Source organism: Vitis riparia, chromosome 18 (assembly GCF_004353265.1).
Source record: "Vitis riparia cultivar Riparia Gloire de Montpellier isolate 1030 chromosome 18, EGFV_Vit.rip_1.0, whole genome shotgun sequence".
Taxonomy (NCBI): Eukaryota; Viridiplantae; Streptophyta; class Magnoliopsida; order Vitales; family Vitaceae; genus Vitis; species Vitis riparia.
In genome coordinates, this window is record NC_048448.1 from 9093683 (window position 1) to 9215146 (window position 121464).

General features: G+C 35.3%; 2 protein-coding genes, 1 non-coding gene and 1 pseudogene across 4 annotated transcripts; 2 read left to right on the forward strand and 2 right to left on the reverse strand.

The window, feature by feature from the left end:
- Nucleotides 1-17417: 17417 nt before the first annotated feature.
- Nucleotides 17418-20844, reverse strand: LOC117906509 (annotated as a pseudogene).
- Nucleotides 20845-27525: 6681 nt separating this feature from the next.
- Nucleotides 27526-31296, forward strand: LOC117906431 (disease resistance protein RPS4-like). Its single transcript, XM_034819452.1, has 4 exons — nt 27526-27600; nt 28431-28508; nt 28643-28952; nt 29055-31296. The coding sequence occupies exon 4, from the start codon at nt 30018-30020 to the stop codon at nt 31038-31040; it is 1023 nt and encodes a 340-aa protein (XP_034675343.1). The 5' UTR covers nt 27526-27600; nt 28431-28508; nt 28643-28952; nt 29055-30017; the 3' UTR covers nt 31041-31296.
- Nucleotides 31297-31960: 664 nt separating this feature from the next.
- Nucleotides 31961-32067, forward strand: LOC117908001. Its single transcript, XR_004650121.1, has one exon. It is a non-coding gene; the product is annotated as a small nucleolar RNA R71 (small nucleolar RNA).
- Nucleotides 32068-35694: 3627 nt separating this feature from the next.
- Nucleotides 35695-82488, reverse strand: LOC117905993 (ran-binding protein M homolog). Of its 2 annotated transcripts, XM_034818906.1 has the most exons (10): nt 81953-82487; nt 75330-75476; nt 75097-75183; nt 65322-65367; nt 62786-62862; nt 41154-41316; nt 39682-39750; nt 37017-37076; nt 36519-36605; nt 35695-36336 (listed from the first exon to the last, which is right to left on the reverse strand). In XM_034818906.1, the coding sequence occupies exons 1-10, from the start codon at nt 82306-82308 to the stop codon at nt 36064-36066; spliced, it is 1365 nt and encodes a 454-aa protein (XP_034674797.1). In that variant the 5' UTR covers nt 82309-82487; the 3' UTR covers nt 35695-36063. The 2 variants fall into 2 exon arrangements, with proteins under 2 accessions (XP_034674797.1, XP_034674798.1); XM_034818907.1 differs by lacking the exon at nt 37017-37076 and having other exon boundaries at nt 81953-82488.
- Between the last annotated feature and the right edge of the window lie 38976 nt (nt 82489-121464).

Here is a 121464-nt window from a genome sequence, read left to right on the forward strand (position 1 = left end):
ATTTGGAATGGATTGACTTTGACTCATCTTGATCCTCATACAAATCAATGTGAACTAGAAGTTCAAAGGACCATTCATTTGCAAAATCTTGTAAATCAACTACAAGATGCATTCATACAAAGAAAGTGACAAAGTCATATATCCCGGCTGCAAATACTCCAGCACAGATTGATGTCCCCATAGGACATTTAACAAATGAATCTAAGATACACCTGAAGTGTGGTAGACCTGTCAGCTCAAAGGATGTAACTCCCCAAAAGAGGAGAACCCAAGAAAAACTTAGCACTTTAAAAGAGGCCATCAAAATGACTGATCAGTTTAAAGTTGATAAATCTATAGCCCTAGAAGAGTCACAAATAATGTAGAAGGCCTTGAAGAGGCACATATTGAACAAGAAGCCCCTGAAGAGGCACATATTAAACAAAAAGCCCCTAAAGAACCATAGATACCTGAAAATTGTGAGATCTTAATAAGTTATGTATACACGGGAGAAAAATGGGATCAAAATAATATTATTTTCACTTCCCAAGTGGCCTCCATAAGGAATGATGAAGATCCTGAACCACGAAATGTGGAAGAATGCCGACATATAAATGATTGGCCAAAATGGAAAGAAGTTATACAGGCAAAGTTAAACTCATTAACAAAATGAGAATGTGGACCCGCATTTTTCACGTGCGCCCCCACTCGATCGACGAGACTCACTTTTTATTTGTGAAAAATTAATTTTTGGAAAAAGTTGGAGTCGCCACTTATTTTACTTTATTTTATTTTAAAGGGAAAATAAAACAAGAAAGGAAAACCCTAAAGAAGTGACTCCATAGTTTTGGAAAAAGCATGTCTTTGGGAAACCTGAGTCTAGGTCCGGGGATCAGGTTACTTATTGGGAAGGTACCTCTAGGAAGTAGCACCCCTCTAAGCCTTAAAAAGGTCTCTACTAACTAAGTTAAGGGGAATGTGGCAATTAATCGGTTAATTATGGATACCTAAGTAGGCTAGGTGGTTCCAAAAAATAGCATGCCAAACAAGATCAAATCATAATAAAAGAAGGTTAGGATGCGTACCTGGACCGCTTCTCATGCGCTATCATAAAACATCGATGGTTAATTTAAACAATATATCATCCAGCATGTGTTTTATTAGAAATAATCAAACAATGAGACATGTATATCAGAACACTCAAGCATTATTAGACATAAGCATTATTTCACAATGACAAGCATATTCACAGAATTTAGAAAGTAGGTGATAGAGGACATACCTGGATAACATAGATAACTTACAATGCGCTTCCATAAGACATGAGGGGTTAGATAATAAATAATAAAATATAGAAATCCTAGCATGCTCGTTATCTAATTAGAGTAGCAGGAATTATCAAAGTATATGAAAACACTAATTATCACACTCATCTTGTATACAATTCCTAAAAAAAGATAGACATAATTTCAACAAGTGACAAAAGTGGCAACAAAAATAATTTTTGAAAAGATTTTCTTATGTAGGGGTTTCACCAATTCCCCAATCGATATACACGAATTTAGCTTAGAATTATCCCATTTATTTGGGACCATGAGCTTTGATTCGTGTCTGATTTCAAACCAAAATTTTCGTTAAAAACCGAGAAAGATGCAAACCGATAAAAAAAATGGTTGCATATTATTTTAAGAAAATGGGGTTTTTTATTCTAAGGACTCTAAATGAATTTTTGAAATAGGGGTTTTTAAGGAACATTTTGAGAAAATTATTTTATTTTAAAAGGAAAGACATTATTCACAAACAAACAATTCGCAAAGATCAAATATAGACGACCCAAAATAAAACAAAATTACAAAGTAAAATTTTCTCAGTAATCAACAAGACTAATAAAGGTGAGGGTAGAGGCCAATCTTCATGATTTTCCAATGACCTCTGAAAATTAAAAATTGAAGATAAAATCATTATAGCAACCAACCAGAGATTTTTAGATCAAGCAAACCAACATTTTAACAAATCTAACTTTCAATTTATCACCAAGAATTACAAGCTAACATTAAAAAAAGTCTAACTTTCAATCTATTGCTAAGAACTATGGAAAACAAGTATCTAAAAGCAAGTTTCTATATTTTAAACTTATCATTAAGAATCATAAACTAACATTAGAAAAAATTTTAACTTTTAATCTATCATCAAGAATTACGAACTAGTATTTCAAAAAATCTAACTCTCAATTTGTCACCAAGAACTAAGAGAAATAAGCATCTAAAAACAAAAATTCTATCTTTTAAATGATCATCAAGAATAAAAAATTAAAGACTTCAAGAAAATTTTAAACTAGTACAGATAATAAAAAATTACAAACTAATGATTTCTTGAAAATTATATAACATCATAGATCATTAAGAATCAAAACTAAAGACTTCAAGAAAACTTTAAACTAGCATAGATAATCAAGAACTAATGATAGAAGATTTCAAGAAAATTGTATCATATCATGGATCATTAAGAATAAAAAAAACTAAAGACTTAAATAAAACTTTAAACCAGCATAGATCACAAAAAATTATAATCAATAAGAAGAAAATCAAGATGATTAATAGAAAACCCAAAACCCCGAAGCTTACCTTCCATCTTCTGGCGGGTGGTCAAGAATCTGGTGATGTGTCGGTGTTGTCTGTTTCAAGGTGCAGTCGTGGTTCCTCTAAAATCTGGTGATGCGTGCTACCTTTTTCCTAAAAAAATAAAATTGTGCGTGTTGTGCTTTCTTTATGCGACTATCGTGATGCTTCTCCATCTGGTGCATGTTCCTGTTATCAATGGGAGTGTGTGTTGCTGCTCCAATCTCACTGAACCGTCTATATTGGAGAGAAATTCCTCTTAGAGCGTGATCTTCCTAACCACATACTGCCATATGTTCTTCAGTGCCTCAATTCGGACAAACTTAATCGAATAATCGCATGCACCATGAGTGAGAGTCTTTCATCAAATTTCTAACACATTTCATTGTGAATTTTCAGCCATGAAAAAGCTTCCATTCACAGCCACAATTCTCACGTGTCCACCACAAAATTCAGTTTTCAAGAATTCTCCTTTTGCATGAAACTACCTTCAAAGGAATTCTCCATATGCAACCATATATTCCGTGATTCATCCATGGAAATTTATAAATTCAAGGCCATTATCTCCATTAAGCTATTTTAAAATTCATCCATGGAGATTTATAAATTCAAGGCCATTATCTCCATTAAGCTATTATAAAATTCATCCATGGAGATTTATAAATTCAAGGCCATTATCTCCATTAAGTCGTTATAAAAGTCATCCATGGAGATTTTATATGCAAGGCCATTGAAACCTGATTGGAATCAAGTAATTAATATTCACAAAGTGGCTGCCCATTCTCCATCATAATCAAAGTGTTAACACGGCTAAAAGTGAATGAAAGCCTTTCCATTTAACCAAGGCATCAACACGACTGAATGTGTATAGAATCTTCTTCATTAAATCAAGGCGTCAACACGCGTAAAGGGGATGAAATTCTTACCCGCTTCGATGGAGATCTCCCCTCCTTCCCAGAATAGTGCAGCTGAGTTCCAACCCCCTACCTCAAAAATCTGATTCCTAATGTCTCTGACCTGTTGTGTGTGTAGCTCTCCCGATCTGACCTGTGCGCATGTCCTTAGAAAATTAGAATTGTGCGTCCCACTCCTTCATGCGACTGTGGAGATATTTATGAGTCTTTTGTAAGTGGACGGTACAGAGAACAGGAATGGAAGACTTCAATTTTGGCTTCCCACAGGTTATCGGTCCAGTCCGCGCTGTTTTGATGACATAATCACAGGGCTTGTCAATCTCTCTTTCCGATCACACAGAATATGCAGATCACAGAACCTTGTTAGCACCCCTCGCCTAATCCTCCTTGAACCTCCGTATAATCAAAAGCCTCTCTTTCCTTTCCAAGACGTCCCAAAATTTATCGCCTGAAAGAACCAATCTTTGAGAAGAATTGCTCGGCTTCCAATGAGATCAGCACTCGTGCTGCCAGTCTTTCCCTCTCCTTTTGTGCTTCTCCTCCAGACAATCCAAAAAGCTTCCCCCTCTTTCCTTCCTCTCTCCTGTATATATATCCCTCTTTCCCTAAAACCTAAATCTCCCTAAAAAATGCGAAATCTCCTCTTTTTCCTCTTCTTTTCTCCTAATCCTTTTTTTAAATCTTCTAATTCAAAAGCAATCTTCCCAATTTCAAATTCCTCTCCAAAACCTTCCAAGGAGAGTCCCACCTTCCTTAAACTCCAATAGTAAGTTTCCTTGCAAAAACATGGAATTCTTGAAGTTAAATAATTGAATGAATAGATAAGCAAGTAAATAAATTAGGAAACGGTAAAAAAATAAATAAACAGAAATAAATAATAAATAAATAAATAAGTTAAGGAAAATAATATAAAGAGGAAGATAACCAATAAAAAGTGAATGATAATCATAAAACTAAAACTAAAAATAAAATAAAATAAAATAAAAATAAACCAATAAACAAAAGTCGAGCCCAAAAGCCATGTAACCATGCAAGTCATACAAGTCACACTAAAAATGTCAAAATGGGCCAAGTGTGCCTAAACGGGCCTATGATGAGACTAAGTGAGCCTAGGGTGGTGCCTAATGGGCCAAGTGTATCTAAAAGCTATCCTAAAAAAAACAAGAAAAGCCTAAGTCTAAGCTAGGGCTGCCAAGGGTCACAATAAGGAATCAAATAATCCCTCAACCAAAGTCTCCAAGGTGACTCAGAAAAAGGTAAGTGGTGTGTAGTACTGGCCACCAAGGAACTACTATGGAGCACTGAAAACGAACTTAAAGACATGTGTTAAAGGGACAAAATTGAGGGTCTACAGAGAAGTTTTTGGACCTGTAGTCTAAACACCTAAAGATGTAAAGCTTGTTGAGTACAAATGGGTATTTGTACGAAAACGCAATGAGAATAATGAGATCATAAGATATAAAGTGCGATTAGTAGCACAAGGTTTCTCATAGAAACCTGGTATTGACTATGAGGAAACATTCTCTCCTGTCATGTGCGCAATCACATATAATTTCTTAATTAGTTTGGTATCATGAATGTTATTACAACATATTTATATGGATCCGTGGATAATAATATATACATGAAAATCCCTGAAAGATTTAAATTGCCTGAAGCAAATAGTACAAAGTCTCGTAGCATGTACTCAATCAGGTTACAACGATCCTTGTATGGATTAAAGCAATCTGGACGCATGTGGTACAATCGCCTTAGCGATTACTTGCTAAAAGAAAGGTATATGAATAATCATATATGCCCATGCATCTTCGTTAAGAAATCATAAACCAGATTTGCAATTATTGTAGTGTATGTTGATGACTTAAATCTTGTTAGAACTCCTAAAGAGCTCACAAGAACAACAAATTACTTGAAAAAGGAATTTGAGATGAAAGATTTTGAAAAAACAAAATTGTCTCGGCCTGCAAATCGAGCATTTTCCAAATGAAGTTTTAGTACATCAATCAACATATATTAAGAAAGTTTTGAAGCGTTTTTATATGGATAAAGCGCATCCTTTAAGTTCTTCAATGGTTGTTCAATCACTTAATGTGAAAAATGACCCATTTTTTCATTGTGAAAAATGATGAAGAATTACTTGGTCATGAAGTACCATATCTTAGTGCTATTGGTGCACTTATATGTCTTGCAAATTGTATACGTCCAAACATTGTTTTTCTGTCAAATTATTAGCAAGATATAGTTCTGCTCTAACTTGAAGACATTGGAATGATATCAAACATATATTGCATTATCTTTGCGAAACTACTAATATGAGTCTAGTTTACTCAAGAGAATCAAAGCAACAATTGCTTGGATATGCAGATGCAGAATATCTTTCAAATCCATATAAAGGTAAGTCACAAACATGGTATGTGTTTAATTATAATGGTACTGCTATCTCATGGAGATCTGCCAAACAAACAATGGTGGCCACATCATCAAATCATTCAGAAATACTAGCAACTCATGAAGCAAGTCATGAATGTATATGTGGTTAAGGTCAATGATCCAACATATTCAAGAAATATGTGGACTACCTTCCATCAGAGGCAATGCAACCAACTTACATGAAGATAATGTTGTTTGTATTGCACAAATTAATGGAGGTTCATAAAAGATGATAGAACTAAGCATATCTCCCTAAATTCTTCTATTCTCATGAGCTCCGAAAGAAATGTGAGATCGATGTTCAGTAGATTTTATCATGCAATAATCTAACAGATCTATTCACAAAGGCGTTACCTTCGACCACATTGAAAAAGTTAAGGTATGACTTTAGAATATGAAGATTGAGAGATTTACCATTTGAAATGTTGAAGAAATCATAATCATGTTTACATGAGAGGGAGATTGATAATATGGATATACTGCACTCTTTTTTCCTTCATCCAGGTTTTGTCCCATTGGGTTTTACTAGCAAGGTTTTTAACGAGGCAGTTGTAGTAATCCAAAAGAATATTGTACTCTTTTTCCTTCACTAGGGTTTTTTCCCATGGGGTTTTTCCTAATAAGGTTTTAATGAGACATATTCTTATGATCATCCAAGGGGGAGTGTTATAAAATATGAGATTTTGTACCACTATGGTAACTTGTGGATGATCATCCATAAATATATTGTGTAACTTCCTATAAAAGGGAGAGACCCCTAATGAATTTTAATAGAGTTTTCTCGTGCATTCTATTCTATTCCTACATTCTAATTTCTCTTTCTTATTTTCTTCTCCTTCCACTTTATAATTTTACAACAAATTTGAAATTATATAAATTTTTAATTAATCTTAATTATATTTTATTTTCTTTAATAGACAATCAAATATGAAAAAATCATTTTAATTTTTTATATTTTTTTTCTTGTCTTAATACTTTTCGATAAACAAACATAACCTAAAAATTTTGATTCCGTGTTTGTTGGGATTTTTCGTTGTTATTAATTTCAATTTTATAAAGAAATATAAAAAATAAATTTAAAATTATTAAATTATTTTTATTTATTATTTAAACTCGTTTCACTCATTTTTCATTTTCTATACAAAGGTTAAATAATTTTAAAAAATCAATTATTTTTTTATAAATTATATTTATAAAATAATAAGGTTTAAGGCTATATTTTCTCATTTAAAGACCTTTGAAAATACCTCAACATTAATGTAAAAAAAAAAAATTAATTATGAGGACAAAAAACAACTCCTCAAAAGAATGATGGGCTTTATTATTTCTTATGTTGATAAAAACTGAAAATTGAAAATTTATTTCTAGAATTCATGTCCTTACTGATTTTGGCTTGGCAAATCTTTCCCATAGAAAGAAAAAGTTGTGAATTTTTAAGAAAATCAAATGTTGATTTACTGATGTAGGGTACTAAAGTTGAGTGTAGGAACTAGTGCTCCTAAAGCTAAGGAAATGCACCTTCAACCATTTTTCAAGCTTTCTTAAATTCTTTTACGACCTAAAATTTCCATTAAAGGGTTTAGAACCTTGAAATTCATTTTCCATTGAAGAACTTGAAACTATAACTTCAAAGTTAGATTATATACATCAAAACAAGAGCCTTCAACTTAGTAGAAGCTTCGTTATACAACAGTTCTAATACGTAGTCTATAAGAAACTGGATATTGCAGGAAGGTTTCTTATCATTCCATATATTTTCTACACTATTACAACCTATTTATACACATCTTGAAGATGAGATAACTAACTAACAAATTATAAGTACATTAGTTAAGTCATAACAGAATAACAAACGGGACTGTTATCTGGTGCAGATGAGGAGTTTTTTTATGGAGTTTGGTAGTTAGTTTTGAGACTGTTTTGAGGTTCAACATCCCCCCGCAAGCTCACAGGGCGAGGAACCACAAAGAGTTTTGTACGGAGAGTAATGAACTATGAGCTTGGTAAATGCTTGGTGAAGATGTCAACTACTTAATCTGGAGATGGGATATATTGAATTTGAATTTCTTGACGTAGCACCTTATCACAAATGAAATGAAGATCTAATTCCACATGTTTGGAACGTGCATGAGAAACAGGGTTGGCCACTAAGGCTGCAGCACTTTGATTATCACACCAGAGCAAAGGGATAGTTGTTTGAGAGATACAAAGTTCTTTTAATAATGCTTGCACCCATGTAATTTCAGCTGTGAGGGAAACAAGAGCTCGATATTCCAATTCAGTGCTACTACGGGAGACTACCTTTTGTTTAGTGGAAGACCAAGAAATGAGATTTGGTCCCAAAAATATGCAGTATCCTCCGTACTATGACGATCATCTGGGGATGATGCCCAGTCGGCATCAATGTAGCCTTGGAGTTCAAAGGATAAGGAGGCGTGTAATGAAAGACCATAAGAGGAGGTGTTTTTGAGATAGCGTAGAATTCGTTTAACTGCATTCCAATGGGTTGTGGTTGGGTGTGCCATGAATTGGCATGCTTTATTTACAGCAAATGTAAGGTCTAGACGGGTGATGGTAACGTATTGAAATGCTCCAACAGTGCTTCTATATAAGGAGGCATCTGGAAGAGGATCTCCATCAACAAGAGAAAGTTGCTGCTTGAGAACTCCAAGTGTGCGTACTAGTTTGGCATCAACCATATCAGTTCTATGTAACAAGTCTTGTATATATTTTTGTTGACTAAGATGAAGAAAATCTGACTGAGAAGTGACTTCAACTCCTAAAAAATAGTTAAGATTCCCGAGATCACGAAGAGCAAATGTGTTATTGAGGTGTTTGATGAAAGAGAAGACCTGAGTTGTGCTGCTCTCGGTGATGAGAATGTCATCAACATAAATGAGTATAATGAGTAAATCTGTACTTGTGCTATGAAAAAAGAGCGAGGTATCAGCCCGGGAATTTTGAAAACCAAATGTGAGTAGATAGGAGCCGAGCTTAGTGAACCACGCTCGAGGAGCTTGTTTGAGTCCATAAAGCGCCTTATGAAGACAACATACATGAGATGGGCTTTGGGTGTTCACAAAGCTAGGAGGTTGATGCATGTATACTTGCTCTTGGAGATCTCCATTGAGGAAGGCGTTTTGAATGTCTAGTTGGCGTATTAGCCACTGAAAAGATAGTGCAAAAGAGAGAACAATACGAATGGTCGAAGGCTTAACCACCGGGCTAAAGGTTTCAAAATAATCAACTCTCGGAGTCTGATTGAAGCCTTTGGCAACAAGTCGAGCCTTATAGCGGTCAATGCTTCCATCTGGTTTGTATTTAAGTTTAAAAACCCATTTGCAGCCACTAACATTTCCATGTGGAGGAGGTGGAACCAAAGTCCAGGTATTTGTTTTTAGTAGAGCTGTGTACTCAACCTCCATTGCTTGGTGATAATGAGGGTCTTGTAAGGCTTGCTTGACTGTACGTGGTTCGGCTGGAGCAGAGACGGTAAATGCCTTTTTCTTGAGTGTTCCAGTTTTGGATCGAGTTAGCATGGGATGACAATTGGTCTTGTGGAAAATGGAAATAGAATTGGAAGTGGATGAATTAGAGAATGGGACTTGAATTATAAGAGGAATGGGGATATGAGATGTAGAATTATGGGACGTTGGTGGAGAGGAAACTGAGGATGGTGAGGGAATTAGTTGTGAAGAATGAAGAGGAACTGGAACTGCTGGGGTAATAACTAGTTGGAAAGATGTTGAAGACGATGGAAGAGAAGTAGATGAATGAAAAAGGAAATTGGACTCATCAAATATTACATGTCTAATGATGTAAATTCTATTGGTGGAATAATAGAGACACAAATAACCTTTGTGGGACAAATTGTAACCAAGGAAGATACATGGAGCTAAGCGGTGAAGGGGTTTATTGGATTAATATGGTCGTAAATATGGGTAACAAAGACAGCCAAAAGTTTTGAAAAATCTGTAGTTTGAAAGTTTATGGAAGAGAATTTGAAATGGAGACATATGCTGAAGGGTTGGAGTGGGCATACAATTGATGAGATGGACTGCTGTTTGAAATGCATAAGTCCAGAATTTTAAAGGTAAGGAAGAGCTAGGCCAGTCTCAACAATGTGTCTTATTTTTCTTTCAGCCCGTCCATTTTGTTCCGGAGTGTATGGGCATGAGAATTGATGATGAATCCCATGTTTAGCAAGATGAGGAGCAAGAGCTTTGAATTCTCCTCCATTGTCAGATTGGAGGTTTTTAATGGATGGGTTGAATTGAGTTTCAACTAAAGCTTTAAATTTAAGAAATGTAGAAGACACTTGATCTTTAGAATGTAAAACATATATCCAAGTAAATCTTGAAAAATCATTTACAAATAGAAGAAAATAACAAGCACCTGTTGTGGAAAGGATGGGAGCAGGACCCCATATATCTGAGTGAACTAGTGAAAGAGGATGAGAAGCCCTAGAGGTAGATGAAGAGAAAGATAGCTTGTGGCTTTTGGCCAACTGACATGCACAACAATTTTTTTTTGTATTTTTATTACAAGGAATATTACAAGAAGCAAGAATTTGTTTCAAGATTGGTGGAGCTGGATGTCCAAGTCTATTATGCCCCTTGGAGAATTCATTTTTTGGTTGAGCAATAAACGCTGAGTGACTGTATGAAGATGATACTGAACCGTGACAAGGAGTGCTAGGAAACTTGTATAGACCTCATTTAGTTATGCCTTGGTGGAGAATCTGCTTTGTAGTTTTGTCCTTAATGAGATAGATATTGGGATGAAATTCAAAAAAGGAGTTGTTGTTAGTACAAAACTTAGACACACTGATAAGGTTTGTGGTGAGTTGAGGGACATGAAAGACATCTTGAAGTTGAAAAGATTTATGAGCGGAATGAAAGTATTTGGAACCAATACTAGAGATGGGCAATTGCTTACCATTTCCAACCGTGACTTGGTCCTTGCCTTGATAGGGTTGTATGTTGGAGAGTTGACCCTCATTGTGGGATAGATGATGAGTGGCACCGGTGTCAAGAAACCAGGAATCATTGAAGGCTGAAGAAGTTGAAGCTACCATTGCTTGCATTTTGTTGGTGTTAACTGGTACATTTGATGAAGCTTTGGTAGGGTTTGTAGGTAAGATATCTGGTCCTTGGAAATTAATGTCAAATCTATGATAACAAGAAATTACTATATGCCCATATTTGCCACAAAGTTGGCATTGGGGTCTGCCACCAGATTGTTGTGTACGCTGATTTTGTCCATGAGCATTCGGACGTCTTCTGTTTTGCTGGTGATGAAATGAATTCTGACTATTAAAAAAAGATCCAGGTTTCCCAGTGTGGTATTTTCTAGATGGTTGAGGATGATCTTGAGTAGTTATATGTGCTGAAATGACTTCATCTTCTGCTGTAGAATTTTGGAAATGAAGTCTTTGTTCATGTGAGAGCAGAATGCTATGTACTGAATGTAGTGTAAGATCATCTTCACAAGCTGTTAAAGAAGCTACAATAGGATTATAATTAGCTCTAAGACCAGCAAGAAGTTGCAAGATTTGATCACATTCAGCCACAAGTTCTCCAATGGCAACAAGACTATCTGTGATTGTCTTCATTTTTAGGATATATTCCATCATGGGTAGAGATCCTTTCCGGGTTGTTTGAAATGCAAGTCTGAGTTGCATTATTCTGGCTTTGGATGCAGCTGAGGAGATTTTCTCAAGAGCTACCCAAGTTGTATTGGATGTTTGGTATCTAATTATCTATCCCATAATCTCGGGAGTAAGAGAAGAAAAGATCCAACTCAGGATCATGCGATCAAAACGCCGCCAGGTGAGAAAATTTGGGTTAACTTCACCTGTTGCAATCATCTAGGGAGGACAAGGTTTGAGTCCTTCAATGTGTTCTTCAAATCCATTTGCATATATGACGTTCTCCATTTGAGTTTTCCAAAGAACGTAGTTGTTTCTATCCAGCTTAATAGGAAGAGGATGATTCAGCATGTGCAGTGACTAAATCGTGTTACGCTGCTAGGATGAGATGACTTCTGGACCATGGAATTGTTGCAGATTGGAACTTTGGATGGAATTGGCCATGGATTTAGCTAAAAGAAAATCTGGGTGATGAGTATGGACGAAGCTCTGATACCATATAAGAAACTGGATATTGCAGGAAGGTTTCTTATCATTCCATATATTTTCTACACTATTACAACCTATTTATACACATCTTGAAGATGAGATAACTAACTAACAAATTATAAGTACATTAGTTAAGCCATAACAGAATAACAAACGGGACTGTTATCTGGTGCAGATGAGGAGTTTTCTGGTGGAGTTTGGTAGTTAGTTTTGAGACTGTTTTGAGGTTCAACATAGTCAATGTTTTTAACCTTTAACACATAGCAAAGGTTTTTAGCCTTCATGTTCTCTTATTTTACAGTGATAACGAAAAAATACACAAAAATCTCCAAGTTTGCAGTTTACTCATTTCTTAATTGCTAGCTTGGAAGTGTCCTATGGTTAACCATTCTACCTATCTTGATTCCATTCTTCAGTTACAACTGCTCCAACACCCTTTTAAAACTAACTTGGTCCTATGGTAAATTTTTAGCCACATAGGCAACCAATTGACTAAGTTGCTTGTTTGCCTAGCTGCTGATCCTAATAACTTTTTGGAGAGAAACTCCACTACACTTGGCCCACCTTTAATTAAGCCACTTTCCCCTAATTACATGGTTATTATCCTCAATTTATCCAAGAATTTTACTTACCATCTTCTTCAAATTTCTAAGAACATTAATTCTTCTTTAAGAAATTCAACAACTTAATCTCCACAGCTATCACCATATACCACAATTAGTGATAAGTCATTAATTATCATCTTTCTATTAACTGGCTAATCATTTCACTATTAGATTATTGATCAAATCATTAATCCTCAAGCGATGGTTAAAATAACAAAGGTTTGGACTTATGCACTGTGTGAATATAACTTCTTTGTCATCTTGTTTTCACATTATTTAATGAAGTGGTTATTAACTTGTTTGCGAAAAACTTGATCTGCTGGTAAGTTTGTGAAGAATGCTGATGTGCTTGGAAATGCCAAGGGCATGGCAGTTGGGACGACACCTTATGCTCACTTATGTAACTAAGATGGGGAATTGGCTCGTGCATGGGATTGAGACTTGGCATGCATACTGGAGGTCTCAAACAGTTGGTCAATGTTTTGTAAGAATGAGAAGTGTTTGGTGGGCATGATGAAGTGGGTTAGGTTGATGGTGGTGAGTATGGTATGGGAGATAAGCTGAAGGTATGGTGATGAGCTTAGTGGGTATAAAGGTTGGGGAAATGGGTGATGGAGCAAATGGGAAAGTGTAGGAGATGGAGTAGTAGAGTAGTTTCAGGGTGGAAGGTGTATATCAGATATATATATATATATATATAGATATATCTGTTAAAAGAGATGGTCCCCGACTTAGCAAACCACGTGGATGAATGCACCAAAGTTCGTAGTGAGATCAGAGGAGGAAAAAAGAAAAGGAAAAGAAAGGAAAAGAAAAGCCAACTCTCTCCTGATAGCTAAATTTTATCTTCCTAAATTCTGGAGAGAAAGGGACAGAGGGAGAGAGAGAGAGCAGGAAACGGAGGAAACCCCTTTCAACTCGGCGTATAAAGGGAGTGATTGAGAGGGGAGAGATCACCGATCAGTGTGTGTATGGATGTGCATTGGATCCTTCGCCGAGGGTGGGTTTGAAAGGTTCCACCTTCACCGCCTGCTCTCACTCTGTCCGTCTGTCTCTTTCTCTCTCTAGAAAAGGTGCAGAGAAAAACCAACCAAAGAAGACGAGAGAAGATCGCTCAAGCAACAGAAAAGATCACGGTGTTTTTATTTTCATGATTGTATATATGAGAGGAGAATTCATCTGGGGTCTTGTAACGTACCTTCTTTCTCTCTTCCAAGGTTCCTCATTGCTCTCTCTCTCTTTTTCTCTCCTTCCAGCATATGCTGATCAGAAGCTAAAAGAAAAGATCGAGGTGGCTGAATTGTTGATGAGAAAAATGACACCGTTTCAAGATCAGCCCAGTACTGATCATCGTCTTCAAGAACAAGAAGCACAAGGCAATATCCATGATCCAGAGCTGATACAAGAAAAAGGAGGAGACAATCACGTCGACGACACAGTTACTTCTCAGGACCCGGGGATCATTAGGAGAATTGAGTGCAGTGGAGGAAAACGAAGGCTTCAGAACCCCGACATCCATAAAACATAAAATCCCAGCCATCACAGAATGCCCACCTGCACCGAGAAAGCCAACAGCAACACGAGCAATCCCAATGAAGCGGAGGATATCGAAGGTCTCCAGAAGACTCCAATTTGAAGAGTTTGAGGTGCTGATTCCTCCTAAAATTCTTGCTAGTTTGCTTTCAAGGCTCATGAAACCTTCCAGGGATGAAAGAAAGTGAATCTTCTTGATCATCTATACTATATCCAGAATGGTGAGGCTTCAAACCATGAAGCCGGTAATGGTGATGCTAGCTGGAGCCTGGAGTACTGCAGATTTGTTATAAGTTAATTTAGGTTTGGCTGCTGTTACATTCTTTGTTTCTTTTGTGGTTGAGATGTTTGTTTGTAGGGAAAATGGTCCAAGAGGCCTTGATGATGCTGTAAAGTTAAAGTTGCAAGCGATGAAAGAAGGATAATCAATCAAGTACAGACCCAGGAAAAAGAGGCGGTTGTACAATTCCAACTTTGAGGCACCTAGGTTCTTCTATAATCAAGGTGTTATGCCATCTTCAAGAATGGAATTGATTCGATCTCAGAGATTCAATAAACATCAATCTTCAAGTTTTATTCTCTCTTTTTTGTCTTTTACATTTTACATTTGGATTCCTTGATAAGTATATATGTTCTTCTCTTCTTAATTTCTAGCAGAAGATCTATGGTATTGTTATTATTCTTTGGAAGGTGGCTCTTGGCCGGGTGTGAAAGACAAAACCATCCATGCTAGAAAAGCAAATGGTTTTGTGGAATGAAGAGGCAGTATTAACTTTTCATCAGTGCCTTTAATTATTAGGGCAGAAGGCCTTCTTCATCTGTGAAGATGGGGGGGCATTCCCAAATGTACTGTCCCCCATTTTTTCGTCCAAAGAATTTCTCTTAGATTTGGATTAAATCTGAATCTTAGTTTTCCAAGAGAGGCAAACATACCCCATGATGCATGAGCCCCTTTAAACGGCGAAATATGTTAATAATAAATGAATATTTATGGCAACTGTTGGTTCTTTGTTGCCCATGAAAGGTCATACATATGTATGCCTCCCTCCTATGCCAAAGTCTCTAGGTTTTGCCTTAATGTATTGTTTTCCTTGCTAGTTCATTGGTGGTTGTTGTGGTTGTTAAAAATTTTAAACTCATTTTCCATGCATGGTGATGTTTCAGTCTACTCTCCCTTCGTACTCTCTGGGGTGCAGGTGTTACTAACCATGTTTTTGTTGAGACATGATTGCAGAGGTTGTATCAACGTGTGTTAGGCTGATTTTGGTTCTAAATGTCAACCTTATATGAGAGTAGGTGAGATCACTATGGGATGTGATTGTTCTTTTGAGTTTATAGATTTTGAATGTTCAAACCAATTTAATTTTTTTAATTAATTTATATTTTGAAAATATAACTTCTATAGAAATTAGAAATCATAGTTTTAAGATATGTAATGAAATTACAGTTTCGAAATATGGTTTTTAACCTTTGTTTCAAAATATAACCAGTGAGAGCATGTCCTATTGGATACCTTGGATATTATATCTCGTTAAGGTTCTATATTAAAATATGTTATATTTACATTTGTTGTGTAAAATGAATAAAATAAATGAAATGAAAAACATATTAATATATATTATTTGATATTTGCTTAAAATAAAAATTATATTATATTTTAATATTTGTTATTAAATAAATATGAAATCTCTCTCATGTCAATATTATTTAGAAATTGTTCAATAATTTAAATTTTAAAATTATTTATTTAGTAATAATATTCATAATTAAAATATTTCAAATTTAAAAATATATATATATTAGTTCAACACATAAAAATAATTTGTATATATATTAAATAATACATATAATCCAAAAACTTTATTATTTTAGTTATTTTTCTTATTACATATTAACAAAAACTTTGTTATTATAAAATTGATTATTGGCACCGAGATGGGTATTTTGTTATATTGTTTATGTGGGACGATGGATCATTAGGTGAAAGTCCCTAAAGCCCTCGAAAAAGACACTTCGATGTAGGTGTATGAAGTTGATCCTCAACCCTTAGGTGATTGTCCCAAAATAGTCATTATTATGACCCAATATCTCGTAGAACATTGATATCTTATGTGTACATTGGTGGGGTTAGTTTATCAAGTGTGAAAGGATGAGTGAGGAATAACAAAACTTTTTTCCAATGTAACCTGTATTTGTTGATGCAGTTTTGTAAACATGAAAAAAGAGAGTTGATGCATTTTGGTCTTACCTAATTTTTTGTTAGTACATGATTGATGTCGTTATGAACCCATAACCTGCTACGTTCATTGGGTGGTTCAGATTTTTGCCTAACAATTTTCGAACCCATTTCTTAACCACCAAGTCCTAGAGCAACTTCTAAACACAAGGGCACTATGTACAGTCATTGTTACTATTTGACGTGTGAACTACCAATTTAATTTCCTTTCATTTTTTAAAATCTGGTTTTAATATTAATTAGATTCCAATATACATATTTCATTGGCTTACTATAAATTTTTAAGCTATTCAATGGCTAGCTCATTTTTTCAAATTGGTTGTTTGCATTTTCTTTTACTATTTCATCAATAAAGAACAAGCTAGTAAATTTTTTCAAATACTTTCATGTAATATGTTTCTTAGATCTATGATATATAATGTTGTTGCTCCGAAAGTAAGAGCTTAAGAAATAAGTTTATCTCAGCTGAAAATTAATTAATATCCATTGAGGATAGGTAAATTCTTCAATGACATTCAATTGTTGAAATTTGGACTCCAATAATCTTTCTATCAACATGATATTTTCGCAACTCAAATCATGATCTTGATTGTGATACTAATTTTAATTTGGATCCGGTCAATTAATATTCCATGAGAATAGACTAAATTTTTTATGAAATTGGAGCGCTATAAGTGACCCATTACGGAACGTAAAAGTGGCATTATTGCATCATAACAAATATAACCGATATTACTTCATGGCAAACTTAATGCGACTCCAAACATATAAAGTGAATTCACTTTATCTTATCGACCATTGCTTAATTATTGCAGAAAGGATGATTAATACCTGGATTTACTAATTAGGTTTGCAAGAATTTGTCCTGGGATTTATTAAATACATGTGGCTAGATATGGAAGCAGGCACTTTCACACCATTTTGGTTTACACTCTTCATTGGCTTTTGGTAGACAATAGGCCAGGCAAGAATAAGTAGAGGGTGGGCAGGTATCATGGTCGACCTGCATGGACCCAATTCATTAAAAGTACAAAAAGTTACATAAACATATAAATAACATTATTGTTACTATAATAGAAACTCCACATTTAAACGTGGAGAGAGCCGCAAACCGCATTGCTACTGACACTGGCTTCCTTATGTTTTTACAGAAGTGTTCGAAAATGGGGAATCAAGATTTCTACTCTTGGCTCTACGATGACCAGAGAACTGCTGCTGCTGCTGCTGTTGCTGTTGCTGTTGCTGGTACAGAACTTGAAGCCTTCTGATTTCTCGCTCTAACATATCCTGTTCCACTGCATCCAACAACCTCCATCAAGTTTTTACTTCAAATTTTTATCTAAGTTATGGTAAAGGTTGCAATAGTATTGCTTCTCTGGATCAAATCAACAAATTTGACCTTTTCAAGAGACTTTGGTTGTATAAGTGCCATATGTGAGTTTACAAAACACTTGAATCCGTGACAAGGCTTAATGAGAATATTGAAAGGCTATCTAAAGACACTTACATTGTTTAATGAGGTACTCCTGAGATGAACTTTCTAACCGTTGCTGCAGGGCTCGGTTCTTCATGCCTAATATAAGATTGTGCTGGTCAAGATATTCAACGGCAGCTGAAATTTCACATCCTTCTGCCTGCAAAATTGACAAAACAACCATAAACTTCCATCTTAGCAAAGGGGGAATAGTTGTAAAGTTAAGCAAAGTGTTTTAGCTTTTGCTGCCTTGCCTGTAAGACCTGGACGCTCATTTCCAGTTCTGCTATATATTGAAGTTTCCTGAGCCGTGAACGTTGAGCAAATTGCCTGCATTTTCATGGCGTATCGGGAATAAAGATTGTATACATATCAGAAATAATTGACTGCTTGAATAAACCACACAGGTAACACTTACAACATATAGAAGGCAACATGGTCTTTCTACGAGTCAACTTGATTATAGGTCATGAATGAGCACAAACTAAAAGCCCTAAATCAGCCAGTTAGTTTTTGCATATGTGCTCAACTAAGAGTGTGTTTCACATTTGTTCTCATTGAAGTGTTTTTCAGTGAAAGTATTTTTTGTAGAAGTGTTTTTGGAACAATCACTTATCAAGTGTTTCTTCATGTAGCACAATAAATGATTTTTGAACTTTTTAAGTTTTTTTTTTTTTAATTCTGTCAAATGCTTGATTTTTCTTTAAAAAAAAAAACACTTTTCAAAAGTGTTTTCTAAATTTTGTCAAATATCTTAATTTTTTTTTTTTTTTGTAAAGCAAACTAGAACAATACAAGCACAAGTCAATGCAAAAGCACAAAGCCTAATTGCATAACCAAGGAATAGGTGAAATACATATTAGATGATGAAGGGTTCGTTTGAAAGTAATTTGGTTAAAGCACTTCTAATCCATAACACTTTCATAAAAAGCACATTTTTGAAGAAAACTCATTTTATGTTTAACAGAAGAAAGACAATAATTTTAGTAACATCTTAATCTTTAGATTTCCAAAAGTGATTTATGAAATTTATCAAATACTATGATAAGTGTTTTCAAGCATGTGAAATCTCCTCACATTTTTAAAATTACTTTCAAACGGACTCAATGAGAGGAGAGGTAAGTGAAAATGACAAATGAAAAGGGCACGAAAGGTATTTGATAAAATTTCAAATCGATAAAATGAAATGTATTTAGTGAAATTTGAAACAAGGTGAGTGAAATTAGCACTAAAAATATTACGAAAGGAACAAAAACATTGATACTCGAGATAAATGGATAGAATGCATACTGTTTAGCACGTTTTGCATCATTCTTGGACAAAGAAGGCTGAGCAGAAGAGGAATCACTTCGTTCAGAAGAGTCTTCTTGGTTATGTGAAATAGATTCTGCACAATCTTGCTTTTTAGTAGCTATGGGTGGCACCCCATCTGGTTGATCTGGAGGAGCATATGATCCCGAGACTTGAACATTTATTATGTTTGACTTATCCCTTGTCAATGGAAGGTCACTTGTGTAGTTCAAACAATTCAAAGATGATTCCCATGCCCTATTCTGATTTTCATCAAAAGAGCTTGGCCTTGTGTAGGTGGAAGCATTGCATAAAGAGCCGAAAGAAGGCCATGCGAAGCTATTTATGAACTTATGATCCTCGTTTGTGTTAGATACCTTAGCTACTGCACCCAAGTATGCAAGAGAGTCGCTTGCTGAACGCCGGTGGCCTCTTTGCATAGGTGTGTCCGGTTCATTAAGAAGTTCCTCAAACCAAGATGGTGGTTCCTCTATGAGAACGCTTTCAGAAGAAATGCTTTGGGTGGGCTGTCCCCCTGTAGGTTTTGGGTTTCCTATTGATCCTACCTCATGATTCAAGTTATAATGGTTCAAGGATGGGGGCATCTGTGGCAACTGTGTTCTATGGGGCAGCGCTGTCCATCTCCCTATGTGTTGAAAGTTCGATGATCCACTTGAATTATCCATTGCTCGCACAAAAAAGCCTGTCAAAGAACAAGGACATGAACATTAGGAGTGATTAAACGTGTACCATAGGAAACAATTCCAGCTTAATTACATGCTCTTTATCTTGCCCATTTCATCTATCTGATACTCTTCCTTTGGCTTCCACAACCACAGAATGACAGCAATCTATGGGCGCCATTAGAAAACCGAAATGGCCAATTTACTAAATCACTCTCCCTAATGATCTGAAGAATTATGAAGAAAGCTGCTGCTTTGCGAAAACACTAATCCATATGCAAATAAAGAGAGGGGCTTTGATTGGGATTGCATTCTTAACTATTAGTAGAGAATTAATTAAGGGGTTCTTTCATTCTCCGGTTCTGTTGTAATCTGAACATTGACAATGTCATAGATCAATGTAGGCATTGATATATATGCTTTGTAGATGCCATAAAAAATGGATCATCTTCCTCTCGGCTATGCATCCCCAACAAGTGAGATTATCTTTTGAATCATTTTGCCTTTAAGCAGGGACTAAAGGAACAAGCTGGAGAATGGATAATCATCTACTTTCTTCAAGGATCTCATAGTCCACATCCTGGCAGAAAAACTTGAAGCCTTTGATTTCTTAATACTCTGGAAGACAAGTCATGCAACTGCAAGCTTCCTACCACCAGGAAAACTCTAGATGATCGATCACTTTATATCATTATAATTCTGAAAGAGAGAGAGAGAGATGAATCTTGTTACCTATGATGAGATTTATGAACACTGCATTCATTCATTCAGGCATTCAGACATTCAAACCTTATATACATAAGGGTGAGAACAATATGTACCAGTTGAAGGGTTGAAGGGTTGAAGGGCAGGGCTACCGGTAGATTGGTCTCCGGTGGCCCTGAGATCATCTGCGAATTGAGAACCAGATGCCAACAGCAACAGCAGCTGACTTGTATGTATTTGAAGCTGTAGAAGAAGAAAACAATAAACAAAGGAAACTAATATATGCATATATATCAACTCAGAAATAGGCAAAAGCGTTAGCGCAGTTAGCGCAGTTCTCGTAACAGAAAGGAATGAGAGCTGACTCGGAAAATCAGAATGGTTCGGACAATTGGGATCATATTCGGCCTAACATACGCCTACTTTGTCTGCTCGTTGCTCTATAAACAAGCGGCACACGTCACCTATAAACACCTCCAAGTTTTCTAAAGGAAAATGCACGCTTTGCACGCCAACAAGACTTTTCCAAATATTATTTTCATTTAAATATACACCCCCTCGTAATGTCCAAAAGTAGGACTCCATGCATACTTGATGCGAACTCCATGAATAAAAACACCATTTATCATTCATGCATGTTTTTCTTGATTTTTCATTGTATATTTTCGTTATCAAACCATTCAAAATATTGTTTACATACATACATAAATCTCAAAATACAAATTTTTTACACTATATATATATATATATATATATAAAAGACATTTATATTAAATATACAAGACATTAGTATAAAAGTACTTATACTAAATATACAAGACATTTATGCTAGTTATAAAATACTTGTACAAATCTATCTATTATAAATATATTTATGCACAATTGAAACCATGAGAAACCATTAATACCATTTAATCCTTGTAATAATTACATCTGATTTTCATCGCTTATATGTATTTTTTACTAATAGATAATACAAGGAATGTATTTAAAAAAATAAAATAAAATAAAATATGCGAGTAATTCCCATAACCCAATATGATTCAATTGAAACTTGAATTGAAAAGGTTGAGATTAAGGATAGGCTTTTAGCTTCATCTACATGACACGAATTCAACCATAATCTCAACAAGTGAGTCCTGATTGAAAAGTTTAATAAATGGTAATAAAAAAAATTAAGCGTTAAATTTGGTTTTCAAATTTTAAGAAATTCAATAAATATAAAAAAATAATTTAAAAAAAAATGAAAGAGAAAAATTATCCTCTAAATTAAAATTTAACTTTTTATCTTTAAGTTAATTTGTAAATATTTTTAAAATAACTAAGAAAATCAAAATATTTTAATTGAATTTTAAAATAAAATTTGATAAAACATAAAATAATTCATATAAAATACAAAAACTTTTAGAGTCTTACATTAAAAGGGTAAACCGTTACTACTATTGCCAAGTAACAAGAATAATCATATCTCGTTATAAAGGAATGAATATAGCGTTAATCAAACATTTGATGTTTAGTCTTAGGTTATATTAATATAAACATGATCTAAAAATTGGATGTCTAATCCATTGGACACCTTGATTCTAGAAAATCTTTTAGTATGTAAATTCTATATGGAAGGTAAAATAACCAAGATGTTACTACTAATTAAAAGACATAGAGCTAGTCAATGAATATTTGGAGTAGTGCATACTCACGCGCGCGCGTGTGTGTGTGTGTTCGAGACAAAATATCGGCGATATAAAAATTAATGAAAATTTTAAAAATATTAAGAAAAATGCTATAAAATTATATAAGTAAAAATAAATATTTTAAAGTTATTTAAAAAAAATAACAATTAATGATCTATATATATATCATTTGTCATATTTGATAATAATATCCTCTATATCCATAAAAAATATAAGACAAAATATTGGCGATGTAAAAATTAATGAAAATTTTGAAAATATTAAGAAAAATGCTATAAAATTATATAAAAAGTAAAACTAGATATTTTAAAGTTATTTTTAAAAAATAATAATTAATGATCTATATATATATATATATATATATATATCATTTGTCATATTTGATAATAATATCCTCTATATCCATAAAAAAATATAAATTTTATAAGTGTACATTTATTATTAAGTTGCATTATAGATTATTTTACAATATTATTATGATAATATGTTTAATTTTAAAATATACTTAATATTGAAATTATGATCCATTTTAATTTAAATGTATTCAATGATATCAAATAAATAATAATATATATATAATTATGTTTTTATATTTTTGGTAATAAATTAAATCAAATGTAGAGATCAAATAATTATAATTTATTTATTTAATAATAAAAATTTTGAAAAAAATCAGTAAAATATTGGTAAAATTTTGAAAATTTCGGTAAAATATTGGTTAAAATACGAAAAAAAAAATCGGTAAAATATCAATAAAATATCTGAAAGTATTAGATGATGAATATATCTTTCCAAATTTTGTATCAGTATCAACGGATATTAGATATATCGCAGATACATCGACGATATATTTGGATATATTTAAATCTTGCTTTTAGTGATGATTACTCTAAGTTTGAGTATTTGTACTTAATACATAGGAAATGTGTTGTCTTGGATAAATTCATTGAATTTAAAACCTATTAGATGAACATATCAAGATACTTTGATTTAATTGAGGTGGTAAGTCTATGTTTAATAAGTTTAATTCTTTCTTTGGGGAGTACGAGATTAGATCACAATTGAGTACACCTAAGACCCCACCACAAAATAGAGAAGTTGAAAGAGGAAATCAAATTTTGATGAACATAGTGAGATTAATGATGAGTTTCTCATCACTTTCCATATCCTTTTGGGATATTCCTTGGAGACCATGTCTCACCTATTTTACAAGTACCTTTCAAGTCAATATGGTAGGTGTGAACAGGTCATAAACTTAATTTACAACATATTTGCACATAGGGGTGTCCAACATGCATGTTAAAACCAAAGGTAGACAAGTTGGAAGTAAGGTAAAAGGCATATTACTTTCTAGGATATCCAAGAAGATCTTGAAGGTTATTACATCTATACTCAAAATGATCAAAAAATATTTATTGTTATAAATGTTAGATTTCTAGATGAATACTATAAGATAAGTAATAAGGCAAACAGTAATATAAACTAAAAAACACTAAATGATCATCGATCTCACTTTTACATAAGATACTATGGATTCAAGTTATATGGAGATATCATTTTTATACTTCTAATATATGAGTACATCATCGTAGTGAGAGGATTGTATCTCACAAATTATGATGAAACAATGCGCAACGTTGATGTTCATTTATGATAAAGAGTTATAATAGTAGAGTTAAAATCCTTATGTTTTAACATAGTTTGGGATCTTTTAGAAACACCTCAAGGAATAAAACCCATAAGGTGTAAGTGGGTTTATAAGAGGAAAATAAGAGTAGATGAAAAGATTGAGACTTATGTGATTAAAGTTGTAGCTAAAGATTATAATTCAAAACTTGCTTCTAACTATGAGAAACCTTTTCATCAATAGTCGTGAACTCAAATCCATTAAAGTACTTCTATTTATTATAGTACATATCGTTTATATGACATAGCAATCATATATCAAAATAGTGTTCTTAAATGATTGTCTTAATAAAAACATCTATATGATGTAACAAAACCTTTTCATAAGAAATGGTCAAAAGCATCTAGTATGTAAGGTTGTATAAATCCATTTATGGATTACTATAAGCATTTCGCTCATAGAACAAGTGTATTTATTAACAAATCAAAACCCTAAATTTTGATCAAAATAAGCATGAACCTTCTATGTACAAGAAGGTGCAAGTAAACATGATGGTGTTTTAGATCTTGTATAAGGATGAAAATATGCTCATTAAGAATGTTAATTTCCTATGCTTTTTTTTTTATTCTCTATTACAAATCAATATCAGCATAATATAATATATCTCATTGAATCCAATGTCTTAGGATATCATCTTCCTAGGATAAAATAATCAAGAATATTATAATCTAACTAGAAGTCATACCCTATAATATAAATATCATATTAATCCACTGTTATATTTGTCCTTTGTCAATATATTTATGACTTATTATTTTTATAATTTTTAATAAATATTTGTTTTTAGGAACAATTATTAATAATTTAGAAGTGACATAATATTTGAACAAGTGAAAAAAAAAAAGTTATGACGGTTCCAGATGTGAAAAGTTGGCCATCGAAGGGAAGGTCCACGTGCATGTTATAGACACCAAGTGTGTGTTTTTTTAAATTCATATTTTATTTTAAATTTAGTAAAAGTTTTCCATTTTATTTTAATTTACTAAATGTTTTAAATTTGAATAAGTCTTGTTTGATTTTTTTTTTTAATTTTCAATTTTGCTATCGTTAATTTTTTAAAAATTAAACCAAAAAACCATAGATACGAAGATTGTGTCTTGATTTTTCAGGTATTTTGGTAGTTTCACTGAGGGTAAATTGTTATCCTAAAAAAAATCATAATCCACGTGGATATTTAGAAAGTTGAGACAGATGTAAATATAATTATTAGTAAAAAAAGAAAAAGAAAAAAAATACAAAAATTAAAAGGAGAGAAAGAGGTAACATAGGAAAGGAAGTAATTAACGAGTGGACACATAGACTGCTTGGACAGCGTAAAGATAGACTTTATTTTTAAGTCTTGGACTTTTGGGATCCCTTCTAGGAATCTGAGTGCTACTGCTGTCACTGCTATTCACAGATCAGATGACTCTTCAAATGCTGGGGTAGAAGACTGGAGTGTTTGTTAGCTCAAGGGCTCGAAACTTCGTCCTCCATTCCAGATGATAATGACTTCAAATTGAATCCACTGAATTGGACACAGCACTCCGCCTTCCAAGGACGTTCATGGCTTACTATTCCACCTACCAGAGTTTTCTTTTCCTTTCTTTTTCCTTTTATGCAATGAATTAAGTAAGCTAAGCACATTCGTTGGCACCTTTGGCACACAAGCTGTCAATGGTTTCTGCAGATCGTCGTAGAGCGTCGTCGTCTTCTTCTACTTCTGCTCGCCCATGGGCTTACGAAGTTTTCTTGAGCTTTAGGGGCGAAGATACCCGGCACAATTTCACAGATCATCTCTATGCATCTTTGTGACGGAAAGGGATTCGTACCTTTCGAGACGATGAAGAACTCTCATGGGGCGAGAGATTGGATCAAGTCTTTTTGACGCTATTGAGGAGTCAAGGTTCGTTCTCGTAATTCTCTCGAAAAACTACGCCAGTTCCAAGTGGTGTTGGAAGGAATTGGAGAAGATAATGGAGTGTAGGGAAGAAATGGGGAAAATAGTTTTTCCAGTTTTCTATCATGTGGATCCTTCCCCATGTGCCAAATCAGAGGGGGATTTATGAAGGAGCATTTGCCTATATGAGGTGGAGGGCTGCTTTGAGGGTAGTGGGTAATCTTTCTGGATGGCATGTGCAGAATGGGTAATATGACTTCTTCTATATAAGCTTTTGCAAGTATCCTTTATTTATTTATACAAGCCAAGTGTTGCTTAATTGAACAATATCTGCTCTATCATTCTTTTATCTATTCAAACCTTCATTCTGGTAATTAACAGAGACCCAGGTTCAGGACCCATAAATAGCATTAAAATCTGCCTTATAATTTTATTTTATTTTTACATTGTGTTGGGGTACCCATATTTTATAGCAGTTATGAATTTTAAATTATTCTTCCCAATTAAGAGACCCTATAATTTACAAATTTAGAATCGTTAGGCCCTGTTAGTAAAGCAATTAGTCATTTTAAATAGAAATATCATAGATTTTCTGAGTACCATTTCTCCAAATTGGTTCTTGGGGAGAACATGTAACAATTTGAAATGTTAGGGGCAAGTGTGATGTTTCTCTCATTAGAAAATTGATTAATTTGGAGGAGTTTTTTTGGGTGATATAGGATTACTCTTTCAAACTATAAGTTGCATATACAAGGGCTTAGAACTTGAAGTCATGGAGATGGGACTCAAGATTGAAGGCAAAAGTTTCTTAATGAGACTTTAAAATTTGATACTTTTGAAATGTCATCTATTCTTTTGTTTTGTTTGAAACAAAGCCTTTCAAACTTTATGCTTGAAACGCCAAAAAAGGGACCCTTTTTTTTAATATGTTCACAAAGCATAGTGTCTCTCTGACATACAATTTTTTTTGGGATGGGTTTTCCCTTCCTCTTTTTTGTTTTGTCATGGGGAAATGGAACTTGATTTTGTTAATTTGTATATGAAAATGATGATGTTTTATTTTGAATTGCATGTGTGATTAACATACACTGCTTTTTTCTTCTTTTCCTTTTATGACAGTTTAAGTGATTTCCCATTTTTTGCCTTTTTTATAGGGTTAATCTGTTGGTATGCACAAACAACTATTCTTGCTATTTCTAGTGTTAATACATACAAGTACTATCTTAGATAAACCTAATGAAAAAGAAGCTTATGGAAGCAAGTGAAGTTTCGAGTAAAGGCCAAGTATAATATCTCTGGTTGTCTAAGGATTGCCAAACATTTCGTTCATGCTAGTTAAAGATATTTCATGCTTTTACCTTGCTGATCTTCATTTTAAGTTATACTTGACATAGTGAAAACACTTTATTGTGTGATCTAATTAATTCATCCATATCCCCTGTACACATTTTTTGCCCATAATACAGGTTTTTAACTTATACCAAGAATAATCAAGTTTACTTCATGTTTTCTGTTGTTTGTTACTTTGTTGGCTAATCCATGTATGTGCTTTACTAGTGGCAGGTATTATTGAGGAGATTACTAGTGTTATTTTGATGAGATTGAACCGGAAACTCTTACCTATTGACAAGAACCTCGTTGGGATGGATTGTTGTTTGGAGGAAATTATTCCAAAAATGATAGACCCATTATCAAATGATGTTTGCATGATTGGGATTTATGGACTTGGAGGAATTGGTAAGACAACCATTGCCAAGGTTTTGTACAACCAAATTGCCTTTCATTACATGATTACTAGCTTTATTGCTAATGTTAGAGAGGATTTCAAAAGTCAAGGCCTACCTTATTTACAAAAACAACTCCTTCATGATATCTTGCCAGGAAGGAATAAATTTATAAGCAATGTTGATGAAGGGATCTATATGATAAAAGACAGGCTATGCTTTAAAAAGGTTCTTCTTGTTCTTGATGATGTTGACAATGAGCCAACTAGAAGCCTTAGCTAGTGATCATAATTAGTATGGTCCAAGAAGTAGAATTATTATAACAACTAGGGACAAACATTTCCTAGATGTGCATGAAATGGATGCATTATATGAGGCTAAGAATTAAATCACAAGGAAGCTGTTGAGCTCTTTAGTTGGCATGTGTTTAAACATAACCATCCCAAAGAAGATCATGAAACACTTTCAAACTCTGTAGTACAATATGTTAATGGTCTTCCATAAGGTCTCAAAGTTTTGGGATGTTTCCTATTTGGCAAGACAATACATCAATGGGAAAGTGAATTGCATAAACTAGAATGGGAACCTAACTAAGAAATTCAAATTGTGCTCAAGAGAAGTTATGATGAATTAGATTACACACAAAAGGAGATATTCCTAGATATTGCTTGCTTCTTTAACGGAGAGGACAAAGATTTTGTTACAAGAATCCTAGATGCTTGCAACTTCTATGCGGAAAGTGGAATACAGGTCCTTAGTGATAAGTGCCTCATAACTATTTTAGACAATAAGATATAGATGCATGATTTGTTACAACAAATGGGACGTGACATTGTATGGCAGGGATCTCCTGAAGACCCTGGAAAATGCAGCAGATTGTGCTATCCAGAGATTGTATATCGTGTATTGACAAAAAAAATGGTAAGAGAAAAATGCTAATGACCCTACTTCCATACTAGAATGTTATCTGGAATACGTAAACTTCAACAATTTCATTTTTGTTTAAGTCACATTATTATTTAGTTTTTGTGTATTTTGCTCTTTGCTTATTTTAGGGAACAGAGGCAATTGAAGGCATACTTCTAAACTTGTTCAGATTGACGCGGATACACATCATTACTGAAGCCTTTTCAATGATGAAGAATCTTAGATTGCTCGAAATCTTTTGGGACTTTGGATCTGCTTCTGAGGGAGGACGATAAAGTAAAGCTATCTAAAGACTTTGAATTCCCTTCTTATGAGCTAAGATATCTCTATTGGCATGGATATCCTTTGGAATCTTTGCCATCAAGTTTTTATGCTGAGGACCTTGTTGAACTTGACATGTGTTACAGCAACTTGAAACAACTTTGGGAAAGTGACATGGTATGATGATTGATTATTTATTTGTGTTTCTTTCTTTACATAAGCATTAAGTTCATAAAAGCTTACATATTGAAGGTCTTTTTTTTTTCTCTTTGGTTACAGCTTCTTGAAAAGTTAAATACTATCAGAATCAGTTGCTCTCAACACCTCATCGAAATTCCAGACTTCTTAATTAGTGCGCTAAATCTGGAGAAACTAATTCTTGATGGTTGTTCAAGTTTGATGGAAGTTCACCCATCTATTGGAAGGCTGGACAAGCTTATTTTATTGAATTTGAAAAATTGCAAAAAGCTTAGAAGTTTTCCGAGCATCATTGACATGAAAATGCTTGAAATTCTTAATTTCTCCGGCTGGTCAGAGCTCAAGAAGTTTCCAGATGTTCATGGTAATATGGAACACTTACCAGAGCTTTATTTAGCTTCAACTGCTATTGAAGGACTTCCCTCTTCAATTGGGCATCTCACTGGACTTGTTTTATTGGATCTGAAAAGGTTCAAAAATCTTAAAAGTCTTCCCACATGTTCTTGTAAGTTGAAATCCCTTGAACATCTCTTTCTCTCTGACTGTTCAAAACTAGAGAGCTTTCCGGAAATGATAGAGCATATGGAATGTTTAAAAGAGCTTCTTTTAGATGGAACATCTATAGAAGTGCTACCCTCTTCAATTGAACATCTAAAAGGCCTTGTTTTACTGAATCTGAGGAAATGCAAGAAGCTTGTGAGTCTTCCAAGTGGCATGTGTAGTTTGAAGTCTCTTGAAACACTTATTGTCTCAGGTTGTTCACAGCTAGACAAATTGCCAAAGAATCTTGGGAGCCTGCAAGGTCTAGTGCAGCTCCATGCAGATGGAACTGCTGTAACACAGCCACCTGACTCAATTGTGCTTTTGAGAAACCTCTGAGCATTGATCTATCCTGGATGTAAAATAATAGCACCCACCTCACTTAGTCCGCTCTTTTCATTCTGGTTATTGCATAGAAATAGTTCAGATGGGATTGGTTTGCGCTTGCCCTCTTTTCCATATTTAAGCTCCTTCACAAATTTAAACCTAAGTGACTACAAACTAATGGAAGGAGCAATCCCTGATGGTATTTGCTCCTTGATCTCATTGAAGAAATTAGATCTAAGCAGAAACAATTTTCTAAGCATACCTGCTGGCATCAGTGAACTTACTAACCTAAAAGACCTTCGGTTGGGGCAGAGCCAGAATCTCATAGAAATTCCAGAGCTTCCATCATGTGTCCAAGACATAGATCCGTACAATTGCACATCCCTTTCAGCAAGCTCATCTGGTGTATGCACGTTGCAGTGGCTACAATTTCTATTCTATAATTGCTCCAAACCAGTTGAGGACGAATCCAGTGTTTCCTCTCTAACTACTTTGGCTGTTGTGATGCAAAAATTTCTTGAAAACATTGCATTTAGCGTTGTTTTTCCTGGTATTGAAATTCCTGAGTGGATATGGCATCAGAATGTGAGATCTTCTATAAAAATAGAGCTACCTACAGATTGGTATAATGATGACTTCTTGGGATTTGTTGTCTGCTCAGTTCTTGAACATTTCCCTGGGAAAATTACATGCCATTTGAATTCTGATGTTCTTGGTTATGGAAAAATAATGAAAGACTTCAGTCATGATTTACATTCGAAAGGCAACAATGTTGGGTCCAAACACGTCTGGCTGGGTTATCAACCACTTGTTCAGTTGAGATTGTTACCATTCATTGACCCCAATGACTTGAGTCAGATTGAGCTTTCTTTTGAAGCAACCAACAGATTCAGCTCAAGAGCCTCCAATGTGGTGAAGAAGTGTGGGGTACGTCTTATATATGCAGAAGATCTAGAAGGAATCCATCCAGATAATATACAATACAGCTCAAGAGTAGGGTATGATGTAGTCAAGAGAAGCAGTGACAGGGAAGGATCCAATGGATGTGGAAGGGGCTACAGTTCTAGTGGCTGCAGTTACAAACCCACCAACAATCCCATGCTCAAGCTCAAGCACAAACCTCTCCAAGATGACTACCATCATCCAATCTCTTCTTTCAATAAAATTTTCTCTTCTGTTGATATGGCCATGCATGCTTGAATCGGTGATAATTTTGTTTGTCCATGATTATCCATGATCCTATGGCTCTGTGGACTTTTCAGGTGAGTCTTCTTTCACTTATAAAGTTATATTTATTAAAGCAACTGAAATTCCTTTAATTGAACTTCCTCTACTCTTCATTCCATCTCTTTTATTCAGCAACTGACTTTGTAAACTCTTTATTGCATTTCCCTTGCTCCTTAATGAAAGCTTGCATCATGGCCTCAAGAGAAGATGATGTAGGAGGCTAAGAAAACTAAGCATTCTGAAATTGATTTGGACCCTGAAATTATGGTTGATTAAATTAATGATATTGACCTCCCTTACTTCCTTGATTCACCCTGACTTTCAAAACTCCCTTGAAAATTAATAGGATTGCTTTAACATTTACTTGGGTGATTCTTCTAACCAGGGTTATATGCATGACAGAATGATGAATCTTACTGCTACTTGAACATATCTCCATTCATACCAACTGACATCCTTATGGCATTGGCCTGCTCACTAAAGATCTCTTTGGCAATAGAAATGATAGGAGATTCATTAGTAACATGCTCCCTCGATTCATTTATGGCACAAGATTGAATAACAGCTCTAACATCATTAATTGAGTTCTTCTCCTTGGATTCCAATTCCTCCAATCTTCTATCTAAAGAAGTGATCCTTGCTTGGACTTCTAGATCTTAGCTAAATTGTACATCCCCCATGTCTAACTCCTTGTAATTAACTTTGGTTCGTCCTTGGTTCATTCCTTGGCATTAGGTCATCCCAACTCTTTGACACATCAGCAACATATTCAAGGAATTGAATCACCCCTTCTGGACTCCTACTCAAAATCTCCCCTGCTCATAGTTTCAACCAACTGTTTCATCTGAGGTAGCATCCTCTCATAGAAATATGAAACAAACACCCAATTGTCAAAGCCATGATACAAGCATGCATTAATAGTCTCCTTGAAATGATCCCAGCTAAAAATGAATTTTTTTCCATATTTTGCTGTGAAATCCGAAATTTCTCTTTTAAGAGTGCTTATTCTCTGGGCTGAGACGAACTTGTAAAAGAATGCAGCTTGTAGCTCTGTCTAATTCCCAATACTCTGTGGCTTAAAACAGGTTTTTGCTAGGTCTTTGAAGTAAGAGGAAATAACTTCATTCTCATTAGATCTATATGAATGTTTGCATCCCGAAAAGTGGAACAAATTTCCTCCACTTCTTTCAGATGAGCATATGGAACATGAAAACCTAGTTCATTTTTAGATCTATTAAAAATTTACACACATGAAATGTAAATGAACAGCAATGAATTTAGCACAGAAGAAATCATTCAAAGAATATATATATATATAAAGCATTGCATCATGTGTTAAATTCAAGAGAGATCCCAAGAGAACTTTCACTATAGATTAGAGAATCATGAATCTTCCAATAAGAGCTGGATTATACCTGTGCACTTCTAGTGTTGACCCTCTACTAAAAACAATCCTCTTCCAAATGAGAAAAGGTTGGCTACTAAATATGGTGAGAATTGTCTTCATCGCCTTTTTTGGAGTCAAGAAAATGATAGAAAGTGGAGAGAGAGAGAGAGAGGAAGAAGAGGGAAAAAATTCAAATTCAAATAATATTCTCTAAAATTTTTTAAAAAGCTCCTAACAAACTAACAACTAACCTATACATAGTGCATAAAGCCAAGTAGTAATATCTCCTAAAGCCACATCATCTAAAAGCATCTAGAATCCATTAGGAACAAAACCAAAATAGTCAATTACAACCTAACATTAGAATTACAATAAAAAAAAATGGTAAAAATAGCAAAAGTTCCAATTTGGTATCAAAAATTTCGATACTGCATAATAAAAATTCGATACATGGCGATAATAGTTTCAAGGTATTGGTTTGGTTTCAGTATCTAAATTGATTTTGACAAACAGCTGTAGTATTGATCCTGGTATCAATTAATATCAATATGGATGCCTGCTATTGATTTGAAGAGTTTCAGGAACCTCCCACACACTGCCAAGAATCGATACCACATACTATGTATCAATTTAATTTCGAAATAGGCTATCTTGTATTGATTTGTCCTTCTCTCCTGTGGAATATGCTATTGAGCTATGTCAATATTTGCATCAGAATGAGCTTTGCATTTCGATACCAGGCTCAAAATTTTCCCTTTCTGTTGTTCATTCTTTGCATTCCTTGCCATCTTTCACTTGCTTACTAACCTTGATCAAAATGATGAGTTTCGTTCCATGTTTTGTTGTATACAACCTTAAAAATTTTCCATTAACCTCCAAGTGGGTACTAGCACAAACAAAGGCTTAAGTAGAATGATTTGCTTGCTCTTCTTTCACAAAATAATTCTTTTAAGCTCTTAGAAAACAATGGCTCGCATACAAATCATGCCCCTTGAGGGATTTGTGGAGTTGTTACACTTGAACTTTTGATATAGGCCTTCTGTAGATTACAGGCATGCCATGGATAGGAAATCTTTGGTCCGTCTAAATGTTTAATATGTTATACTCCTCTCGTTTACGCACAACACCAACTGTACAGGATCCTTCCTAGTTAGGTAATAGCTAGCTTTCCCTCTGTCACCTTACCGAATAGCCCAATCTCTCTTTTGGAATTGTCTTCATATAAGTAGTTATTTGTATTCAATAGTACTCAACAACACTTACGAAAGATACTTCTCTTTTCTCTACTCCTGGGCACCCCCAGGGCAATGGTCATGAAGCAAAACAACTAAGAGAGAATCCACAGGATAAACCCTTTTTGCCTTAGCATATGGAGCAGAAGATCACATAAGCTTTTGAATTCCTTACAGTCGAGCTGGTTGTCATTGTTAGTTATCAATGTACGTTCAGGATATGACAAATCAGTGGCCTTTCCTTTTATTTACATATACACCTTGGCTTCAACCCCCTTAGTATAATAATCAGTGGCCAAAAGTATGTACCATTTTTGGCCAGGGCAGAGTGTCATTGGCCTGATTATGAGGCTTTATTTGAGAACAACCATAGCATGGTGTCGTGCAAGGTGGTAATACTAAGCAACATTTTTCTTTCATTCACATGTTTACTAAATAATCTTTTGCTTTTTCGATACTTTGTCCATAAAAATAAAATTAAACAAAGTAAAAATCTGCTGTGATTTATGTATAAAAGAAAAATAAAAATGCTCATAGATGTTTGAAAATGCATTTCATCTTTCCTTCCCCTCACCCTTTCTCTTTCCCAAAGATAATCTCAATATGCAATGTTTGTCAAGCTTTCCTGTCAAAAATAATATTTCAAGAAGTTTCAATAAAAGAATTGAAATTTTTAAGTGAGACGGAATTAAGCCTTTTTAAATTAATGGAACCATGATAAATGAAATTGATCAATGGACGAAACAATCAAGAAATAACAAATTTTATGTGAAAAAACCCCCTGCAAGCTCTCCCAAGGTCTCCTGTTAATCCCCTCCCCATTCTTTCTCTCTCAAAACCTCCTCCGCTCTGTTCCCACACACCAAAATGGAGAATGTGCTCTGCTGAAAGCCGTTCCTCCTGCCTTTTTTACCTTGCTTTCTTCCTCTCTCTAAAACAAACCAAAATAGAGGGAGCCTCCGCCCTGCAACCTGTCTCTCCTGCAGCCAATATCCCCTCCACTAGCCTGCAGAAAACTCTCCTATAGGTGGCAAAAAGGTGTTGAAAAAGGAGCCTGCCAAAATGTCCAAAAGAACCCCCCCCCCCCCCCCCCCCCCCGGCGTCCAGAAGAGTTCTTATACACATAATTATATATTTTGAATTTAGATAAATAAATTATAAATTAAATAATATATAATTAATAATTAAATTATTTAATAATTTTTTATTTTTTAAGAATAATTATGAATTAAAAAACTTATCTAATTAATTACAAATTAAATCAAAACATTTTAGAATATTATATTTATAATTAAATTTAAAAACTTGATATATTTACATATTAAAAAAACTAGACTTTATTCATTATTCATTTTAAATAAAATATTATTATTTTTCATTTTTAGCCAAAAAAATTCTGAAGATTTTAATACCCATATGTTTATAACATTTACTAAAATAATACTTTTTTTTTTTTTTAAAAAAAATATAACTTATGATTTTATTATAATAGTATTATTCATGTTTTACTAAAAGCTATATATTTATCTTTTAATTTATTTATAATTATAAAACCATTTTCATTTTTAATAAGATTTGACTTAAATTTAAATTATATCATATAAATTAAATTTACAACATTTTTAAATCAAAACAAAAAAAAATATTTTTGCAAAGAACTTATCCAAACAAATTTTTTTGTTTTCTATTTTTAAAAACAGTTTTCAAAAACTTGGCAAACAACTCTAGGTTTATAAAACACAAAACTGTTTTTTGTTTTCTAACTTAAAACAGTTCTTAAAAATAAGATTAAAAAAATATGACCAAACGGACAATAGGATTTGCAAAAACCACCATAAATTTTACTAGAAAGAAATATGTGATGTCTGAAGATCATGGCTTTGCTTGGTCCCTTTTGCCGTCCCAAGATGCTGAAATCCTGAATGAAGCCCTTTTCTTGCGCATTTGTACTTATAATAACAATACCTCACACATACCAAATGGAGCATCAAAGTTGAAGGTTTTGACAAATTCTGAAAGTTATCTTCAAACTGAATATATGAAAAAACCGAGACATACTTGATATATACACATGTCAGTCACGGTATGTAGATATTCAATATTCGGAAGTACTAAGTAGAGAAATGGCTGTTGAGTTCAAGTAGGGATTTTCATTCACGATTGAATTTGTGAGGTTTCAAGTGACAGGCAGGCAGATAGAGAACACCCCCAGTTATGTAAGGGAATGAAGCATTATTGTGAAGACATGAAGGGGGGCTCTATTCAGTGTTACCAGAGCTAATAACAAATCTGATCGTTTGTAATGCAGTTTAGGGAGAAAGGAAAAACGGCCCTATTAACAAGGTGGAAGATCGGTGATGAAAATATCAACCCTCACTTACTCGTCACCGCTGTTCAGTACCCTGTGCAGATGGAAAGCTTCACCTTGATCCCCTTCCAGTTGCCTCTTCATCAAGCAGGAAGCAGTTAGCTGCCGGAGTAACTTCTCAAGATCTGAACGCAAGCAAACTTGTGTATCTGTCACCTTGGGATTTCTTAGCAGGATCATGGCATTAACTGTGTCAGCCACAACCTCTCTCTGTGAATCTTCAAGAAGATATCCAACCACGGACTTATGAGGTTGTTCATATGCCAGTAATGCAACACAGTCCTATAGAGAAAGAGAGAGGGTGAGGGAGAGTAAATGAGAATCCAGCTGCAAATCTCACAAGAATAGGTATCCCTTCCCATGAGTTTGCTGGTGCTAACCAACCAACATCACAGAATTTTGCTTATTGTGCAGAAGGCAGCAAGGAACTATATCATGCTAAACAATAGAATTTTGCGTAGTACCTGAACTAGCTCCTCAAAACCTGGTAACTCAAAGAATTTTGCCAATTTAGTCCTTCCATATGACACAGCCTCCTCCAACTCTCCAACCTGCACACCAGATATAGATTTCTTAAACTACGGTCAAAATGTTCGATAAATACCTCATTTGTGATAAAACCATTTAGACTAATAACAAAACTAGCATGACTAGTAAAGTCTAAACAATTCATGGTTTCCCGACCAAAACTAAAAGGCAGAAAGGGCTTATGACAGAATTGACTAAAACAAACTCCTATGCTAGGGTATCTAGGTCAGCAATATAGCATTCTGTAAGAAAGAAACACCTCATGCCATCATCTTTATGAGCAATCAAAAAAAAGATGCTCAAGGCATGTACCTAGACATTTGCATCTATTCCTTCCAGAGAAAGGTATAGTCTTCTAAACACATTACTAATTGGCTGAGTTTCTATAAAATAAAGAAATTGGCAAATGAAATAAGAAGGAAGAAACCATATACCCGAACTAGTTCTATAAATTTTTGGCAGTAAAGCAGAAAGCAAGTAGCTGATTTATCATCCTGCATTAAGCAAATTTGGCTGTCAAGACTTGCATGAAATAGAACAATCATCATACAGAGAATAACAATAAAATATGTCATAACATTATGGGTGAAGAAAATTAATACTACATACACAAAAAAATAAAATAAAAAATAAAAATCACTGCTTGATACTCGCATGGAGTTTTGAATTCAGAACATGCAAAGAAACAAGTCCAGCATCAATGGCCAAGAGTAAGCTCCCATCTATTAGAACACAGCACCCAGAAAAAAGATTGAGGAATTCTAGATCGCTCATAACATAGAATCATGGTCATAAACTATATATATAGGGCAATTTATAGGAATACAAACATACCTATTAAAAACTTATCCAAATATGAAAATATGAGGAAAGAAATAGAAGGATCATCAAAGTGCATGCACCAATACGAAACCAGTTCCCCAGACCTAGCAGTTGTTGTAAATGGAATTTTGTTTGTTTATGTTTCTTTTATGTTTATCAAACACAAAGGAGAAAAGTAAACACCAAACTAAAAATCCTATCAATACCAACCATTCCCATCTGCAGGACTTAGAGCCTTCTCAAGAGGACAGGACACGTTTCAAAAAAACATCAGTAGATTGACAAACTTTTATATAACACAACTCTCAGACTCACCATTCCATCACTTTTCTGAGCATATGTATACAATCTTAAGCCCACTCTCATGCAGTAAAGGTAGCTCTAAGTTGAATCTTTTAGTTCAAACTACCTTTGAAAATTTGATAGGCATAGCAAAGGTATCACTTTGAGTTTGCCAATTCCTTATATGCCATCATATCACATTGAACACCCAAGCCATGAAAAATATACACACTACTTCTCTGTTTTATGACTATTACCATTTTTATATGGTGGGAAAGTCACTGATGTCACTACACATGAAAAATGCATACAGTAAGATTCAACACCACTATAATATCATTCTCCTCTCTAGGCTCTTCTACCAAGAAATCAAGGAACTCAAACAAAGTTTCAGCACTCTGAATGAAAAGTCCTCATGAATTTAAGAAAAAATACTCCTTATTCAACTATTTACAAGTTAGTAATGGATCATGCTCTCCCATCACTCCATCCTCTAGACAAATTTTTACCACACAATTAAAAATTTGTTTAAGATTCAATTCACATTTTCAATTTTTTGGTAAATAATTTAACTCTAAACTCAGGGTAACAAGGTAATCTTAATCTCTTTCTATGCTTAATCGAGGAATTCATCATCTTATAATGGACCAAAAAAAAATTAAAGGGGAAACAGTTTCCACATATAGAACTAAAGATATCCAAACATTAAGGATGATGATCCTTCACCATTGATCTCAGAATAATTTGCTTCCCCCTTTTCCTTCCCTCTTCTTTAGAAAAACAAATTGGAAGAACTCTTCATCATTATCATCATTCTGTTCACCAACTCAATCAAAATTTTTGCACTCATTCTATGGTTCTCTAAATTTTTCAATGACACCAAAACATTCTGGTGAGGATAAGATAAATAGTATTTCATCTAATAATACCTCTCCATTCATTCATTAGAGCATGATTAGAATTCCAATATCAACCTTCCAAGTGTGCCTCAATAACATGTATTAATTGCTTCCATCATCAACACTCTTTCCTTTCATTTTGTCACTCAGTCAACTTTAAAAAAACCAAGAAGATAGCTACCCACAATAAAAGAAAATAATAGGAGTCAAGAAGAAACCCACAATAAAAAATTAAAATAAATAAAAATAAAATAAAATGAAACAGAGAAGTACAAACAAAAAGTGTGTCTAACAGGCAATTACCAACAAGTCTTCAAATCCTTCCTCAAGTTGCATCAAACAGATGTCTTGCAAGTATACGACCATATATAAAACAGAAGGACATTTAAGTTTGGAGTTTTATGGATAAAGGATTTTGAAATTTTGCGAGATGGAGAAGAGAGCCCTAAAACCTTCAATTTTAAAAGTCTTCTATAATCATTCCAGATAAAAATATAATACACAAAGAAAAGGCTTTAAAACCTATTCCATGTTTAGTAAAAATTATAGAAAATGATGTAATGTGTAGCAATGTTACAAAAAAGTCCTAATGTATCACACAATGTGTTGCATCATGCTATATTCATAACTATTTGCAGTACTAACAACCAAGATGTCTGATGCCATTTTATCGGAAATTAAAAGAGAAGGTTCATGATGGGATCAGGACTGAAAAGGAGGGAGCACAAAATTGGTACATGGGGTAATACATGTGCAGCACCAATGGTCTTTGTTTTTTTTTTTTTTTAATAATTAGGAACTGAAGGTTGGGGTAAGGAGAAAAGAACACATTAAAAAATATGAGAGATCCTCCAAAGCAAAAAGAAGGGCAAAAAGGCACCAAAATATGCAAATGGCAACACCAAATAACAAAGCCCCTGACACTCCCAAAGGGGAAATTGGTCACCCATAATGTGTAAAAACATGAATAAAACCATGTACATAAGAAAACAGGCATTCATGGTATCACATTTGGCTAGGTATTTAATTTCTCACACATTCATAAAAAGCAAAGGGAACACTTTTAAATGATAGCTCTAAAATTGAGATAGTTCACCTGAACAATATCAGGATACCATTCACCAAGTTTACCAAGTGCGGCATCAATTTTCCCTTTCCTGATTAGCTTCAATAGAGGAAAAATTAGATCAGTCAAAGCCAATAAATAAATAATCCTCTTAAAGCTAAAAAAATTATAGTACAAATAATAAACCTCAGAGATGAGGAAACATTACAAAAACAAGCACAGAATTACATTTCTCTGAGTAGGTAAAAGAAATTGATGAATAAAAGGTTGCAGATATGCAAAATGCGGGTAATTTGGTGAAAATGGTCATTCTGCAACAATTGTATACACCAGTTGGAACCATTTAGAATAAGAAAATGTAATTGAGATTGTTTGCTGTTTATGTGAACTCTCTAGTCCCAAAAGAAAATATTAATTTGGAAAAACTAAGTTCATAAAGTGGGATTTAAAAATCATATCCACCAGATCTAAAGATCTAGAAAAGACAAGATGTCAATCTTAACCATAAGGCTCATAAGCAAAATATCACTTGTAGTCCCACAAAACTCTTTGCACAAGTGCCTTTCATGCATACAAATTTTCTGCATACTTTGTTCAAAGAATAATTCATCCAAGTAATCTTGGATAAAGTTCCATTTTTTGTACAGAATACAATTGCATTCTCATACATTTTAGATAAGGAAAAAAAAAATCTCAGAAGAGAAGCATCGGCCATGTTGTTTAGTAGCCATCAATTTTGTCATTCTGACAGCAGTTGTACAGATCCTTTTCTAACAAATTGGTACAGCTCCAGAAATGCTGCTTCTTATCCACTATACGGAGATAAATCAGTTCTAACCACTCGCTCACTGATTTCTCTAGGGCAAGCCACAACCTGCACAGTTCTCTTCCCATGTTGCTAGCCCAATGGCCTTCATCATGATGACAAACACCTCAGTGATTTTTTATCTTTATTGTAGTAACTATCAAAATTCCCATATTCTCTCAACAATGTTTATTTCTAGTTTTACATTCCATTTTGCCAGCTCATCCATCTTAACAAGTAATCATTATAGCACAACAAACAAAATAGGCTAATTTCACATTTCTCCAAAGGGATTCCAAAATCAGATTTCATAGAGAGAAATTGCAAAAGCAGATAACACATCCCTAAGTAAATGGTGACAGAATATATGTTCACAAAGAAAGAAAAAGGAGAAAAATGATTCAAAACTCAAAATGATATAGGGTAATGGTTTTTATACATATTTAGACACAATAGAAGCTTTCATAGTAAACAAACTTTCAATTGTTGAAAAAGGAAAAAGTAATAGTAGTGGTCGAAGTAGTAGTGATGATGACTAAAAAACAATCAAATCAAAGGAAAATTAACATACAAAAGCAGAGAACTGCCCATGCATACTAGTTTCTTCATTTTCTTTTTTCTTTTTTTTCCTGATAGGCAAGACTAGTATGACAACTATTGCATTTTAACTAGAACCATGGTTAAACATTTTTCATACCTGGCGAAGAACCTTCCTTTGACTCAATGCATACATGCGACCTTCTTCATTGGAGCCACTTCCTTGATCTAAAGAGATTGGAGGAACATTACTTTTGCCAGCCAAGTCAAATGAATTTAGTGTATCTTCATAGCCATAGTGCAGTAAGTAGGAACGAACAACTCTGACAAACAAAGAAAACAAAAATAGCGTGAAAAAAAATATATATAAAGACCTTAACAGACAAGTCAATTACTTGTTATAATATCAGTCTCAATTCCAAATTGAGTTATATCACAAGCAAGTGAATTACTAGTTATAATATCAGCCTCAATTCCAAATTGAGTAATATCACAAGCAATTAGAGCTATGAATGTTCCTTGAGCCATAAAAAGGAGAATCAACACAGTACAACTGAAAACAACTCAAGAAGAGAATAAAAAGGCAGATCCAATAATATAGAAGGCAAGCTCCACAAGAACAAGGATCTTGATAGTACATCTTTAGAATTCATGGGATCAGCTCTTTCTAAAAAATAAATCTATCTTACTGCTAAAAACACAATGAAAATTTTAAGCTGCCTTTTTTATATAATCATGTTTATCATATCCCCACCATCAGTGCACCATCCACATAAGGTTTCTAGTGTAGGCAAAACTCAAGGAATTCCAAATAAAGATATGAGAAAAGCAAAATGTAGAGCCACCAAGCAAAATATCTACTTCATTTCTCTTTCACATGTAACATTAGCTTGGAATCAACCACTTTCTATTTATCAACCCACTATCAGACATTTTTCTCTAGCACTTATAAAACAAATTCATTTTCACTAGAACATAAGTCCACATCCTTTTAGAGCAAGAAACACCATTCACAATGCATCTCAACTAATGATAAAATAATTTTTGGAAAACATACCATTTGAGCCTCTTCTCCAGATAACCACACATTCTGATTTGAATATGGGGAGGCTGTTCCATCTCAAAAATAAAAAAACAAAAATAAAACAAGCATGAAAAAAAAAAAAGAGAAAAAGAAAGAGACCAAATCAGAACCACTTCTAATTCCCAATCATGAACCATTTACCTAACACGGACTCCAATCCTATGAGTTTGGTTCTTAGGCCAAAGAATAGTTGGCATGGCAATTGTAAGTACATTTTTTTTTATAAGTAAAAAGTAAGTATATTAATCAAAGAGAGGAAACACCAAAAACCAGTGTCCTCAAAGTATAGAGGGAGTATACACACCGCCTTCCCTTACTAGAAGCCTATCCAGCCTAAAAAACTTACAAGAGAAGAAGGGCTCGCTACTAAGGAAACCCTGACCCAAGACCAAAGATTACATACAAAAGAATATTTCAATCTTTGAAGCGAGAGCTCCTCATTCCCAAAAGCTAGTCTATTCCTCTCCTTCCAAACTGACCAAAATAAACATAAAGGAGTCATTTGCCAAGTCCATTCCATCCAAGAAGGGTTTCCTTCACTGTACACGAAAGAGTCCAAGACACATCAAAAAGGGAGAAAAGAATGTTCCACAAGACCCGCATCTTCACACAAAAGAGGTGATCCACCGTTTCTGCTCCAGATAGACAAAGAAAGCACCAGTTTGCCAAAGAGAACCCCCTCCTTTGAAGTTGCTCCAAAGTTAAGACTTTACCCCAGGAAGCCTCCCAAGCAAAGAAAGCTACCTTTGGAGGCACTCTTACCCTCCAAATACTTTCACTAGGGAACATAGAAGAACCCCCACACTCCAAAATAGAATAAAGAGACTTAATTGAGAAAACGCCATCATTTGAAGCTGTCCAAATCACTCTATCTTCCTCCTTCCTTTGTACCCGAAAGGCATGGATCTTCTTCAACAAAAGCTCCACCAATTCGATATCCCAATCATTAAACGCCCTTGCAAAAAGAGGAGTCCAACCATCCCCATCACCAACGGGGTTCCAAACCTCCGAAACCCAAGCATTCTTAGACAAGGAGATGGAGAAAAGACAGGAAAATGACTCACAAAGTGGCTCATCTCCACACCACTTGTCCGTCCAGACTCTCACTCTTTGCCCACTCCCCACATGGTAAGCTAACCTACCATCTAAAAGAAACCGCTTCTTCCTGATTGCTTTCCAAAGCTTAACACCGTTTCTCCCATTTACTTCCCGAGTACGCCATCCCCCCTCCTCTTCGCCATACTTGAGACTAATTACACGCCTCCAAAACGTCTCTCTTTCATTAGCATACCGCCAATTCCACTTACACAAAAGAGCACTATTCATCATAGCTAAATTTCTCACACGTAACCCGCTTTTCTTTTTATCCAAGCAAACCAAGTTCCACCTGACAAGGTGTGGCTTTTGGACGAGAGCTCCCCCACCCCACAAAAAATCCCTTTGAATCTTTTCCAATCTCAACCTCACTTTTCTTGGCAAGTAGAATAGAGACATAAAGTAAATAGGCATACTAGAAAGAGTACTTCTGATTAGGGTGAGTCTCCCTCCTTTAGATATATACTGCCTCTTCCACATAGCAAGCCTTCTAGGAAAACGCTCTTCAACCCCATCCCACACAGCCAATGAATTGAAAGGTGCCCCTAAAGGCAATCCCAGATAATAGGAAGGAAGCCCACCCACTTTACAACCCAACTCCAAGGCCAAACCCTCTATATCATGCACCCTACCCACTGGGATCAACTCACTCTTCTCTAAGTTGATCTTCAATCCTGAACACGCCTCAAACCACATGAGAAGCCAACTTAGATTAGTCATCTGATCTAAAGACTCCTCACAAAAAACCAACGTGTCATCCGCGAATAACAAATGCGAGATTTGAACCCCCTCACCACTCCTACCTCTCACCCTCCACCCAGATAAGAAGCCCCCACTAATAGCCCTTCTCAACATACAACTAAATACCTCCATGGCTATCACAAACAACTAAATACCTCCATGGCAATAGTAAGGACATGTAGAAGCTTAAACTGCTTTTCAGGGTTTTTTTATCCATTAGGATAGAAAATTAGATCCTTCAACTGACGCTTATGTTAGTCTTTCATTAACCTATTTAACAAAACAGACTAGGATATTAAAGCAAAGATAGAGTGGAGTAAGCCCCTTGAAATATAAGGGTGAGAATATAACAATTGCTAATATATTCATTTAAGTGGATTACAGTCATCTTTCCTATTTCTATATGAAAGTTACAGTTGCAGATGCTTGCTCCTGCACTTACTCCTGAGAAGTAAGAAAAGCTAACCAAAGGTCAAAAGAGAGGTGACTCACATCTTCTAACAAACTACAGAATTATCAGCCAAATATTCTAAACCATCCTCTGACCATTTAACTTATTCACTATAACTCAAAAATAGAAGTATCCAGGTATAAAAAATCCTGCCATAGGTTTACCCCACTCTCAGTACCAAATTCAAGCACACCTCTTCTGAGAAGCAGTCACCAAAATTGTCATAATAGCTTTCAAATGGCAACTGTAAATTCTTTTAACCATTAATCTGCACTACCACATCCATAATACCAAACCACGAACCCTTCTCCTCAAACTATACTACACTCTAGCAAAATCTCTATAGCCACTTCCTTTATGAATTTGATTCATTTCCACTAAAGGCTTTATATCTAGTCCTATTTGTCTTGGGTCACAAATGAAATCCTAATCAACAACAACATTTGAAACCTTCCCCAACACCATTCCAAGTATCTCTTTTGCAAATTTTCCAACCTATAAGCCACCAAATTAAATTTTGAAACAAGATTAAAGAACTGGAAACATCACTTCCAATCAAAGTCCATTCTCTATAATTAAAATTATCTACTTCGTCCAACTTAATCTTCTTCACATTTTTAATGAACACACCAGAAATTGCTTTTAACTTTAGACAAACATACCAAAACATCCCGGTCCATCAGGTCCCTAAAGAAAAATCCAATATCCTGTCACATATATATTGCACATGATCGAATGGTGTCGCCTGTACATTCTAACAAATGCAAGTACTTCTTGTTCAATCCTCCTCATATTGCCACTCTTCTATCCTAGCATGTATCTTCTAAATTCATATTTCAAACATATATTTTAATCGCCCAAAATATGCACATAAAAGTATGTATGGCTTTTTAGACATCTTACAAATAATTTTAATCGCACACTCATTTGTATTTTCAATTTCACTAAATTTGCCCTATATAACATAAACCATTAGATTCTAAAGCATCACATCTAACTTGGAATTAACCCCTACCTTGGTTTTGTAATTAAACTCTTATCATCTACAAAAAAGCATCCAAAAACCTGAATACTGCTTTTAATTTTGGGAGATCAAGCACCTGTAGTATTTGCATCCTTGGACATTATTATGCCAACATAGTACCCAAAACATAGCTAATAATTCAATGCATAAAACGATCAATAATAGCTCCAGTAAAAATAGAATCGGGAGATGCACTAGAAATATTAATTGTATATTGGGGAGATATTGCCAATGTTACTAAGAGAGGCTTCAAGTGAACACTACTGATCCACCCTTTCAAATTGTTGTCATTAGTAGAAATAGACAATTGGTGGGTAAACTAAGAAAAAGGCAGATGATAAATCAAGTATGGGTATAAATGCTACAATGGGGATGTACCCCCTTAAGGTTTATCCACAGAGAACAAGGTATTTTTGTACTATTTGAAAATTTGAATTTTTGCAGTAGCTATAATTCCCATTTCATAAAGTTATAAAACCAAAACCCTAGCTTGTTGTGATTTGACTATAGGTAGCAAACTTAAGATTATTCTATAGTTGGTTTGGTATTGAAGGAAAGGTTTTGAAGTTACACACAACTAAGAAGTGGCACAATTTATGCAACCATGATTCAAGGCTATAGTCTCATAATGCAAAAATTAATGGTTGTGCCAAAGATAAAACAGAGAAGGATTCATGATGTTCTACATCATCCAAACACACTTTTCCTACAACAGATTATCCATTTACTTATTGTTAAAGATACTGGAATATTTTTCCAGCTAGCCATTGAATTATTGAGAGAATCTCTAACTATCAATAATTTTTTCCCTCATCAAGATACTGGCAAACTATTTCCTATTCTTTTCCAATTCATCCTTATTTGTAAAATATTTTCTTAACTTAGAATATCTTGTAATTGAACTACCTTAATTCTCTCTATCTTTTCCTTGAGTCTAGCTAATTCTTGCATATAAATAGGCTGTAATTCTTCTCTGATTAATACAAAATTTGTGAACACTATTTCCAGCATGGGATTAGAGCCCCTTCTTGGGTTCTTTCTTCCATGTTTGTTCTGATTTAATCTAGCATCCATCCTTGGATTAAGATGTCAATCACCTCTAAAAATCACAGAGCTCTGTTAGGCAAGTTGTAAGCCCAAATGAGGATCCTACCATCTAAATCACGGTGCACAAACCTAATGGACAGAACCTCTAAAGATAGGCTCAATCTATGAAGTTCTTCATCAAAGAGAGAGGGAAGATGGATTTGCAAAATGGAACCAAGAAGGCTCCGAGTCCAACAGATCCAAGTTTTCCCATCTCTGATGTAGAAAACTCTATGCTAATGTCCTAGCTAGTCAACTTTATTGAACTTGAAATCAATCAGAGCTATTATTTTCTATACAACAACTAGAGAAATATGGGCAGTAGTAAACTTGATCTATTCCCTTTTAGGGAATGATGCTCAATTGTATGAGTTAAAACAAATAGAAAATGGAGTCAAGCAAAGCAATATGTCTGTGAGAGCCTACTATAATGTATTAAACTTAAATCAATAGATGGATCTATATCAAGACTTGGACTAGAAGTGCGTGGAGAATAGCATCAAATATAAGCAATTCTTGGAGAAACTGAATTTGATCAAGCTAGGAGTCAAGGAGCCTATTCCATCATTAAGAGAGGTCTTCAATGCTATTGGAAGTTAATAGAGTAGACTTTCAATCATGATGGATTGATGGGTAGTAAGCAAACTGAGAATCCTGCACTATTCATAGCTAATACTCCTCAATCTGTGGCCAATCCAAAAACTGCCTTTCAGGGTAGTCAAAGGAACTTTGGCAAGCAAGGAGATGACAAAGACAAAGTCAGATTAAGGTTAGAGAAGATTCAAAGGGACTTTCTTTGGGGACGTGGGACTTTGGAGAAAAAACCTCATTTGGTTGGTAGGTTGGTTGTTTGCTTGGATAAGAGAAAGGGGGTTTTGGGCATTAGAAATCTCTCTCTTCTGAGTTCGGCCCTCTTTTGTAAGAGAAAGGCATTTTGAAAATAAGGAGCTTTTGAAAACAAAGGCATTTTTATTATTTTCTTTAATAAAAAATTTTCAATACATGTATTATCCTTTATTTTATCATTTTAAAAAAAATCAATATTTTTATGAATTTTCATCAATTTCCTTCTCATCATATTTTTATCCAAATTTCATCCGATATTACCTCATATTTTCAGAAAATCAACTATAGATATTTTTGAAATTTTCGATATTTTAATCCTTGGTTTTTTGTGTCCTCACTTTTGAGGGCTTCTTTTAGGTACTCTTCGTATACATCTTGTGTACTCTAGTGTACTTTTTCTTGTTATTATATACATGCCTATCTTTACCAATCAAAAAAAAAAGACAAGTTATGGTGTGACCATTGCAAAAAATCATGTCATGCAAGAAAGACAGGTTGGAGGTTCCATGGCAAACCACAAGGCATGGGGCAAAGGAAACAACGGGGTAGAAGCAACAACAATGAAGGCAGCAATCAAGGGTCACAAGCTGTTGTAGAATAGCCAAATACATAAAACACATGGCAATCAGGCACTCTTAGACTACCAACCTTCAACATGGAACAACTAGAGCACTTCTCTAGGTTTATGAGTCAAAATGAAACTGTAAAACTTCTGAAAACCTAGCCCAAAAGGGCAATTTCCTTGCTATTCTACAAACCAGTCACTCAAAATCAAACCCTTCATCATTGATTCAGAGGCAGCTAAACATATGACATGTTTGTCTAATTTACTTGGTTCATTTTTTCCATTCTCAGGTCACCAAAGGGTTAAGATTGTTGATGGATCTCTCTCATCTGTTGCTAGAAGGGGTTCAATATTTGTTCCTAATGACCTTACCTTAAAATTTGTCTTATATGTCCTAAGTTCATCATGCTATCTTATCTCTATCAGTAAACTTACTTGTCACCTCAATTGCATTGCTAAACTTTTCCCAACTCATTGTGAATTTCAGGAACTGTGCATGGGGAGGAGGATTGGCAGTTGGCAGTGCTAGGGAATTGGATGGACTGTTTATCCTTGAAGAGCACACCAAAGCCATAGCAGAAACATTTTAGGGTCTCCAATGTGGATATTCTACAACTTGTGAGAAAGAAATAATTTTACCGCACCTTAGAACAGGTCACCCAAGCTTTACCTATCTAAAGATTTTATTTCCTCTATTGTTTAAGAATAAAAATGCTTTAGATTTTCAATATGAAAGTTAGTGAACTTGCTAAACATCACAACAACTATTTTCCTGCTCAAGTTTATGAGAAATCTAGACCTTTCTGTCATGCATGACAAGAGATGAGGGAAGAAGGAAAACGGTGGTTTGCAATGGAGTCCAAGTCCTTTGAGATCTCTATTGAGGGGCTTGGAGGGAGACTGAGAGGGGTCATAGTGGAGCGTGGAAGAGGTTACTCCAGGTGGGTCAGATTTGGGGAGCTCAGTCTAAGCTGCCTTCTGGCAGGAGTGGAAGCTTGTTGCAGAGATGTTGAGTTGCCGAGGTGGAGCAAAGGGTGGAAGGAGAATGGAAGGTTTTTTAGGCTGGAATGCCGGGAGAATGGGGCTGAAAGGTTCATCTTCTGCAAGGTGGTCACGGCAGAAACAAAGAGCTTCTCTCTGGTGTTCCCAGAAGGAGAAGGAATCCATGGGGGATGGTTCATATTGGCTGAGAATTTAAGGGCGCTCGGGGTGGTTCCTTTTTCTGAGAAAAAGGTGGAGCCACAGGCTGAGTTTGGGAACAGCCGGAAGGCTGACAGTGGGAAGAATGGAAGTGAGAGGATGTCGTATGCAAGTGTAGTAAAAAAGAATGAATGTTTGGAGGAGGAGACTATTTGGTTGCAGATTGGAGAAGGAGCTGTGCAAGGCAGAGAAGAAAAGCTTAGGAGGTGCTTGGTTGGGAAGTTTGAGGAGGGACCTTTTTTAGTTTCAGAGGTTCAGGTGTTGGAGTTGTGGGCTAGGAGCACTTGGCAGTTGAGATTTGGCATGCAGGTGCATATTTTTGGGGGGTCTTTAATCCTTTTTGAGTTTGAGGATGTCTTGGAGGCAGAAAGGGTGTTGATGAGAGGATCTAGAAGATTCAGGGAGAGACTCATCAGTTTGGAAAGAAGATGGCATCATGAGACTGGGTGCTTGGTAAAGGAGGAGGCTTACAAGGAGTCGTGGGTGAGAGTATTGGGTCTCCCTTTGCATTTGTGGAGCCGTGAAGTCCTCATTAAAATCGGGGACTGCTGTGGGGGATTCGTAGAAGTGGATGAAGGTTCGGAAAATTCGGTCCAAATGCAGTGGGCTAGGATCCTAGTGAGATCGAGCGGGAGAAGACTTCCCGGCTCCTTGCAGCTAGTGATCGGGTCTATGTGCTACTCAATCCAGTTGTGGTGGGAAGTCCTCCCGAAATTTTCAATGGTTGTTCCGAGAAGCTACAGTGAAGGGTCGCCTGAGTCGAAGGTTAGAGGTGACGATGGTGGTGATCCACGCGCGAGCAAGGGAGTGGAGAAAGACCTTGGCCAGGAGCAGACTAGTAGAGAAGACGTGTCAAGCTCTGGAGGGAAGAGTGGCTGTTTAGGTGAAGGATTGGACAGCCATCTCCAAAAGGTAGTTGCAGGCGGGGACGTTTTCGGAGGCGGTGGCAGGAGGGCCTGTTTGGAGATGACAAGGGACTCTAAGGGGGCAAGCGGGCCGGTGGGGGAAAGCCCAGTTGAGAGTCAACAGGATAAAAGGGGAGCTGGGCCTGTGTTTGAAGTGAGGGGAGGAATGGGTCGGGCCCATTTCGGGGGCCCTTCTCTTTTAAGTGAGGGGGGCAACATGGGGGTGGAGAACCCGCTAGGGCTCATCGCGGGGGAAGATCGCGCAGCAGCGACTATCCCGCTGGAGTGGTTTGAGCCGCCGGAAGCTTGGAACTCAGGCGCCGATGAAGTTCTCCAGGCTGAAGCGTCAAGGTATTCCTCTTCTCCCTCTCCTTTGGTGTCTCGGGGGGTGCGGGCCTTCTCTTCTTCTTCCCTTTCCTGTCGAAAAAGAGCGGCAAATGGGTCTCGAAGACGCGGTTGTGGATCGGCGACGGAAATGATTGGAGTGGATGGGGACATTAGCCCCCTGAACATGGTATTGGCTGACGGAAGGGATGAGGCGGCCTGTTCCGGGGAGGAAATGGCCATGGTTTTGGTCGGAGAGACGAGTACTGATGAAAGAAACTCTTTGAGGCAGACTGTGGGTGGAACGGAGTCAGTTGAGGAATGGAAATCCTCTTGTCTTGCTCATTTTAGTGATTTTCTGGGCATGCCAACCACGGGATGTGAAGAGGAAATTTTAAATATGCTCAAGAAATGGATCATGAGGAAAGACCAGAAGAACCAGAGGTATGGGGCTAAAAGGGTCAAGGTTGAAAACTCAAAGTCTGTAAGGGAACTTAAAAGGTTGGAGTGCTCCATTAATTTTAAAAGTTCAAGGCATGGAAGAGCTCTATTTAGAGAGAGTGGGGGGTCAGTCTCTGTGGGTAAATGAAGTTAAGAATTATCTCCTGGAACGTGAGGGGCAAATGATAGAGATAAACGAAGGCTCATCAAATCTCTAATCAAGACTCAGAAAGCGGATTTGGTTTGTTTGCAGGAGACCAAAATCCAAAGAATGTCGTCTAGTCTGGTTCGGTCCTTGGGGGTGGGAAGATCATTGGAGTGGGGAGCTCTTGATTCTCGGAGTATGGCAGGGGGGGTGTTAGTTTTTTGGGATACTAGAGTTCTAGAGCTGTTGGAAATGGAAATTGGGAATTTTTCGGTTTCTTGCCGATTTAAAAATGTGGAGGATGGTTTCTGTTGGGTCTTTACAGGGGTGTATGGCCCTGCTATTGGGAGGTTAAGGAAGATTTCTAGGAGGAATTGGGGACAATCAAGGGATTGTGGCAGGACCCGTGGTGTTTAGGGGGTGATTTTAATGTTATTAGATTTTTGGGAGAAAGGAACAGGATCTCAAGATTGTCGTCAGCAATGAGAAGATTTTCGGAGATCATTGAGGATTTGGAATTAAGGGATTTCCCTTTGCAAGGGGGTCTTTCACGGGAGGGGTGGGTTGAACAATCAAGCTCAATCAAGGCTGGACAGATTTATAGTTTCAGAGGATTGGAAATGTTATTTTAGTGGGGCAATTCAAAGTCTTTTACCTAGAATTGTTTCTGACCACTGCCCAATTCTGCTGGACTGTGGAGGAACAAGGAAGGGGTCTTCCCCTTTTAGGTTTGAGAATATGTGGCTGAAGGAAGTAGGTTTTAAGGATTTACTTAGGAATTGGTGGGTGGGCTTCAAATTCAGAGGTTCCTTTAGTTTCACGTTGTCTGAAAAGCTGAAAGCGCTTAAGGCCTGCTTGAAGGTGTGGAATAGAGAAGTGTTTGGGAACGTGAATGCCAGAAAAGAATCAGCTTTGAAGCAGATGATGTTTTGGGATTCAATAGAAGGGGATAGGGTGTTGAATACTGAAGAGCAAAATTTCAGAAAGCAGGCTTTGGAGGAGTATGAGAAGTGGGTGTTAATGGAAGAGACATCTTGGAGGCAAAAGTCGAGAGAGTTATGGCTGAGGGAGGGAGACAAAAACACTGGATACTTTCATAAAATGGCCAATGCTCACAAGAGGGTCAACTCCATGGTGAAGATCAAGATAAATGGTACGTGGGTTTCCGAAGATAGTGACATCAAGGAGGGTGTGGTTCCGGGCAAGTTCGTCAAGAGCATAAATGCCTCTTTTCTGGTTTTAATTCCTAAGAAAGGAGGAGCTGAAGACCTCAAGGACTTTAGACCTATAAGCTTGGTGGGAAGTCTTTATAAGTTGTTAGCAAAGGTGTTAGCTAATAGACTTAAAAAGGTGATGGGTAAATTAGTGTCCAAGTCCCAAAATGCTTTTGTGGAGGGAAGGCAAATCCTGGATGCCTCGTTGATTGCGAATGAGGCGATTCATTCAATGCAGAAAAGTGGGGGAGGGGGCATCCTTTGCAAGCTAGATATTGAAAAAGCATACGACCATGTGAATTGGAGTTTTCTCTTTTGGTTGATGGAAATGATGGGCTTTGGAGCTAAGTGGATCAGCTGGATTCAGTGGTGTATTGGGACTGTCAGTTTCTCTGTCCTTATTAATGGAACTTCCTCAGGTTTTTTCAAAAGTTCTAGGGGTTTGAGACAGGGGGATCCCCTTTCCCCCTACTTGTTCGTGATTGTCATGGAGGCACTTAGTTGCTTGTTGAAGAGAGCAAAGGAGGGGGGCTTTTTGTCGGGGTGGCAACTCAGTGGTAGAGGAAGGGGGGGAGTGGAGATCACTCATTTGTTGTTTGCGGATGACACCTTAGTTTTTTGTGAGCCTTCCATTGATCAGGTGTCCTATTTGAGTTGGCTTCTTATGTGGTTTGAAGCAATGTCAGGGTTGAAGGTGAACTTAGACAAAAGTGAGATCATCGCGATGGGAAGAGTGGAGAATGTAGAGGAGGTGGCCCTTGAGTTTGGATGCAAGGTCAGCAAGCTTTCTTCTACTTATTTGGGTCTTCCTTTGGGGGCTCGCTTCAAGGAGGTGGCTACTTGGGACGGAGTTGAGGAAAGGTTGAGGAAGAGGCTTTCTATTTGGAAAAGGCAGTATATCTCCAAGGGGGGCAGAATGACCTTGATCCGGAGCACTCTGTCCAGCATGCCTATCTATTGTATGTCCCTGTTTCAGATGCCAAGAAGCGTGAGTTCGAGATTGGAGCGAATCCAAAGGGATTTTCTTTGGGGTGGTGGGGCCTTGGAAAGGAAACCTCATTTAGTGGAATGGTTTATTATTTGCTCAGATAAACGAAAGGGCGGTTTGGGTGTGAGGAGCTTGGCGTTGCTAAATAAGGCTCTCCTATGTAAGTGGAGTTGGCGTTTTGCGGTGGAAAGGGAAGCTTTATGGAGGCAAGTCATAAGTGCAAAGTACGGGGAAGAAGAGGGTGGTTGGAGGTCCTGTGTTGTGAGAGGAAGTTATGGGGTTGGATTGTGGAAAGCGATTAGGAGAGGGTGGGAAGCGGTAGGTAACAATTTGGTTTATTTTGTGGGAAATGGTAGGAGGATTAGATTCTGGGAGGAGAAGTGGTGTGGAGATGATAAGTTGTATTTTTTTTTTTCTTCTTTATATGCTATATCCTTGGATAAGGAGGATTGGGTAGCGGATGTATGGAGTCATTCTGGATGGCGATGGTGGAGGCTCTTCGCAAGATGGATAACAGTATTGACAAAAAGGAACAACAAGAAGAAGTGAGGGTATTGGGAAGATCGTATCCGGATATGGTGAAGGGAAGATCGTTTGCGGACACGGTGAAGGGATTGTGGAATAAGGGGTCTAATACCCTTCGAGTGGAGGTGGAACGGGAGGAGTTAAATAGAAACCTTAGCAGACTGGAGCATTGCTTGATTGGAAGTTGGATCCCTAGCAATGCAAAAGGGGAAGATTTGGAAAGCTTGGGTTGGGAAATGGCAAAGGCCTGGGGATTGAAAGGCAAGATGGGGGTGGCAAGTTTGGGAAAAGGACGAGTATTATTGGAGTTAAGAGTTTGCGGAAGAAGCAAGGCGGGTTCTCCTCTCTGGTAATAAGGCGGTGGGAGGAGTTCAGTTGGACCTGTCGCGTTGGAATCCAAGATCGGGTTGTTTGGAAGAAGGCGAGGTAAGAAAGGAAGTTTGGGTGAGGATATTGGGGCTCCCAATCTCGCTATGGGTCCCGTCGGTGTTGAGAAGGGTGGGAGATGCGTGCGGTGGGTTTTTAGATGTTGACCCACAGACGGAGAGCATGGAGGACTTGCAGTGGGCTAGGATATTGGTTAGATCGGACGGCGAGAATCTCCCTGGTTTGATGGAGATAGGGGTTGAAGAGGTGACCTATATCCTAACCTTATGGTGGGAGGCGGTGCCGTCGTTAAGGCAAGAAGAGGGGAGGAAGTGCGGCCTGTGGAGTCGTCCAAGAGTGGAGGTCAGAGGTGATGAAGATGCATGCGCCGGGTCGCGAGTGGAGGAGATGGCGTGTGCGGGGTTCGAGGCACAGCATCAGTCAGAGGATGGGACTGGACGGTTGACGTAGGACGTGGGCTCCGCTACGATGGGCTCCTAGGCGCAAGTGGGCCTGTTGCAAGGGCCCGGCTCGAAGACTGGGCCTGCAGTTCCAGGCCGGGAGATGAATTGGGCTAATGGGCCCTCTCTGCCATTAGAGAGTGAAGCCTCAATGGGGGTTATGCTTGGGCCACTGCAGCCCAGAAGATCGGGGCGGGTTGCAGGCTCTGGACTGGGCTCTCTTCATAAAGGGAAGGTCATTCCGTCCCAGGCCCATCTCATGGACAGTGGGCTCCTTTTAAAAGCCTGCCCCTCTACTTCCAACGGCCATAGTAAGGACGACAATCTGGAGATAGAGTTCGTCAGATTCAGAGAAGAAGAAATGGGGAGAAGGCAGTAGCCGGATTTAAACCATCCAAGGGCAGATAGGATGCTAGAGGAAGAAGCCGCGAGGTATGGTTTAGCTTTGAATCTGGGGGGTTTTAGGGCACAAGGGTCATCCTCTTCTAACTTCTTTTGTTTTGGTCGGACTCCGAAGAGGGAGTTTTACGACTATTCTGGGGTGCGAAGGGAGGGATTTCAGAATGGAAGTGGGTCACGAAGACCAATTGCAGAAAAGCACGTCGGGAAAGGGGATGGCTGTTGGGACTTGGTTGAAGTCAACAGTGTCGATCCCTTGGAAAGAAATTCGGGGTGGACTGTAGGCCAGACTGAATTCCAAGAGGGTAGGAAGGAAGAACAGTTTAATTGGGAGGAGAATAGTCTAGTTAAGTTCAGTCATTTTTTGGGTTTCTCAACAGAAGGATTGGAGAAGGAAATTCTGAGTTTCTTGGGCAAAATCAGGAAAATGAGGGAGAAGATACTTGGTAAAGGTCTATTGGAGACCTCAAGGTTTGAGAGGGAGTTAAAGAGACTGAAGTGCTCTGTTAATTATGAAGGGGACACCAAGAAGAAAGGCCCTACCCAGGGTAGAGAGAACCAGAGTGCAGTTATCCAATGAATCTAAGAATTTTGAGTTGGAATGTGAGGGGAGTGAATGATAGGTCCAAGAGGAAACTAATCAAGTCCGTTATCAGAAATCAAAAGGTGGATTTGTTCTGTATTCAAGAGACAAATATGCAAGTTATGTCTGAAGAGGTGGTGAGGAGCTTAGGGCCGGGGAGATTTCTAGACTGGAGGGTGTTGAATGCTATGGGGACTGCAGGGGGTGTCTTGATTTGTTGGGACAAAAGATCGCTGGAGATTTTGGGTGTGGAAGAGGGCCAATTTTCCATCTCCTGTAGATTTAGAAATGTGGGAGATGGAGGGATCTGGGTGTTTACAGGGGTCTATGGTCCTTTCTCCAGAGAAGAAAGGGAGTGCTTGTGGGAGGAGTTTGGGGCAATTAGAGGTTTGTGGGAGGAGCCTTGGTGTTTAGGAGGCGACTTCAATACAATTCTGTACCAAGCTGAAAGAAGTAGAAATGGGAGGATTACCTCAGCTATGAGGAGATTTGCCCAGATCATAGATGACTTAGGGCTAGTTGATTTCCCATTGTAAGGGGGATCTTTTACTTGGAGTGGGGGGCTCAATAATCAATTGTGGGCCAGGTTGGATAGGTTTCTAGCAACTCCCAATTGGCTCGACCAATACAGTAGGGTTTATCAAAGAAGACTGTCCCGCCCAACCTCAGATCACTTCCCGGTTCTGCTTGAGGGGGGAGGGCTAAGGAGAGGTCCTTCCCCTTTCAAACTTGAAAATATGTGGCTTAAAGCTAAGGGGTTCAAAGACCTGATAGGGGGGTGGTGGCAAGGGATAGTGGTTAGAGGCAGGCCGAGCTACAGGTTAGCTGTTAAACTGAAGGGATTGAAACAAAACTTTAAAATCTAGAACAAGGAGGTTTTCGGAAGATTGGAGAGAAATAAAGTTGAAGCTCTTCAGCAGGTGGAGCATTGGGATTTAGTGGAAGAAGAGAGAAGCTTAACAGAAGAGGAATTAAGCCACAAAAAGGAAGCCAAGGAGGATTATGCAAAGTGGGTATCGATGGATGAAGTGCACTGGAGACAGCTATCAAGGGAATTATGGCTAAGGGAAGGGGATAGGAACACAGGGGTTTTCCACCGTATGGCCAATGCCCGTAGGAGAGTCAATGCCCTGGATAAAATTAAGATAAATGGGGTGAGGATTACAGAGGAACAAGAAGTGAGGAAAGGAATTGCAAATGCATACCAGCAGCTTCTCTCTGAAAGCCCGAGTTGGAAGGCGGATACAGGGGGTCTTTTGCTGAAGCAGATCAGTCAATCAGAAGCGAAAGCCCTTGAGATTCCATTTTCTGAGGTAGAGATTTATGCAACCTTAATGGAGATGAATGGGGACAAAACCCCGGGTCCGGACGGATTCATGGTGGCCTTTTGGCAAAGCTGTTGGGAGACTGTCAAGGAGGATGTCTTGGATATGTTCAAGGAGTTCCATGAACAGAATTCCTTCATTAAGAGCCTAAATCATACTTTTTTGGTCTTGTTACCGAAGAAAGGGGGGTTGGAGGACTTGGGAGACTATAGGCCTATCAGTTTGCTAGGAGGATTGTATAAATTATTGGCTAAGGTGCTGGCCAATAGGCTTAAAAAAGTCATAGGAAAGGTGGTTTCTTCTGATCAGAATGCTTTTATTAAGGGGAGACAGATTCTTGACGCCTCCCTAATCGCAAACGAGGTAATAGATTCTTGGCAAAAAAGAGGAGAGAAAGGCCTAATATGTAAATTGGACATTGAGAAGGCGTATGATAGCATCAATTGGCAATTTTTGTTAAAAGGTTATGCAAAAGATGGGTTTCGGGTCAAAATGGATGGGATGGATGTGGAGTTGTATCTCCACTGCTAAGTTCTCAGTGCTGGTGAATGGGGTGCCAGCTGGGTTTTTTTCAAGTTCAAAAGGGTTAAGGCAAGGGGACTCTCTTTCCCCCTACTTGTTTGTCATGGGAATGGAAGTACTAAGTGTGCTTATCACGAGGGCCGTTGAAGGGGAGTCCATCTATGGCTGTAGGATCTGGAGAGGAAGAGGGCAGGCTGTCAATATAACTCACTTACTGTTTGCGGATGATACAATAGTTTTTTGTGAGGCAAAGAAAGAGTTTTTGACGTATTTAAGCTGGATCCTCTTTTGGTTTGAAGCAGCCTCAGGGTTAAAGATTAACCTGGACAAAAGTATGGTCATTCCGGTAAGGGAGGTGGAAGGGGTGCATGAGATGGCTGCTGAAATAGGGTGTAGGGTGGGACAGCTCCCTGTTGTTTATATGGGGCTGCCTCTTGGGGCGTCTAATAGGGCCTCTTCCACGTGGGATGGGGTGGAGGAGAAAGTGAGGAGGAGGCTTGCCCTTTGGAAACACCAATATTTGTCCAAAGAAGGGAGAATCACTCTTATAAAGAGTACGCTGGCCAGCATTCCCTTCTATCAAATGTCGTTGTTCTGTATGCCAAAATCAGTGGCAAGGAGACTTGAAAAGCTTCAAAGAGATTTTTTGTGGGGAGGAGCCAATGGGGGGAACAAAGCACACTTAGTCAAATGGGAGGTGGTGTGCGCGGATAAAGAAAAGGGAGGGTTGGGGTTAAGGAAGCTCGTTTGTTTGAACAAAGCTCTTCTAGGCAAATGGATTTGGAGGTTTGCGCGTGCTAAGGAGGAGCTTTGGAAAAAAGTGCTTGAGGCAAAGTATGGGCAAGAGGACCTTGGGTAGAGGACAAGGAAGGCAAATGGGGTGGTTGGAGTTGGAGTTTGGAAGGAGATCTTGAAGGAGTCCGCTTGGTGTTGGGAAAATATGGTGTTCAAGGTGGGAAAAGGCAATAAAATAAGGTTCTGGACAGATCCTTGGTGCGGGAATAATGTGCTATCCCAAAGCTTCCCGGACCTCTTTTCCATGGCTGCCCAAAGGAATGTCACAGTGGAGGAAACTTGGGATCAGAATTTGGGTCAAGGAGGGTGGAATTTAAGGCTTTTAAGGGACTTTAATGATTGGGAGTTGGGTATGGTGGACAATTTGTTGGTTGAGTTGAGGGAGTATAGAGTAACATTGGAGGAAGACTCGGTGGTTTGGAAAGAAGGAGATGACGAGCTGTTTAAAGTCAAGAAAGCATACAGTGTGTTGGCAAATACTGAAGGAGCTGAGTTCCCTTGGAGCAATGTGTGGGTGGACAGAGTTCCAACCAAAATTGCTTTTTTTGCTTGGGAAGCTGCTTGGGGGAAGGTCCTCACTTTGGATAGGCTGCAGAGAAGAGGGTGGCATTTCCCTAACCGATGTTTCTTGTGTGGGTGTGAAGAGGAAACGATCAATCATATTTTAATTCATTGTACAGTGGTAAAAGGGTTGTGGAATATCATTCTTGTGTTGTGTGGTGTTCAGTGGGTCTTTCCAGAATCTGTAAAGGAGGTTCTATGTAACTAGAAGGGCTCTTTTGTGGGGAAAAAAAGGAAAAAATTGTGGAAGTCCATTCCGCTATACATTTTTTGGACAATATGGAAGGAGAGGAATAGGCTAGCTTTTAAGGGGGGGTGATAGCATTACAGAAGTTAAAAACTTCGTTTGTGTACAATATTTGGGGTTGGGCTAAAGTGTACATTGATATGGAGTCGAATTCCCTAATAGGATTCTTGGAGTAGTTAGCCTCCAATTAGGGGTTGGGTTGTTTTGTTTTTTGGTTGAGAGGCCATAGTCGCCTCGTATACTCCCTGTATGCTTTGCGGCTTTTTAGCCTTCTTTAATATATGTGCTTGCTTATCAAAAAAAAAGGGAGGAGAAAAAATTAAGTAGATCTCACAACATCTCTTCCATTCTCCATTTTTCCTTGAAAATCCTAGCATTTCTCTCTTGCCACACAATCTAAAAAAGAGTGAGGCAAACAATTTGCCAAAAAGTCTTGCCTCTCAATGAATTCCTCAATCCTCTAAATGAGATAATCATCATATCTCCAATACTCCTAGGTGGCACCCAAACCATATTGGCTAAATTGAAGAGCTTATGCCAAAGCCCTAAAGTTTAAAGACAATGAAGAAAAAGATGATTAATCGATTCTCCACTTCCTTTGCATAAAATGCACCAATGAGGACCAAGGTATTTGTAGGGTCTTCTTACTTGTAGCAAGTCATTGGTATTTACCTTCTTGTACACCACCGACCAAGCAAAGATCTTGACCTTTGAAGGGGTTTTTGATTTCCAAACAAAATTGGCCGGATAGAAAGGGATTGGATTTGAAGACTTGAACAAGTCCAAAAAGAAAGATTCTACAGAGAATAAGCTAAATGAGGATAAAGATCATGCCCTTGAATCTGCGGTGATGGGAGACAAGCCCACTAAGGTGAGTGAAAACATTAGTCTTTCAAGAGAATCAATTTCAATGTCAGTGAGATTGTGGCAAAAGTTAAAATTCTAAAAAAGTGAGTAGGAATTACCAAGAACAACTGAGATGGTGAGATTTTTCACTAAGATCCAAACTTTCACCAAATGATCCAAACCCAAATCTGCATCCTAAAAACTAACAATGGGAAAGAATATTTCTCACAAATTTGAGGGAGGTATCTTAAAAAGAATAATACTGTTCACCAAATGTCTTATATTGGCACACTACAACAAAATGGGGTTCTAAAGAGGAAAAATAGACATTTACTTTAAGTAGCTCAAGCATTAATGTTTAAAATGAGGTTCCTAACCATTTTTGGGGAGAAGCAGTGTTGAAAACCTTATACCTAATCAACAGGATGCCACAACTTGTGTCCTTAAGTAGGATACTCCATAAGCACCTTAATAAATGTTTGTCCCACCTCTCACCATTTCTTCACCTCACTTTCCCTATAGGTTTTTCAAAGTCTACTTTTTGTACAAATCCATAATCATAAAGAAAGGAAATTGACTCAAGAGCTATAAAAACATTTTTTTTCCTTGGTTGTTCTCCTACACAAAAAAGGTATAAGTGTTTTCACCCACCTTCTTAAAAACTGTCTCTATGGATGTATCCTTTTTTGAAGACCAACCCTACTTTACCAAAAATTCTTGTTAGGGAGAGAATTTTTTTTTTTTTTTTTTGATAAGTAAACAAGATATGCATTAAAAAAGAGGCAAAGAGCCACAAAGCATATAGGGGGTATACAAGGCGATTAAGGCCTCAAAAAAGAGCAACAAGACCAGAAAAGATTCACCTCCCCTTAAGTGGATACTACCCACTCCAAAAAGCCTATAAGGGAGAGAGACTCCTCACCTAAATACAATTTGGCACAGCTCCATAAATTACAAACAAAAAAATTCTTTAACTTCTGGATATTCAACACCCCCCCCCCCCCCCCCCCCCCCTAAAAGCTAGTCTATTCCTCTCCTTCCAAACCGTCCAGAAAATACACAACGGTATGGATTTCTAAAACTTTTTCCTTTTCTTCCCCACAAAGGGGTCCCTCCAGCTAGTTAAGACCTCCTTTACAGTTTTTGGAAAGACCCATTTAACATCTACTAAGAATGAAAAGACTAGAGAGAAAGAGAGAATTATTGGGACATTCTACTGGCATCCATCGCCTATTCTCCTCCTGTTCATAGTTAGTCCTTTGCAGGTTTTTTACCACTGAGTACTAGAAATAAAGAAAATGGAGGAACATCTTATTCTGCATAACAACCTGAGTGTGATGATATTAAGGGACCAGGGAGAAACAAGAAGGGTACTACAGGAGCAGGGAGAAACAAAAAGGGAACTACAAGTTTATTCAAGGAAGAGGAGAGGTACAACAGACCAATGAAATGAAGTCCCTCTTCACTACCAATCCTCCCCACCAAACATGGTTAAACCTGAAAACTCAGGTGAATATATCCAAGGATAAAAATGTGGCTGAAAATTGATGATATTTTGACGAAATATGAGTGTCAATCAACCCTACCAAGATATATGGGATAGAAATATCCAATGCCCAATTCTTCTCCATTTTTCAATGATTTTCTCACATCTTATCACCTAGTCAACACGGGGCATCGGCTAGTCAATAGGGATCACACTTTAAAATAAAAGGCAAAGGAACACACATATAGCTTATCTGTCCCTCCTAAATTTTAGCTATAATCAAATTAATTTTAATTATTTTATTTTTCAATTTCAATTTAATACATTGCTAAAAATATATAAAAAAATCATAATAATCTTATTAATGAATCTTTCTTTATATATTTTTTTATTAATTAAATACAAGAGTAATATAAACTTGTAAATAAAATTATTAACATTTTTAAACATAAAAAAGTACCATCGCTTAATTGAGTGTTAGTCAACCCCAACAAGATATATGGGATAGAAATATCTAATGCCCGATTTTTCTCCCCTTTTTAGTGATTTTCTCACCATCTTTTTTATTAGTCAACACAAGGATCTTTGAGGATAAATATAGGATGTCAAAAATGTTATGAGATCTGTTGGACTTCTCTTCCTCTTTTTAGGCCTCTTGTACCAATGCTTTTAAAGGCATTCCTCACAATTAGCTTCCGGTGTGTAATCAAAAGGTTTTGGTCAACAATGAGAGGAGCTGATTCCAAGTTTGAGGAGATGACATCTATGTAAAGTCTTATGTGGTCTAATCCATTTTGTATGGATCTCCCTGTATATTGGAGAAAGTCAAATTTTTTTTTCTACCAGTTCTTGTATTTGGAGGAAAGATTTTCCATGCTTCTCATAAGTTTTTTATCTATAATTAATATTTTTTTGTTTCTGATAAAAAAATAGACCATCGAATATCATATTGACTTGACATCAAGCTTCTTCCATGTCCGGTTAATTGTATAAACCCCTCAAATATAATTTACAAGGAAAAAAAAGGTACTTGATGACTTCTGAAGTCAGGTTGTTAAGAGTTCAAGTTAGTAGTAGTTAGTTTTGAATCCTATTTTAAAACTTCGAAAATCTTTTTTGATGGAATTTGATATTACAAGTTTCTATACTTCCAAACTTCCTACTTTTTAAAAGTGGTAGCTTATTTTGTTCAAAGTAAATACAAGCCTAACGACCAATTGATATGTGGCCTTGACCAAATATATATAAGGAAAAATCAAGATTTGTAACCTTGCAAGACTTCATTTCAAAGACTTGGTGGAGGTAATGCCTTTTTGTAAACTTTGCTTTATTTAAATGTACACACACATATATAACAATGTAAAGTAAAACTTCTACTTTTCCAACCACCATCATGTCTTTAGCAATTTGGATTTCTTTACAAGTGTAAATCACTAAACGTTTTGTTTACTACAAATTTCAAATCATTACTAATAAACTCATAGGATTACAAGCATGTAGTAAGACATAAATTCCACCAAAACTCAAAGCAGAAATATCATCTGAAAAAACATGCAAATCAACTTACCCATAACTAAGATTTGGTGGCAAAGATATTTTTTCAATCGCCACTTGTTGCTTCATTCGCTCTTGAGCTTCATATGCCTAATCAAAATATGTTGAAAAGATGAAAATGAGGACCCTTTAACAATTTTCATTTCTTCAAGGTTAATGGACTTGTTTGCCATTCTTTTTACAATTAAATTTCATGAGAAAATAAAGTAAAAAACGAATAGGATTTAGCAATACAATCATTGTTCACCTTTGAAAAACCCAAGGAGATCATCAATATACCAACTATATTAAGAACAAATAGACTTGAAAAATCCATGTTCACAACAATTCCCATTAACGAATTACCCCCTCAAAGTAATTAGTCTTCATTGGCAATTTGATGATAACTCAGGTGAATATCAAATGAAGGTAAATATGCCAATTTGATTATTTGGAATAAATTTTAAGTTAACTTTACCAAAAAAAAAACCTAGTAATAATTTTTAAGTTAATAACTTAAAAACAATTTAACTTAAAGTCAACTGAAGTCATTAAGTAATAAGCATTAAGTTTTACCAAATACCTTGTGTCTTCATTACAACTACAAAAAAATAAGAAGACGGAGGGTCCCCTTACCTCAAATCCCTAGAGCTTTAGAGGAAACCAAAAGAGGTGTCATTAACAATCACTGAAAACTTTGCAGAACATTTGCACCATTTAATACATCCCTATCAATTTCTCGCCAAAATTCATCTATTCAAGAACTAATAGCAAGAAACTCTAATTAACATTATCATACCCATCATCTCGTTCTTCACAACATCCCAACTGAATTGCCAAATTGCCATGGAGAACCCATCTGGTTCTAGAGCTTTGTCCCCATTCAACTTTGTCAAAGAACTGAACATCTCCTCTAAGAATGATCCCTCTAATTTTTTTTTTCTTCCTACGCCTCTAATTCTTCAAAATCCAAACCGTTGATGCTAGGTTTACACTCTTTTGCATCAAATAACAAATTGTGAAAAGCAATGTCACTCCCTACTTTATCTCGTTCTCCTCAAACAGCCAAGTATCGTTAATTTTAATCCTAGTAAAAAAATTCCTTCTTCTACGAGTATAGACATTTTATGGAAGAGCTTTGTTTTTCGACTACCCTCCTTAAGCCAAATCTCCCTAGATTTCTACCTACATGAGGTTTCTTCACGAAAAGCCCACTTACTATATTCCTCCCTAGCTACTCTCCTCACTTTATTCCCCAATCCCCTCCCTCTCCTTGGAGTCTCAAAAATCCACCTCATTAAAGCTCCTCCTAGCTCAAACATTACCATTAACCAACACCTCTTTGTTCCAAATTTTCAAATCAAATTTTAATGCTTTCAATTTTGCAGCCAAAATAAAGCTATAAGATCCACTAAAATTGTACCCTATCCACCACCCTTTAAGTAGGTCTTTGAAATGCACCTCCTTCAACCAAATATTTTCAAACTTAAGAGTACGACCTCTCCTCATCCCTCCTTTACAGTGGAATCAAAGAATGATAAGACATAGTATTCAACAGAATACACTGGAGCACCCTAATAAAATGACTTTCCCATCCTTCGGATACCAAAAACCGATCTAATCTGGATAAGGATTGATTGTTCAACCCCCCAACACACACACACACAACTCTAACTCCTCAATGATCTCTGAAAATTTTCTCAGTATTGAAGACACCATATTACCTCTATTGCGTTCCTAAGGGAAACTGACCATGTTGAAATCTCCTTTAACACATCAAAGGTCATCCCACAATCTATTACCCTTCCCTTGAACTTTATTCAAAAGAAGAGGCCTCCCTTACTACCCTACCTTCTACAGAAGAAGGGACCTACCCATCGCCCTTACTTTCTTCATACCTTTAGTATGCTTCAAGCACAAATTAAATTCAGATTTATTCTCTTGTTAAAAGGATAAAAAAATAAATAAATAAATAAAGGGAAAAAAAAATACTCCATGAGAAGAGTTTTATAAGTTAAAAATGAATTAAATAAACAACATGCAATATAGTAAGACATGATGAAGAAAACATGTTAGTGTGCCATCCCAAGCTATAAATATGGAACTCCTAATATATGTTCTAAAAGCAACTAAAATAGAATATATTCAAAGTATTCGTCAATTTCTTTCACCTTGTTACCTTAACAAAAGAAAAATGCATTGCTTTCAATAGTACAAAATAGAAAATTATTAAGCTCAAGCAATCAATTACTTAGAGTTTGTTTGACAGTATTTTTAAAAAACACTTTTAACCTCAAAAGCATTTTCTAAAGAAAAATCAGAGATTCAAGTATTTGGCAAAATTTAAGACACACTTAAAAATTTCAAAAAAAATCACTTGTAGTGTTTTCTAAATAAACACTTGATAAATGATTTTCCTAAAAACGCTTTATGAGAAAACACTTCCACTAAAAACACTTCGAGTAGAAACACTGTCAAACAAAATCTTAGTATTCTAAATCTAAGAAACAAGGGAAATGAAACCTAGATTACTAGACTAAAAGGAGAAAGATACAAAGTGCTTATCTTGCCTTGAGATCAAAACAAAATGGATCTGCCCCGAAGTTGACAGTAACCCTATTCAGTTGAAATCAAACATATGCAAATGTCAGAAACTCTCAAACTTCGAACATACTAAAATAATATCATGTGATTCCCAATCTATGCAACAGACATTTGAATGAAGTGCAAGGAAAATCCAACAAAGACATGACTATAATGTTTTCTGCAAAGATCCTTTCTTTCTTTCTTTTTCTTTCTTTATTTTTTTATTTTTAATATTTCTGTTTTTGGTGATAAGCATTAAGGAACTTACTAACAAAACCTAAAAAAATAAGGCACAGATAAAGGAATATTTCCTTTACAAATGTATAACAGTTTCTGATGACAAAACCAGTACTCACACAAAAAAAAGGGGATATGACATGGATATAAATAACTATACTATACGTACATTTTTTTAAAGAAAAGATATATTATGCTAACATCTTATCCATCATAACTGCTAAATTGACTTTGTAGGGAATTCTTATGGGCCAAATTAAGTATTCTTTCTAGCTCTCTTCTTGACGATAAACCAGAATGTTAATATATCTACAACTTATATAAGCATTCCATGTCAGAAAATTAATCCCATATGCAGATTACAGCATAACATTATTCGCAAAACAGCATAAGTTATAGGTAACATCAATTTGCAAGACAAAAAAACACAAAACCAATGAATCTCTAAAATAGTTTTCTACAATGCCCAAGATGAGCTCAACTTTGCTGATGGTTTGAAAGTTCATTGAACCCATGCAACTGAATATGTAGTAGTAAAACATGAGGTAATTTACTGGATGGGCTAGATGGTCAACAGTCTGTTTTGAAAAGCATTCAGTGAGCTTCAGCATTAGAAATCTTGAGGCTCTCAACAAGTCTCTGCTTGAGACGTGGCTTTGGAGATTTTCAGCAGAATGGGATTGTTCATGAAAAAGAGTAATTGCCAAAGAATATGTGGGCGGATGGTGGCAGCACAGTAGGGAAGATTTTGGCATGAGATTATGAAAAACAATCAAGAAAGGGCTGCAATGATTTCACACAAGGATGCACATTTCTCTTGGGCGTTATGCTTAGGGATGGCACTGGGACAAATTTTTTCAAGTACCTGCCTAACCTCACCCCCCAACCCTAATACAAGAGGTTCAAGAGAAGCCTAAACAAGTTAAGGGTAGGTTTGGGTTTTGTTTTTTTGTTTTTTTTTTAACCTAAATCGGATTCAGGTATTGCCTTGTCCCACCCCCAATTATATATATAATTAAAAAAAAAACAATTTAATTTAATAGTTTCATTTTTCTCTTTTCTAATACAAAATAAACAAAAATATTTCTCATAAAAATAAATTATAATATTTATTTATAAATTATATTTAGTTTTAATATAATATTTTAGAAAAATAAAAAATTGTAAACAAACTAAAAAAAAAAAACGGGGCTAGGAGGGTCGAGGTGGGGCTGACCCACCCCATTGCCATCCGTACACATGGTCTTTGACCCAAATTTTGGACTAGAATTCATCTAGTGAGGTTGCTATGAAAGTTCACCTCCCTACATTATACAACTTTGTTGTTCATAAGATGCATGGTTAGCAAATTACTGCAATTGGGGTGAAACCCCAAGTTTAAAAGAACCTTCGTTGGTTGGGAATGGGATATTATAATGTTCTTGAGAAGTATGGCTGCGAGAGGAGGGCAAGTGTGGTTTGCTATGGAGTCAAAATCTTTTGAGATTTCCGTAGAGGAGGTTGGGGTGAAATTGAAAGGTGTGATTGTGGAAAAGGGTAGGGGTCTTTCAGCATGGATAAGGTTTGGGGATCTTAGTCTTTGGTGCTTGTTGGAAGGGGAGGAAGCTTGCTGTAGGGATGAAGGTTTAGAGAGGTGGAGTAAAGGTTGGGAAGAGGGGGGGAGGAGGTTTCAGTTGGATCGTAAAGAGAATGGGGCTGGGAGTTTTTTATGTTGTTCTGTTGTGGTGAAAGAAGGGAAGCAGTTCTCGCTAATCTTTCCCAAAGGGAGGGGTCTTCATGGGGGGTGGGCTGTTTTAGTGGAGAAGTAGCAATCCTTAGGTGTTGTTCCGTCAATGGAGACTAGGAGTGTGGCCTCTCCCACAAAGTTGTGGAGTATGACCAGGTGAGGTGTTAGTAGATGGGTCGTTTGTTGATGCTCTTACAAAAGATTTGGGAGTAGTGAGAGATGCTGCTTGGTTGCAGCTCAAGGAAAATGAGGCTCATGGGAGAGAGGAGTATTTCAGGCAAAGTTTGGTTGGGTGGTTTAGGGAGAGTCCCAAGCCTCTTCTGGAGTTTTTCTCGTTGAAACTTTGTATGCTCAAGCTTTAGTAGGTGAAAGAGGGGATGAAGATTTTTGCTTTTGGGGGCGCCCAATGCTGTTTGAGTTTGAGGACCTCTCTAAGGCAGAGAAGGTGTTTGCTAGAGGGTCAAGAAGGATTAAAGAGAATTTACTGCAACTAGTCCGGTGGACAACAGAGGTAGGTTGTTTGCTCAAAAGGGCCGGGGGGGGGCGGAGCGGTCAAGGAGTTGTGGGTAAGAGTGTTGGGCCTTCCTTTGCATTTGTAGAGCTGAGAGGTGTTTAGGAAGAAGATAGGATATTGTTGCGGAGGGTTCATTGCTGTGGATGAAGGCACTGCATGCATGGCCAATCTTCAGTGGACAAGGATCCTAGTCAAATCTGTTAGGAGAGTCTTGCCTGAGGAGCTGCATTTGGTAATTGGCAGCACCAGCTTTTCTTTCCAATTGTGGTGGGAAGTGTCACCCTGTTATTCGTTAGTGGTGCAGAGAAGTTGCAGCAGCTAGCTTGGTGTGCTAGAGAACAAGGATGATGGGGTGAGAGGCTCATGCACCAACTCTAGTGTGGGAAAGTCTCTGCAACATCTGCTAATTGGGGATGGGGATGTGTCATGTTCATACGTGAAGAAGTTGACAGGTGAGGCCACAGTAGTTGAGAAAGCTACATAAGGAGGGGAAGTTTAGGAAGGCGACGAGAGGGTTACAGCAATTGCAAATGGGAGAAGTTTGATTGTGACAAAGGTCAAAAGGGGTTTTAGTGGTTTGGTTTTTGGGTCACAACCTTTGGGCTACTGGGGGGTAGGGGAGGAGGCCCAAGGCTTAATTGCGTTAGACTTAGCCCAAGCAGAGTCAGAAGAGGAAGGGGAGGCTTTTTTAAGTGTGGGTCGAGCTCATGTTCTTTTAAGTCGTTATAAGGGAGAGGCTTTAAGAGAAGGATGCCTTTGTAAGGTTTCTGATGGAGGTTTTGGGGACTCAATGGGGCTCTTCCCTAATGACGAGGATCAAGAGTCAGTTCAAGGGGGCAGTTTACTGTCTTTGGAATGAGTTGGGGGCAGTTTACGGTCTTTGGAATGGGTCGTGGTGTGTTGCTGGTGATTTTAATGTTATCCTAAACCCTGAAGAGTGCAATAGAGGGGGGAGTTTTTAATTCAGACATGAGAAGATTCGCAGATGTAATAGAAAACTTACAGTTAAAGGACTTGCCACTGTTTGGGGGCCCTTTTACTTGGAGTGGAGGGATGAATAACCAGTCTTTCTCAAGGCTAGATCGCTTCCTGACCAATGAAGAGTGGGATTGTCGGTTTAGTGGCTCAAGACAGTGTGTCCTTCCAAGACCAGTGTCCGACCACTTCCCAATCCTATTAGAAGGAGGGGGTGTGAGAAGAGGTCCATCCCCTTTCAGATTTGAGAATATGTGGCTAAAGGTGGAGGAGTTTAAGGACCCATTGAAGGCCTGGTGGGAGGGGGGAAAACTTTAATGGTTCTGCAAGCTTTATTCTGGCTAAAAAACTAAAGGTTGTGAAGATTAAACTGAAAGAGTGGAACAGAGATGTTTTTGGCAGGGTGGATTACTGGAAGAATTTGGCCTTGGAGCAGCTGCAATTTTGGGATGAAAAGGAGAAGACTAACAGACTGTCTTTGGAAGAGATGGATGCTAGAAGAGAAGCGAGGGAAGATTTTAAAAAATGGGTTTTATTAGAAGAGGTTACTTGGAGACAAAAATCTAGGGAAGTGTGGTTAAAAGAGGTGGCAAAAATACGGGTTTTTTCCATAGGATGGAAAACGCTCATAGGAGAAGAAATAATATGGACCGAATTAGGATTAATGGTGTTTGGAATTCGAAGGAGAATGGGATTAGTGAAGGAATTGTAAATGCTTTTAGATCCCTGCTGTCCAATTTGGGGGACTGGCGCCCTCCTTTATCCGGGCTGCAGTGCGAAACTTTGCAGAATGTGGATGCTGATGCTTTGGAGGTGTCGTTCACGAAAGAGGAGGTGTATGGCGCGCTGGTGGGTTGTAGTGGGGATAAAGCTCCAGGGCCTGATGGCTTCACAATGGCGTTCTGCTAGTTTGCTTGGGGCTTTGTGAAAGAGGAGGTGATGAACTTTTTCAGGGAGATCTATGAACATGGTAAATTTTTCAAAAGGTTAAATGCAACTTTTCTGGTTTTAATCCAAAAAATGCGGGGGCTGAAGATTTGAGGGATTTCAAGCTCATAAGCTTAGTGGGAAGCCTGTACAAGTGGTTAGCTAAGGTTTTAGCCTATAGACTTAAAAAGGTGGTTGGAAAGGTGGTATCTAAGGCTCAAGGGGCTTTTGTGGAGGGTAGACAAATTCTAGATGCAGTGCTAATAGCTAATGAAGCCATTGACTCGGTTCTGAAGAATAATGAAAATGGGATCATGTGCAAACTTGACATAGAGAAGGCATATGACAATGTGGATTGGGCTTTTCTTCTCACAGTTATGCAGAAAATGGGTTTTGGTGAGAAATAGATAGGGTGGATAAAGTGGTGCATATCTACTGCGATTTCTCTATGATGGTTAATGGAACGCCTAAGAGATTCTTTCAAAGCTCAAGGGGATTGAGGCAAGGCGATCTTCTATCGCCTTATCTCTTTGTGATAGCCATGGAGGTCTTTAGCTTTTTTATTTAAAGGGCAGTGGAGGGAGGTTTTATTTCAAGCTGTAAGGTGAAGGGTAGGAACGAAGAAGGGGTTCAGATTTCCCACTTGTTGCTTGCTAATGACACCTTGGTGTTTTGCCAAGCTTCTCAAGACCAGCTAACATACCTAAGTTGGTTACTCATGTGGTTTGAGGCCGTATCGAGGTTGAGAATTAACTTGCAGAAGAGTGAACTCATTCCAGTAGGGAGGGTAGAGAATATTGATGACCTTGCCTTGGACTTCGGTTGTAGAGTGGGTAGTCTCCCGTCTACTTATGTGGGTCTTCCTTTGGGTGCTCCGTTTAAGTCAGTATCAATGTGGGATGGAGTGGAAGAGCACTTTCGTAAAAGAGTAGCTATGTGGAAGAGACAATACTTATCCAAGGGAGGAAGAGCAACTCTAATCCGAAGTACTTTGTCGAATCTGCCTATTTATTTTATGTCCTTGTTGAGATTACCAAGTTCGGTTAGACGAAGACTAGAGCAAATTCAAAGGGACTTCCTATGGGGTGGTGGCAACCTGGAGCGAAAACCACATTTAGTAAGATGGGAGGTGGTATGCTTAAGTAAAAAGAAAGGGGGATTGGGGGTCAAATGTCTCTCAATTCTTAATAAGGCTCTCCTTTCCAAATGGAATTGGCGATACGCAAATGAGAAACAGGCTTTGTGGAATCAAGTGATTAGAGGAAAATATGGGGAAAATAGAGGGGGTTGGTGCTCTCGGGAAGTGAGAGAGGCACATGGTGTGGGGTTTTAGAAAGGAATAAGGATGGACTGGGAGTTGGTGGGCACACGGATTTCTTTCAGTGTTGGCAATGGAAGGAGGGTGAGATTTTGGAGGGATAGATGGTGTGGGGACTCCCCTCTGTGTGAGTCTTTTCCTTCCCTCTTTGCTTTGTTTGTTGAAAAAGAAGCTTGGGTGGCGGAAGTCAGGGATCCCTTGGCTGAGGGGGGATGGGGGGTGAGGGTTGGAACCCTTGTTTTTCAAGAGCCCTAAATGATTGGGAGGTGGAAATTTTTTTGGAGGAGGCGGAAATTTTTTTGGAGCGTCTTCACGGGAGGAGTGTGTTTGAGGATGTAGAGGATATGGTGGCAAATCAAAGAGCGGCAAATTCTCGACCAAGTCTCTATACCGTGCTCTAGAAGCGGATTGCCCTGTTTTATTTCCATATTGCTGCATTTGGAATGGGTGGGTACAACCCAAAATTAGTTTCTTTGCGTGGAAGGCCGCATGGGGCAAGGCTTTAACCCTAGATCTTGTTCAGAAAAGAGGATGGTCCTTGGCTAATAGATGCTTTATGTGTCTTGAGAATAAGGAGACCATAGACCATTTGCTGCTTCATTGTTCAAAAACAAGGACCATATGGGAGTTACTTTTTACCTTGGTTGGGGTGTCTTGGGTGATGCCCTCTTCAGTTAGAGAGATGCTTCTCAGCTGGCATGGTTCTTTTCTGGGCAAAAAGCGCAAGAAGGTGTGGAGTGCTGCTCCTCTGCATATTTTTTGGACAGTTTGGAAGACGAGGAATAGATTGGCTTTCAAGGATAATGAGCTGTCAATTCAGAGATTGAAATATTCCTTTATCCTCTCTCTATGGTCTGAGGCTAAGCTGTTTATAGTCGAATGTCTTCAATCTTTGGTTAATTTTATTGATTGGTTGGGATCCTTTTAAGGCTGTATTTTGGGCCAGTTGGTCTTTGGGTCTTTTTCTTTTTCTGTGGCCTTTTTGTGGTGGGTGTATAAGTTTGTATACCGTGCATAGGTTTGTATACCTTGAGTTGCTTTTCTGGCGTCTCTTTTTAAATGAATTTTACTTTACTTATCAAAAAAAAAGTCAATTCAAGGGGGGGGCAAAGTCACAACGACTGAGAGGAGGGAGGGGGACATCGTCATGGTGAGGCCTTTTGGGGTTGCAGCCATGGATTCTGTGCTCACGACAGCAAAAAGGAGAGAGAGGGGTAGTAAGGGTGATCTAATCAAATGCCCTGGCTCTTTCTTAGTGCCTTTGATGGACTCTCAGGTAGCAATTACTGATGAAGCTTTGTTGGTGGAGGCAAACCAACAACCTTCTTCTACGCTCTCTTATTCAAGTCCTTCGACCCCCGATTTGAAGTTGTGGGTGCAAGATGGGTCCTTGGAGCTTTCAGTGAAGATAGGGAAGGGAACTTCAGTATCAAAGGCCAAATCTAAGGGGTGGATCCTATTAGGGGCACGGGTTTGGGATGTGTAGTAGAGGGGGAGTTTGCATGTCTTCCCAAAGGTTTTGTCGAGTTCTCTAATTGTTAGGGTTGCCAGTTTTAGGCTTCATAAAGGAAATCAGCTCTCTTCTTAGAAAATTGGAGGCGAAGAAAGGTCGTGGGGTTAAGGTGTCAAGGGGAAGGCGAAAATCCATATCCTCTTCCCGTCTTGAGAAGGAAATCCGAAGGCTTGAGTGCTCAATCAATTACGATAGTGCTTTGACCGCAATAAAAGGAAAGGGGAGGGGGGTGAGGACTTAAGAACAAGGGTATTTGTTGGCCACTGGTGTTTTTTTTGTTCTGCCATGGGTTCTTTGTTTGTTCCGAGTAGGGGTTCTTTATTCTCTTCTTTAGTTTTTGCTAGGGATTTCTAGCCCTCATGGGAGCTAGGTGTTGGTGGGAAGGTGGGTTTTAGTCTTTCTATTTTCTTTTCTTGCTTGTCTCTAGGTCATATCTATATACTCTGTGTGTACTTTGTTGTGCCTTTTTGCAAGCGCTTTCAATATATTCTGCTTATTTACTGATCAAAAAAAAAAAAAAAAATAGTGTTCTTGCAGGCTCAACTTTGGCAAGGGGTATGATAGATAAGTTGGTTTTAGAAGGCATCAAAGAAACAAAATTTCTCTATTAGTTTCTATTTCAAGTCTTCAATCTAGAGTGATTTTTCAATTTTCCAATTAAAGGGATCTAAAGCATGTTTGGGAATTGTTTTTAAAAACAATTTTTTTTCTTAAAAACAGAAAACTAGTTTCTAGACTTGAAACTATGCTTGGTTAGTTTTTTACAAAACATTTTTTTGAAAACAAGGTATTTTCTAAGAACATTTTTAAATCGTTTTCACTTTTTTTTTTTGAGGAGCTGCTTTAAAAAATAATTATACAAGAATAATTGAAAATAAAGAATATATATAAAAATTATTTTTAAGAAATATTTGAAAATGCAAAAAACGTGTTAACAACATTCTAAGTTCCCAAATAGATTTCCATTTTAGAAAACATCAAAGAATATCTTTTGAAAATTGTTCTCAAAAAGGCTTTTACAATTCAAAGGTTTCCCCCTAGGATCAGCATTTTATGTGGGAGATGGTATTAGACGAAGTTCTTAATGTTGACCAACTAATAAAAAAATAAAAAATAAAAAAAAAGATTGTAGTATGATTAAACGATGTTGCCTTTGCAAGCAAGGTCTAGGAATCGGTGCAGATGAGTGTTGTTACATTTGTGTGTTTCATTATTTGGGTGATTTGAGCTCTTCCACGCTTGGCAGAGATGTGTTATTTAGCTGGCATAGTGGCTCCATGGGGAGTAATCCCAAGTAGGCATAGCAGATGACTAATGACATTTCTGACCAATTTGGAAAGAGTGTAACAAAAGAATACTTGATTAGAAATTTCAAAGTGGGATTTGAGAAAGCGATTTTTAACACCTTATGTTTGTGCTTGGAGAGTTTAGGATAATTAAGCCAAAAGTTTCTGTTTTCTTTTCCCAGTTGCCTTAGCCAGCCTCATAACTGTTGCATACGTGAGTTGCATCCCTTTTCTGGTTATATGCCTTTAATATATTTTTCCTATTTGCATATGAAAAAAATCATTTATGGCCTCTCCCTAGAAAGGTAATCATACTAATGGAAATGATTCGACTTAATTGGTGAATTCAATTTCTAAAATTGGTGAATCATGAAAGAAAGTTCAAATTGAATTTTTATCACAGAAAGTGAATCAATAGGACAGTATCACCTAACTCCCAAAACTGCCTAGGCAACAGAACACCATTTAACAACACTGAAATAGAAACCATTTCTCATCAACAAACTGAGGACAGATATTAAACACAAAATTAGCCCCTAACCAAGCAAATATAAATGAACATGCATTGCTACAGAAGATATGACCTCAAATCAGTCAATTAACTCAACTAGTCATAGCAAAATAGATGCAAAGACTAAAACACTTGAATTGTCTAAATCACGAACACCAATATGCAAATGCAATTGTCCAATGTCTTGTCACAACAGATAATTAAAGAAATACAATAATCTAAAACCAAAGACACAACATATTCTTTTTTTCCACTTTGACATTGGCGGTTAGAAATAACAAACCCACCACATCCATGCAAATACTGGTGAGAAATCCAATCAGCATAGCAAATATCATTTCATATTATATAATCTATAATTAACCCATTCACCTCAACTAACAGGACCAAAGCAACATGCTATAAGATTATATTATTTTCACTTTCTCAATCATGCACACCATGACACAAATGCAACTGTCTTATTACAATATTTAAATGGAAGAATAAATATAATTGTCTAAAGAAAGGAGCCAAGGCATATCCTATTCTGAACACGAATAAACGGTATAATGAACCTTCCAAGCCATGCAAGCAGAAGAGAAAAATATATAACCAACTACTACTAAACTTAGAACAATTAGTCTCAACTATTTGAACAAAAGTACATGTGAAGATGCAACATTTGCAGAGTTTTAATCACACATATGACACCTTATCACAATAGATACATGTAGGAAGAGACAGATCCTTTGAAATAACGCACAACATACTCCTCATTTTGACTGTGAACAGCAACTGTAGGATATAAGCGACCCTTCACATCCTTGCGCGTTGTTCCCACTACCGCCCCATTTTTACTTGAATCAACATAAACAGCACAGATATTTTGTCAGGGAACATTTTGAGGTAAAAAAGGATAACAAGTGCTTAAGGAGCCCCAAAAGCTTACACAACACATTCCATTCTAACAGAAAAGGCACTACCACATGGACAATAGTCTTACGTGAAAAAAAACTCCTGTGTAGCATAGTTAATACCACCGCCAACTGTATCACCAGATGTATAGGTTGGGCCAAAAGCCTCCCCCTTTGGTTGTCCTCGATATAACAGTCCATCATCCCCATGATATCCATAACTATTTTGTTCCCAGCTGCCAAATAAAAGAAAAAGATGAAGAATTGCAGCACAACTTTAGAAAAAGGAAAGAAAAAAGAAAGAAAGAACAAGGAATAAAAGACATTCACAATTTAAAGCAGTTCGTAAAACTCACATCCATTGGGCAACAGTTTTAAAGCTACATGGAAAAAAATCATTTACTTCTGTTTTGTACTTTTTCTTTCACTAGACACAAATATGATGACACAACTACGCAATTCCACAAAGGACACAACAAGTTCAAGCCACACCCACCTTACTTGCTCATCCCTATATTAGATTACCAAGTGAGAATTCAACGTGGTGCCAAAATGGTTTTCTTTCCAATCTCCCGAACTATTTGATGATAAACTAATTAGAAAGCAGACCTCAGACAATTAAAAGATATGAAACTGTAGAAAAACAAAACCCTTGAATCCTATTTATTTGCCCAAGAATCTAGATCTTAACTTTTTTAACTCAATAAAAGAAGAAAAAAGAGTTATAATAAATTTAGTGGTTTACAAGTTGAAGTATTGAGCAAAAAATTCCTTGTATTACATTAGAATGCAACATATTCAGTCCTGTGCAAAGGCTCAAAATAAACTATAAAGTTCAAAGATTCTATAATCTCTGCTGGAAGGGATTTCAGTAGAGATGGTCGGATATGGATATGTTGCTATCAGATACAACTAGTTAGCTGCATTATCAATGTCTTTAATTTTTATTAAAATTAAGTTTATATTGCTTTAAATACATTTATTTCGCTCTTTATCTCTTCCTTATTTTTTTAAAAATTATATTGGAAAGAGATGATGTAGAGACATGTCTTTTGAAAGAAGCTCTTCCAACACTATTTTCTACAATCATCACCAATAATGATTGGGTAACAAAGATGTGAGAGTAGGTTGGAAAAGGAGCAAATGGAGTCTTATAGAACTTGCACATGATTACAATTGGAAGCAATGAGGAGGATAGGATGAGCTAGAAGGCAACCAATTGTGGTAAGTTCTCTATTAAATCACATAGTTTGGAATTCTTGGGTACCAAAAAAAGTAAGTTTTTTTTCATGGGAAGCCATATAGAGAAGGATTTTGAATTAATCATACCAAATAGATGTTACATGGATAAATGTGAGGAAGGCACTGATCATTTACTCCTTCATTGTACCAACAAGAATTTGTGGCATTTGATTATGCTTAGCAGCAGAATGCAATTAAATCTTCTTTTGTGGCTATTTTTTTTAAATGGATTAGAGTGTACATAAATGACCATTCAATGTCCATAACAGGCTTTGTTTGGTTCAACTCCAATGAGGGAGCTTGTTTTTTGTTTTCTCTCTCATTAGCTTGCCTTTTGGTGCATATTGCATACATCATGTGGACCTTAGTGCGCCCTTTTCTAAGGCAATGTTAATATAACATCTTTTATTGCCTATAAAAAGGGAAAAGAGAAAAAACATAATTGGCCCATCAACTTCCTATGATATTTTAATAGATTTACTCAACTAAATCAAGCAAACATTCTCTAGCTAGAAAATGTGCATCATTGTTTACTATTTTAGCAAATGAATAAATAAGAAAGAAAGGAAAAATATCATTCCATCTTTAACAAATTGTCACAAATCTTTAAAGACAAAGTAGTTAGTAATTCTTGCACAATTTAGATAAAGCATTTAGATAACCATTCTAATGACATTTTTGTTAGCAAAAATGGAAAAGGTATATATACATATAAATTATTTCCTAGAAGCAAATCTACAAGAATGCATGTAGACAAATGGGAGATTCTTTGCAAGAGAAAAAAAAATGTAGGAAAATGGAGAAAAGGAATAGGGCACAAACAACATATACAATAAGTGATCTTGTTCAAAGATCATTGGGTATAAGTTCTCTCACCAAGAATCAAAATCTTGATAATGATGGAACTATTGATCATCCAAAGGTATCAAACATCATATACAAAAAAAAATATAAATAAAAAATAAATTAAAGGAATGATTGAAATCATTACCAAAGCGGGAAAATTTGAAACTTCAAGAATGTAGAAGAGAACATTATTAAAACACACACACATAAGTGCCATGTATATGTTAAAAACTATGTGATCTTACAAGCATAAATAGTTTGTATATTGAAAAAGAATCACATATTTGAAAATAGTGATAAAATGTTTGTTATCTTGCTTGAGGGGAATGATAGGACAACCCATGAGAGGTTTTTATAATATCACCACCCTTAGGATGTCTGATACCAAGGAGGTATCGAGTGCTCCATTTAGCATCATCTTCCTTCAATGAAAACAAAAGGTTCTAGAGTGTTTCTTAGGAAATATATATGAGGCAAGAAAGCAATAAAATAAAATAAAAATAAAAATGGTTTGTAACTTACTACAAAACTTCTAGATCAAACAGTTGGAGAGTTTATTTTTATAAGTGAAGGCAACCGTATTAAAAGAAAAAGTATACACGATGTACACAAAGCAATCAAGGTGTTAATACACAAAAAAAAGCAACCAAACCCTAAGAAGAACCACACCTTAGGACCATCCCCAACGATGGAGAGTTTATAAGAAATCTTGTATAAAAAGATAAAAGAAAAAAAAAATTATCAATAGGATGATTACTTTAGTCGCAGATGTACTGAGTAGGATGCTACTGAGAGCAGAGGAAAGAAATTTGTTGGAGGGTTTCAAGGTAGGTAGAAACAGAACTAGGGTGACCCATTTGCAATTTGCAGATGATACCATTTTCTTTTCTAACACTAGGGAGGAAGATCTATAGACTCTCAAAAGTCTCTTACTTGTATTTGGGCACATTTCTGGGTTCAAGGTCAACCTTGACAAGAGTAATATTTATGGCATCAATCTTGATCAGAATCATCTTTCAAGATTGGCTGAGATGCTTGATTGCAAGGTTTCTAGTTGGCCTATACTCTATCTGGGCCTTCCTTTGGGAGGGAATCCCAAGGCGTGTGGCTTTTGGGATCCAGTGATTGAGAGAATCTGAAGAAGATTAAATGGGTGGCAAAAGGCTTACTTATCTTTCAGTGGAAGGATAACTCTTATCCAATCTTGCCCCACCCATATGCCCTATTACTTCCTTTCCTTATTTAAGTTACCCGCTTCAGTGGCTGCAAAAATCGAGAGGTTGCAAAGGATCTTTTTATGGTCAGGGATTGGGGAAGGCAAAAGAGATCATTTAGTTAGTTGGGATGTTGTGTGTAAACCGAAGGCAATAGGGGGATTAGGTTTTGGGAAGATTTCTCTGAGGAATCTCGCTCTTTTAAGGAAATGGTTGTGGAGGTACCCTAGAGAGGGTTCAGCTCTATGGCATTAGGTCATCTTAAGCATTTATGGATCACACTCTAATGGTTGGGATGCTAGCACTTTAGTCAGATGGTCACATCGTTGTCCTTGGAAGGCTATTGTACAAGTCTTTCAAGAGTTTTCCTTGTTTACTTGGTTTGTGGTAGGAAATGGGGAAAGAATTCGGTTCTAAGAAGATTTGTGGTGAGGGACCAACCTTTGGGAACCCAATATCCAAGACTATTTAGAGTAGTCTTGGATAAAAATATTCCTATTTCTTCAGTTCTCGGTTCTACTCGTCCTTTCTCTTGAAACTTTAATTTCCGCCGTAACCTTTCAGATTCTAAGATAAAGGACTTAGAAAGCCTCATGCAGTCACTTGATGGATTGCATTTATCTCCTTCGATTCCAGATGCCAAATTTTGGCCTTTATCTTCTTCAGGGCTTTTTTCAGTCAAATCTTTCTTTCTAACCTTATCTCAATACTCTGGCTCTCCTCAGGTTTTTCTTTCTAAGTTCATTTGGAAATCTCAAGTCCCTTTCAAAGTGAAGTCCTTTGTCTGGTTAGTGGCACACAAGAAGGTAAATACTAATGACATGCTACAATTGAGAAGACCCTACAAAGCCCTTAGTCCTGATATTTGTATTTTGTGCATGAAGCATGGGGAATCAACAAATCACCTTTTCCTACATTGCTCCTTGACGATTGGGTTGTGGCACAAATTATTTCAGTTAGCTAAGACAGATTAGGTCCCCCCGAGGAGCATCTTTGACATGATGTTCATCAAATTTAATGGTTTTGGTTCTTCTAAGAGGGGGATAGTTTTGTGGCAAGCTGCGAGCATCGCTTTAATTCGGGTTGTGTGGTGGGAAAGAAACACGAGGATTTTTTAGGATAAAGCAAGGAATTCAGAGTATCTTTGGGACTTTATTGTTTTCCTTGCTTCTCTTTGGGCTTTTTGTTCCAAGGTTTTTAAGAGGACTCCCCTTAATATGTTACAACTTCACTGGTTAGCGGTGTGTACTCCATAAGGAATGGTCCATTCTAGAGAGTTCGTTTGTTTTTTTTTTTTTTGATAGGCAAACACACAACAAAAATATATTAGAAAAGGGCGCCTTGAGGCTGACCCAAGCATACAGGATGTATACAAGAGGCACCAAAGGGCACAAAAAGAAATAGAGATACAATACCAGCCCTCAACTAGCGCCTAGCCAATCAAAAAAATTAATCAAAGGAAGAGGACCCTCATTTACAACCGATTTAGTCCATAGCCAAAGATTACAAACAAAAGAATTCTTCAACCTATGAATTGATAACTCTTCATTATCAAAAGCTATCCTGTTTCTTTCCTTTCAAACCGCCCAAAAAATGCACAAAGGGGCTGCGTTCCACACCTTCCTACGCTTCTTGCCCAACTTAAAGTCGCACCAACCACTAAGAGTATCTCTAACCGAAGAAGGGAGGACCCAAGTAACACCAAACAAAGCAAACAATAACTCCCATAGAGAGTTCGTTTGTTTTACTGTGTACTTTCTTGTAGTTTAGTTTTCTTTAGTGGGAGGATTTCTCATCCTTCTTTTGTACTTCTTTTTTTCTATCAATATATCTTTGTGTTGTTTCCAATCAAAAAAAAAAATGAAGCTACACCATCTATGGCTGAGGAAACTTAGGCAATGATAGAAAAAAAAAATTAAAATTCAAAATATCCTATGTTGTTTTGGTTTTTATAAAATGAAACCCATCTCAACCAAATTAAGCTTTAAGAAGTCAAATTTTCATAGATAAATAATGAGCATAGTGTATATTTTGCATGACACCAAAAGGAAATACACCACTGCAACAAGAAAAAATAACACAAGAAGAGAAAGACAACTACATGAATAATTCCCCAAATCAGCTCCCTTCTTAGTTGTCAAAGAACTCCAAGAAGGTTCTTCAATCTAAACTAACTTCTACCCATCAAATAAATAAGAATCTTAGATTAATGTCCTTCAATTTGCACACCAATAAGTCATTTTCTTCTCAATTTCTTTTTCTGTGCTCCTCCCAGAAGCCCAAGACTGACCATACTTCCACACTGTCCTCTTTTTCTATCCAATCTTCCCAAGCCAATTGGCCAAGGTCTAGATCATAGTATTTAGGAGCACCGAAACTAAAATAAAGAGGGTGAAGCTCAGATTTCATAAGTCTCAAGCTACTGCATTCTCCATATCCCTCTTCCGCATACAAAACCTATTTGGAATGGCCCTCACCCACATCAGCTGAACAATGGTTCAAATCGATGCCCAAGCACTATCCCTATAAAGAAAGCCACTTTTATGGGAGCTAACATTTCCCATATTTCTTTTGTTGTGATCACACAGCTGGTCAAAGCCTTGAAAAAAATATGTCCAAGAAAAGCTTTTATCTGAAAGTTTCCATTGCTTTCCAATTTTTTTTTTCTTTTTTTTTTTTTTTGATAGGGAAATTATTGTCCCATTAGGACTTGAACCCGGAACCTCCCACAAGCCCTCCCCATCTCTTCACCACTTGAGCCAGGCCTCAAAGGCTTCCATTGCTTTCCAATATTGAACACAGTTCAGGAATATTTTTATTTCCTAGAATTACAGAATCCAAATAATGGAAAATATGAGCCTTATTTATTTTCTTTTGTTTCATATTTGTAAGCAATCAAAGAGATCAGAAGGAAAATCTCATAATAAAGGAAACAAAACAAAACAAAAAGAAAAATAAAAAAACTTATGGCTCCTTTAGTTGTGAATAGGTAAAACAAACAAACAAGCAGAATAAAGATTCTCCACAAATTAAAAAAACTATATAATTTCTTTCCCTTTCATATATTTTCTCACCAACCAATCAGAGGACAAAAGAAATGTCTTAACGAGGAAATAGAACAAGAATTAAAAACAAGTTTTGTCCAACAGAGAAAGCATACAATCAAGAAAAGATTTGCGTTAACTAAAAATTCTCAAAATCATAATCTTTAAATTTCCAAATGATTTCCAAATCCAAAATCCAGTCATTAATTTCTTCTCTTTTCCTGCATTTTCTCAAGAAGAAAACAGAGAATCCCTCCAAAACTCCTTGAACAAGCAAACGCCAGGGCAAGAATTCCCAACCATACACCAAGTTTCCATCATTTTACCACATTTTCTCGGCAACCAAACACCCAAACAGCAACTTACCCGGGCTGCCTCCGCATCTTGAAACCCTCGCAGGTGAATCCAATGGCAATTTGCCCCTTCACGCCTGCGCTTTTCACGTGAATCTCGAAATAGTACACGAGACGCTTCACCGGCGCCGGCCGATTCCCTTGGACAACTCCCACGTCGTGGCCGTGCATATGGACGGTGGGGTACTTCACCGACAGCTTGTCCGGAGACACCAGCAAGAACCCGCCGGAGCTGTTGATGGTGTTGAGCTCCGTGGGAGGCTCCTCCCGGTCGTCGTCGTCGTCGACATCCATGGCGGAGCGCGTCGAGCCAAGACGAGAGAGCTTGAGGAAGTGGGTGGCGAGATCTTGGCTGTTGTCGTTCAACATTTTTGTGGGAATCAGAGATTCATGAGAAGAAAAGCTGACCTGAGAGATCTAAAACCCTAGGTTTTCAGAAGAAAATGGGAACAGTGTTTCAAGAAAGCAGATTTCGGTGTTTGGATTGATGGAAAGGGAAGGAAAGAGAAAAGAGTGTTAGGCAGAGGAATCTTTGCTCGTCAGATGATGCAATGTAATCACGGTTTTAACTTTTAACTTTTTATGTATAAATCGGTTTATCGCTAGATTTACAGGCTAAATGAAGGGGTCCGTCTCCTCATTTAAAAATTTACATAAACAATTTCTCAAATTAAGGTAAAAATTAATTTTTTTTTAAAAAACAATTTTAAATTTCATTTTACTTGCATCCTAACAATATCGTGTTTTTATATATTTTTAATTTTTTAATTTTTTTTTTTTACATATTCTTAATAGATAAGATTAAAATAGTATGCTATAATTGGTCCCAAAAAGTGTGATCGAGAATATAAAAGAAAAAAAATGAAAGATAAAAATAAAAATAGATTTAAAGTTAATAAATTTTTTTATATAATAATTTGAAAAGTACTATGCAAAAAAATTTTAAAAGGTGTATAAAAAAATATAGAAAATTGAATATAATTTTTAAAGTTTTAAATTAAGTAATTTTTACATAGAAAATGAAAGTAACATATAAAAATAATTGGGAAAAGTAGGATTTGATTCACTAATATGATTTCTTTGACAATATTTCCTCTTAAAATTTTAGGAAATAAAAAAATATTAATCCTATTTAAATAGGATTTTTTTACATTGTATTTTCTAAAATTTTAGGAAACTAAAATAAGAATCCTACAAGGTGTTTGTTTCTTAAAAAAGAAAATTCTCAAATAATAATAATAATAATAATAAAATATTAAAATGAATGAAAGCATTTAAATGAAGAGATCTAATTGTTAATTGATTTGGATTAAATGACAAATAAATGGGCATTTTTAGAAATAATTAGATGACTCATTAAAAAGTTAATGTATTTCAAATTATTTTTAAATAAATAAAGATAATATTAATTTTAAAAATTTTGGGTTCTTTTTTTCATATATTTTCATATTAGTGAATCAAATCCCACTTTTCCCAAAATAATTAGTAATGTCAAATCTATTTTTTATTTTCATATATTTTATCTTTTTTTTTCTCAAAATTTTCAACAACCATTAGTATTTTTTTTTCTTTTTTATTATTTTTTGGTATTTAAATATAACCATTAAATGGATAGACATTTTCAATAATTCATTTTATTTCACATAAATTTTGTCCATTAAGAATGAATGTATAATATAAATTTGATTTTGTAAAACATTTATTCATTTTGATAGTACATTTATTTATGAGGAAATTCTCCAAACATGTCTCGGAAAAAATATCATTTTTTTATTTATTTTATAACTCATTTTTTAACGTACAATCACTTTTTCTCTTCACCTATCACTTATTTTTAAAATATGTTTAAATATTATTTCGAATAATTTAATAAATAATTACTTAAAAAATTGCCCACTTATTTTAATGTCTCTTCTTCATCCATTCATATCTCACTCACTTCAAATCGATCTAATTTATTAAATCTTCCATTAATTGCATAATTTGCTTGTATTTATTAGTCTAATTTTTAAACATTTGAAATGGTACACCATGTGTTGTAGTTGCATTTTTTACATGTGTCATGTTAAACATGTTTCTTAAGAGCTATTTTGAACCAAAACAAACTTCATAAGAGCTATTTTGAGAGTAATTTTGTTAAAAATGTTTCTTAATATTCGAAAATGTTTTTAGGCAATAAAAGTTCGTTTCACATTTCTACAAGTGTTTTTCATTATTATTATTAATTAGGTATTTGTAAAATTTGGAAAACATTTTTAAAAAGTTAAAAAATCACTTAAGTATTTCTTGAAGAAGCACTTAATTGGTGATTCTTCTAAGAATGATTTTATAGAAAACGCTTTAATTAAAAATATTTCAACTAGAAACACTCTCAAACGAATTCTAAATGCTTGACAAAATTTTTAAAATTACTTTTAACAAATATGAAAAATCACTTGAAGGAATTCTTGAAGTTGTTAGGTGATTTTTCCATAAATTACTTTTTTTATTATATAAGTTACCAAAAACAATATCAAAACACTTTCTTAATTTATATCCAAAAAAGTAATGCGATGTTTGGTTTTTCAAAATTTTAGGAAAAAATATGAGAAAAAAGATAATGAACAAGGTAAAGGGCAAAATGAAGAAAAGAACAAATAAAGAAAAATAAAAATAAATATATTTAAACTTAATAAATTACTTTTGCATACTTTTTCCACTTCATTTCACTTATTTTTCTTTTTCTCTACAAAAAAAAAATAATATATACTTTTTTTTAACTAATTTTAATTATATTTAATGTTCTTTTATATTTTGCATAATAAATCAAATTGAGAAAATTATTTTCTTTATTATTATTATTATTTTGATATTTTCCACTAACCAAATATAGTCTAAGCGATTTTTTTCAAAAACAGTTTTAATAGTAAAGGAAAAAGGTTTCAGATTACCTTTTGAAATGCTTAAGAATCTCCATTAGTTATTTTATTGACAAATTTACTACCCAAGTTGTGAATAGAACTGTAAATACAAAAACCATTTTGTTTTAATCAACACAAGAGCCTTAACACTTGTTTTCACAAAGAAAACTAAAAAAATTCAAGAGAGGACTTTGTTCTAGAAAGAAGAATCATGTACATTTTCTAGTTTTCTCAAGGAGAGAGAAAAAAGAACTTATTCTTTCTGTTTTTGTTTCTTAGAGAAATAGAGCCCTCTTTTTTTTATAATGGCAATTTTTGGGTAGTTTCAAAACTCCTAGAAACTACTTCTCTACAACCATTTTTTATTTATTAGGTTAAGTTGGGCAGCTTACTTGGGCACTTAAACTTGACTCCAACACCTCCTACTCGCACAAAATGGACGTGTTAGGAAAGTAAATCTTGTCTATTTGTTGACAATTTTGTTTTGTGTAATGTTTGACCATCAAAATCTTTTTAGATAGTGACTTGTTTTCCATTGAAGGTCAAAGGTTGTTGTTTGTCCAATCGGGAAGTCATAGGTACGTCTAAAGAGGTTTGATTTGTGACAAATTAGGTTATGTTGAGATATTAAGAGGATCAGTTTTTGTTTTGAACTTAAAATGATTTAAATTTGTTCTTTGAAAGAGAGCAAGATCGCTTAAGCGCTCAAAACTACTCAAGCGAGCCATGCAGTTCAAGTGCTCAAGGCACTCAAGCCGTCCATGAGTTGGCTCAAGCGGTCATGCAATTTTTGTTGAGTTTTTCATGCAATTTCAATTGAAAAAACTTCCAAAATTGAGACTCTTTAAGCTTTTGCCTATAAATATCTCCCTATAAGCCTTAGAGGTAATGAGATTGAAGATAGATTATTGAGAGACATTTCATTCTCTAGAGAAGGTCTCCTAGAGAGAGCCCAAAGTGTCACACCATTATCGATCTCTCATTTAAGGATTATTATTTGAATTTTGGGTTGAAGACCTTTATCCTTTCGAAGTGGCTAAATGATCTACTATGGAACAATAAGAGGTTGCTACGTCACAGACTTAGATCTAGTTATAGGTCTTGGAAAGTAAGTCTTTAAGGAAAAGGGTCAAGTAAATTTGTGTAACTTGATTTCAAATATTGGATTTAGATTAGTAGGTCCAAGACTTCATGGTTTTTTATTTTTCGTAGTTAGTGTAGGGGATTTCCACGTAAAAAATCTTGTGTCTTAGTCAATATCTTTTATATTTGATATTATATTTGAATTGCCTATAATTGAGAACAAATTATCCTTAACATCTCGTAGGGTAAAATAATTGGGTATAACATATAAATTTTTATTGAAAATTTTGAAATCACCTATTCACCCTTCCCCTTAGTCTAGGTGTTCCCTATTGGACTTTAGGTTTTCCAAGGCTAAAATAGCCCGATTAATAACAGCTAAGTCCATTCTATTCCATTTTTTAAGGTCATTCATAAAGGCAAATAGGTTGCGCGATCATGTGAACACACCTACAATTTGGAAGCTATAAACTTATGTACTTGTTAGAGATTCATAATAGCTCAACCTTAAAATTTGAGTGAACCATAATAATCATGTCTCGTTGTATCCAAAACTTATTTAGTTATATTTTTAATGTATACACTTAATCATTTGAAGTTGTATATTCTATTCAACATTATAAGTGTATTTACAATTATATCAGCTACAAAAGTGATATAACCAGTCGATCATGAATACATTTTTGTTAACGTCACTTAAAAATTTTTCCTTTTGAGCTCACGCCTTTGAGATTCAAATTAATCACTTGCCTAATATATCTCATAAGGATAAATTATTTCATTTCCATTGGAAACATACCAAAGTAGAAACATTAATTTGTAACATCAAAACATAATCAAAAGTACAAAGCGTACAATAAATGATTATTATAATTGTAATAAGTCCTAAGGATTTCACACAGTGAAAATGCAAGGATTAATCACTCATTTTTCTTATTAGTCTCGCATTCAAACACATGTAGTATGAAATACATGCTATGGTGGTTTCTCTTCATTTGAAGAGTATATGTCAAACTACAACCATATGGACCTTAACTAAGAGCTTCATACTAGTAGCTTGCTCAAGTTTCGCATCTGTAGTTCTCCTTAAACCTTTTATGCTTGAACTTAAGTCTAATTTAAACAAGCAAATGTAATTGTGGGCGATGACATTTGGTCAAGATGACATTTATTATAAACCTCATCTTGATACTCAATTAAGGCCACACTCATCATCTTTGTATACTTTCTACTCATTTATTATTATTAGTTTATTGTGTCTCGCCCTAGCTCATAAATACATTGATTGGGGTGATTGCTTATTTGAGAGAGCCAACCTCTACTTGTTGACCTACATTTGAGACTATATTGTTGGGAACCCTGGATCACTCTGTTCCTATGCCCTGAATTTCACAGGGAGCATGGAAATCTATCCTAGGCTCTCTAAATCTATCTCAATGAAAAACCAGGTATTCAAAAATCAATATTTATACGACAAAAATCATAGATCTAGAGAATAAAATCACATACCTTTGATCTGGATGTTCCCAGATCAATTCCAATCGATGTAGATAACTCCAAAGTTGTATTAGATCTCATAAACACCATGATCTTCTACCTAATGACTCTTCTTGTGTTTAGGCACTAAGATGGTGGAGATCTCAAGGGTGGAGGGTAGGGTTCTCTCTTTCGATTGCAGGAAAAAATGGTAAGACGACGAGAGTTCTCATTATATTGAAAGTCCAATTACCAGTATGAAATGAGTACTAACTCATCGCAAAGACTCACAAACATATAATCCTTTGTTATCCAAAGATACTTGAGTATATGCTTGACATTTACCCAAAACTCTAATAAGGAAATGAACTAATATCCACTCATTATTCCTATAACAAAGCAAATATCTGGTTTAACACATCGCATCACATACTTAAGACTATCCATTGCAAAGCCATAGGATACCACCTAAATGCGATATCTTTCCACGGATGTCCAAGGACATTGATTTTAAGAAAGACAACCCCAAACCCAAAGGGTAATAAACCCTTCTTGGAGTTTTGCATCATGTACTTGACCAAATGCTCATCAATGTAGGTGACATGATGCAATTTTCCTATTCTTGCAGTCCTAAAGGACCTTCACCCTAAGAATATATTGCGCTTTCCATTTGATTTTAAATTACATCTTTTCTATTTGATCCAATTTGGAAAAAAAAAATTCTACACTAAAATTCAAATTATCACAACCATCCTCATGATTATAATTACTATTATTATTATTATTATTATTATTGTTATTGTTAAGGTGTATCTAATTTAAAGCTTTTTCTCTCTCTGATAATATATCAATAACCTTTTCGAAGTCTAAGAAGATATAATAGATTCTTTCTAAATTTTGAAAAGTATTGTGCTTAAAAAATTTGCTTGTAAGTTAAATTATAGTAAGGGGTTGTTTCAACTTTTACATTTTAGTGAATAAGAATAAGTTCTTGTCTTAAGAGAATAATATTATTTTAAAATTACTTTTAGTCAAGTTATAAGGACTCAAGAAAGAGAATAAAGATTATGGGTGCTATATGCAAATAAGAAAGCTTTTGAATGAAGGCTTTTACGGTCTTTGAGAAGAAAGTTTGTAGAACCCACTTAGATTGGGGCCTTACTAGAAGACCAAGGATTTCCTATACTAGATGGGATGAGGCCCAACCAATCTAGTAATGCCCATTTGACCGAAAAGAGTTGAGACTTACCCACTTCTTTAAATCATATTTGATTAGGCCTACCTAGCTTAGGAAACGCATACTTTGGTGAAGCTATGTAAGGCCATCTTAGAGCCTACCAAGCTATATGTCAACACATGCCTATGACGACTAAATCAACTTTGCACAACTAAATAAGACATGTGTGGATTGACTCAAGCTTGCTAAGGGGTACAATTGGGTTAGTTTAAGCGAAGCCATTTTAGAGAAACCATCAAGTCTAAAGCTTTTCAAGTCCACTTGAATAAGGTATTTTGACCTAATATTTCTATTTAAGGCTAAGTGCCTATTCCTTCCAAACTTACCTAGGTTGGTAAAAACATAATTTGCAACGCTATGCCAAACCATCTTAGGGCCTACCTAGCTATAGGTTGAAACCTATCTATGAGGACCAAATCAAGCCTACTAAACTAATAAGACATGTGTGGATGGACTCAAGCTTGCTTAATGGGTTGGATTGGGCTGGTGAAGGCAAAACTGGTTTAGAGCAACATAAAGTCCAAAGTTGTCTAAGACCATTTGAATAGGCTATTTTGACCTAATCTTTCCATTTAAGGCTTTTTCTAAAGGCATATTTCTTGTAAATGACTAGAATATTCTCAAAGTTCATAAAAGATAAGGCTTGATTATACGATAATGCCAACTCTAACAATTATAGAATGAGATAAGGGTTATCATAATCTAGGATGATCCCAACCCTAGGGTTTATACTAATATTTGTACGAATCTACCCTCTATAAATTGAGTGCTCTGTTTCTCTTTAAGGCACACAAAATCTTCTTTTCTTTCCTTGTACTTTTTCTTCTCATTTGATTACTTAACTATTAGAAGATTCATGTCCAATACCTTTTGTATGGATCTTTGTGGATCTTCGCATCGCTGCCTTGTCATAAATTACCAGTCTCCCATTCAACTTCATAAGGTGAGAATTTTTTTTTGTATCTTCAATTTATTTGGTTACTAGATTGAGTTAAACAAAAGATAAACATTTTCATATATAAATCTATTTCATTTAATTCACTCATGTATTCTAGATCGTAGTTGCTAATTGAGTTTCTAGGTTAAGAAAATTTGCAAATAGATTAGGGTTTTTAAATTAATCAACCAGTATATGTTTTTTATCTTTGTGGATCTTCACATCACTGCCTTGTCATAAGTCATAAATTACCAATCTCCCATTCAACTTCATAAGGTGAGAATTTTTTTTTTTTGTATCTTCAATTTATTTGGTTACTAGATTGAGGTAAACAAAAGATAAATATTTTCATATATAAATCTATTTCATTTAATTCACTCATGTATTCTAGATCGTAGTTGCTAATTGAGTTTCTAGATTAAGAAAATTTGCAAATAGATTAGGGTTTTTAAATTAATCAACCAGTATATGTTTTTGATTTTTTTTTCATTTATATAGTTCAATTTGGTTAATTAGAATATATATTTTTATTTGTTCAATTGAAGGATTAAATTTATTTTATAAGTGACCATTACGAATTTATTATAAAATTATGTTATTTGACTAATTTAGGGGAAATAGAAGGTACTAATTCTTTGTTAATTAAATTAATAAATTGGATTAGATCAAATTACTAAATTTTTTAGAATCCAAATAATCTTATTTTGGACAATTAATCACTATATCGAATTTCAAGTTTTTAGATTTTAATCTTTGATTTTATAAGTTAGATCTCAGTTTAATTTTATTTAGATTGTATTTGTTGTTAAATTTGAATTATTAATTGTTTAGAATGATTAATTTAGGGTGTAGTGTGTATTTGGTTTATTTTGAATGGCCTTGAATTTGTATGCATGGAGACTTTCATTAATAAAGTGGAATAATGGGCTAGTGATTAATTTAGAGTATGACTCACTCGTTTGAAGGTTTTTGCCTAGTGTTGGATTAAACTATTATGAGCATTGTCAATATTATAGGATCTTAATTATTTGTAAAGAACCATTAGAATGCTTTTAACTTTTGATTGAGGTTGCATGCTTTTTGTGTACATAAGATGTTTGCAAGATTTTTGTGTAAAATGATTCAAGTATAAGGATGTTATTTGAACTAACTCTTATTTATTTATTTATTTTTTAATCCATAAGTAAGAATAATCATGCTAAGATCGAGAAGTGGTATAGAAAAAATTAGCTTATCCAAAATTTTTGTGGATAAAGCATAACGTATGCATATCTATTTAAAGTAAAGCTAAGAAATAGTAGGGAAATACTTCTCATTTGATTGATTTTGTTTTGATTGTTAGATATTTCTTATTATTTACATTTGATAAGAAGTGAGAATGATTTTGTTGGAATTTGCCATTACTGCCTTCATTACTGTAAATGCTTGTTTTAAGAGAGCTATCTTACTTTAATACCATTTTGATTGATTTGTGAAGAATACATATAATTATATAGTTTGAAATGATTTTTCTTGGATTGTAAGGGTCTTGGAAAACTCCACTTTGGTGAAGAATGTACTTCCCTTGAAATTTACACATTGTGATTGATGAATCAATGATTTAGCAAAACATAAAGAGAGGTACGTATGCTATTCTACTCTATGACATAGTGATATTCATTTATGCATATTCAATGAATTTTTGAGACAATATTATTATCCAAGACCAAAAAAATATACAAAATAAATAAATAAATAAAATAAAAAAATCTCAAACTCATAGTTCATTAATTCACTTGTGGTTGCATATGTAGCATCTGATAGATCTAATGAAATCTTGGTTCATGGTTTCATGCAAAAGTGAAAAATGGAGCTCACCTTCTTGAAGCGTGCATGAAGAACAGCCTTATATGCCTTTCTAATGTCATCATTTATGACATTAAGTAGGATAGGGTTCTCCTTCTACAATATTTCAATCTTGTCTAGTGACAAGTTGGGGAGAAGGTAGTTCTGGAAGGAAGAGAAATCAAGCATATATTTCGGTATGCATTAGTCTTCTGAAGTACTTTGCTTATTAGCCATGGAATGTGTGGTTGATGGTCATCCTCCATTTCAGATGTAGGTACGTATATTTCAATCAATAATGGCTTTATCACTAGCATTTTCCATTATATAATATTTTTAACAGGATCAGACTCTAAGAAAAATATGGGAATTAACTGTTAGTTGTTACATATGGAGGGTATGGATTTGATCAATTCTAAATTTATGTCATCTACAGAAAATCCCTGCTATCCATAGAAAAGGTGCCACAATTCGCCTAAATATGATAAGAAATTTGAAAAATTAAGGTGGCGTTTGTTTTTTTTTGCTTAATTCTAAATAAAACTTTTATTTAACTTAGTGTTAAATAATACTTAATAGTGTTAAGTATTAAGTTGTTTTTTTTTTAATATTTTATTTCTATTAACTTAATGCTAAAAAACATTGAGATTGTTTTTTTTTTTTTTTTAAACAAGAGCCCCTTCCAATGCTCCTATACCTGTCAACAAGCCCACCTACATAAACCCCTCTACCCTCCTCCATCACTTGGCCATCCCTCTCCTTTGTATCATTATGTCTTTCAAGCATTTTCACAAACACTTCCCACACGAAACGTTTTCTTCATTTTTTTTTTTAATAACTCTAACATGGCCAGACCTCAGCAGCGATATCGAGGCGTCAGACAAAGGCATTGGGGTAGTTGGGTCTCTAAAATTTGCCACCAACTTCTGTAAGTTCACACATATGAACATGTACATGTTTCGGTTTTGGTTTTGTTCACGTTTCGGTGTCCACTTCCAAGTTGCTAATTGAAATCGGGTTTGTGCAGGAAGATTGGAATTTGGTTGGGCACATTCGAAACGGCGGAGGACGTTGCTCGGGCCTATGACGAGGTGGTGAGGCTCATGTGTGGTCCGAGGGCGAGAACCAACTTCCCTTACAATCCGAACGCCTCCCAGTTATCGTCTTCCAAGCTTCTTTCAACTACTTTAACTGCATTTTCTATTTAAAAAACTGGCTTTTTTTATTAAGCCAATTTTTTTTTTAAAATTTAGTAATAAGTCATCAAAAATTAAAAAAACAAACAACCTAAATTCTGAAAGCAAATTGCTTTCAGAAAAAAAGCCAAAAAAAAAAAAAAAACGCCACCTAAGGCTTGTTCCATGCTTAACTTATTATGTTGATCTATTTTGTTCGGGTTTATCTAACTTTGAAATTATTAGAGAGACTATTAAATTTTCCATAAATTTTGATCACAGTAGATGCTAGGAGGGTTTTAGAGCATTGATTCGAATAGTAGAGTAGTCCATAGTTATTGTATGGTGAGAAAAGCAGAAACGAAGAATTTGAAACTTGGGCATGGACGATTGAGTTTGGATATTGAAGAAAATATCGATTTCCAACTATCAGGTTCTCGGTTAACTAAAGAAAGTGGATGTGGAAAAACCTGGATGCAAGGATAGCTCCATAGAAATTGTAGATGGAAAACATGATGGTGATCTTAAGCTGCTTAGCCTTTGGATTGAACTACAATTATATTACCATAGTAATTTTTTATTTTTATTTTTGGAAATGAAATGATTAACTTCCCTATTGTACATGAATTCTTTATTTGAAATTTGAATTAGCTCTAATTGGTTGTGCAATAAAATTCAATCTAGAAATATTCTTATTCTTCATATCATTTGATGAAATAATTTGACATGCCTTTCTCAAGCAAAGAAAATTCCATGGAAGGCAATTTATCATTCAAATCAATCAGGTGCAGGCAATGTTCTTACTCATTCTGCAGTGGACGTTCATACTATTAACTCGAAAATTTTCTTCTAGTGAGTAGTTTCCATACCAAAGTGATAGAATTTCAACCTCCTTGTGAATGCATCATTCTCCTTTAATGGTATCAATGATATGGAGCTAACAAGAAGATGAGAACCATATTCATAGTTAGGAATTTTGTTAGCTTTCTAAATAATACTTGCTCTATTGTTCCATCTATCTCTTTCTTACTTCCCATATCTTTTTTGGCTCTTTGAATGATTGTTGTGTTGGAGAAGATGTTGCCACAATACATGGAAGCATTAAGGTAAAATTTAGGTTTGATTTCAGCAACCAATCCTCTAAAATTTATTAGTCATGATCACCCATAAATGGAGGATAGATGGTGAAGATCTAAACTAAGTTTTAAGGCATTATACAACTAAGCCTTTTGGAATTGTTTTGTTGCCTACAAAACAGAGGAAAATAGGTGAATGAATGTTGAATGTATGGGTTAGAAGTTGAATCATTCTTATCTTGCTACCCCCTAAAATTTTAGAGCATGACTCTTATTTTAAGGTTCTTTGGTAACCTAAAAATGGATGAAGATATTAGACCATGGAATTTTTGTTTTTTATTTTTTTATTTTTTTTAAGAAAATCAAACTAGTTAACTTCCCTTCCATACATGGGTTGTTTTTGTGACATTTGTGAAAACAAAGAAGAAGAGAAAAAAAAGAAAATTAGGGTTTCATTAACTAAAGGTTTGAGAAAAAGATTACATAAAAAAACTTTATATAGGCTAACAAGAAGGACTAAAAGACTATTCTACCCTTATTGATAATGCGAAATAACTAAGCTAAAATACTATCTAACATTCCTCCTCAAACTCATGATGCAGTAGTAAGAAGCATTGAGAGATTGCTAACAAAAAAATGAAACCACTGAACAATTTGAGACTTTATGGATAAGTCGATAATCTACATGGAATAAGAGACAAAGGATAGAGTAATCGTCCTACTCTGGAGTTCTGGCCGAGTAGTTTGACAATCGATATCAATGTGTTTCAGTCATGAAAATCTAAATTGCAGGCAATCTAAATGGAACTTTTGTTGTCACAATAAAGAGGAGTGAGAGTGGTAATAGGTACACCCATATTTGCTAATAACTAACGCAATCAAACAATCTCATTTATGGTAGTTGCCATAGCACGGTACTTAGCCTTAGTGGAAGATCAAAAGACAATGTTCTATTTTTACTTTTCCACAAAATAAGAGATCCACCCAAAAAGATGTAAAAACCAATAGTAGACTTTTGATTAGTTGGGTCACCAACCCAATCAACATCACAGTAGGCATGAAGATATAAGGAAGAAGATATAGGAAAGACAAGACTCTGCCAAAGAGTGCGTCGAAGATAGCATAAAATGCAAATAACAACAATCTAATAAATTGTAGTGGGAGACGCAATGAATTAATTGACAATGTACATAACATAAGAAATATCTAAACGAGTAATAGTGAGATAAATTAAGCTACCAACCAGGGTCCAATAAAAAGTGGGATTAGGTAAAAGAGTACTATCTGTAAGAGCATATCGAACATTAAGCTCTAGAGGAATATCAACAGGTCGAGTATCCATAAGTTGAGCTCAATGAAGGATATTTGCTATGTATTTAGATTGAGAAAGAAGATAATCCTTAAGAGAATAGGAAAATCAATACCCAAGAAGTAATGAAAAGGATCTAAGTCTTTCATGTCAAACTACTGAGCCAATTTAGTCTTTAGCAATGCAATACCATTAACATCATTACCAATAATAATCATGCCATCAACACAAAGTGAAAGAAGAATATGATCAACAGAGGTAGACTTAACAAAATGAGTTGAATCATGAGCATTAAAATAAAAATCAAGGGAAGTAACCACAAAAAACCTCTTAAACCAAGCTCGAGGGGCTTCTTTAAGACAATACAAAGCCTTTTTGAGTTTGCAAACTTCTCTAGGGTTGTGAGAAACATCAGGAGTAGATACCATATAATTTCCTCTTTAAGATCTCCATTTAAGAAAACATTTTTAACGCCCATCTATGAGATGTGCCACTGGTGGATGAAGACGACTGCAATGAGAGCATGAATAGTGGTCATCCTAGCAACTGGTGCAAAAGTCTCCTCATAGTCCATACCATATTTATGAGTGAAACCCTTCACAACCAACCTAGCTTTGTAGCGCTCAACTGAACCATCTGACTTTGTTTTGATTTTATAAACCTAATGAGAACCAATAGAGCTCTTACCAAGTGGAAGTGGCACTAAATCCCAAGTATCTATCTGATGTAAAGCAAAAAGTTCCTTAACCATAGCGTACTGCCAATTGGGATCAAGAACAACCTTTGTATAGGAGATAGGCTTACAAAGATTGTGAAGAGATGCTAAAAATAAAGTAAATGAAGGAGAATAACAAGAATAAGCAAAATCTGGAAATTTAGTGGAGTTACAAATATGCTTTGGATAGCGAGATAGGGGAGGATCTGCAATCATAAGAGGTGTTGAGATGATCGAAGAAGGAGACATGGAGGTATCATTTATGGAAGGAGAAACATAAAAAATACCATGAGTTGCATCAGTCGTAGTTGCCCGAGTCCTACAAGAATAATGATAAAGAAAATGCTATATAAAAGGAGGTAAGGGAGTGATAGGAAGAGGAATATCATATGATATGGGAGGTATAGGGTTAGAAGGATCATCAAGAAAAGGGTTAATGCAGATAATATCAAACTTTGACAAGGTATGACACTTGGAAGGAATAGAGAAGAAAGGAAAATGCTAAAATAAGAAGACATGATGAGAAATATATAGCTTTTAGGCAACAAGTTCATAACAATGATAACCCTTTTGACCCTCACCACAACCAAGAAAGACATAAATGATGATGTGTGAAGATAGCTTGTTACGCTCTACACTAGGATGAAGAACAAAACAAGTGCAACCAAAAACATGTAAAAAGTAGTTAAGAGGGTGACCATACAAACTTTCATAAGGAAATAGACTTCATGTATGAGAAAATGGTATTTTATTGATCAAATGCACAACAATGAGAACAACTTCGCCTTAAAATACACTTGGGACACTAGCAAACAAGAGAAGGAAGTGAGCGGTCTTAATAATATGCCTATGTTTTCTTTCAACGACCCCATTTTATTGAGGAGTGTCAATACAAGAGGATTGGTGCACAATACCATCAGAGATAAGTAATTTAGAAAAGACTGTAGAAGTGTATTCTTCACCCAAATCACAATGAAAACACTTGATAACAACAAAGTGTTGAGTTTTAACAAATGAGTGAAAAATACTATAAACATGTATAAAATCAGACTGACGCTTTAGTGGATAAACCCAACAATATCAAGTATGATCATCAATAAAAAAGACATAATATATGGACCCCCTTTTTGTGGCAATAGGGAAGGGCCCACCCAATTAGAATGAATCAAGTCAAATGGTGCAATAGAGGAGGAAACACTTCGATTAAAGGGTAAAGTAGAAAACTTTGCTAGTTTACAACCACTATAATAAGAAATATCATGAGTTTGCAAATCGCTCAAAGATCCTTACAAATTAAATATTTTAATCAAGGGGTCGAAACATGGCCAAGTCTAGAGCATCACAAATAAAACCTAGAGGAATATGAAGTTAAATGGAAATATAACAAGTCAATACCTGAAGTAGCTACATCTAGAACTCATGGAAGTCGTTGCTTGTCTATGACATATAAGCCTCCCTACCTACGGTCTATCCTAATCAACCTCTGGGATTGAGGATCCTATACATGACAAGAAGTAGAAGAAAAATGAATAGAATAACCATAATCATAGAGTTGACTCATAGATATGAGATTCATAGTAAGTTTAGGAATGCAATAAATATAAAAGAGAGACAAATGAGACTTGCTAAAGGCATGTGAGTGCTATCAATAGTCATGACTGACATAGAAGAAGAAGAATGACACATAGATACAAAAGAGGATGAAAAAGATGACATGATGTGAGGCATAGAAGTCTAAGACCCATAAAAAAGATGATTTATTTGAAGTGTTAGGCGAGGACAGACTCGACGAAGATAGAATAGACATGGCATACAATTGTGGTGATGGCTGTGTGGTAAGGAACTTATAAAACTACTCTAGAATGGCCACCATGTTAGGATATGAGGATGATGCAACTTCAAGTATAACTGCTACAGTATTAGGTTGTGCTGGCCTACAAGTTTGCTGTTGAGTTTGTCCTATAGGACACCATTGCTGTAAAGGTGGGGGTTGTTACCACTATTATTGCGTAAGAAAAGGCGGTCACACTATTACTGCATAAGAGGATGTTACTGAAATGTTTGTGCTCTATGCAATAGTTTAGGACACTGAGCCTTTCAATGTATTTTCTGCTTATAAAAGTTAGACTCATCAAAACTAACATTTTTTGGTGGTTTAGTCTTGTTACTTGAGAATGGTTTGCTAAGAACAACCAGAATTGATGGGCTAGATGTTAGGGAAGAGTCTTTTTCTGCCTAAGTCTTGAGATGTGTCTCTTTAGCTAGAAGCTCACTTACCACTATGTCAATAAAGGGATAAGGATGAGGACGACGATGCTGAATATTTTCCTAAAGCCCCTCAAAGTCATCACAAAGAGCCATCGAGAATTAGATGTTGTCTCTCTCAATGAGCTAGATACTCAACATTGCTTTGAAGAGATGCAGGCTCTGTGAGTGCCAACTAATCCCAAAAATCAAACATCATAGAATAGAACTCTTGAATACTTATATCCTTTTGTTACACTACTTGAATATTATACTCCAACTGATATTGTTTTACAAAGTTTGACTATGTGTACAACCGTGCCAAATGATCCCAAACTTGTTTTATAGTCTCATATTTTGCAAATGGTATGCTAATAGAGTGCTCAACAAAATTATTAATCCAAGTAAGATCTTTGAGTTGTTTGCTTCCCAACTAATAATTTGCTTACAATATAATCCAAACAAAACAAAGTGAGAAAATAAAGGCTAATCTTTAAAAGAGAAAACACCCAAGAGGGAAGGTGAATTTGGATTAAAAAAAATTCTTTTTAAACACAACAAATTTAAGCACAAGAGGAGCAAATAAAAAGAGATAAAGTTAGAGAAATCAAATTTAGATTTTATAGTGGTTTGACACTTCCTTGCCTACGTCCACTCTCATCAAGCTCCTAACTAAGTGAGGGTTCTACTAACTTGAAGCTGTAACCAAGCTTCCAATCACCTTTACACTTGGATTCTGGCTCTAATGAGCTCTTACACAATCTCTTCAAGTTTCAACTCACTTGAAAGCTTTAACACTCAATTAACAAGAATGAATCTCTTAACCTAGCTCAACAATAGCTCAAATACAACTTAAGGCTAGGATGAATCACAAAGGTGCACTATAGGATATGCAAATGAAGATTTAATGCACCAAGAAAGAAATGAGAGCTTTTAAGGCAAGAACAAGTGGGTAGACAAATAAATGCAGGTGTTCTCTTGCTCATAAATGAAATGAAGCTCTCTATTTATAGGTTTTTAACCTCGAGAGTCAAGAAAACCAAAAAGCAGCCTCAACCAGTCGAGCTGGGGGTTGATCGGTTCACTAGCCGTTGGAGCATTTAATGCTTGGCAGGTGACCGTTACCTTCGACCGAACCTCGACTGGATCTCGACTGGAGGTCGACCGGGAAGGCAAATACCTCGACCATGAAGAAAAGGTTACTGGAAGAGAGAGAGTGTGTGTGTTTTTTGCACTCCTCGATTGGGAAGAGGGAACCAGTCGATTGGTATCCTGGTCGGTTGAGATGGTTGGTCAATGCCTTGACCGGTTCACCATTTTTTACCCGAAAACCTATCTTTTTCTGGTATTTTCTTTTCTAACACTTAGACAAGGTCTTTAGGTAAATTAGTATGCCAATTTTGAACTGATTTGCCTAAGGTTCATTTGATAAAACTCAGGTTTTGATGAAACTTTAACTTTAAAGAATAAACTGAGTTTTTCAAAGATGCATGAAATGATATGTAAATCCTAAGTGCACCCATGCATTCATCTTACATATTGTTAGAAATTTGAGGCTACTCTAAACTATGGTAATCACCCTAAAGGGGGGGGGGGGGGGGGGGGGGGGGTAAATAGGGTGATGGTCTTTTTTTCACAAATTTAAGCTATGCAAAAATAAGAGACAATTATATGGAAGTATATAATAAACAAAATAAAGACAATTGCATATAATTTAAAAGAGTTAGGGAAGAGAGAGTGCAAACACGAGAGTTTATAGTGGTTCCGCACTTCCTTGCCGACGTCCACTCTCCTCAACCTCCTAACCGAGTGAGGATTCCACTATCTTGAAGCTTCAACCAAGCTTCCAATCACTTTACAATTGGATTATGGTTCCAATTCACCCTCTTGGACTTTTGGCTCCAAGAACCCTTTACACTTCTTAAGAGATATCCCACTCTTGAACAACCCCTCAAGTGATACCCCACACTTGAGAAAATTCCTCACAAAGATATACAAATAATGATATCTCAAAATCCTAGTAATAGAACTTTAGACTCAAAGATACAAGAAAAATTAGGATTGAATGGTGCACTAAAGATATGCAAGTTATGAAACAATGGTGCACTCAAAAACACTATTCCAAGGCTCAAATATAATCAAGAATGATTTGGAAAGGTTAAACTTATAAAATAATAAAGATTGGAGCCTTTTTATAGAAGAAAAAAAGTCAAACTAGCCGTTGGGGGTTCGACCGGTCGAGCTAGGGGTCGATCGGTTGACTAGCCATTAGGAAAAGTGACTGTTGGGCCTCAATCGGAACTCAACCGATTGAGGTTCAACCTTGACCGGGAAGAGAAGGCCACTGGGAGAGAGAGAAACTTTTTGGCCTCCCTCAACTGGTCCTCGATCGGACGAGCACAACCGGTCGACCGGTTGAATTGGTTGAGCCATTTTTTTTTGCTCAACACTCAACCTTTTTCAACTTAAAGCCTTTTAACACAAGTTTGAAAATCATTTAACATAAGGTTTTAGTTGAAAACATGAAATCATCCAATTCTTAAGATATTTAAAACAATATTACTCTTGGATGATTTTGGTGCATAAATAAAGAATGAAATGCATGAAAGTCCTAGTGCATCAACAACCTTACAAAGAGATCTTAAGAAGCTTTGGTCTTGAAGAACTCTTCTCTTTGAGGTGGTCTTCTTCTTCATGATTTCTCCTTGGCTTGATTTATCTTTGGATTGCCACTTTGGAAGTCGTCTTGCCTAATCACACTTGAAATATGATCATTAGTTTTAAACCTTGTTTTGTTATCATCAAAATCAAGATTAACCAAACCTTGGTTTCACACATATGTTTCCTATAATTAAATGTCTTCCAAAGGTCTTGATCTTGCATACATTAGGTCTTTTGATGAATTTCCAAATTAACATCTGAAATTCTTTATAATTCAAACCAATTAGTAACTTAACCATGGTTTGTTATCATCAAAACCTGATTAGGAGAACCCTTGGGCTAACACAAAGTAAACAAAAACATCAAATAATCGAACCTTCAAAACAACTACAAAATAAACATCTTCAAATTTGCTTGTGAAACCTTAAAAAAAAAAAAAATGCCATTTCAAAGTTGACGAAAATCCTTTTAAAAACAAATTCAAATTGATAGAAGCTCTTTGCAAAAAACCCCCAATTTTTTTTTTTTAATCAAAGTTGGATCTGCGAAGAACATGGATGGAATGCATAGTTCTTCCATGAAATATTCTATCAAAGGCCCTATATTGATCATTGTTCTAATACCATGTGAGATTTGTAAAAACAAAGAAAAAAAGAGAAAAAAAAAAAACTAAGGTTTCATTAACTAAAGGCTTGGAAAAGAGATTACATAAGAAACTTTATATAGGCTAACAAGAAATGCTAAAATACTTTTTGACAGTTTTTTAATATTCAAATTAGCTCTTTTGTTTGCAAAACATTTTCAATCTTTTGATGTTTTGAAAGAACTGTTATTATGATTCCCATGCATAAAATTTTAGTAGTTAAGAAAAACTACGATTGGAGTTCCACAAGCTTAAGTTACAAAATGTATGTGAAACATGATTAGAACTATTGTTAAGATATTCAAGGAATTGAAGACCATAGGAAATAGCTTAGATTTTAAATTTCAATATTACAATTTGATGGATGATCATGAACCATTTTTAAGATTTTAAATTTTTACTGCGATTGGATGAATAAGTTTACTTGACTCCCTACAAAAGAAAAATCTATGGGAAGAAATCACTACAAGAAGTCAAGTCTATAGCTTCAGCCAAGGCCCATGGCTAAAAACAAGATAAAGTGTAATTATAGGATATGATTGTTTTTCTTGGATAAGATAAAGCCCTTGCTACTAGACGATAAGTATTTGCTTGGATGATTGTTTCTTGGGTAAGTGACTTGTAGTTCTAAGATTCTTGGTTACATTTGTATTGTTATTAATTTTTAATTTTTTAGGGCTCTTTGATGATGCTTTGCATGAGATGTGGGTCTTCAAGGATCATAGCTTGTTTAGATGTTCTTTTTCATATTTGGATTTCAAATTTTTTTTTTTTTTTTTGCATTTTCTTGGCCTAGTATGCCTTTTAGATGCTTGATTATATATCTATTTTAATGCTTGAATGTTGCTTAAGTATTTCTTCGTAGTATATTGTTCTTTTTTGAGGTTTATTTTATTTTATTTTTTTAAGCTTATTGAGTTCTTAAGCATGATATTAGTCTTGTTTTGATGTATATTCTTTTTCATTTTATTCAAATCTTGAGGAACATCCTTTCTATGTGTTTGCCTTAGGTTTTTGAAGGTGTTTTGATTGTTTTGTAAAAAAAAAAGATAAAGCGCAATGCATGTTTGATATTTTGTCAAAACCATTTTCTTTTGAAAAAGCTCCTTAGAGTCGATTTTTATGGTAACTAAAGGTCAAAATCATGGTATGTGTTTGTAAGTTGTTCAATAACACTAATTCACATCAATGGTTGTCTAGTTCCCTTTGATTATGCTTTATTTTCCTTCTTTAAACTCATTTTGATTAATTTCATTTGTGCATATTATGTAATATTAATTCTTGATCTTGCTTTAAGAGCCATTTTGATATTATTTAGGTTGCAAATGGTTGCTTAAATAATATTCCTATGCATGCTTAAACTTGTCATTCCATTGAGTGTTTAAAATAATGTCATGTTTTGAATATTTCTAATATTTCTTTAAATTTGTTTTTTTCAGGCTCCTTAATGGTCATTTGGGTTTTTTTTTTTTTTAATTTTTTTATCTTACGTTTTAAGTATTTTGAATAATGTATATAAACCGTGCTTTAGTGGTGAGATTCTTTGCAACCTTGTATATTGGTTCATTCTTTCACATGTCTAGATGTTGCCCTAATTTTGTTCCATGAAACATTTTTGCAAATATGTACCATTTGATGTGTTTTAAACTATTTTTAAGTCTTGTAATGTATTATACACATCTCAAATGTGTTAGCGAATTTTAAACTTTTTGAAAAACCCATTTCTAAGCATGTTAAATAATTGATCTCTGAAATGCATATTTCTTGCCCTATTTTTGTTATCATGAAAGTCTTTTTTGTAAATATGTACAATTTGGCTTATTTTTAATCATTTTTTAGGCTTGTAATGTATTCCATACATGTTAGATACGCTAGAAAATTTTGGCCTTGTTGAAAAATCTATTGATCTTTTGCATGCCTATATGCTAACTTGTTTTTGTACATTTCACTTCTATCTTGTTAAATAGATCATTCATTTACACATTCATATGTATTATATTGGATAAGTCTTGTCTTTAAATAATCCCTTGCTAATCTTATTGAAAAATTCTATTTTCTACATACTTGCAGGTTATCCAATTTGTGTAAGTCATAAAATGTTTATTCAAATTAATCTAGTTCGTTTGGTGAGTATTTGTCCTTGTTTGAGTGTTGATATATGTTATAGATACCTTGTAAATCCTATATAATTATTTTGATGATAAATCTTTTTTTAACCTTGTGAATTAAGTTATTCTTTTCTATGTACACATGTTGTCATGTTTTCTTCTCTTGAAGTAAATTTTGTATATTTTGTTGATTTATCTTTTTGTTGAGCATATTTCTCTCTTTTATCTTTTATGTTGCCATGTTAGGCACCTTATGAAGTTTTGGTTTTAAGTTTCTATTTGCTCTATTTTAGTGTACCATAATTCTCCAATGCACATAGCTTATGTATTCACTATCATTCCCTTTGCCTTTTGTTATATTACCATGCTTTGTTGTATATATGTTTGTGCTATTGTTTTCTTGTTGTTCATAATCTACTAGTTAATTGTTATAGTTCTAGGTACTTGTTTAGTAGAGACTTCTTTAAGACTTAAAGAGGTGCTTTCTTATGGTACCTTTCCAATAAAACATAGACATGCCGTTTCTTTCAAAATGAGTCACACTAGGGTTTTCTTCCTTTTTTGTTTTTTTTTCCTTTTACAAATAAACAAAGATAAGTGGTGATTTTAATTTTAAATAATTATTTTCATAAATAAAAATGAGTCTCACCATTGAGTGGGAACACACAAGAAAAATGTAGGTCCACACTACCAAGGAGCTTAAAACTGATATTTATGCTATTAAACTTCTTTGAATTTAACTAACTTGTATAAGCTAGAAAATAAGATTAGTCTTATCCACTTATCATCTATCCACCACCTACACTATTCATTTCTTAAGATACCCAACACAATTCATAATTTGGAGATATGTTCTCTAAAACACAAAGATGATGCCTTGGTTGTACACCATTTTCTGAAATTGTTGGGCAAATAAACAACCTTAAAAAAAAAAAAAATCCTAAATTAAAATATAACAAACAATATAATCTCATTCTACATAACTTGGAATCTATATATAGATAGGTTGTTTAGAACTTAACTATTTTCTCAAATTTTTGTGCAATCATACAACCTTAAAATCCCAAATAAAAATATGACAAAAAAAGATGATGAAGAAGTCTAAAATTTTTGGGCAACTAAACAATATAAAAATCCAAAACAAAAATATGACCAACAAGATTTTCTCAAGTTTTTGGGCAACCAAACAACTTCAAAATTCAAAACAGAATATGACCAAGAAGAAGAATAAGAAAAATATTAAATTTTCCTAAAAACCTAAAAATCTCAAATCGAAAATATGGCCAAGAAGAAGAAGAAGAAGAAAAATTATATGTTTTAGACTCGACACGTTTAAGAAGAGGAAGAATTATATGTTTGAGACTCGACAATTATACCAATAATTCTTACATTGATTTGGTTCACACATTAGAGTACTTTCTTTTCATGTTTGAGACTCCCCAACATGTGATACAACTCTCCCTCAAAACTTACCTCTTTCTCAAAACTCTAGCTCACGACTAATAAGAAAAATGAAAAAAAAAAAAAAAGGTATTTCTTTGGATTTTCCCTTATTAATTTTATTTATTTATGTTATGACCCAAGCATACTCATTTTATCTTGTAGTGCCAAAAATCTTCATGATTTGTAAAATAGCACTCTTGGTGCATGTTTAGAGAAATACTATAACATGTTCTATGTCATTATTTTATTACCTATGTTATTTAGTTATGACATTACTTTATTACCTATGTTATTTAGTTACATTAGTACATTGTCTTAAATCCGTTTACATTAAAATTAACAAAAATTTAAATCATTAGCATCCTTATTTGAACATTGTTAAAAGGGTTTGTCTATTTATTTTGTTATTTATAAACCATCACTATTTAATTGATAATGTTAGTTATTGAATCATTACTAATTAATTTCCCTAATTTTCTAAGTACGAGGAGCTCAATTATCTTCCTTAAAATTTCTAAATTTCATCTCTCCTATTTGATCCAATTTGGAAAAAATTTCTACACTAAAATTTAAATTATTACGATCATCATCATGATTATGATTATTACAATTGTTGTTGTTGTTAGATTGTATTTGATTTAGAGTTTTTTTTTATATTTATTTTCTATACACTTTTTGAACTCTCTAGGACTAAGTTCTAAGAGGCTTTCTTGACTTAGATGGACCTACCCAATGTAGTAAGTTCAATTTGATTGGAGGGAGTTGAGAACTGCCCAATTCATTAAAGCATCTTTGTCCATGCCTACCTAGTTTGGAAAAAGCATACTTGACAAAGCTATGTGATGTCATCTTAGTGCTTACGTAGCTATAAGTCAATACATTTTTCTATGAAAACCAAATCAAGCATACTCAACTAAGTAGGGCATATGTGGATTGACTCAAGCTTGCTTAGTGGGTTGGATTGCACTAGTTTAAGCGAAGTTGGTTTAGAGCAACCATCAAGTCCAAAGTTGTCCAAGCCCACTTGAATAGGATATTTTGACTTAATCTCTCTATTTGAGGCTTTGGTAAATGCATATTCCTTCTAAAGGACTAGAATATTCTCAAAGTTCATGGAAAATATAAGGCTTGGCTATAAGATAATGCCAACTCTAACAAATATAGAATGGGATAAGGCTATCATAGTCTAGGATAAATCGAACTCTAGGGCTTATCCCAATATTTGTAGGAATCCACCCTCTATAAATTGAATGCTTCTCTTCTATATAAGGCACACAAAATCATTTTTTTTTCCTTGAACCTTTTCTTCCCATTTGATAACTTAACTATCAAAAGATTCATGTCAAACACCTTTTGTATGAACTTTTTATGGATCTTCACATTGCTGCCTTCTTATAAATTATTGGTCTCCCATTCAAGTTCATAAGGTGAGAATTTTTTCGTATCTTCAATCAATTGGGTTACTAGATTGATCTAAGAAAAAGGTAAACATTTTCAAAAAATAAATCTATTTCAATTAATTGACTCAAATATTCTAGTTTGTAGCCGCTAATTGAGTTTCTAGGTTAGGAAAATTTGCAAATAGAAGGTTTTTAGATCAATTAATCGATACATTTTTTTAGTTAATTCAATTTTATTAGTTAGAATGTATATTTATTTGTTCAATTAAAGGAATAAATTTATTTTATAAGAGATCATTACAAATTTATTATTAAATTAGGATATTTGACCAATTTTGTGAAAATAGTAGGTATTGATTTCTTTGTTGATTAAATAAATTAATTGAATTAGATCCAATTTACTAATTTTTTTAAATCTAAAAAAAAATATTATTTTGGAAGATTAATCATTATGTCTATAATTTAATTTATATATAAAATTGGGTGTTATGAAGTTCTCAAACCTAATTTCATGTTTTTAAGTTTTGATCTTTGATCCTAGAAGTTACATCTCAATTTAATTTTATTTAGATTGTATTTTTTTTTGTTAAATTTTAATTATTAGTTGTTTAGAATGATTAATTTAGAGTTTAGTGTTTATTTGGTTTATTTTGAATGTCCATGAATTTGTATGAATGGAGGCTAGAAATATTATTAATCAAGTGGAATAACTGGCTTGTGATTGATTAAGAGTGTGGCCCATTTGATTAAGGGTTTTCGCTTGGTACTGGATTAAACTATTTTGAGCATTGTCAAGACTCAAGGATCTTACTTATTTGTAATCGTTCATAAGAATGTTTAACGTTTGATTGAGCTTGTAAACTTTTTTTGTTAGATCATTCAAGTACAAGAATGTTGTTTGAATAATTGAACCAAGTTCTCTTACTTTATTTTTGTTATTTTCTTCCATAAATAAGAATAATCATGCTAGCTTTAATAAGTAGAAAAAAATTACCTTATTCAATTTTTTTATTTTTTTTAATAAAGGATAAGGCATGCATTTTATAAGAAGTGAGAATGATTTTGTTGGAATTTGCCATTACAGCTTCCATTACTATAAATGCTTGTTTTAAGAGAGCTATCTTACTTTAATACCATTTTTGTGAAGTTTGAGAAACTAGTGAGAGAATTGAGAGTTAATTCATGAACTTCCTTGGTGAAGATAGAAAATTTTGTGGAATTTCTCATCTCATAATTATGTTGTTAGCTTGATCTAATTGAGAAGTAAATTTTCAAATATAATCAATGAATAAAGACATGTACTTTTAGTTTGTGGTAATTAACTGAACTTCAAGACTAGGAATTTTTTTAAACTAAATTTGGGACTTCTAGCTATGGATGGATATATCAATGGGCTTCTTGAATTTTATGAATTAAAATTTAATTCAGATGAATAAAATTGTGTATTATTTCATTTAGGAAATGATTAGGAAATAATTAAATTGATGTTATGAAATGTAAATCCTTGTTTTGTTAAAAATGCACGAATTTGATTGATTTGTGAAGAATACATATTATTATGCAATTTGAAGATTTAAACCCTAATTCCAATTAATCTCACTTTCATATTTATTGTTAATTTGAAAATGTAAATGGTTTAATTAAGGCTTCAATCCCATCAATATATATATGTTCATGAATTATGGAGGGTCTTTACGAAAATGTTTAATTGAGTAAAACTAGGGACTAATTATGTAAGCCTAATCACATTCTTTGTTGTATTTATCTTCTGAACTTATCATATATTGTTCTTATATTGATTACGAAAAATTGTTTATTTTCTTTCTTATTGCTTTGTGGATTCAATTTCTTTTCTATTAATTACAATATTCATTTCTTTTAATTGTTGATGGAAGGTTTCCATTGATTGTTACTTGTTTAACGGTTCTATATAGGAATTTTTTTCTTGAGTCTATAGGAAATTTTTTTATAACAGTATTCATGTCAATGTGAAAGCTCTATTACTGTTCAGATTCTTCGCATCTAATCAAGTATAATTGATCTTCATAGCTAATATCAAATGATTTTTCTTGGATTGTAAGGGTCTCGAAAAGATCCACGCTGGTGAAGAATGTATACTTGAAATTTACACACCGCAATGGAGAAAATAAACACTCACGATTGAATCAATGATTTAGCAAAACATACTACTCTATGACATGGGGATATTCATACATGCCTATTCAATGAATTTTGGAGACAATAATATAATCCAAGACAAAGAAAATATACAAAAAAATCAAGTGCATGGTTTATTAATTCAAATGTTGTTGCATAAGTAGAAATCTGACAGATTTAATGAAATCTTGGTTCATGCTTTCATGCAGAAGTGACAGATCCACTCTCCTTTGATATCTCGCCCAGCCAAGATATTACCTTCCGTGACCAATGCTCTAGTCTCTTGAAGCATGTAGGAAGAAAAACCTTATATGCCTTCCCAATGTCATCATATATGACATTAATTAGGATAGGGATCTCCTGCAATACTTCAATCTTGTCTATGGCAGGTTGGGGAGAAGGTAGTTTCTGGGAGGAAGAGGAATCAAACATATGTTTGGGTCTGCATCACTTTCCTGAAGTACTTTCCTTACTCGCCATGGAACATGTGGTTGATCGTCATGTCCTCCATTTCAAGTGCAGGTATATTAGATCAATTTTGCTTTATCACCAGCATTTTCCATATTATTTTTTTTAATTGTTATTTGGAATTAATTGTTAGCTGTTGTATGTATGTAGAGGTTATTAAATTTTCCTTAAATTTTGATCACAGTGGATGCTGGGAGGGTTCTGGAGCAGTGATTCAAACAGTGGAGTAGTCCCTAGTTATAGCATGGTGAGAGATAGCAGAAATGAAGAATTTGAAACTTGGACATGGAGGATCGGGTTTGGATACCAAAGAAAATACCAGTTTCCAACTATTAAGTTCTCAGTTAAATGAAGAAAGTGGATGTGGAGAAACCCGGATATCAAGGATAGCTCCATAGAAACCGTAGATGTAGAGGATGATCATGATCTTAAGCCACTCAACCTTTTTGGTTGAACCATCATTATATTAGACCTTACGACTTTCTTCTTCTTCTTCTTTTTTTTTTTTCTTTTTCTTTTCAATGAATTGATTAACGTCCCTACTGTATATGAGCTCTTTATTGGATATTTGAATTAGCTCTTTGTTGTGCAACAAACTTCAATCTATAAATATACTCATTCCTCATGCCATTTGAAGAAACAATCTTACATGACTTCCTCAAACAAAGGAAAGTTCCATGGAAGGTAATTTATATATCAATCAGATCTATCAGGAGCTGGTAATGTTATTTCATTTTCATGCAGTTGATGTTTAAGCTATTAACTTGCAAATTTTCTTCTGGTAAGCAGTTTTCATATCGCAGTAATAGAGTTTGATCGCTTCCCTTTCAGACTCTTTCTCTGCTTAATGTGCCAAAATTACTGACATATATACATATATATATATATATACATATATATATATATATATATATATATATGGGTATTTGGCTTCCAAACTATTATTACTTTGAGTCAAAATTTGAGAAAGCATAAGGATGTGCAGAGAAGAAACTATTCTGCACCAACCTAGCTAAGTGTTCGAATTTCTTAGAGCACTCAGGACATTAATCTTAGGTTCTCGGTATTTGTATAAAATAATAGATTCATGATGCAGTAATTGCTTATATATATATGGATGACCTTGTAATGATTAGAAGTTGACCCGTTACAGGGATATTTTAAACCAATATTATCTTTTGAATTTCTAGCCTTTTGAAATCTTTGCACCAACTATAGTAGGATCTATGAACATTCAAATCCAAAGGATTTTGTATAAAATAATAGATTCACGATGGAGTAATCGTGTGTCTATATATAGATATCCTGGGAAGAAATTTTGGGATGCCCTTGTAATGTTTAGGTTATAGGGATATGTAAAACCAATATTACCTTTTGAATTTCTAGGTTTTTGAAATTTCTGCACCAACTAGAGTAGAATCTAAGAACATTTAAGTCCAATGGCATGACATTTAGCACCTAGATCTAGGTTTTATCACAAAATATTTTTGCTTCCACTATTAATAGATCTAGTAACCTTATGGTTTAAAGAACATGCACCCATGATTCTATTCCCAACATCTGCTACTCACATATCTACTTCATTGAAGTTGTGTGTCTCTATGGCTCATATCCAGTTGATTGGTGGCAGTATCAAAGCCTTATAGGTGGCTTGCAATATCTGAGACTTTCTTGACCAGATATCTTAGACTTAACAAATATGTTGGCACAATTTGTGCATGTATTCACTCAAATGCACATTAGTTTCTTGCTAAACTTATTCTTTGATATCTCAAAGCCACCATCCACTTTGGACTTCTTCCTCATAGATATCAACTACATTATCTTCACACCTTTCCTAATGAAGATAAGCTAGCAACAAAGATAAACTATACCTCTTGTTAGGAAAACAATCCCTGGATCTAGATTTAGAGAGCATGCAACTAAGATTCTAGGCGCGACGGAAGATGCCTAATTATTTAAAAACATTCTAAGGTATTAAAAAAGACATACCTCATATTTGAATGTTCTCAAATCCCTTTTCCAATCAATGTAGAACCTCTCGAAGACTAATAGGTCTTCTATTTGATGGCTCTCTCTCACGCACAAGAGAAGTATTGTTTTCCCTAATTAGGATGATAGTGGCTAGGGTTTCTCTTTTGTGAATGGAAGTTCATAAAATATTCTAACCCTAAACCCTAAGAGGGTATATATAGACTTATAATTGGTCTTAAGTGACTTGGACCCATCCCATGGGTTTGGGTCTCTTAATGTAAGTCCTAAAGGATCCTATTTCATTAATTGACTTGATGGTCTTCAATTAATTAAATAACCCATGTAGAAAGCATAAGCCGTCTAATTATAAGCACTTATGCAATCTTATGCTTATTCAAAACCACTTATGTGCTTATAATTATGCACACTTATAATTCCCTCAAATGAAGTGCAACCAAAAGAATGTGAGCTTGAGCAAGGACCACTATTAGGACTCATAGGAAAATATTAGCTCTCTTAAAATCCAATTTTGAAGTTGACTCAACATTCCATTAAGGAAAGTTAACTACAATCTAGTATCAAATGATATTAAATCAAGAAAAATTAGGTTCATGACTTACTATTCATTGCATACAAATCCCCTATGAACTAATGTTCATAATCCAATAAGGTAGTAGCTATCAATCTTTCAAGATTACTTGTTTAGTTTTTGAGTCTTAAATTCTCCTATATTATGATCAACTAACATACTCTGACTTAACATCTATCAAATCCCACTTATGGGATTACAATGGTTATAGATTTCATGATCATAAATCCTTAGAATCACTAAAGGGGACATACTATCTCAAGCCCATGGGATATCATGGTGATTTTATTGAGAATATTTGTTATTATTTGCCTTAACCATCACCCAATCCATAGATAATGTACGATTACTCAAAGATCTTACATGTATGTTTAAGTAATTGATGATCTTAATATTAGTGCAATATTCTCTCAAGGTTGAGAACTCATATAATATAGTAGTTTGAAGTAGTCATGACAATTCGATAGCCACTAGTCATATGACTCTTTGTAAGTTCTATTCAATGTGCAACCATACACATAAATACAATCACCATGAAAAACTCATCCCGATGACCAAGACAAGTTATCCCACCAATTGGGAGGTAGTGCACTATGTTTTCTAATGAATTGCCTAAGGCTATAAACCAACCATGAACTATCTCACTAATTTGTAAGGAATTGATGACTTGAATATTTTGTATGGCTTTTAATACACTCAAGTCATGTAAAATACAAGGGATCAAGATAAAATGCTCAAATTTATCGTAATATAAATAGGTTAGATAAAGGGAAAATTGATATCATGAAATCAAAATGTTACACTATGTCATTGCTTTAAAGTGCTCTATCTTAATACCTCTACCACTACATATGTTATTTTTCTTGATGAAAATCCCTCTTCCTAATGTTAAAAGAAAAAAAGAACTCACCACTGCCAAGTTATCTCGTAGAGTATAGGGTTGTTGACTTTACAATTGCAAAAGTTGCCCGGATATTTAATAGTATTGTGTTAGTTTGGTGTTGGTCTCTTGAAACCACTAAATCTTTTCTCTAAAAAAATCCAAGTGCAACTTACTTATGTGTCAATCCAATATCTCAATGATGCATGAAACATGTTGCACTCAACTATCACTCCATGGGTGATAAAGTAATTGGAGGCTCATTATGTCTACCTTATGTTTACACTATCAATCGACTTATAAACATCATAACCAAAACCCTAAATAAATACCAATTTTTTCTTCTTAGATTCAAGATCAATGTGGAAGCTCCATCTTGCATAGACATATTAAGAAAAATGGATTCACACTACGACAGTCAAGCTCAATTCATGCCATTAGTGATGGTCCCTTATTCTCATGCAAGTCTTTAGGACCTTGATTGTATAATTTCTTGCTATTTCCATTCTCCTATGAATCAAGATGATTTTTTTTCACCTGTCTTCTATGCCTAATGGCATTCTTTTATAAATTTGTGTGCACATGAATCAATTGTGTAAGCACCACTTTACTAACAATTCTTTCTTATTCGCTTTATATTTGACATCTTCATGTGTTTAGAGAATAAATTCATAGAAAAATAATGAAAATTAAATATCATGAAGTGCCCAGTATGGTAGGGTTGATCTGGTACTTTTGAACTCTACAGCAAGGATAAATGATTTCTATTATATTCTTCCAATATTAATAAGTTTAGTCTCATTCCTCCATTATGAGGATCAAGCGAAGCTAGCATGGGATAAACGACATTATCTATGCAATTCTTAGATACCCTAGCGGAGGTTATATTACTAAAAATATAAGCAACATTATTTATAAGGTATGTCTGATTTGCTTCTTCCAATAGATATAGTGAGTACATAGCTTCCTTAAAGAAATGTAGAAAAATCGATATTAATTTTGTAAAATCAAAAAAATAAAATTACACCTTATGTTCTGAAGGATATAGAAAAAGTAAACTAAAGAGACATTTGATATGATCAATGCTTGTCTAGAAAGAAAAAGAAAATAAATTAAAGAAAGAAAGTCAAGTTCTTTTAGCCTCTATTTAATATGTCCACACAAAAAATTTTCAAAATTTTTGTAACGTCCAGTCTTATTAGATTGTCTAAGGCTATGTTTGGTTTCTAGAAAATTTGAGGGAAAATGCAAGGAAAAGAAAATATAGAGGAAAAATAGAAGGAAAGAAAAAATGAAAGAAAATAAAAAATAGATTAAAAGTCGATAAATTATTTTTTTTGTTATTTCAAACTCATTTTATTTATTTTAACTCATCAATATAAAAATTAAATAATTTAAAAATACATAAGTTTTTAATTAGTTTTAATTATATTTGATTTTCTTTTATATTTGTCATAGGACAACCAAACATGAAAAAATTATTTTCCTTTACATTTTTTTTCTTTCCTAAGTATTTTCCAGAAACCAAATATAACCTAAGTATTGTACAAATCATTCGAATTGCAACAACTCATATACTACTTCGCTCTCCATGAAATTTATATCAAGTAATCAACTCATCAAGGTGGCCACATGAATTAATTAAGAAAAAATCTAGTGGGAAAAGACTGGCAGCTTATTCGATTATTCTCATCTCTCATGCTTCTTTTATTGCAGTTTCGATTTTTTCATATGCCTCATACTCTTCGACTGAGAACCTAAAAATAATAAGAAAGAAAAGTAGTTATTTAAATCAGGATCATGAAGTTCATAACATTAATCAGCATGTAACATGTTAATGTGATAAAATTTCTTTTCCATAAGTTAATAAACTTATATTATCTTTCTCAACACTCTATTTTTGATCCAAAATTTATAACATGGGATCAGAGTAATTTATGCTTCTGCTCATCTCTGCATTTATCTCTATTTTTGTCTGATGGCTCGAGGCAACCAATCCAATACATGAGCTGCGATTGGATCATCTGAATCATCACCGATGGAAGACACTAGGAGTCCATACTATCTTCACAATGGGGATCATCCTGGTCTTGTACTCGTTTCACACCATTTGATTGGGAGTAATTACAATACCTGGAGCAGAGCCATGATTATGGCATTAGCTGCGGAAAAACAAAATCGGATTTGTGGACGGAACTATACCACGAGCAGCCCCCAATTGGTAGATTTGCAACAGCATGGTGATTTTGTGGCTCTTAAATTCAGTTTCTCAGGAGATTGCTGATAGTTTAATGTATATTGCAACAGCCTCAGAGATCTGGATGGATCTACGCGATCGATTTCATCAAAGTAATGTTCCTCGAATTTTTCAGCTTCATAAGCAACTCAACGCACTGCAGCAAAAAGCTTTTGACATTAATATATACTGCACTCAGTTCAAGGTTCTTTGGGAAGAACTCAAAAACTTTCAACCATTGCCAGATTGTCACTGTGGAGGAATGCAAGCTTGGGTGGAGTATCAGCAACAGGAACATGTGATTCAATTTCTAATGGGGTTGAACGACTCTTATTTTTATACTCGAAGCCAAATCTTGATGATGGAGCCCATTCCGCCATTAGCGAGGTTTTCGCACTTGTTCTTCAAGAGGAGAGACAACGATCTATCAATCAAGGTTTCTCTTCTTTGTTGGAGCCCTTAGCTTGGGGAGATTCAAGTCAAGCCTCTACAAATGCTCATACTGGCAGCTCTGCTTCTAAACCCAAGCGTGAACGACCTCAATGTACCCATTGTGGGCTTCAAGGGCACACTGTGGATCGCTGTTGCAAGCTTCATGGGTACCCACCTGGCTACAAGCCCAAGTCAAAGAGTCAATTGGGCCAAGCCCAAGCCAATCAAACCTCTTCACTTGTTTCTAATGAGCCAGCTGCTACAGATTTGACACTGGGTGCACTCTCTTGTAGTCAATGCTAACAACTTGCCTTGCTTAGTTCCCAACTGCAACGTAGCTCACTTTGAACTGTGGAATCGCAACAACAGGGTGGCCATTCCGTCTCCAGCTTCAGTGGTAAAGTCATTCTGTTCTCTTCTTATTCTTTAATTCCTTTTAATTCTTGGGTTACGGATACCGGGGCAACCCACCATGTTTGTTTCACTCTAAGTTTATTCAAATCCACTTCTCCATCTTTCAATTCCAGTGTCACTCTTCCTAATGGGGAATCTATAGTCATTACTCATATAGGATCCATAGAACTGTTTGATCATTTTGTGCTTGAAAACGTCTTATACGTTTATCAATTTCGATTCAACTTGCTTTCAGTTAGTGCCCTCACTCAGTCCCATAGATGCTTTGTTCAATTTGATTCTAAATCTTGTTTTATTCAGGACCATTTGCAGGGGAAGATGATTGGGATGGGTAAACGCAGGGGCAACCTTTACATTTTGGATCCAGCCAACCTTTTTCCTATCTTAGGTGTTTGTAATAATGTCTCTAAGAAAGAACATGAAGTTTGGCATTCCCGTTTAGGACATCCCTCTTATGTTGGACTTAATGTTCTGGAAAATGTATTACATTTTAAACAACTCCTTAATGAAACACCTCATTGTTCAATTTGTCATTTAGCAAAACAAAAATGTTTACCATTTCCTAATTCTAATTCTGTGTCAATTTCTGCTTTTGAATTGCTGCATTTGGATATTTGGGGTGCTTTCCATTTACCAACCCATGATGGATTTCGTTATTTCCTCACCATTGTGGATGATTTTACTCGTTTTACTTGGGTGTATTTGTTGTGAGCTAAATCTGATGTTGCTAACATTTTTCCTGCATTTTATAATCTTGTCTACACATATGGTGTTAAAATCAAATTAGTCCGTAGTGATAATGCACTTGAAGTAGCTTTCACAGATTTCTTTCATGACAAAGGAATATTGTCTTTCCATTCTTGTGTTGACACTCCTCAACAAAACTCTGTTGTGGAACGAAATTACCTACACCTTTTGAATGTAGCCTGAGCTCTATTGTTTCAATCTCATATCCCATTAGCATATTGGGGTGGTTGCATTTTAACTGCCGCATGTCTCATAAATAGGATACTTTCCCTTGTCTTGTCTAATAAAACCCCTTTTGAAGTCTTATATCATAAGGTTCCTTCTTATAATCATCTTCGTACTTTTGGTTGCTTATGCTATGGATCTACACTCACTCGTCATCATGACAAGTTCTCTCCTAGGGCAATTCAGTCTGTGTTCCTTGGTTATCCTCCAAGTTATAAAGGCTACAAACTGTTAAATCTTGATACTAATGCAATTGACATTAGTAAGGATGTAGTCTTTCACGAAGCTTCGTTTCATTTTCAGACGAATAACTAGGAACCTTTTGTTTCTGAGTTGTTTTCTGACAATGTTCTTCCTTCTACACATAGGAGCACTTTTTCTTCACCTTTTCCTTTGGTTAATGATCTGGCTCCTAGTTCTCCTAAGCAAAATCCTATCACTGCTCATTCTCACCCTTCTCGAGTCACAAAGCCACCCTCCTATCTCCGAGATTATCACTGCTATGCCACTGTTTCACAACCCACTCATGTTCCGTATTCTCTTTCCAGTGTGCTCTGTTATGATAAACTTTCCTCTTCTCATCGTGCCTTGGTTCATGCTATCTCTTCACATGTTGAACCCACTTCTTTCACCCAAGCTGTTGCAATTCCAAAGTGGCAGCAAGCTATGCAGGTAGAACTACAAGCTCTTGAGGCGAACCGTACATGGTCCTTAACCACCCTTCCTCCTGGTAAACAAGTTGTGGGATGTAAATGGGTTTACAAATTAAAATTTCGAGCTGATGGTACACTTGAGCGTCACAAAGCACGCTTAGTTGCAAAAGGATATACTAAAAAAGAAGGTGTGGATTATGTAGATACATTTTCCCCAGTGGCTAAATTGGTAACAATGAAACTTTTGTTGGCTTTAGTAGCTATTCATGGGTGGCATCTCATCCAATTGGATGTTAACAATGCATTTCTTCACGGTGATTTAACTGAGGAGGTCTACATGTGCTAGCCTAAAGGATATCACCGTGAGGGGAAGACTCCTCCTAACACTGCTTGCAGGTTGCACAAGTCAATTTATGGCCTCAAACAAGCTTTGAGACAATGGTTTGCCAAGCTTTCAAGTGTGCTATTGAGGAAAGGTTTCACTCAGTCATCCTCAGATCATTCATTGTTTATAAAAAATAATGTTGAATCTTTCGTTGCAGTTCTTGTGTATGTTGATGATATCATTATTGCCAGCAATGATTCTAACAATATTGCAGATCTCAAATGCTTTATTGATAGTCAATTCAAGCTTAAGGACCTAGGACAACTCAAATACTTTCTTGGTCTTAAAGTGGCCAGGTCAAAGAAGGGAATCTCTATTAGCCAAAGACACTATGCCCTTCAACTACTCTCAGAAGTAGGATTTCTGGATTGTAAACCTGCAACTACCCCCATGGACACTAACATTAAGCTTATTCAAGAAGATGGAGAGCCACTCTCAAAGATCCTGAATTGTACAAGTGCTTAATTGGGAAGCTTTTATATTTGACAATTACAGGGCTAGACTTGTCATATGCAGTGAATCGGCTTAGTTAGTATCTTGCAAATCCAAGGATAGCTCATCTACAAGCAGTACATTGTGTTTTATAGTCTATCAAAGGAACTGTGGGGCAGGGTCTCTATTTCTCTTCATCTTCAATAGTTAAGCTAAATGCTTTTACAAATTCAGATTGGGCTGCTTGCAAAGAAACGAGGAGATCAATTAGTGGTTTTTGTGTATTTCTTGGAGAGTCACTGATTTCGTGAAATCAAAGAAGCAAAGCACTATATCTCATTCATCTGCAAAATCAGAGTATCGTGCAATGGCTAATGTTACTGGTGAACTGGTTTGGTTAATCTCTCTTCTTCGAGATTTTCGAATTGAACACAAGCAGCCAGCAATGTTATTCTATGATAATGAAATAGCACTTCATATTACAGCCAATCCTGGGTTCCATGAACGGACAAAACATATTGAGATCAACTGTCATCTTGTGTGAGAGAAGATTCAAGCAGGATGTCTTAAAACAATGCATGTTTCATCCCAACACCATGTTGCAGACCTCCTCTTAAAAGCTTTGTTTCCAGCTCAATTCAAGTTTTTGCTCAATAAGATGGGAATTCACAATTTGCATTCTCCATGTTAAGGGGGAGTATTAGAATCTTATAGCATTTATGTAATTAGCTATTCCCAATTCAGTTGATATTGTTTCTTTTCTGTTATTTGATGAGCTGGAGTAGTTAGTGTGGTTGTGAGACTCCAAGCTACAAATGAGATAGACATTTTCCTCTATTTTTCTTTCTCAACACTCCGTTTTTGATCCAGAATTTGTAATACTCATCAAGCCATTTTACATTTGACCCACTGCTCCCACTTGCTATATAAATCAAAAATGAAAAGAGACTTTGTCATTCTAAAACCTTTGGCAATGACAATATTTGTGCTGATACCTCAGAAATTTTCTTTTGTTGGGCAGCTTCCATATTGGAGTGGTAGAGTTTCACTTCCCTCTCAGCTTCTTCTTTAGCTTGTTTCAACCTCGTCATCTTTATTGAAACACATTGTTCAATCATAGCATCGTTTCGGATTAAGAGCACAATAGCTATGGAAAGAGATAAGTAAGGATTGGGGTTTTACAGTTTTTAGCACTAGAAACAATCTGTTGGGCCTCCTACTCTGCAGTCAGCAGCATCTGGATGCCTCCTTGTCCTTTCATGGAATCCATGGAAAATATGCTACCTAAAAGACAAGAATAAGCACTTTCCAATTACACATGCAGAGAAGTATAAAACACAATTCAGTGAATTCAATCCTATATATAGAGAAAGATAAAATAAAATTCAGTGTCTAATCTATAAAATAATTATATGGATTTGGAAAAGAAATAATATATCACTGAACAGAGTTCCGTTAGCAAGGTTTTAAACCTCCATTTAGCTTAATCCCGGAAACTAAGCTTATGGAAGTTTCAATCAATTGAAGATTCTTGAAGATTGAAATGCTTGAAGAAAACTCATTGGATTTGGTGGAATTTATGTCAAGTACGCAACAATGCTACTCCCCAAAACAATGGCTCAAGAATTGAACCGGAGGATTTTATTAGTGCCTATGAAAATATTACATTTTTGAGAAATTTTAATCAGAAAGGAAAAGAAAACAGAAGTAGCATCATTTCATAAAATTCTGCAGATAAAGATCATTTAAAGTCTTCAATTGCAGAATGATCCTGCAAGCTCATGTAAATGGATCATTCTTTTCCAATGCTTTCTTCAAAGTGGGTTGTGAATAATAAAAAATTTTATAGGGAGGAAATTGAATAACAAAAAAAAAAGAAAGGAAAAACCAAGGAAATGCATCCCATGCCTGTGTTTAATTTCTTCCAAGGGAGAAGGTTGCAGCTAGTTTTTCAAGGCAAAAATACTGGAGGTAGAGGAGGATAGTGTTGAGACCAAAAAGGATCATTTGCCACTTGTTCACCGGCTTCCATGGTGGCTAGTATTAATTAGTTTAAAAATAGTTGCATTTATTTATTTATTTTACTTCATTTTCTAGTACTGACCACCTCCTATATTCCTTTTACTACTATTTTTCTTTTCTTTAGGTGGCATTATTGATAGGATCTAAATTAATAAATATTAAGCATATTTTTTGTTATATCCCATCACTACTTCTCATATAAGCAAGTGCGGCCATGATGGTTATGACAACATCGGATATATTAACATTTGGACTATAATAATAATAATAACAATTAATAGTAGTAGTAGGGGAGGACTCCTAAATCATATTATACCTAATCATTTTCATCTTTTTTGCTTCCTTATTTCAAATAGCTTTCTTGTGGTTTGTAAAACATATAATGAAAAATTATTATTTATCTAGTAAGATATTAAGGTGGTGTTTGTTTTTTGGTTGAATAGAAAAAGTTAAAATATTTGACTTTTTCTATTCAGTTAAAAGTACGTTGTTCATATTAACCAACATAATTAAAGTGAACTTGCTATCAATAAGTTTAGTTTAATTATATTGGTTGATGTCAATGAGTTACTTTTAACTTAATAGAAAAAACCAAATATTTTAATTTTTTATATTTAGGCAAAAAACAAACACCACCTAAGACAAATTATTCAATTTGACAGACACTATTAATCCAAAATTAATGACATCTAGTAAAATATAAAATACAATTGCCATACACTCTTTCTTCTATCTCTTGTATCCCATCATCCTTCTACGCTTGTTTCATCTCTAGTACTGCCTATATTTCTTGTTGAACCTTGGTATTAATCGCTTATTATGATTTGTAATTTTATTTTGTGGTGAGGGAGCAATCGTGGAGTCTTTGGAAATGTATTATACTTATAATTGAGAATAATCACTATGCATGGTTACATAAAATTATGCCCATGGAGTCTGTCTAATTAATAACCAACATGCAAACATGGAGGAATTGTTTAATTTATAACCATTTGTATATATGAGTGAGTTGTTTATATATATTTTCATGCTCAATATAAAATTGGATCATGGAAAACTTGATGTCCCTAGCTAGTTAATTAGAACCTATAAATTCATCCTCCAGGCTTGTCTAAAGTCTACCAGATATTTAATGCATGAATACATTGAACTGCAGCTACAAACTACCTTTACCGGCCATGAAAATTAATTTTATTCACTTGTGGAATTGCAATTTTGTAGGTTTTGTTAATATGTTTTAGATTGTGTTAGATTTTAAAAAATACAAAGAAAAGACAAAAAAAATGTGTTAACAAAAATAATTTTTTTTCTAAAAAATTTTAGAAAAAACAAATTGTATGAAAAGGATGGAGAACATATCAATTTTATTTTTTTATTAAAAAAAAAAAGCACTTTCTTCTCCACATTCCTTAATAAAACAAAATGGGATAAAGTTTATAAAAGCAACATTCCTCAAGAATTTATTTACTTTCCCTCAACTTCTTTTATAAACAATATGTTGGGAAGTTAAAAGGGAGAGATTTAGAGTATTCACCTATCAAGGTTAAAAGATTCTTCCACAATAATAACCACCACTCAACAACAATAACAACTAAGAATGAACAATAATAATCCAAAAACATTCAACAAAAAAGGGACACAAAATATAACGTGGAAAAACCCTACAAATAGAGGTAAAAT

Excerpts from the sequence above, each read along its gene's own strand:
- LOC117906431 (XM_034819452.1), top strand. The coding sequence starts at position 30,018 with ATGGAAGGAGCAATCCCTGATGGTATTTGCTCCTTGATCTCATTGAAG.
- LOC117905993 (XM_034818906.1), bottom strand. The coding sequence starts at position 82,308 with ATGTTGAACGACAACAGCCAAGATCTCGCCACCCACTTCCTCAAGCTC. Across the intron at positions 41,317-62,785 it reads CCACCAAATCTTAGTTATGG|AGTTGTTCGTTCCTACTTAC; the intron begins GTAAGTTGATTT and ends TTTGTTTGTCAG. Across the intron at positions 36,606-37,016 it reads AATTTATAGAACTAGTTCGG|GTTGGAGAGTTGGAGGAGGC; the intron begins GTATATGGTTTC and ends TCTGGTGTGCAG.